Raw genomic sequence first — 121,896 nt, 5'->3', positions numbered from 1 at the left:
GGCGCACTGACTTCTTGAAGCCGGGATCACTCCACTCTAAACTCCACTGCATCCACTGGGCTTAGGATGGAGGAACTCCGCCGAGGATTGAAGGGTTCATCGAGAGCCTGTCTGCTGCTGTAGTGGTGAGAGGGCTGGAGAGGGAAGCCCAGATTCAAAGCCTCACTCTGCCAGGCCGGGGGCCAGGCACCCTTCACAGGGTGTAAAACTGAAGACAGAAGAATGCCGCTGCAAACTTCTTTGGGTTCCACTGGGGAGAAAGGCAGGAGACAAATGTAGTAATACATAAAAGGCCTCATTCCTTAGGGTTTGCTTTCGTTTTGGCTCTGTAGTAGCCACACAGAGTAAGGAAGCAGAACCAAACTCTTATTTATTTGTGTGCCGTCAAGCCACAATCGACTTGCGGCGACACCAGCAAGGGGCTTTCGAGGAAGTGAGGCGCAGAGGTGGTTCGCCGGGGCCTTCCTCTGCAGGGTCTTCCTGGGAGGTCCATACCAACCCTACCTCGCGTCTGAGATCAGGCAAGAGCGGCCATACCAGGCCACCCGCTCGCCTTATTTATTTCCTTCCTTCCTTCCTTTAATGCCGGCCTTTCTCCCAAGACTCAGAGCTGCTTCTCCTCCCCTGTTTCATCCTCAGCAGGAAGCTTAAGCTGGACCGGGGCACAAAGGAGATGCGAACCGGGCTCGCTCCAAGCCCCACTCTGGCGCTCTAACCACTAGACGACACTGGCCGTGGCCAAGACGCTCACGTGAACGGCGCCGCTGGGAACGCGCAGTCCCGGCAGGGGTCAGGCAGCGGAGCCCCCCCCCTTCCCCCCGGGGGCCGCCGGCTGGAGGGATTGCGCCCCCCGCGCGCCGCCGCAGCGAGGCACGCCCGCCTCCTCTCGGCCCGCGCCGCCGCCGCCGGCTGGCCCCGAGCCAAGCCAAGCACTGCAGCGCCGCGGCCCGGAAGGGAGGCAGGGAGGGAGGGAGGGGAGGCCCGGCCCTGCCTGCCCTGCCCAGGAACCGGCGCGCCCTGCAGCGCAGCCGCGGCGCTCCCCTGGCTCGGGGGCGGGCGGGGCGCGGCGCGGCGCCCGAGGGGTAGACTGCCCCGTGCTGGGGAGGCTCCCCTCTGGAAAGGGCGCCGGCGGCGCTTCTCCCCCGGCCCTGCCGGCCGGCCCGGCTGCTTGGCTCGACCCCCTGCGGAAGGAGGCGCGCCCGGCGGGCGAGGCGAGGCGCGGCGCAGCCAGGTACTCTCCGGTCGGCGATTGGGCCAGGCGGGCCAATGAGCGGCGAGGGAGGCCGCCGAGCCGGGGAAGGTCGGCTTGCGCCGGGCGGGGAGGGCAGCCGGCGGCTCGGCCAGCGGGAGCGCGGCGCCGGGCGGAGGTGAGGCGGTGGGCCGGGCGGGGGGACCCTGCGCTCGAGGGCCGCCCGTCGCCCCTGGGGCGGGAGGCCGGGGCTGCACCTGCGGGGCCGGGGAGGCCGCCCTGCGTCCCTCCGCCTCCCTGCCTCCCTGCCTCCCTGCCTGCCTGCCTGCCTCCGACGGCGCGCTCGAGCCTTGGCAGGAGGCCGGCGGCGCGGCTCCCCGGCAGGGCTGCTCCGGGGCCAGCGGCCGCCTGGGGTAGTGTCGGGGTCCGGCCCCCGGCCGAAGAGTTGGCGGCGCTTCTTCGGTGTAAAGCCCCGGCGCCGCTTTGCAGGGCGGGAGCTGCGAGGACGGCTTGCTCGTCGCCGGCCCCTCCGGCTGTGGGCTGCATCCGAGCCCCGCTGCGAAGGGACGAGACCCGGGAGAGCCCGCCTGCCCGCCCGCCTTCTCGGGAGTGAGCTCCGCCGCGTTCCGGGCCACTGCGAGCGAAGGCTCCCCGCTTGCCCTCGAGTCGCAGGACTCGCCCTGCGGATTTACCCCCGAGGCAGCGTCGAGCGGCAGGCGTGCCCGGAGCAGCTGCCCCGCCGGCCGGCCTGGCTTTGCCCCTTTCGCGGGCGGCGCCGAGGGAGCCCCCCAGAGAAAGGCGCCTTTAGTTGGCCACAGCAGGCAAAGGGAAACGAAGACTTCGCAGGAGGGGGGGGGGAAGCAGCAAGGGAGCTGGCACCCCGGGGTGGCGTGATCTTGGAAGGCGCCACTTTCCTCAGGGCCCAGCATGGAGCTGCCTAGAAATGTAAACCAGTTGGAAACATCTGGACCTTAGGGGTTTTTCTCTCTCTTTTTAGCTTCTAAGGATGCGGAAGAACGCAAAGTCTCGGAGGGGAGGCTAGGATCCCTGACTCTGATCTGCAACTTGCGTGTAGCCCAGCGCCACCGGAGTGATGCATTTGCTGTAGAGTGACGCTTCTCTCCGCCTGATGCGCCATTCGCCATGGGCTCCAGGCCTCTCTGAAATAAGGGATGGCTCTGTGTTGAGAGAATCCGCCTATGTGGGAGTGAGCAGCACAAACGGGGCCCGAGAAGTGATGGAGGACTTTACCACCCGGACCTATGGGACCAGAGGGGTAGATAACAGGCCTCTTTTTGGAGAGACGTCGCCACGGGTAAAGTGAGATCCTTCCTGGCTTGCACCTCTTTGTGTCCTCCTGGAATGGGGTTGGTTGGTAGGGCTGGCCTGAGACAATGTGCTGCTCCGTGCTGTGGGACTCCAAAGATGCTCCAGGAGCCCTTCCAGCATTGCAAGGAGTGCCAGCGGCTGCTCAGTTCAAGCGTGGGTGGATGTGGTTGGAAAGCTGCACCTTGTATCCTATGCAAGGAATGCTGGGATGTATCTCAAAAAAAGAGAGAGAGAGATGGTTGCCCCAAGGAACAGGAGACTTGTCAATGTGAAGAAGGCAAGATCGCTGGCAGGGTTTGCAATTGTTTCAGTGGCTTTTCAGGTCCACCACATGGGTGGTGTGTGTAAGGGTCTTCCATTTAATGGCATGGTACAATTGGGTAACATGTACAAGGCCCAGGGCTTTTTTTCAGCAGGAACGCTGGGGAACGGAGTTCCGGAACCTCTTGAAAATGGTCACATGGCCGGTGGCCCCGCCCCCTGATCTCCAGACAGAGGGGAGTTTAGATTGCCCTCCGCGCCACTCAGCGGCACGGAGGGCAATCTCAACTGCCCTCTGTCTGGAGATCAGGGGGCACGGCCACCAGCCCATGTGACCATTTTCTCCGAGGGCAACCCACTGAGTGCCACAACCTCTTTTCCCAGAACAAAAACCTTGACAAGGCCTATTCAGTGACCTGTCGCTAGCACACCGGGTTAAAACTCTTGCTCTCTTCTGGGCTTTTCTGATAAACAGGTCTTTGTCTAACAGTGGTTTGGTCAAGTATTTGCTGTAACAGGCTTACCTTGAAATTCCCTCGTGTTTAGAAGGATTATTTCAGAGGCTCGTTTCTGGGAGGTTGGACTTTGCCGCACTCTGGTCTCATGAAGAGAGCGACATTATTGGAAATTCTGAATGACTTTAGCCACTAGACAGCGCTTTCACACTTGATCTAATATTAATTGCATAATGTTTCTCGTCAGTCACACAGTTCATTGTGCACTCATTCTACAAAAAGCAAGTTAGCACAGATTCGATTTGTCTGGCACAAGGAATGGAGCTGCATAGGCCAGTGGTGGGTAGAGTTAGGCTGCTTTCTTGGTGGTTTATGGGGCTGGCTGATAACTTCTTGCAGCAACTTCAGCACATAGCTGGTGAGTGATTCTGCACATGTTGGATAATGCACTTTCAATGTACTTTATCGATCGTTTGAGGTGGATTTTTTGTTCCGCACATGAAAAAATCCATTCCAGATGATCTATAACGAGGATTGGAAGTGCATTATCCTACGTGTGCGGAATCACTCCTGGTACTGGAAGGTATGCAAAGTTTTGGGGAATTATCTGAGCCAGAGGGAGGTGGGTTGTGTCCAAAATTCACATTTGGGTCTAAAAACAGAGTTCACCGTGTTTCGTGCAAAACACAGGCATTAGGTTGTCTAATGCTTGTAGTAAGAAACAATAGCTGTTCGCTGAACCTGTTGGCAAAACTTGTATGCATTTAAAACACATCATTATCCTGCCTTTTTACATTTGAACCCAACGCAGCCGACAGTTGAAACAGGCCAACCTTTTCTTAAAGGTTTACATATTTTGGATAAAAATAATTCAGAGTGGCTTGCAGAAACTGGCCAACAAAATAAATGAGATTTAAAAACTCATGTAATAAATAACTCGCAAAATAGCATGGCAAAATGAAATCCCATTCCTTAGCAAAGGCATGCTCGACCAGAAGTTTCCCCTTTGCTTTGGAAAGCCAAGAGGGAGGCAACTGATTGCATTTCCAGAGGCAGGGAGTTCCATAACTGTGGCCTGTAGCAGAAAAGGCCCTGCTTCTAGCTTTGTCTCCAAAAGAAGGGTCTTGGTCAATCATTTCCATGGCTGAAGGGGTTTGTATGAAAGGTGGTGTTTCCTGAGGTAGCAGAGCCAAGGCTTGGTAGATTGGAACCAGCACCTTGAACTGGGTTTGAGAACCCTGGAAAACAGCGGGGATGTCCCAGAATAGGTCAGAGAGGAGTGTTCTGTTTCACGTTGTGTCCTCAGCATCTCTTGTGACATCACAGGAGATGCTGCAGTGTGAGATTTTGGGAGCACATCCCAGCTAATGCTAGGAGTGTTGTGTGATCCCAGAAGCAAATCTCTGTCAACAAGCTGCAGAGGCCACAGGGCTGCAAAGCAAGGGTTTTTCTGGGTGCCGATTCCCTCAGTACAAACATGCCATGAAAAGCCCCATTCAGACATTCACTTGACCTGTGTGCGTGCATACTCGTCAACTGATATTCATACAGAGAAACGTGAGAGTAGCTGTAGCATCCATGGGTAATTTTTAACCTATGGATGCTACATCGCATGTTTTATTGCTGCACAGTGCCTAGTGATCAGGATCCAAGCATAATTTCTCTGGGCACAAACATGCTCCCCAGTCCCATCATACCATATATACAACTTTATGAAAGGAAATAGTCGGCATTTATTCCTGAAATGTCATAAATAAATGATATCGTGTTACAGGCTTGCAGCCCAGCCCAGCCCCCTCAGGAACCCTGGGGCCCGGTAGAGCGTGCCTTTCTCCCCACACCCCACCAGCCACACTTTGGGCCTTACGAATGGTGGGAACAACGACGGTGTTTTTAGATCACCTTATGGTTTACTTTTTGAAACGGGGAAGAAGTCAGGAATCCTCATTCAACCCATAAAAGGTCCTTTAATAGGTTTCTGTTGCAGGCTATTAAATTGGTGATCTTTGTTGACTTCAATGTGCTAAATATCATCTTATATCAGACAGGAAAGGGAGCCACACTGTTTAGGGTGCGATCCTGACAAAAAAAACGCTGATTTGGAAATGCATATCTTGTTACAGTAGAAAAGAGCAAGAGCACTTATAAGTCTAACAGTAGCACCTATAAGTCTAACAAAATTTGTGGTAGGGTATGAGCTTTCATGAGCCACGGCTCACTAGTTCTTGGCGTGAAATCGCGCCAGGAAGACGCTGTCGTTCCAGGAGCTTGGCGCAATGTTCCATGTGAAAACAGCCACTGTTGCTTGAGTGGGGTTCAGAGTGCTGAGGAAAACTTTAATTTCAGTCAGTTGTCAAACTTTATTTAGGCAATTTCTGTGCCGCCTCTTCAAAGTTCTCCTTGAGGCAGCTTACAATTACAACAACGTCACTACCACTTGTTGTATGAAGGAATCTCTTTTGCAGAAATTCTTCTTCCTCTCTTTAATATGTGGGGCCCAAGTTTTCAGGAGCACATTTTTTTGTTTCCCCTCAAACGTGGCATGAAAAGCAACCATGTTTACTGGATGCCTTGCCTATTTTGAAGTTTATTTTATTTACCTCATTTATGCCCTACTTTTCTCCTCAGTGTTAACCCAATGCAGCTAACATTGATCTCTTCTCCATTTTATTGTCACAAAAACCTGTGAAGTAGGTCAGGTTGAGAGAGTCTGGCTGGGCCAAAGTCACCCAGGAAGCTTCCATGGCAGAGTGGGAATTCAAACCTGGCTCTCTCAGATTCTAGTCTGAAAGTCTAACTACTAACATCACACTGGCTCACTCTCTTTGGTAGCTTCTTTCTCCAATAATCAAAACAAGCTGTGTTTTAGGAGAGTATCATGCCAAAAGAAACCAATTAAGCACTTAAAGGCAACTGTGGGTCCACAGTATATGTCTGACGCCAATGTGGTGTAGTGGTTAGAGCAGGGCTCCCGTTCCCTGAGCTTCTGGAATTTTGAGAGTGGGTGCCATCATAAAATGGCTCCACCCCTGTAGCAGCCAGTCACTGAAACACTGGCATGTTCCACACAGTGTTGGGAAGTGAAATGCCCTGATACAAAAAGGGTGTGCCTGACCACCATGACACCCCCTGGTCTCTCATGTTGTGTAGATATGAGGTCTGCTGTATTGTAGCTCCTTCCTGTGCCACATGGCTAACGTGAGAAGCCAGTGACCTTGTGGAAGGAGCCTACCCTTTAGCTGGATTAAGATTGTGGCTTTCTGGATTTCAGATTACAGGTGGGGGGAATACTTATTTGAATTCTCCCCCATATTAATAAATCAATGTACTAAATTGGTCCATTAAAGAGAGATGTGGTTAATATAGCCCCCTATCAGATGGACTCGTTTTTATGAGGGAGCATTAAACCCACATGGACCACTCCGACTTTGCCCTCTGAAGTGATACAGTCCAGAAACCCAGGCCGTTTTCACACTGCTTCCCGGCCAAGGAACATGGCGCCGAGCAGTTCTTGTGCGAAATTACACCGGGAAGACGTTGTCATTCCGGGAGCTCGGTGCGATGTTCCGTGGCCGGTAAGCAGTGTGAAAACAGCCCTACTTAGAGGTATGCTGATCTTCTAAGCAGGAAATTCTGATGCATACAGTATTTTGTTGGGAAGAGTATTTTGTTGAGTGTTGTGAGGAAGTCAGGGAAGCATACTTGGAGCAGTGAACAACTCCTTGTACCTTGTGTTATCTAAGGAATGATGGCTTTTGTAAATATGGCTCTTTTCATCTCATCTAGATCTCTTTTGCTATTTAAAATGGATCCCCTTACTCTCACACACACTACTCATCAAATGTCTCAGCTCTCTTTAGGCCTGCCGGTGAGTATGTCCTATAACTGTGAGAGATTTGGGCTATCTCATTGCAGCAGTTAAAAGCTCCAAAGCACACATCAAGTTGGCTGTCTTAAATCATGGCACACATGACAAGTAATCGTTCTGCAGTCAAAGAGGTGACAAACTCTGAAGTTTCTTCTACTTGGCTTTTCCGTATGTGCAGCCTCCCATTGAAGAAGCAAGCCGTTGTTAGGCGAAAGATGAGCGTTGCCCTGGGGCCCTCCTCCATAACTTCATGTTATGGCAAAACAGGGTGTGTGTATGCCCCCAAACCACGAGCACTAATGGGGTGGCCTTCAGCTGCATTGGGGGATGGGGGGCGCGGAGCTTCACATGTGCAGTGACCAAGATGGATGCTCGGAAACGCTGGCTCTCATGTCAGTCTTCTCTCTCTTTCTCCCCATCCTTTTCTGCCAGCTTGTCCCCTTGTGTTTATTTTTCAAAACTCTATGTGGTGATGTTTTTAAAATTCTCTTTAACTATTTCCTAAAAAGAACTTTAAACATAATACAGCAGTTTTTTTTAAAAAAAATGAAAAGGTACAGAAAATTATTTAGAAAATCTTTAAGCCGCCTTTCCAGTGGCCTTGCTTGAAACAGCTTGCCAAGCTGAATGTAATAAAAATATAAAATGCTGTTAAAGTTTTTAACAGTTAATAAAGCTCTAAAAACCCAGCTGGAGCACAGAGTGACATAAAACATGGAGCATTGTAGGAGTTGAATAAAACATTTCTCAGGCTAAAAACTGACTAGAAACACAGTGTTAAAAGATCAAGCCCCTAATTAAAAGCCCGGGTAAAAAAGAAAGAGTTTGGCCTGGCATCTAAAAGAAAGTAGGGTGGTAGGTGGTGCATGATAATACATGTGGGGATGGCCAGTTCCCCAGGTGAGGGCGGCCACTGCTAAAGAAGCCCGGTTTCTGGGGTGGGAACCTCAGCCTCGCTGCTGTGTGACTGGTATGTGTGCCTCCCCCACCCCGCCCTATCCATAGAACACCCCACTTCAGATTCCTGTCTGCTGGACCCTTTTCTCCAATCCCGTAATGACCTTAGTGATGAGTGCAGACTCTGCCTGTCTGTCCATCGTTTTGTAGTCTTCTTTTAAAGTGCGTAGGGGTTCCTTGGTGAATCATAAACATGAGAGTCAATTGTTGCGCTGACTGTGGTATGTAGGTTTGAGTTATAAACTTATGATACCCTTCCTTGGAACCTCTTTTGGATCTTGTGCTGGCAACTGGCAAGCATTTGGGGAGTGTGAGAATGCCAATGCCCTCTTTTCTGTTGTCCAGGAATGCCAAGGCTGCACAAACTTCTGCTCTTTTGCTTGTTGTTCAGACAGCAGTGGAAAGCGTGATACTCTCTTGTGCCTCTTCCTGAATTCTGGTCATTGTTACACTGTGCGGCAAAAGGGCTGTTTACCTTTCACTGTGGCTGAGTTACTCTATGTTGATTAGAATCAGTTGGAGGCCTGCCGCTCAACGCTTTTTCCCCTGATTCCTACCTGCAAATCACCATTCTGCTGCATGGCTGTTAGAGCTGATTCCCTCATGCATGCACACCTGTGTGGGCCGCTTACCTTATGGTGGCCATTTTTTGTGTGTGCATTATCGAGCACAGACTCACATATGTGAGTGGTCCATTCCAGATATTCATGCAAGCCGGCATTTCCAGGCTGCCCTGCAGTGATGGGTCAATCACACAATTGAAAAGGATTGTATTTGAAATGAAAGTTGTTAAGTGGTGTTGGTGCTTTCGTCTTCATCAACTGATCAGTGATGTAGTGCCAGCAGGAGGGGCTAATGTGTGTGTCCAGGGCTTCTGGGGTGGAAAGAGGTGGTGGAACTCAGTGGGTTGCCCTCAGAGAAAATGGTCACATGGCTGGTGGCCCCGCCCCCTGATCTCCAGACAGAGGGGAGTTGAGCTTGCCCTACGCGCCGCTTGGCGGCGCGGAGGGCAATCTCAACTCCCCTCTGTCTGGAGATCAGGGGGCGGGGCCACCAGCCATGTGACCTTTTTCAAGAGGTTCCGGAACTCCGTTCCCCCACGTTCCCCCTGAAAAAAAGCCCTGTGTGTGTCAGTTGTTCTGCGAAGGCCACTTTCAGTAGCCGCTGAGTGACAGGAGGGTGTCTCTGTCTCTCTGAGGATCATGGCCTCCTTCTGCTCCATGGATCCTCTGAGCTTGGACTCGGAGAACCTCACAGGCTGCTTTTGATTCCCTGCCCTTTTGATAGAGAAGCCGCTAGAAGAGGCCACCCTGAGCGCCTGTCCTGGCCTGGTAGAAGTCAGTTCTTCCCCTGCCCACACTGGGCTGGCAAGCCTTTAGAAGAGACAAGTGTTGTGCTGGCCAGTTGTTCGGGTCCATAGTTCCTGCCAGTCAGGGGCAGCGTCCCCACATCCCAACACACTGTGCGATAAGCAGGATGTGATAAATATAATAGCCTGCCCTAGCGCAATCCTGGTTTGTAGCTTCCCAAATAAGGTACATTCATTTGCATGGTTGATATATTCTGTGCATCACATTTTCTGTTGTGATATAAGAAAAAGCTGAGATTCTGGCCCCAAGGAGCTTAAATTTAGAAGGGAAGCAAGGAGAGGGTGGTAACAAGGGAAGACTGCGAACCAGTTCTACTGCATGCTCACATGGTGAAGCTTCACAGTCTCTCTTTGTGGAATTGCAAAATACTGCAAGAGGAAGTCATTCTAGTCTGGGTGCACTGTGCCAAGAAAATCCCAATTCTGTGACTTTTATTAGTAAAGTATTTTTGTTTATTTTGCGTACCTGTAGAGCTATACCTCATCTTTTATGCATCTATTCAAAGAGACCAATTTTAAATTTGACTGTAATACAATATAGAACAATAAAACCAGCAATGAACGTCCCCCATAAATCCTTCAGTGATTCATCGGTCACTAAGTTACCCCCGCCCCCCATTCCTCTGCTAGATATGGAGAGAACAGAGGCTTTCTATCTCTCATCGGATTCCTTGCTCACTACTGTAAGTTAGAGGGCTGAACCTCCTCCTTCCTGGCTTTTGAGATTTCATCAGATTTTTTTAAAAAGTCCTTTGAACTAGTTTTTTAGGCAGAATGGAGAACCTTGTTGAAAGGTATCAAGCTGAGATTCCACACTCACCTACGACCCTTTGGGGAGCATTTTTTTTTTAAATGATTGCTGGGAAATGTTGCATACATACAATCTAGCATGTGGCTTGCTGGCCAGATTTATACATGCAGCAGAATGAGGGGCGGTGGTGACAGCGGCAATGACTGTACCACTTAAACTGCAGGTGGGGGAGGGGTACTTTTTTGAAGTGTTCCTCTGTGTTTAGTAAAAAATCCTCCCAGCAAGCAGAAAACTAGCGCAGTAAAGGGAGGGCTGATCACAAACCTCTTTCCCTTAAGTTCCAGTGTTCTACATATAAACGTTTTTTTAAAGAGAGCATTGAAACATTTTCTCCCTCAGGGAAAATTGCACATTAAGTGCAAGTACACTTAAGGGAGTCTCAGTGGTTGATATTAGAGATAAAATGCTGCTTTGGAAGGGCACAACTTTGAGTGCAGGAATCCGGGGAAGGCTGCCAACCCTTTCTCAATGGGACATTTTTCTGCTCCAGCTAATAACCAGCCAATTTCCCTCCCATGGAGTTCTAGTTGCATCTTATATACTAATAGCCAAGTGGCCCTGATCTGATGATACTTAAATGAAGAGATTGGAGCCATGAATGGGTAAGACAGAAAAACCCCAATGGATAAAAAGTGCTCTTGCAGCTTTTACCAGATGCCCTCAGTGGCTACGCAACCATAACAGTTTAGCCAGTACGCCAGGCTTGTTTTCTGTCAGTAAAAGGCAGGTGGAGACAGGGTTCATTAGGGCCAAGCCCAGAAGCAACCACTGGACAACTTGATTCCACAATGACTTGCATGACTCACCTAGTCCTGGCTGCTTGCTGCTGTTCAACAGTGACCTCCCCCCAAAAGCTAGTGTGGTGTAGTGGTTAGATTCATAGTAATATCTGGGAGACCCAGGTTTGAATCACCGCTCTGCTGTGGAAGCTCACTGGGTGGCTTTGATGCAATCACACTTTCTGATCCTAACCTACCTCTTAGGGTTGTTGTGAGGATAATACAGAGGCAAGGAGAGTGCTGTAAGGTGCTTTGGGTTCTGATTGTGGAGAAAGACGGTATATAAATGAAGTAAATTAAGAAATATAGAGGAAGATGGGGGGGTAGATAGAAGGTAAGTTGTTTAGTGGGTTTGAAGGAGCAAAGGACATAGGGAAAGGTGAGCCTATGGAGGCTGCCAGGAGGAGGAAACAAGAATAGTGTGGCGAAGGGGAGGCAAGGAAAAGTGAAGCGCTCCCACCATGCATCTGGGCCATAAGGGAGAGGCTGCCTGGGATGGAAGAGGGAAAAGGTGAGGTGGGGGGTGGCAGACAAAGGTAGGTGGGAGGAGAGAAGGAAGCAGGAAAAGGGGGAAAGGCTGTGGGGAGCAGGGAAGAGGAGAGGACATGGGGGGAGGGGAAAATGAGATGCCCCCTGTGTGACTGTACGGGTCCCCACTTGTACTTCCCTAATATTGTGTGTGTGATTTGGGTCAAAGGAAAGGTGAAGGTTCTCCTGAATCCACTTTTTAAAATAACCAGCGGTGTTCCTTACCACATAATGTAGAGTTTTTCCTTTTACCAGCTGACTGAAATGTTTGAGTGCATTTTACCAGTTAATGTGTCAATGTACATTTCTTGAACGCTGAATTTTTGATGACTTTCAGCAGAATGTGTGAAATTCCTGCACCGGGAGCCGTCGTCGTGCGTGAGATAACAGCCGGTGGTATGGAAGCTTGCTTTATGACCTGCACCTGACACCTTTTAAAATAACATAAAGATCTATAAATGGTGGCGATAGATGTGGGCTCCGTGCTGCCAAGATCAGAGTGATTTTCACCATGTGCATTTGTTGGAGTAAAAGAATTCTGCCAAGCGGTTCACAGTTGGGTAAAGTCTAGGAATTTAAAAAAGACATAAGATGGCAAAGAGCGTAAAGCACAGACAAATGTGGAGGTTGACCGTCACCTCTGCCTTACGTCTGAATCCCTCCAAGGATCCACTTGGAGGGATTCAGAGGATTCATGGAAGCAGAGGGGGCTTCCCTACTTTGGGGGGCTTCTCTGAGGAGGGGGTTCAGGTGTCGCTCTGCAGCATCATAGACCACTGTACTTTAGATGGCAGGGATACGCACAGCAGGGCATCTGGGGGAAGTCACAGCGGCAGCCGGTGGCTGACTGGTGTGGATCTGGCTCTCTTGAGTGGCATGGCCTGTCCCTTTTCCTCCATGCCTTTCATAAGCAGCACAAGGCCTAATTTGAAAAAAAAATGGGTTTTTTTATCCTGGTGTGGTGATGATGTGATCTTGTGTTCAGATTTCGAATATCGAGGGAAACGGGAGAGAGAAACAGGAAAACGGAAGTGAGTATGGGGGGGCCTTCAGAAGGGATGTGCACCCAGACAGTATTTGGTAAATCTGAACTGGGAATACTGATCCAGAGGGAAAAGAATCAGTATTCCCTGAATATCAAATTAATTCTCTAGTTCAGCTCAGGAATATAGCAGAAATTCGGTAAAAGTTGGCCTTTGTTTTCTATGGGAAACTCAATCCAGGGGATATCCGGTGGACTGGCGGGGGGGGGGGGCGCATTTTCCAACCAAATTTCGCCAGATTTGCTGGAAACTTACTGTCCTCTGAAGACTCTCCAGGTCCATAAAGACTGGGTCCTGGGGGCTAATTTGAGCCCTCCCCAAAGGGGTCCCCAGCCACTCCCCATTATCTCCTATGGGCAAAAGTATCGGGGGGGGCTATCCAGGGGGGTGGGGGTGGCATTTTTCAAGCAGAATTCTCCAGATTTGAAGGGGGATCTATTCCTGACTGTCCTCTAAAGACCCCCCTCCCAAGATTTAGGAAGATTGGACCCCAGGGGTCAGTTTTAAGATGCTCCAAACAATCTATTGTTTCCTGTGGGGAAAAGTCGAAGCTGACTCCCACTGCAGAAACCCACGGGGACAAGACTGCCATGGCCAGGGCACACTCCCAAATGCAAGCTGAGCTCATCCCAGAGAAAGCCCAACAGAAGCAAACTGAAAGGAATGGAATCCCCCCAGCCCCCGGACCAAAGTGAAGCAAGGGGATCAATGTCACACCCATTCCACCCAAACCAAACTGAAGCAAGGGACACGGTTGCAGCTTAGCCCGACAGCACCAGTGTTATTCACAGCAGCCAGGGACCAGATTCAGCCAGTGGGGGAACGCCACAGAACAGAACCAAGCAGTCCCCAGCCCCAAGCACAAGGCTTGTTTGCTTCTGTTGGGCTTCACGGTTCAAAATACTTCCTTATATATCCGATTTCCCCACAAGCAAGCTCAGCTTCTGCAGCCGCACTTCAGCTTCTCTGGGGAAAAGGCGGGCTGGGTCTTGCAAAGTGCCTTAGCGTTCATGCGTATGTTGTAGAGGCAATGCGCATCACTTCCATATGTGTTTACCTCTTAGGTGCTAGTTGAACCTGAAGAATGTACTAGCAAATGTTAAAAAGGCCTCCCCCCAAGTAAAAACAGGGACAATGATTTATCGGTGAAAGGGATCAGAAATTAAGAACTGTCCGTGGTAAACAAGGAGAGGCAAACGTGCTATTTTACTTCCGTGCTAAGGGAATTGCAGCTGGTCCACGGCCACATAATGTGTGTGGGATTTGAACGGGAGATTTCCTGACGGACAGCTGTGCCTTGTAGCTGCTATGCTCTTTTTACACTCATCATGACGCAGGTACAGCTACTAAATATGAATATTGGCAGAGGGGTGTGTGTGTGTGTGTGTGTGCTCTGCATTGAATGCACCAGGGAACTTTTGTACACGGTACTGGTACTGGCCAATGGAAGCTTGCTTGTGGGTAGCACTTTGTACTTTGTGTGGTGTGGTGGTGGGGAGTGCCCTCAAGTCATAGCTGACTTATGGCAACCCCTGGTGGGGCTTTCATGGCAAGAGACTATCAGAGGTGCTTTGCCATTGCCGGCCTCTGCAGCCCTGGTCTTCGCTGGAGGTCTCCCATCCAGCTACTAACCAAGGCTGACCCTGAGGCGATACAGAGTGAAAATCCAGCTTTTCAGTTCCACTGTGGTGATGAATTTGTGAACCTCAGTTTCAAAGCCAACTGAGCATGTTGTTGTTCCTGTTATAAAATCACATTGGAAATACGAGCTAGGGCATTGATTTGTGTATGATACTTTGACCAAGAGAGACGGTGTGGTACAGCAGGTGGACTAGGAGATCCACTCTGCCCCAGAAGCTTTCTGGGTGACCTTTGGGCTGGTCACACCCTCTCAGCCTAACCTACCTCACAGGGTTGTTGTGAGGATAAAATGGGGGGATGGTGTAAGCTCCTTTGATTGCCCATTGGGGAGAAAGGTGGGGCAAAAACGAAGTATACAAAGGGGCGGGGTAATTCACTTGTTTACTTCTAGAAGTTTATGAGTCAAGGGATTCAAATGTGTGGGAGATGGCAGCCTTGGAAATAACTTCCCTGTGATCACACCGTCATGAAGGCACAGAAAATTGCTTTGAATATAGAGGTCAGTTTCCTGGGCATTCTAGCTTTATATCTTGTCTTCTTCTAACAAGTACATTTGTAGCCCCGTAAGGGTGACGAATGTGAGCGCTGTCTGGCTAAATTTTAGAAGCTTCAGGGTATGTGATGCGGGCGGGGGGGGGGGCTGAGGGAGTACAGGGACTTCGGCGTGCTTTGATTAGGGAAAGCAGAGCAACTTAGGCAAATGCCATATTTTGTAATCTGCCCTGAGTCTCAGTGAGAGAGACTGGCTGGAAATGAAGATATTGGTGATTTTAAAAAATTATATAATTTGCATGATAGTGGAAGTTGGGGGATAGATCTTCTCTTGGCACGAGGCGTGGGGATCCTGCTGACACTCTTAACTACAGTAACCCAGAGTTGCTTGTGCTTCTTTACAGTTTCAACACCTCAGGGATGGGGGAGGAGGGGAAGGTGTGCTTCACTGGCAGGTAGGCCCTGGACGGGGAGGGGCATGCGACCGCCCAGCAATACCAAACAAAGACCCTTAGCGTGGCAGCAGGCAGCCCTCTTGCACACCATCCCTGCTTGATTCTCTTTCTAGTTACCTGTGATTCTTCTTCCTGAGAACTTCTTCGGCTTGGCACTTGACTTCTTAATGCATTTGGCCTCAAAGCCGATTCGTAGCCAAAGAAGCAATCTAGCCTATTCCCCCCCCCCCCCGCCCCTGCCTGATCCGCTAAGCCACCTCCTCTTGTCCAGTGTATTTTTAAACTCTCTCTGGGATAAGCTGCCAGTAAACCCTATTCACAGAATCCCAGAGTGGGAAGGGGCTGTGCAGACCTTCTAGTCCAACCCCCCTGCCCAGTGCAGGATGAGCCTAAAGCACCCCTGAGTTATGGGTGACTGAGTAAAAAAGACAGCTTTCTGTTGGGGGGAGTGGAGGAAGTATTTGAGGGGTGGTATTTTTACAGCAATGTTGTGATTTTATTGTAAATTTTTTGCTTTTATTGCTGTAACCCGCTTTGAGCCCGCTTGCGGGGAGGGCGGGATAGAAGCCCAGTAAATAAATGGATGGATGGGTGTTAGGGCTGTGTAAGGCCCTAGGGCACTTTTGGCAAGACCGGAAAGATTATTATCTAGATTCAGAGTCTTCTCTTGGATATTTTGGAGGACAGAGATCCATTGTTGGTTTTTGCTCTGTCAAGTGTCATGTGCTTGGGTGAGCCTCTATAAAAACTGTTTCTTACAGCAGTCCCAGTGTGGTAAACTAGGGATCCAGGGAAAAAAGACAGGTATTCCTGGTGAGTAGTTGTTTGTGGTCCGAACTGGGCATGGCTTAGGTGGCACTCCCATGGGTACCGGATGTTAAGAAACAGTGGCCACCAAGAGTGGCCCAAGGGCACATGAAGCAGCTGAAGCAGACCCCTGGCCCATCCTAGGCAGGGGTGTGTACTCTGATCGGTCGTGGCTCTCCAGGGTCTTCTTGAGCAGGGGTCTTTCTCATAACCTCCTACCCAGTCCTTTTAACGGGAGCTGACAGGGATTGAACTTGGGACCTTCTGCAAGCTAAGCAGATACTCTGCCTCTGAGGCACCACTCCTCCATAGTCCTTTTCCAGCATGGAGGCCTCTTGTCGTACCACCAGCCCCTGCTGTGTGGGGGCTTCCCGACTGTGAGCTCAGCAGCTGCCTTGTAGCTCTTGGCACTGCGGGTGATCCGAAAGGAGGCTGTGGTTTCCTCAGTACGACTAACCCCTTTATCGGCACTTGTTTTTAGGGGAAGGGGCCAGGGTTCAAAGGCAGCGCACGTGCTTGGTGTGGAGAAGGTCCCAGGCAATAGGTGATATATCCTGTAAACAATTCTGGAGAGCGGCTGCCAGTCGGAGTAGACAGTACTGGCCTTGATAGACCAAGTGTCTGATTCAGTCGCAGGCAGCGTCACGTGTTCACATATGAACCCTGTGCAGCTTGAAATGCTGTGAGCTTCCCCATCCGGCTTGCAGAGATTTCACATGCAGAGGGAGGCGTCTGGAGCTCCCCCTTAAAGGGTGCAGTTGGATCTCGGGCATGTTGGCTCATGAGAGAGGCTGGATGTGTCCCGCGCAGTTCCTTCCAAGGGCTGCCGTTGTGCAGAGTAGCAGAATTAACGGGATTGTTGCAGGCCCTCAGGGTTTGAAGGCCGGGGCTTTGTTGGTGGGCACCCAGGATGCTACAGCCACCTTAGTAGAGGCTCAGCAGGCCTGGGTCTGGTCAGCACCTGATAGTGGGAAATCCTGCCTGACATCCCGAGTTCCAACAAAGGGAGAATGGTGGGGATCTTAAGGTTACAGCCACCTTTTTTTAAAAAATAGTCTTTTTTATCAAGAATTTTAAACAAACTATTAAAAAGAAGAGAGACAAAAGCGCATAGATGTAAGAAACCACAGAATGTGAAGGCTGAGGCTCATGCTGTTGTTGTTTTTCCCTCCTCCTTCCAGGACAGAATCATCAATTTAGCTGTTGGCAGCGTAACATCCTTGCTGCTTATAGTAAGTATTCAAGACTGACAAATCTCCTTTCGGTCTCTTGTCTGCCAAGACTTGTGGGTTCTAGTAATGGGCCTGCTGGACGAAAAAAGGCTTCACCTGTGCTCTTGCGTGCCGAGCGGAAAGGCTTCGGCCCACCTCTAGCATCTGGCCTTCTGAGGTGTCCTGGCGGTTCCAGCTAGTTATCATGGCTAGTATCAGCTCTGTGAATTGGTCGGATCTTCCCTTTTGTAAGCCGTTAAAGCGAATGGTGGTTGTTACCCCTGGAGGTACTGAATTTGATTAGGTTAGTTGAAGAAGCAGTTCCTTCTGCCAGGCCTCTAATCTGCTGCCAGTCATATGATGAAGACAGAGCTCTGCTGAGCCCCAGCAACGGCAGCACTGGTGATTCCAGCTGGCAAAGGACTGGAGGGGCCAGGCGATACGCCCCGTTTCACTGAGTCCCACCTGAGCGAGCCACAGATTGCTAAGAAAACTGGGAGAAGTACTCCCCCCCCCCCAGCATTAATATATTTTGAAATTTGCATTGTGTCCTCTTCCATTTTCTGTCCCCCTCCTGGATCTGAAGAGGCCCAAATGCTGTGGGTTTTCATCCAAGGGGAAATGCACCAGCAACTGCACATTTAAACCACCCACCTCAGATAGTAACCTTTATTCGTAACCCCCCCCAATTGCTGGGGTGGGAGGAGAGGCAGTTTTTGAGTGCCGAGCCAATCTGCCGCTCTCTCTGCTAGCTGGCTCTTAACGGGGTGCAGCAGCAGAGGGCAAGAGCTCTTTGGCTCACGCCTCTGGGCTTGCTCAGGCCTTAAGCTCCTGTGAACAAAGAGAACAAACTCAGGTAAGATGTTCTTCAGCGGCTGCTAGCCAGCAGCTTGCAACAGAAAGGTTTCTGAACTGGAGGAATATTGAGTTGCTTGCTGAGGTTGTCGTCAACAAATGGCTGGCAGTTATCTGGCCTGGATCTCCCTGCTGGAGAACAGCCAGGAACCAAATGGACGACCTTGACAGACGCTAAATGTTTTGATTGTTTCCTGAGGTGCAGCCCAGGCAAATATCAGTTTACCTAGCTAATCCTGGTAAAACAAGGTTTACCTACTTGTAACTGTTGTTCAAGAGTTCTTCTGTGCAGGCCCACATGGGAACGGGCCTGCACATGCACCGTTCCCATGTGGGACTGCACCGAAGACACGACTAGAGATGGGCACAAACAGGAAAAAACCCGAACACTATGTTCGCTGCCATCCACAAACAGGGATTCACGATCATCGACGGACATGACATGTTCTCGAACATGTTCATAGTTGGAGGTTCGTGGGAGCCAGAACGGCCCCCTTGGGACTTAGCTGAACTTGAGCCGGGGAAAGGAGAGTCCATGCGTCTCCCCCTTTCATGTCATTTTCTCTTCACAGGGGCAAAAACTGGACTGTCTGCTGGAAGCTACTTAAGGGGTTACAAACTGACCTTCCCAATGTCCAATACCCACCAAATTTGCAGGGGCCATGGTCCTCACTGTCCTCTGAAGACCCCCAAAGTTTCAGAGAGATTGCACCCCGGGAAAGGCATGATCCATGGGTCTCCCCCTTTCATGTTATTTTGAGTTTTTGAAAGCGCTGCACACTTCTTAAATGCCAGGATCAGTCCCTGGCACCTCCAGTTAAAAAGACTGCCACCCACGACCCTGGAGAGCCACTGCCAGTCTGAGTAGACAGTACTGAGCTTGATGGACGAAGGGACTGATTCTGTATAAGGAAGCTTCATGTGTGCCCCTGTCTATATGTGAAGAGAGAATCCTTCTGGATGAAATCAAGAGCTCCTGTCCTGACCATAAGCGACGAGGTGTGTGCAAAATAGTGACACGAGGCTGAGTCGTACTGACTTGAGCCCCCATTATGAGAGTCCAGGGAGGACTGTTTCTCTTGTGAAAGCATGAAAATAATGCTTCTCGACCTTTGTGTTCTTTTCCCTAGGTCACACTGATCAGTGCTTTTTTCTTTCCACAACTACCTCCAAAACCACTGAATATTTTTTTTGCTTTCTGCATCTCCTTGTGTAGTGTTTCAGCTGGCATTCTTGTAAGTATTGCAACCCTTGTGCCGAAGGGACTACAGGGCATGCTGAAACGGAGAGGGGGTAAATAATGTTCGGTAGCATGGGACAGAATTCTGAAGGATTTGCATCTACATTTTTAGTAGCCTACGTGACTAGGGACTGTAGTTTCTAGTGCAGCATGTAAAGCCTGCTTTAAATTTAGAATTATTGTTAGAATTGGTAGTGCCTTAATGATAGAAGTTTGAGTTGTCCTGCTGGGAAAGAATATCCAGCTAGTCTCAATAAATGCTGATTAGAGGGAGGGGCGAGTTAAGAGAATATTGCAAAGAGCTGTAAGTGAACAAGGACATCAGCAGCTTACTTTTGGAAAGGGTTCTGTGCAAATCCCCCTTGAGACTGATGGGAGCAGAAGCGAATGGATGGCCAAAGACATGGCGATAGGTCGCCATTCTCTTCTTGGTAGTTGGTTCCCTTCTGAATTGAAGGAACTGCCTATGAAAACATAGTTCTCTCTGAGTCAGGCTCAGATTTAGTTGATTTGCTGGCATCCACACACGCCCATAATCAATCATCTTTCAAGTGTAGGGGGTTAGGGCTTGTTTGGAGAAGTGGTGGGCGGCGGGGGGGGAAGCACCCAGTGCTTTTCAGTGAGATAATGTACTCACGTTGAATACAAAATGAGCAGTGTGTCCGTTCACGTTCCCATGGGAGCTTTCTGTTCGAAACCCTCCTTCTGCTGTGGGGTCTGCCTTGTCTTTTATACCCGTTCATCCAGATCGTTTCTTAGGCAATTGAAAATCTTTGCAAGATAGGCTGGGAGGTGCACGGGTGCTGGGAAGAAGGGGTGCAAGTCCAGCTCACAGTTCTGGCGTCTGCCTGGTCCCTCCTCGGCCAGCAGCAGGGGAGGAGGGGCTCTGTTTGAAAGACGTGGGCTGTGCAAGCCCCCCGCCTCTTTGAACCTAATGGGAGCATTGGGGAAGGGGCTGTCAAGGGGCAGGGGCTCCTCTGTCACTTCTAGAAGCACGTGAAGGTCCTCTTCCACGGAGCCACCTTGAAGTCTAATGCCGCGTTTTCTCTTTCTTCAGATCTACTGGTATCGACAAGGAGACTTGGAGCCTAAATTTAGGAATCTAATTTACTTTGTCTTGTTTTCTATTATCATGTTATGCATATGTGCCAACCTCTACTTCCATGAAGTGGGTAAATGACTGTTACAAGGCACAGCATGGACTGCGTTGAGACTGCCTGATCGACTCCCCAAAGAGGAGGATCCAGTGGGGCAAGCCTCCACTGGCCACTTAAGTTTTCTTATAGATGTATATTTAAAGGCCCTTCCTATTGCCATATGAAATGACATTTGCTTCCTCCTTTTTTAAAAAGAGCTACTAGTGCACTTAAACTTTTCAGCTGCACACACGTTTTCACAACAGCACAAGCTTTTTCCTTTTGGGAAAAAAAATCGCATATTTTATTACACTGTACAAAAAAGGCAGCACTCAAAAGTTTGTACTACAGTATAAATAAAAATTCAGTCTACTGAAACAGAAGATGAACTGAGTCATGCTTGTGGTAAACGGATGCTTCTGTCTCCCCCCCCCCCCCCCGCCGTGCCCAACACTGTAACTACACCTTCAGTTTCACACTAACAAAGCCACTGACGGAAGACAAACTTCTGAAGAAGCTAATTACAGCAATAAATACTTTTTACATCCTCTTCGTAGTAGTATTTGGAGTTCACCTCCTTCCCACACAAGTGGGTCTCTAAGCTCAGCTTAGCGTCTCCTTTGAGAGAGCCTTCAAGTATGGACAACACCAGAAACCCAGCTGACCTGAAAGCTCGTTCACCTGAGAATCCACAGAGGCCTGACAGCATCGCTGCCTGGCGATGGAGGCGGCTCCAGGCTCTCAACAGTAATGCAATTCTGAATTAAAGAGTTGGGGCTCAGTCTTGCAAGTTTATTGCATTCTAAAGGAGGTAACAGTCCTCTCTGTCTCTGCTAAGCTTGCGTTGGGAAAAGACTTGGGTTTTTTTGGAAAACTCATGTCTGATCTTTCTGTGGCTGCATCCATTGCCAGCAACAGACTCTTAACAGGCAAGATTGCCCTCTTAAGAGCTACTAGTGTTCTCTATACTACTGAGTATGTAAGTCATAATAATAGATTGAAATTGGGAAAGAAGGCCTCCTTTAATGCTGCTCTTTTTGGCTAGGTATCGTTACTGTATTGTAACTGGGTTTTGTTCCTGAAATACAAGAAGTCCATTTTTTCACAGTGTGCCCCACAAGCACTACCAACCTAAACAAATCCACAGTCCCATCATGTCCAATTCTGGTTCCACTTGCACACGACCTAGCCGAAGACACAAGGTTCACGGATCAGCACGGACCTGGAATTTGGTCAGCGCTGGCCATCTAACCCCTTGGCAAGCGTGAGAGCAGGATGCTTCTGTGGCCAGCCAAAGCAGGCAGATGCTATTGGAACAGCTTGTTTTCTTTGGGAAGCTGGTTTGAGGGTCACAAACAGCACTGTCACAGGTGCCGCACCACAGGACACGGTTAATGACAGCTCACAAGGTCCTCCCCGTCCTTTGAGTCCTCGGAATCTGGTCCATCCAAGGAGGAGCTGATAATATGGGAGTTTTCTCCATGGTGTTGCAGTATAGGATCTGAAATAAACAAATTGCATGAAAAAAACCCATTTGATCTTTATGTCATGGCACAGGCCGGTGCAGCAGTGGTTCAAAGCAAACTGCTCTGACTTAGGAAATCTGTGGATTCAGACCATCGCCTCGCCTGGGATTATTCAAGATGGCTGACTTCTTCTCTGCATGTGTTAGACCAGACTTTTAAACAGGGCTAGGAAGCTGACGTGATGCTCTGAGCCGCCCTATACAAAGGGGGCTCTGTCACGGAGCCCAGTGATGAATGGCGCCCGGCACTAGCACCGCCTCCCCATAAAGCACCGTTCACGTTTCCGGTGGGAAGCAGGAGGGCCGACACTACAGAACTGGCGCCTTAGGAGGGCCTGAGGCAAGGAAAGGGGAGGCAGCCGATTCCTCTGCGTTGTGAGGGTCAGAAAAAGAAGAGCAGACCGAAGAGAGTAAACTGCAGGTAGCTCTGCCTCCTCCCATAGAACTTGTACGTGTGATATATGATTGGCTGCCTGCCTCACATGCCTCTTGGTGAGATGGGTCTAGAAATGAAGTAAAATCCCGAGGGGGAAGACAACCACATCCCAGTCTGGCTTACCTGTTAGTGTTGTTAGGGGCAGGACGGATTCACTGTCCATATCGTCTGACGTCTGGATAAAACCCTGGGGAGGAGAAGGGACGATCAGGACAGCCTCGTCCATGGTGGGCTGCTCAACTGGTTCTTCTGTGGTGGGAGATCCCAAGTCCTGCATGACAAACAGTTTTTCCACAAGGATGTGGAAGTAAGTCCACAGCAGTAAACCAGCAAGCCACATTCAAAACTGCTTACTGAAGATGGGGATTTCTCTACGACTGTATCCCTGTCTTCTTAGCCGTAAGCACCCCTCAAAAGCAGCACTCTGGATACTAAGTGGCTTCTTTGGAAGCGTGAGGGCTGAGAGGTGGCACGCAGGAAACAAAATCCCCTGCTATGTTCACGTTTTTCTATCCTGCCTTTAAAAGAACCCCCAGGCCTTACATGATTTCAGCTAGTTCTTAATGCACTTTTTCTGCTAAGAGGAGGCTACGTTCCCATAATGCACATTTTGGATGCCAGCCCCCCCCTCCCCCGCACCCAAATTAATTTGTACCCCAAACCGAATCTAGCACAGATGGGGTTTGTATCTTGCAACAACTCTTAAGGCAGACTGGAGTGAGACCGAGTGGCTGGCCCAGATTCCTGAAGTAAGACTGCAGACGGACTTCCCCCCCTTCCCTCCTCAGCACCCCCAAACATGTCACTGTCAGTGACTCCAGATTCAAACCCTGAAGCTGAGCCAGACTCTTTCCTCTCAACAGACCCTGAGTGACTCTGCCAGGGAGGCAGTGGGGGCCCTGGATGATCGAGGGGTAAAAGGATTACTGAAGGACGACAAGGAAATGGCCAAGGAGCTAAATGCATTTTTTGCCTCTGTCTTCACTGTTGAAGATGAGAGGTGCTTGCCCAGAACCGCTGATTTTGGGAGGAGTGTTGAAAGACCTGAGTCACACTGAGGTGATGAGAGAGGAGGTCCTATGACTGATAGATCTTGTCTCACGAACCTGTTCGAGTTCTTGGAGGGAGTGAACAAACGTGTGAACGAGGGGGAACCAACAGATGTTGTCTACCTGGACTTCCAGAAAGCTTTTGATAAAGTTCCTCATCAAAGGCTGCTAAGTAAGCTCAATAGTCATGGGGTAAAAGGACAAGTCCTCTTGTGGATCAAAAACAGGCTAATGAATAGGAAACAGAGTGCGTATAAATGGGCAATATTCACAGTGGAGGGTGGTAAGCAGTGGGGTACCCCAGGGCTCAGTATTGGGTCCGGTGCTTTTTAAATTGTTCATTCATGATTTGGAGTTGGGTGTAAGCTGTGAAGTGGCTAAGTTTGTGAATGACGCTAAATTGTTCAGGATGGTGAGAACCAGGGAGGAATTTGTGAGGCACTCCAAAGGGATCTGTCGAGGCTGGCTGAGTGGGCGTCAGCGTGGCAAATGAGGTTCACCGTGGCCAAGTGCAAAGTAATGCACACTGGAGCCCAAAATCCCAAATATAACTACACAATGACGGGGTCCAAACGGGCGGAGACTGACCAAGAGAGACATCTTGGAGTCGTGGTGCAGAACTCACTGAAAATGTCGACACAGTGTGCGGCGGCAATAGGAAAGGCCAACGCTATGCTGGGGGTTATTAGGAATGGAATTGAAAACAAACCAGCTAGTATCATAATGCCCCTGTATAAATCAATGGTACGGCCTCATTTGGAAGACTGTGTACGATTCTGGTCACCACACCTCAAAAAAGATATTATAGCACTGGAAAAAGTGCAGAAAAGGGCAACTAGAATGATTAAAGGGATGGAACACTTCCCCTATGAAGAAAGGTTCAAGCGCTTGGGGCTCTTTAGCTTGGAGAAATGACGACTGAGGGGTGACATGATAGAGGTTTACAAGATTATGCATGCGATAGAGAAGGTAGAGAAAGAAATACTTTTCTCCCTTTCTCACAATACAAGAACTTGTGGGCACTCAATGAAATTGCTGAGCAGTCGGGTTAGAACGGATAAAAGGAAGTACTTCTTCACCTGAAGAGTGAATAACACATGGAATTCACTGCCTCAGGAGGTGGTGGCAGCTTCAAGCATAGACAGCTTCAAGAGGGGAATGGATAAACATGTGGAGCAGAGGTCCATCAGTGGCTATTAGCCACAAGGTATAGCTGGAACTCTCAGTCTAGGGCAGTCATGCTCTGTATTCTTGGTGCTGGGGAGGAGGAGGGCTTCTAGTGTCCCTTCCCCACTGGCAGACCGCCTGAGGACACCTGGTTTTTTGGCCACTGCATGACACAGTGTTGGACTGGATGGGCCACTGGCCTGATCCAACATGGCTTCTCTTATGTACTTATAAGGAATTAGTAGTCACACCTGAAAGAGATTATTGTGTGCATTATAATGTATCCCTCCTATGTCTTACTGGCAACAGCACGCCAGGGTGTGTGTCAATACTTCGCCTAAGGCCCTCTGACTGCAGATCCTAGGGCTCTCATAGGCAGGGGCAGCGCAAGGGTTTGCAGCACTCGCGGCTGGCCGGCTGGGCACCCCTCGTGCGCGCGCAAGCACCAGCCTGCGTGATGACATCACATGTGATGTCATCACAGAGCGTGCTGCCGCCAGCCCGATCCCTGCGGCGGGCAGCCTCCGAGCTCTCCCGCTTGGTTTCCTGCACCGCTGCAGATGCCTGCCCGCGGTAGCTGCGCCTGGCCAGGGGCTTGTGCTGGCAGCGGCGGCGGGAGGATAGGCGGCGGCTGCTTTGTGGCACGCGCTCCCGCCCCCTGCGCCTCCTCTGGCGCTCCCTCCGACACCCCACGCCCGAGGCCACCGCCTACCTGGCCTCAATGGGCACGCCGGCCCGGCTCATAGGGGACTTGCTACATTAAAAAAAAAATTGTGTGTGTGTACCCGCTTTGCCTTCCAGGAGCTCAGAGCAGCTTACATGTGGCTTTCCATTTAGGCACTGCTCAAGCCCGAAGACGTCCTCTGCCTTTGGCTCTGTAACCATACATCCCAAACCTTGGGGCCCGTCCTCAGACACCTTCTGCAGAGCAAGTGCCCTGCTGCTCTTCCCTGGTCAGCATCTGAAGCAACGGCAGGGAAGCGAAGGACACGGGGGAGTGAATCCCCCCTCCCTCCTGCCCAGCAATCTCCCCAGTGAGAAACTGCACAAGCAGCATTTGCATGAAGAGGCCCGAAGTACAAGACCACCTTTCCACACGTCTCTGCTGTCCCCCTGCTCTACATCTTTCCTCGGAACAGGTTCACATTCTCCACAAATGCAAGCCCAGGTTTGCCACAGGCTGTTACGTTCGGAGCTGCAGTCAGTTACAGCTCCCTGTGCTGTGGAATATCCGAAGTATGTGCCAAAAGTGTCTTGCGCATAGTGGATCAGCCTCTCGGGCCAGCAGGAGTAACAGCTACGGTTCAGTCTGCCTACCATAGCATGCCAAGCCCTTTGCATACTCTCCCGTACCGCGATGTTTCCCCTACCTCTGAGACGTAAGTGTCAGCAAAGTGGGACTGACACGCGTCCTCTTCACATTTGAGATCTGCACCCAAAACCTCTTCTCTGGCTCTCGCTGTGACCCTGCCTATGAGTCCAGCACTAGTTCTGCCCACGAATTTGGAGGTGTCGCCTTCGCTATAAGCAGACTGTTCTTCATCGGCCAGCTTGGGCTGGGAGAGGCCTTCGGGGAAAGTGTCCGCTTCCAGGGAGGCTGTGGGGTCCACCAGGTCTACCGGCTGAATGTCCGAAGCAACAGCGAGCTCTGCTTGGCTTACAGAGGGAGAGATTTCCTCTGCTGCGACAGTGCGGATTATGACACTTGGCGTGTGGCACTGCACAGTGACGTCACTTGAATTCAGCAAGTTTTCTGGCTGTGATGAAGGGACACAAAGCGGGTAAGTACTGTTTTGGCTGCATACAGAAGGTACATTTTTAAGAAAAGGTGGGGGAAGGCTCACAGCACTGAGAGAGCTTTGAGCTATCTTTTTCAGTTACTGACATTGCTGTAGCATCAACACTGCATACACTCTGACTCGGGGAGACAGTCGCTCCTACATGCCTCTCTCTCCAGCCACAGGTGGAGATGAGGAAGGTGCCATACAGAGGAGAAAAGCTGACCGGAGGCCTCTCCCCTGCAACAGTAAACCTCATTCAGAATAGAGCAGAAGTAGAAGAGAAGCAGGGAGGGGGGAGGCAAGCCTACTTGCGATCATTTGTCCCCCGGTGGGAGTGGTGGCCACTCACACTTTTCGGCACGCTTCAGCGCTGCACTACAGGCACATGAATGCTCAAAGCACTCCCGTCAGTCTTCTTACAGTGGCTTCCTGTATACTCAGTTCTGGCTTAACAGGAAGGTAAAGCAAGGAGGTGTACCTTCTCCAGGGAGCCAACTAGCTCCACACAGTGGCAGACTTGCTGTACCACATTTTCTATTCCAAAGGGGAAAGGGGGAGAAGCTACGCATTTTTCACAGCAGTGATGAAGAGAAAGAAAAGCTATCAGCCCATGCTTGCACCTGAGTTTCATCCCACTGGGTCTTTCTCATTGGAAGTTATGAATATGGATTTGGAAGGTCTGAGTTCCAGCCCTTTCTCTGTAACAAACTTCTGTTCTCACCATTTTATTTTTGCTTCCATTTCATCTATGGGACTGTATTCAGGGGGCTGTGGTTCGTAAAGTGGCAGGGATTTGGAAATGATTCCTTAACAGTTGCAGAATTAGTCAGTGACATACTATCAGCAGAGTTCACCTGAGGCTGCATAATACCAAGCAGCTATCCGGGAAGAAGAGCAGAAATTTAATTTTCACGTGCACATTTCTAGGCAGATGGTGTTTGACCCCAAGGATCTAGTATCTGCAGGCCTGGGGGCACTGCCTGCAGGCACCGTGTGTTCTGGGGGACAGGAGAAGAAATTGTTTAGGACATGCAGCCTTGCCGCCTTATCGCAGTACGTGGAGGATGAGGACATGCTGGTATGTACGTGGTGTGGGGGAGGAGGACATTTTTCTTCATGGTGTTGGCAACCTTAGAGACGAAAGGCACAAACTTTGGAGCAGATGGCTTCCTCAGTGGAGAAACCACAAGAGTAGAAAAAGATGGGAAGAGCTGGGAGAAACTGTGCCCCTACTGAGTTTGTGAGAAGCATGTGGGGCGTAGTAACTTGGGTGGGAAGGCTTTGGAGAAGGGGGGTGCTGGATGTGGGGACAGGAACAGCCGAAGCCCCCTAGGAAGCACACAGTGATGGCTTATGGCCCGTTCCGGCTACAGTGTTGCTGGTTAGTGTCTGTCAGTGCGTTTTAAACCCAGTTAGCTTGCTTGGTTTCAGGGAACTTCTTGCAGGTTTTCCAGGTTTGGCTTGTGGTGGCATTCACCCATATTGCAACGAGCCACCGTCGATACCACCAGAGAAACCGTACAGGGATAACTTTAAACTCAAACTGTTTTGAAATGGAAGTGTGGCTGCTCCAGATGACCTATAACAGGCCTGAAGCACCCCCCCCCCTCCCTTTACATCTCTCTCTCTTGTCAGAATACGTACGGATAAGGCGTGGACTATGATCTGGTCGGGGGAGGCTGGGGCAGTCCCAGCGGTTAAGGTCACGGTTGGGCTGGTAGTCAGCGTCAAAGGCAGTCCCTGGCTAGAACTCGTCTGCAGTAAGTAAGTGCCTGGAGTCCCGGTGGGCTGGAGGTGGAAAGACTGAGAAAAAGGGCAGAATGAGGTCAGGAGAAGCAGCTCAGCAACCGCTGGACTTGGGCAGAAGGGAGTCTGGTGCAAACAGACTCCTAAGAATGAAACAGACTTAAATAACATCACAACCCTAAATATTTATGAAGAGTCCAGTAGCGCCTTTAAGACTAACCAACTTTATTGTAGCATAAGCTTTCAAGAATGATACATCCGACGAAGAACGCTGTGGTTCTCGAAAGCTTATGCTACAATAAAGTTGGTTAGTCTTAAAGGTGCTACTGGACTCTTTATTATTCTGCAACTACAGACTAACACAGCTAACTTCTCTGGAGCTAAATATTTATGACAACTGTTGTCTCCCACCTCCCCAATGTGCCATATTGCCACACAGCCTGCCCAGGGCTGTACCCTTTTTTTGCTATTCATTTATTTAGAATATTTTTAATTCTATCTTCCCAGGAAGCTGCCCAAAGCAGCTTGCTAGACAAAAATAATAAATACAAAACATTAAAATATATTAAATTCCAGCATTAAAAAATCCAGCCCCATATAAAAATACAGATCATAAAAACGTGTTTTAAAAATCAACTCCTTAATGGATGAAACATTTTGGCCTGGCGCTGAAAAGAAAGCAAAGCAGGTGCCACGCATGCCTCAAGGGGAATGGCACTCCATAACCAAGGTGCCACTACTGAAAAAGCAGGGTTGCCACCTGCCTCGCCTCTGAAGGCGGGAGCACCGAGGGCGGGGCTTGCGAGGCAGGTCTGAGCTGGCGAGAGGCGGTCTCCCCGTTACCTGGTTTCCTCTAACCCCCACGGAGTGGGTGACAAGCCTCAGTTCACAGTCATGAGGATGTCAGTCTGGGTCTCCCTGCCCCAGTCCACGCTGGATTGCAAATGGCACGCTGGCCACCCACAGTCCCAGAGTGTCACTCAAGTTCTTCCTCTGCAATGTACCTCCTAAGCCGTGGGCATGAGAGGACCCTTATTGGGGCTCTTGCAGTGTTTGGCCCGCTGCCCGCCTGGCACTCCTATCATTACTTCACCCAAAGGGGTACCCACTCTAATACTGTCCTTTCTGTTTCCAGTTTGGCACAGCTGCCTGCGTGGCAACTAATGCCAGACAAACAATGACAGAGGAGTAGACTTACTCGTGGAACTTGGTCTACCTTCTGTCCACCTCTAGATTATACCATCACCACTGCTGCTGAGCACTTTCAATGCCCACTGCTCTCTCATTACAAAGAAACTGGCTTCCTAGTACAGCTCACCCTTTTGGTTATGATTTTCCTACCTGGGACCCCACAGATATTTAATTTAGCTTCTCAATGAAATAATAACCAGATGCACACATACCTATGGCTGCGTCTATAAAAAGCAGGGCTTTTTTTCAGCTGGAACGCAGTGGAATGGCGTTCCGGCACCTCTTGAAAATGGTCACATGGCTGGTGGCCCCGCCCCCTGATCTCCAGACAGAGGGGAGTTGAGATTGCCTCGGCAGCGCGGAGGGCAATCTCAACTCCCCTCTGTCTGGAGATCAGGGGGCGGGGCCACCAGCCATGTGACCATTTTCTCCAAGGGCAACCCACTGAGTTCCACTACCTCTTTTCCCAGAAAAAAAGCCCTGATAAAAAGTATGTGGAAATGTTATTTACACAGCAGAGAGGTGAACTGGGATAAATCTTTAAGGCTGAAACCTAGACCTAAGTTAATCTAGGGAACATCCTCTTTTCAGAAGAGGTGCTGCCTCTCTGGAATCTTCTTCTCCAAAAAGGCTACCAAGGCAACTTGGGCCTCACTTTCTGGAAATTAGTCAAGACACTTCTCTTCCTGCCATAACCAAGGTATGATAGCCAATGCTATTTTAGCTAGAAAAGAGCAAGAGTCCAGTAGCACCTATAAAACTAAGAAAATTTGTGGTAGGGTAGGAGCTTTCATGAGTCACAGCTCACTTCTTCAGATACGTCTTCAGATATTTTAGCAGTTGTTCCTGTGCTATTTTATGAGAGGGGGGTGTTTTATAGCTTAGATTTTTAATTCTGATGTTAATTATAAGTTTTGGAATTTTGTGTGAGACTGGGTCTGTCAGTTCCAAACGCTAAGCCTGGTGGGCCACCTGGTGGGCTATAAAGGCATAAATAAAACAAATAAGCTCTAGGAACGCAGCTGGGTTAACCACCACCAATATTCTCAGGCACCTTAAAGATAAACATATGTATCACTCCAGGAGCTTCTGCAGGTGCCCTGCATCTAACAAAGCTTGCCGACGTCAACTCAGGCTACAATACATTTTTTCCCATTTATCGAAAGCCACGGGACTGTGTTGCTTCAGATTAACCAGGTGCCTCAACAGTGCAATCCTGTGTGGATTACTACAGTCTCAACACATTGCTCTGAATGGGCTTTGGCTGGAATAATTCTGCATATCAGATGCCCCGGAGTACAGATAATATGAAGCCGTAACAGTTTCTTTGCCTTTTTAAATAGCTTTCAATATTCTTCCTGGTAACTGACCTTCCTATTTTTTACAACCTTTCACATCATACTATTATACCCTGCAGATGCACATTTCTCCTCAGGCAGCAATAAAACAATCCTTTAAAAGACCACGAGCTGCCAATCAGTTGTGCACGGTGCCAGCAGACAGGCTGTGCAGTACTTACGGGCAGAATCTCGAAGGTCTGTAGTGTCCCACTATTTAGTGTTATGGTGTCCGAGTCCACAGAAGCAGCTGAGGAATCAGCTGAGGCTGGGGGATAAACAGGGAAAGCACACAAATAAATAGGAGCAGGTATTTAATGGCCAAGAGAACAACGTGGCCCTGCGAAATGCGTGCAGCAGGCTGGTGTTACTCCCCAGGTGCTACAGTAGGTAGGAGGGAGAGTTAATAGCTTGTACATAAAGAGGCAATGACTACACAGGACGGCACAGTTATGGGCAGAAAAATAATTTGTTTTTTTAAGGACACGTCTTATGTTGCAGAAGTGGTGTGGTGTCGTGTCTCTGAATTCTTGTGATAATAAAAAGGGCGAAGGAGAGCCACATACACTACTCTAAAATTCTTGGAGTAAGGATGGGAGAAAAGCATGAAGAGAGACAGACACAGAACTCTATGATCTACTCTAAATGTATGGGCAGCAAACTGCCTGCATTACCAGAGGGGTGTGGGAACAGCCCACAGACCACAGCGGCTTCACCATTATCAATCATGCATACATGAAGACAGTGAACCAATTCCTTTTTATCCCAGGCCTGTTCTAACTGTCACTTTATCACATATATATTTATGGTCACTGCTACTGTGTAAAAATCTCGCCTGCTTGTCTGCCACTGGCTGTGTGTATATGCCATGTGATGCTTCTAGCTAAGTATTTGGGAAAGGAGAAGTGTGGATGTGGATAAGGCCAGGGCTTTTTTTTAGCTGGAATGCAGTGGGACGGAGTTCCGGCACCTCTTGAAAATGGTCCCATGGTCAGTGGCCCTGCCCCCTGATCCCCAGACAGAGGGGAGCTTAAATTGCCACAGTGCAGAGGGCAATCTAAACCCCCCTCTGTCTGGAGATCAGGAGGCGGGGCACCGGCCATGTGACCATTTTTGCCAAGGGTGATTTAAAATTTAAAAAACTCCCCCCTTGTTCCAGCTGACCCAAAGTGATGTCACTGAGTTCCACCACTACTTTTCCCAGAAAAAAAGCCCTGCATAAGACTGTGAGGTTTCTCCCCTTGGAGTACCCAACTTCCTGGAAGGTAAAGCAGTGAGTTTCAGCTACTTACAGACATGAGTAATCTGTACTGGGATCTGCAACGCTGCCATGGGGCTTGGCGAGCTGCCCGAATTCTCGTCCAAGCGAGCCACTCGAATCTGGACGTGCTGAACCCCAGAACCAGAATGAGAGTTAGGCAGCCCGGGTAAAGACTTATTCTCAGAAAGCTGGTGCCCCAGTGTGGTTTTCTGGCTCTCATGAAGCTGTTTCAGACCTTTGATAAGAACTGAAAGGGGCGGGAACATTTACTCAAACATGTAGCTGAAAGCAAGCAAGCAAATCCAGTGGGCAAAAAGTAGCCACTTCCCTTCCTCCTCGCCCACTGAAATATGGGGACCATGGTCAAAAACAGGATTATTGTTCAGATGTTTGTTGATGTGAAGCACTCTGAACATTCGGAAGGAACATTTTTTATTCTCTCTCTCCTGACCTCAAACCATACCACAGGTTACAGGCCTCAGCGACAGTATGCTCGGAACAAACTGCTTTGTTTTCAGAGGAGAATTTGGAATGTTTCTGCCACATCTCCAAACACATGCAGGGCACAAGTTCCTTCAGCAGTTTCAGAAAATATTCTGCTGAAACAACATAAAATTATTGCTTTAAACTTCTACATGTTCCTTGATGCAGTTTTCCGTAAGGGGGATGCAAGAGACAAAGAACTCTCACATTGTTCATTATCCATCACAGTTTCCAGCTAGACGGGGAAACTTCAATTCAGGACGTTAGAAAAACGGCACTCTCTTCCAGAACATGGCTCATGAAAAGCGGCCTGGTTCAGGTCTCTTGGCAAGTAGGCTGCCAATGAGCAATCAACACTCAGATTTTAAACCACCAGGAATATTCAGGGGTCGCCGGAAATAATGCCACTGCATATATAATTTCATAAATCCAGATCTTTGTTTTCCCCTTCTTGGGTTTTCAACCACTTCAGTTATTCAGGATTTGAATACTCAGGCGGAATTCCCTGAACAGGTAAAGAAGCAGAATATGTAACAGTCAACACTTTACCAGGAAATGAAACTTCTTTGTGGTTTGCAATCTGTCTCTTGATCGTCCACCATTTACTGCGAAGCCACTGGGGTGAGCGTACGCTGCTCCAGCCTTCAGCCAGCAGATCCCAGTTGATATCGTTTTCATCAGATACTTCTAGCTCTGCTATTCTGACAAGATTACATGGGGAGGAAAGCTGATGCTGGAAGAATCTTGCTTTTATCACATTTAGTAAGATGGCACAGTAACAGAAAGGCGGCAAGTTCTCAAAAAAGGAACAAGTGGTCTCAAGGGCTATTACTAGTGGTCAGCTGTCTACATCACAAAGTCAGCACTCAACTCTTTGACGGTCTTGGTGGGAGGCCAAGGCTAGAGATGGGCACAAACAGCAATACGAACAAAAAAAAGCCACAAAAAGCCCAATCTGCTGTTCGCAAACAAGCTGTTTGTGAGGCTCCATTCAAAATGAACGGGGGGTCGTTGCAAGCCTCGTTCGTTGCTGTTCGTCAAGCCAGACAGTCTGGCACCTGCAATCAATTCCCTTGGCAACTTGGGCAGGGACTCTGTTTGAACTCCTGCTGTTGCCCTGGAAACCCCAACCTAAGCCCAATTTAGCTTGATAGGCAGGTCTTCCTTTCAAGTGTGGCGCTCCAAATTTGTTACAACAAGGGAGCAAAGACCAGGGGGAAGGGGGGCTCCCAGCTCTGGCTTTGCAGACAGTGTGGAGAGGAAGAGAAACAGTTGCTGTTGGCATTTTGATAGAGAGAGTGCATTGGAGCTTGAATTTTGTGTGTGGTGGGATAGGGATCTACCCCTTCAAGTTCCAGGGCTGCTGCCAGGCTCTGGGGCCAGGCTATTATTTATTATTGGTACCTGTCCTGGTGCCTGCTCAGGTCAGATTTCTGAGTGGTGCAGTAGGGATCTTGACTTGGATGATGGCTGAAGGAGAGCCTGCTGGCCCCCACGAACAGCCAACTACGAACATGTTCGTGAACAGGGCCGTGTTCGTGGTTGTTCATGAGTCCCTGTTCGTGGATGGCAACGAACAATGGACATCATGTTCAGGGTTTTTTTCTGTTCGTGCCCATCTCTAGCCAAGGCCTGAACAAAGACTGAGCAATCCTGACATGAAAGGTTGTGGCATTCTGGCTGGGCAGTCAGGAGTGTCTTAGTCTGGTGCTGGTAGGTGGCAACAGGCCGAAACTCAGTCCTGGGAAAAGTAAAGTGCTGTTGGTTGATTAAAAAGCAAGTCAAGCAGAAACAAATATGTCTGCTATGGATGAAGTTGCAATCCATCTCAAAAAGGTAACTTGGAGGCTCAGGTGCACTTTTCTAGGTCTAAAGATGGAGGCACAGATATTCCGGGTCACACATAATGCCTTGAATGTGTTTCAGCTGGTTCACCAGCTGTGGTTCTCTCTTGAGAGCTATTATTTAGCCACCAGTATCCTTGGCCTGAGTACATCCTGCTTAGACTACTGCAAAGCACTTTACATGGGGCCTGCCTATGAAGACTGTTTGGAGGCTTCAACTAGTCCAAAATGCAGTGGGGCTAGTCTGCTTACTAGCACAAATTACAGGGACTGTATCTGGCTCATTTTTTTAAAAAAATCATCACTGGCTGCTGCTGCTCTGCTTCCAGACACAATTGAAAGATCTGGTTTTTACCAATAACTCTCAACAATAACTGAGACATAAGAAGAGCATTCATATGAAGTAACTGAGAACAGCAAAGCACAGCAGCCACTGTTTGTTGTGTTTTGGAAGATACCTCCAAAATACAAATAAGGAACTGCAGGGAAATTCTGCCTTTGCACCCCCCAAACAATCCTTTCCAAGACAAGCCGGTCAAACAAACCTCATGATGAGGTTGATTTCATCTTCCTTGGTCCACTCTGTGCCTCCACTCTGCTTCCAGTTCAGGTAGTTCAGCCATTTGGAGCGGCACTGTTTTTCAGACCGGGTTCCGACCCGTTCTGCTACAGCAGCCCAAGAGACACCTTGCGTGACAATGTCCCCGGGTTCTGTGCTGGTTAGTTCATGGACCACTTCAGCCAGCCTTTTTTCTTCTTCTTCAGTCCACTTTCCTGAAATCAGAGAAAGGCAGGTAACAACACAACCCCCAAAAGAGGAAAGCAAGATCCCCCAACATTTAGGCCCCAAAATTCTGAGTATTTTTAAAAGCCTGATACAAGAACAGGTTTTTCTTTGTGTTATGGCCACAACCTAAGATTCTTTGTTATGGCCAGGGCTTTTTTTCTGGGAAAAGAGGTAGTGGAACTCAGTGGGTTGCCAGCACAGGAGGCAACTCCTGGTGGGAGGTGGTGCCCCTGGTACCACATGAGTGCACGCAAAGTGCGCGCACACTCCCAGGACCGCACAATGATATCACTTTGGGTCAGCTGGAACAAGGGGGGAGTTTTTTAAAGTTTAAATTGCCCTTGGTGAAAATGGTCACATGGCCGGTGGCCCCGCCCCCTGATCTCCAGACAGAGGGGAGTTTAGATCGCCCTCCATGCTGAGTTGTGCAGAGGGCAATCTAAACTCCCCTCTGTCTGGAGATCAGAGGGCGGGGCCACCGGCCATGTGACCATTTTCAAGAGGTGCCAGAACTCCATTCCACTGCGTTCCAGCTGAAAAAAACCCTGGTTATGGCCACAACTGAAACTACAGACAGCCTTCCAGAGCAGGAGATGTGCTATAAATTCACTAGCATACATGATATTCTTTTAACAATGTGAGAGGGAGAGGTGAAATGGGAGACTGATAATATCAAGTGTGTATGTTGAAAAATATAATCTCTTTATACTCTGTTAGTCCCAGTTCACCTTTACAGTAAGGCTGCAACTACCCCTCTGTTGTTGGCTCCTGTGCCACGCTGGATGTTCCTCATTCTGAAAGCAGTTTGCATCCCGTGGGCACTTCCCACAGAGGCCTGAGAACAGCCTGTGGGTCCTGTGAGAAGCAGGCATGGCACCAGCACTTCCTACGTGATGCAGAACACCCACAAGTTGTAAGTCCAGTCCGCACCCCAGTAATCTGCGGCATGATGCTCATGAGGCACCATGGCTGCCACCAGCGTATTTCCTGGCACTCGCCTGTTTCTTTCCCAAACAGCCAATCCGAACTTCCCTTCATCTTGCTGGAGTGGGAGAGCCCAGGATGCACCATCTTTGGGTCTGTAGGGAGCACAGATCAGCCGTTCGGGAACAGCTGCCTTCCTCAAAAGGGGATGCCTGGCTTTGAACTTCCTGTCATTCTGTGGAACCTCCCCATGTTTTGCGATTGGAGCCAGCCCCGAGCAGCCTTTTTGCAACTGGCCCCACCATTCCTCCCCCCCCCCCCGCATGGAAACATTTTGTTGTGGTTCACACTTCCTGCTCTCAAAATTCCCCGAGTACCCCCAGGCTCAACAAGACTGCCCGGCCTTTTGCTAACACACACACACCCCTATCTTGCAGCAAGGGAGTGGTTTCATGGCACTACAAAGGCAACACAACAGCCTTCAGCTCAAGATGGAGACATCAGAGACATCTCCCCCCCCCCCCCCAAACGCCAGAGGAATACATAGAAGATGAAGTAAGGCAAATGTATTACCAAAGGCATGGAAAGCACGGAAAGGCTACGGATAACAGCAGGGGTGAGGGATCCATCCGAGAGAAATGCCTGCCACGCCCAGGGCTTCCCTCTGCCTTCCTAGCCCATCCAGATTAGTATCCACTGGCTTCACACAGAACACTTTCTACTCTAACTCCAGGATTAATTTTTTTAATAAAGGTAACAGGCTTCAAAAACAACCCCAAACTACTTCCTTGAAAGTGTTTATAACGTTTACAGGCTTAACTAGATTTTACCTGTTGATTTCAGCATGTGTACCTGTGTTGCAGGTATCCTTCATCAGCCTGCATCGGTCTTTCACGGAAGAGGCACTTCTGCCAAGGGCAGCTCCGATGGTTGCCCAGTCATTGCCATGCTTTATCCTTAGCCTAAATGGGAAAAAGGTGTGAGTACTGGGGGCACTCATTTCTTGTTGGTCAGTCACAGCAGAAGTTTCCTTGTGGATGAAAGCAATTAAAGACCCCGTTCCAAAATTCGGCTCTTAGAGAAGATTTCCTGCCAACTGGACAGGAAATCCACTGGCCTGAGATCTCTCAGGGAATCATAAGCCCTGTTCACAAGCTACAGTGAAGGCACATACAATCTGTGTATAGTGTGCATGTGATTGTTCTTCCCACGAGCATTAAATAATCCTGTTACATTCAACACATGTATAGCTGAATGTGTGATTAAAACCCCACATATATCCAGATACTAGCCTGTGGTTTCATTTGTAAAGTGAACATGTGTTCCGTGTGAACATTCCCTGTAAAGTGCCACTGATTTTATAAGCAGGTCACTCTGTACACAGTAGAGAGAGAGGAGTGTATGAAAGTCTGCTATAATGAAAGCCAAGGAAGTCCACCTCTGGCAATCCTAATTGACAGAATCATCCACCCCTGTCCCACCTCTGCTTTTCAAAGTGGCTTCAATCACTACCTCTTTATCTACAACTATATAAAAGGTGAGCCTTATGGGCGACAACTCACCTTTTACATTGACGCAGGCACAGTCGTCCTAAGCGTCTGCAGCCTCAGAAGGGCCCGCAGCAGGCTGGCTTCACCCTCCTCAGCCCTGAGGGGGCCGGGGTGGGTGAGCCACCCAGGCTGGGGAGGGGGCAGGGTGGGCAACCTGCCTGCGGAGCCCTCCCCAGCTGTAATTGGGCCAGGGCTGGTGGCAACTGCACTGCCCTCCTCAAGCCTTGATGGGGCGGGGAGGGGTGGCAACAGGCATGCCCGGCTCACCTGCGCTGCCCTCCCCAAGCCTCGATGGGGTGGGGGTGGTGCGACGGGCCCTGGAGTGCTCCTGCACTCTGCACCAGCCCATTTTCTGCCCGTTTGAGGGCAAACTGAGCCGGCGGGGCGCAGGAATGCTGCTGGGATGGCACAAGAAGCCCCGGAGTGTTCCTGTGCTCCGCATTGGCCTAATTTCTTCCCACCTGAAGCTGAATTGGGCTGGTGCGGGGCGCAGGATCGCTGCTGGGGTGACGTGACAGGCCCTGGAGTGCTCCTGCACGCCACACTGGCCTGATTCACGCCCACCTGAGGCTGAACCGGGGCACTGCAGGGCGCAGGATCACTGCTGGGGCAGCACAACGGGCCCTGGAGTGCTTCTGTGCTCTGCACTGGCCCGATTTATACCCATTTGGGGCCCTGCTAGAGCCCGCTGTATTGTTAAACACAACGGGCTTTGTTGCTAGCTAAACATAATGGTGTAGGGGCTAGTATGTCAAATTAGGAAAAAGATCTGGGTTCAAATCCTTCCCCCCCTCCCCCTTGGTCACCTTGGACTAGTCACTCGTATCCTAGCCTACCCCAGAGAGTCGCTGTGAGGATAAAAAGGGAAAAAGAATGATGTTCAGTGAGCTCCTTAGAGGAAGGGCAAGATACAATCCTAGTAGACGGGAGTTTTAATTCCCTTTCTGGAACTCTGTGCCCCCCTCACAACACCTACAAACCCCTGGAGCTCCCCAGCAGAGGCAGGGCTCTTGCTTTGCTCTCAGCCCCGCCACCTTTTCCCTCCCCCTCCTGCTGCCCCTCCTACTAGGGGGGGATTAGGCAACAGGGCTTGCCCACAGGAACCACTTGGGTTGCACCGGTGAGAAGGGGCCGGGAGGGAGGGGGCACCCAGCTCAACGCAAGGGCCTCCAGTTGCCAGCCCAAAACCAAAACAGCCTTCTGAAGGCTCTTCCAAACTGCTTATGGAATGTAATGGAAAACTCACTCCTTCAGTTTTTCAATTTCTTCAGGTGTATACCTGCAAAACATACAATATGCACATTAATTAACATAATACATAAAATTAATTTCATTTCTTTCGCTCTTCCATTCCTAGTGCTCAGTTAGCACGGTAGGTCATATGCTCATATGGTATGCTAATACTCTAATATTCATAGTATTCATAATATAATTCATAATATTCACAATATTGGGATAACAATGACTTTCAGAACCAGGGAAACCTCCCAGTGCAATATATCATACCAGCAAACTAGCAACCTCACATGCTAACAGTCCACCCTCGTTTTTAAGTAGTGGGCACCCACGGGCAGAGGAAGGAGAAGTGGGGCCCCTCCCGGAAGAATTCTGCCATCATCTGGATTGGCACTGCTCCCGATCTGATGTGAACACCTAAAAACAACACTAGACCTCGTAAGGTGCTGTACGTTGTCCTTGGCAAATCTATTCCTGTCTGGTATTTACTTAGCCACCATGTTTGGTGTAGTGCTTAAGAGCGCAGTTTGGTGTAGTGGTTAAGAGCGGCAGGACTTTAATCTGGAGAACCGGGTTTGATTCCCCTCTCCTCTGCTTGAAGGCAGCTGGGTGACCTTGGTTCAGTCACAGCTTCTAGCTCTCTCAGCCCCACCCACCTCACAGGGTGTTTTGTTGTGGGGATAATAATGACATGCTTTGTAAACCACTCTGAGTGGGTGTTAAGTCATCCTGAAGGGCGGTATATAAATAGAATATTATTATTATTATGTTGAGCACCAATCATTAATCTTGTCAACATTGTATCTGCAAACACTATAAATGAAGAGCATCATCAGTGAAGAGGAAGCTTTTATACGGCTGTTAGGGTGGGATTTAGGAAGAGGACAGACAAATAATGTAATTGACAGGTGGAAGTAAGAAACCGCCAGGAATTAATTTCCTGAAACGCAGGGGCTGGCAGTTATCAAACAGGCCCCCAGCATGTAAAATCCTACACACCACGAGACATGAAAGACAGATGTGGGCTTGTGCACCCACCTATAGAGCCCACACGGGCAAGTTAGAATCTAGCTGTCACCTGTCTGTCACCCAAAATAGGTAGTTGGGACATGTGGATGGCCCTGCATGTAGTGGCGATGCTGAGGTTATTCTTATAAGCCCCACAACCACATCCGACCATAAGCAGAGCTCACACTAGAATCCTACTCCTAGAAAGTGTTCTTAGACAGGCACTATTTATTTCTCGATGGTAACAGTGCTACAGGCTATACTGGGACGTACCCAACTGGAAGCTGCTTTTATATCCAAGTATTAACTGAGATTCTCTCCTGGGTGTCTCCCAAACCAGCTACTGCAGGGGATTTCTAAGCGCAACATTACTAGCTACCGTAAGTTATCAACTTGTAGGGATTTGCATCACATAATCTGATGCTTCTTTCCCCTCTCCTCTAGCTATTGCCTTCTGCTTTGACTCTTCAGGTCACACAACAATACGATTAGCTCAAAGGAACAGAAGGCCCTTTACAACCACAACCATACCGTTTGGGTCAAATGTTAGAAGGTTTTCATACTTGCCAACGTGGTTCCGATCATCATACATACGAAGGACTCGTCTATAAACAGCAAAGAGAGGCCGATTCAGACCCCACGCAATGGTCCTGTAGAAATCTTTCCTTTCATCTTTTGACATCTCAAAGATGATTTCTGTGGCATCTTTTATTCCACGTGCCTAGTCACATTAAGATTTGGATGACAATTTAAGTTTGCCAACATTTTTTTCAATCCATGAATCAATCAGTCAGTCCACTGTTACAAAGTTCTGCAAAATGTAGCTCACAAAAATGTATATCTCACCTTTTTAAAGAAAAAAATGTTCACAATCATGGGGTTTTTTTGGGGGGGGGAGGGCAAGGATTACTTTGAGAGCACCAGAATTTAGCTAATAAAAGAAGGAACACTTCGCCCATTGTGCTGGGATACTTTGGTTCATCTTAATTAATTCAAAGTTTTAATTTACATGGCTTTTGTTTGTGGATTCTGGGTTGGACCAACATGACTCCCGAATTTTTGTCTCATTACAATATCATGCATTCAAGAAATCAAGTATGTATTGAAATGTGTGGTTTCTGTTCAGGACTGAGAGTGCATCTTGTTTATTTGGTAGCAATAATTAAAAAACACAATAAACTAAGAAAAGCAAAATACATGTAAAGAGGTACTAAATTTGGGAAGACATTCATCTTTTAAAGAGTTGTCTTTAAAGTTTAAAATGTTAATTTACAAAACACTGCAATTATTGGTCTTTACTGCAGTTCTTAAGAATTGCAAAATCAAATGGAGAGTGAAAACAAAAAAAGAAATCTAAGTAATCATTAAAAAATATGCAAGTCCTTTAGAGTACATAAAAGGCAAACCGTGTTGCCAATGACTCACTTTTTATTACCATGTAGGTGCAGTATACAGAGATAAGAACAGAGCTGGGGGCAATATGGTTTGCCTCCCTGCTGCCTTGAGGCTTCTGGGGGCCTGGGAAGCCCCGGCCAGCAACGGGAAGACCCAGTGCTGTAGCACTGAGCCTTCTTGCTGTCAGCTCGCCACTGTGGAGGAGCCTGCCACTGCCATGGAGACTGAGGAGCTCTGCTGTGGAGGAGGAGCCTGCCACTGCTGCGGGAAGGCTCAGTGCGGCAGCGAGGCCCTCCCAAGGTCCCACAGTGGCAGGAGCCTCACTGCTAGAGCACAAGCCGATTGGCGGCCAAGGGGCTGGAGGAGGAGGGAGCCCCCCGATCTCTTCCCTGATCCCCCCCCCTTGACTGATGCTGTGGGCGGGGGGGAGCGCTGCTAGGGCCCACTGTATTTTTCCAAACAGGCCTTATGGCTAGTTTGGGATAAATTACGTTGGGATGGTTGAGGAATGACCTTCCTTGGAGGCTTCCAAAGACTGGCTCATGATAATCCAAACTTTTTGGATACAGGATGTCATGAAACGATATTATCCTGAATGAGACCATTGGTCCACAAAGGCCGATATTGTCTTCTCTGACTGACGGTAGCTCTTCAGGGCTTTAGACTGAAGTCTTTCACATCAGCTACTAGTACCTGATCCTTTCAAATGGAGATTCTGGGAACCAAACCTGGGACTTTCTGCGTACCAAGCAGATGCTCTGTCAGTGAGCCATGGTCCCTCGAGGGCCTTAGACTCCAGCTGGTATGTCTACAATGCAATTATTCTATGAACCAACACAAACAGAAGCACGTACACTTCTGTATTATGCCATTAACCATCTATGCAACAACGTAAGAGTCCCTCTCAAACTGGGGCTTCTGCTTAGCACGCTCCTTTGGGCCAAGCCTGCTCTACCAAGCCTCCTCTGTTCAGTTTCTTCACAACTCAATAGCTATTTTATTGCCCCATCACACAGGCTAAGCCTCATATTGGTGACACTGAAAATGTAAATGGTTAAGATACAACGACTGCTTTTTTCCAAGTTGAAATGGATTTGGGATGGAGGAGGATTAGCAGGGACAAAATGAGAATGCTAGTTTTTAAGTGTCTCTATGACAACCATGGTTTCCTTTTTTGTGTGTGGGAAAATACAGAAACCAGGTCTCATGCGCGGAGGACAACCCAAAGGAAGCAAGACGGCTTCCCACATTTCCTCAACCATGACTTTTATTTCTAGAAGTTCATCAACTTATCTGCATTTAAAATTTCCCTTAGTGTTTTTGGCCGTTCACTGCCTTGAGGATACTAATCAGAGTGGAAAGGCAGCATTTAAACGTTTTAAATAAATACTTAGAAGAGAAAAAAACGATTAGAGGTATTTAGAACAAAGGCAGCTTGAAACAGCTCCACAGGTATTGTTTCCAGGTAGCTGTGCTCATCACTTGAATATAAAGCATGAGTACAAGTTTTTTAAAGGATAACGTGAGAATAAGAAAGCTAGAGTTACAATGGGAAATGGATCCTATTACAAAAAACTCATGGACCAAAACTGACATTGTATGAACAGAAGAGAACGGTCACTTGTGCAAGATGAACAGGATTTCGGCCAGTTCTGCCCTACCCCCATCATATCTTAACTGTTCCCAAGTCCCTGACTTGGAAGCAGCTTTTGGGGAACCCAGGAGACTGCAGCAAGAAGGTAGAACAGGGAAATCCAAACAAGCAGAGTAAATACTTTTGCTATACTATGCAAAACTCAGTTATTCAGGAGGGCTTTTAATATAGGTAATAGGGCTGTGCTGTAAGGAAATGGTTCAGAGAGATGTTTTGATAAAAGGATGGGGACTGTAGACTATACTACTATGTACTGTCTGCTGCTGTAAGTATGTTCCCATTTGGTAGTTTCCGTATCGTTTAATATGTAATGTTCAATTGTTTATGTCTGTTTCACCAACATTTCAGCTCTGTATAGGATTTCTGCTTGGTTTTTTTTTCAAATTTCTGCAATCCATACCCTATTGTATTGTTTATAAAATGTTCCAGCCATTGATCGTATTGACTTACACTTGAGTCTCAGTGAGAAAGTCTCACTATAAATAACATCCATAAATAAATAAGTAGATGTAATTTTTATACTCTGTTTTCAAAGGTACCGTTAACTGGCCAAAGGCCAGTTAAATCTGTAAAATCTGTTTTACAGGTTTTGCTAAGAAAATTAAACTATGAAATGCAGACGAGATCAACCACTAAAACCAGCAGACCAATTGACTGCATCACACAGACCTTTAAGTAACGCTCAATGTTACTCATCAAAATGTCGATTTCTTCCTTCGACCACATTCCCTGCTTCCATTTATGGCCTTAAAAAGCAGAAAAGAAACTGTCATACAAACTATTCAGTCCTGAGCAGTCAAGACATCCAACTTCAAATATTAAGGGCTTAACTGGGTCAATGCAATGAACTGTACAGCACACATTTCCCTACTGTTTTACAATTAAATGTCACGGATAATGAGTTTACATTTAAGGACCTGAATCACTGAATACCTACTAGCAGCCTTATTAGATACACAACACTTTCAAACTATTACACTGTGGCTGCAATCCTAAGGACGCTTTTCTAGAAATAAGCACAGCTGAGTAACATGGGACTTACTTCTGAGCAGACCTGATTAGGATTGCTCCCTATATAATTTATGAATAGTGCTCTTAAATGACAAAGGTCCTCTTCATTCCCGAATAATAAATGTATACCTAGAAACATAATATGCCAAACATAAATGCCAACCTACCTTTGTTTGTCAGAGAATCCTTATCCTCTTTGGTTGTAAACCAGGCCTGACTCACTGCTGACACGTCTTCATTGCTCAGAGAAGAGATTTCATCCAGCTGTTCGTTCTGGAGAATCTGGGAAAGGGAAATTGAAGAGGATTCTTCAACTTGACATTCACTAACAAGAAGTTAAGAAGTATCAACTAAGAACGCAGTGACTATCTCAATGACTATCTGGGATTTGATTATATTAAATCAGAACGGTGCCTGACATTGCAGGAAGTGGGCAAACAAAAGCCCTTAGTCTGTCCTACCTGACAAGGCTATGTTTTTCTGTAGACCAATACTATGCCATGGCCCTTGTGTGAGCCCTGCATGGTTTGGTACTCAGAACAAAATGTAAAGAGGATGGCAAGATAGTGGGAAGTGCTTCTTGTTTTTAAAAGTTAGACATGCTTATCTTGACGAGACTGCAATTTAGGTATACTCTGCGTTCTCTGAGCGCCTCCCTCCACTAAAGCAAACATCTACAATAGAGCGCAACACACGAGGTGCCGCTGGTATCGCTACAAAAAACCACAAAACCCCTTTCCCACCTCAAGTGTAGCCACATGGAAAAACAATCATAGAGGTAACAGGAAAATCATGCACACAAGAAGAAGATGCAAAACCACCTGCTTTGTTTCAGAATATTTTAAGTTATTACTAATTGTTGATTGGGGGGGGGAAGTCCCAAGTGTATTTCTACTCAAGAGTTCCAGGCTAATTAACTCATTCATGGTGTTAATCTTCAAAAGGCAGTGGAGAACATACAGAGAACACGCTCAGACTGCTGCCCGATAACTTGGAAGTGATATTGGACCTGGATCTGAGTAACAGTTCCTTCGTTAAGATCGTTATCAGCCACTTCCGTCGTAGCAGTCATGGTCACCTCAAAGCTCTGATCACTTTCTGAAACTTCAAAAACATGCAGAAGTTTAAGATTAGTACAACATTTTTATCTTTATCATGAGCATTTCACTTTTTAAAAAACTGACATGAAAAGATCCTAAATTAATTCAAGTTAGAAAAACCTTCCATTAGCTGCAGCAAAATGAACATCAACAAACATTTTCAAATTAAGTTAAGCCCATTAATATTAGGGAGACACATAACTAATTACTCCTGCAGTTTCACTTTCATGTAGAACATTTTTTTCACAAATCCCTCTCTTAATTCCTTTGCCTGCGCTCCTGGTTAAGGTGTTCCTATTCAGTATATCCTATCCAAAAATATATCTGAAAAATACTTGATTAGTATTTTGGGGTCTATTCAGGAATCCTGATCATATCTAGGATTCTTGGACATACTGATATTTCTATCCTGATTAATCCCAGAAATATTCGGGAATAACTGGGGCTGCCATTGCAAAGGCCGCAGAAGCTTGTTTTTCTTACTCTCACATGTTTCCTGGGCAACAAAAGGGAGAGGGAAGGGAGGTAACGCTCGCAGGCAGATGTCATCACTCCTGCAGTTTCACTTTCTTATAGAATATTTTTGTCATAAAGTGAAGCAAAGGGCTTAAATACGGAGGATACAAAGGAAACTGGCTGAGGAGCTCAACTGTCTGTCCAACCACCAGGATTCTTTCATAGATCACATGAGAGAACTGTCGTGACTGGACAGACAGTCGACCTCTCTCTAATATGCAATGCCATTTGCCTGGGAAAGTCACCTCCCCTCCCCCCCTGGAAAACCAGCAAAGGGGGGAAAAACAAGCTGCAGCAACTAGCTGCAGCCTCAAGAGGAGGGGTTTTTTTAGTACATACCTTCTGGTGCCCACTACTAGGTTGGTTCTGTTGGGATTCTCTGGTTTGGCATTGGTTCTGTTGGGCTTTTTTGGTTCTTTTTGATTAGTGATTGCTCTTGTGTGTTTGCCTAAGGCTTTTTTGCTCTAGAGAGACCATAGGATTATCCCCCCCCCCATAGGAAACAATGGAGAGTAGTTGGGGGGACCTTGTTCAGGGGCCTGCAGAATTGGACCACTTGACCCAACCTTCTTGAAACTTGGCGGTCTTTAGTAGACAGACAGCCCTCACTCTGCCCCTTGGAAATGTTCCCATAGGATATAATGAACCCCGTTAATTGTGGAATCCTGAAAAAAGCCCAAAACTGGTATGGAAGGACCTGAATACTGGGAATACTGATATCTATGGCCTTCCTGATACCTGGATCTGAAAAAGACTAGGAATTTTTTTTTAGTGCATATTCCTACTCCTGGTGTTTGACAGGCCCTTCCATGAGCAGCGACAAGCTTACGTGGAACGGCAACAACCGAAATGCACGGGGTCGTGTCGTCCATACTCTGGTCATCTTCAGACGACAAGCACAGCCTCTTGTGTGGAGGTTCGATGTTGTCTTCAGAGTCTACTTCATCTGTCTCTATACACAAAAAGAGAGAAACGTTGCAGACGACACTTGGAAAAATCATCTGCTCAGCCTTTTCTCAACTGGTTATGTGCTTATTGCATATTAAATACATTCATTTAAGTGCCTGCTGTAACAATGTGACCCAAAGCCCAATGGAAAATGTATTACAATCTTGCTAACTTATTGCTGTCAGAAGCAAAAGGTCAAGGTAACACAGTCTCTCTAACAGCTCATTGTTACAAACCCATTTAATTGTGAATAAAAAAGCTGATCTGTAATTACTAATCCCAGAAAGCCTATTACTTATTTACATTAAGCAAGTAAGAAACAAATTATTTAAAAAAAATATTATTGATTTCTATCACTCCAGTGAATGACATACAACACTAGAAACAGACAGATAATGTTAATAATAAACAAAGAGTAGAAAGGGCTACTGGATACAGCGAAAATCTATTTTATCTGACTCAAAAATGTTTGCAGAGCTTTAGAAACAAACACTGAGAGATCTCTGTCTTTTGGTGCTACACCTCTGAAGATGCCAGCCACAGCTGCTGGCGAAACGTCAGGAACTACAATGCCAAGACCACGGCAATACAGCCCGGAAAACCCACAACAGCCATCTTTAGAAACAACTTCTACAGGGTACCTCTTTCAGCAGTTCTTGGTTAGTGCAAGAACCCGGGTCATATTCTTCAGTCTCATGCTGGGCTTGCTTGCCAAACTTTTCAAGACCATGACTGTGCTTCATAAGAAGAGATCCCCAACAGTTTTCTACTTTTGCACACTGCAGGGGAAGCCCAGCAGTGACAGGCAAGCCGATTCATCCTGCCCACCATCTTGCTGAAGAACCCCCTAAGTTTCTACAGAACCCAACATTCTCTGGGACAGTTTCCAATCTCTGGGTCTAGAGCAAGCATCCTGTAACAAAGCCCACGTTGCCCCAAACACCCAACTCTCCTCTCATCTGACCCCGATTGTTAGTTCGCCATATGAAATAAGATGGAGAACAACAGCTGTCAGTACCATCCTGAGGGCAGTGAAGTATAAGATTCCCTTCAGTGTCTTGGGTCAAAGTCACGGAATTCACGGTTTCTACTGTCACTGTGTCAGACTCTTCTTCAGCTGTGCTCATACTCAGACCTAAGTGGGAACAAAACACAGATCAGGACGCTGACAATGTTTTTGAGTCCATGGCAGCTTCTGCTGTGGGATCAAGGGCCGCTCCTTTTGCGGGTCAAATGCTGTGCGTAGAGAAAAAAGACTGGTAAGCACCATGAGAAGATACAGCCCTAGAAGAGAAAGAATCCCTTTCTTGTGCTGGGACACAAGAAAGGGATGAGATTGTCTACACACCTGTTTCAAGAGAATTCTATTTCACTTTCACAGAAGTTGCCAGGGCATCTCAATTTCACTGTTGTTCTCCACAGCATCACGTGCATTACTTATTAGTGCCATATTTTATTAAATTTATTAAAACATTTATATCTTGCCGTTCCATATGGTTCATGACCGCTTCATGGGTAACTATTTATTTATTTATTTCAAATTTCTATTCCGCCCTCCCTGCGAGCGGGATCGGGGCGGATAACAACGTATTAAAATACAGTGAAATGACATCCCGCCCACCAGCTGACAGGAGATGCCCAAGTTTTAGCTTTGGTCTTGATCTGACCTGCCCAGCTGAATCTGCGACTTGGCTTTTTACTATACATGCATGTGGTTTTATCTCCTTTTCTTTCCTAATTCACATACCAATATGTGCATAGACTCTCTCACATAATTCCTAGGGACAGTCCACTGAAAAAACACTCATTACAACTTTAAAATGGCCAAGCCTGTCTAATATTGTACCGTCAAGGACCTCTAGTCATTATTAGTTTTATGGAACACTGACTCTTTAGAAATGGAAAGTTCTCCACAGAAAGTGAAAGCAGCAGAAAATCTTCTGCCCCTCAGCATGGGTTATCAGCTTCAGTTGTGCGTACAAAGTGCCCTTTTGCCAGAGTTCCTAAGTGCGCGTGCCATGATGGCAGAGAGATACAGCTCCATTTCTGCCTGCTATCCTCGAAGACTGGATGTCCTGGCAGGGATTTATACACTGCTGTAGGTGATTGCCTGCAGAGCGAGTTGGAGCTGAGGCAGTGCTGAAACAGAGCATAACCAAAATTCTAAGCCTGACGTATTAAACAACACAGAAACTACACAGTAGGGTTATATTTACTGCAACAATACATGGTATCATAGAATCACAGGGTTGGAAAGGACCTCCAAAGTCATCTAGTCCGACCCTTGCAAATGCAGGAAATTCACAACTACCTCCTTCCTACACCCCCAGTGACTCCTGCTCCATGCCCTTAATGGCAAGTCACTGCCTGGATCCCTAGCAAAGCTGGCCTAGGGAAAATTGCTTTCTCATCCCAAAGTGGCAATTGGCCTTACCCTGGGCATGTAAGAAGGGGCCACGAGTGTCATGTTCAGAATACTTTCAGGTATGCTAGTGCCAAAGAGACTCCATTTTAATCCTTTCAGTAGTATGAGTGCTTTCTTCACAGGTGCCAGGATGTTCCCAGGCAGCTATCTCCCAGAGGAGGAATGTTTTGGCTACCGCTGTTCCAGCCTTGAAGGACTTTCGCTTTCCGAGCTTCAAAGGGATTGTTATGAGAACTATGGGGGGAGGTTGGGCCTGCTGGGATCTGTTACTTTGTGCCTCATGCTTTGCCTGTCATTGGTAACAATTCACATGTACCATCCTGAATATTGTATTCAGGCTCGTGGACTATAATGCATTCTTTCTTCAGTAAACTTTTGAAAACAACGGGCTTTTGTCTGATTGCAGAAGGTAGTCTGGATTAAGGACATTATCTAGCCACAGTTCTGACATTTTGTTACCAATCACTTTTCCAATGCCTAGGCCGGATCAGACGGACTCCAAAGCAGTCCCAGTTAGGGACCCTTTGTTCGATCCGTATGCCTCCCCCGGCTCTCAAGGATTGGAACCTCAAGGACCCGTACCAAGAGGCAACGGCTCCTCTGTTACTATGCTCTACACTCTCGCTCCCAGCAGTGCGGATACCTGGCCTAGAGCTACAGCCGAACCACTGTTTTCCGTACCCACTCCGACGCAGTGGGGCGCGAGACCAAGGGAGGTGAGGGAACGAAGGGCTAGTACGGTGTTCACGCAACCACCGATGGACGGCCGACGAAGTTTAGAGTCGATACCCGAGCATGCCAGCAGCCAACCGTGGCTCTACTGGAACAGGACAACCAAGCAAACGGAGTGGGAGACGTCCCGCCGCGGTGTCCTAAGCTGGGACTATTCAGAAGTTACCCCGTGGTCGGGGCAACCGGATGTAAGTGAGCACCATTGGATGCAGCTTCAAAGCAGAACTGTTGCAATTGACACTGGTATTTCAGCGGTCACCGGTTTGGCGAAAGGGATCTTAGCTGCAAGATCACAAGAAGAACAAGGCAGGGAAGAAATCTTGCCTTGGCAACAGACGAAAGCCACGAGACCACATACAGAATATGTGCCGACCTCGCAGGCTACTGAGTACACGGAACAGGAGGGAGACAATCCAGATAGAGTACAAGTTTTGGAGACCAGACTGGCAAGCATGGAAGAAAGTCTAGCTCACGCCGTCCACCTGCTGTCTGTACTCGTGGTGGGGGACGGCGGAAGAGAACCGCCAGCTGGTCTACCAGACATCAGTCAGGACATCAGTCAAAGTCTGTCTACGTTACAAAGCCTTGTGCCCCGTCCTGAGGGCCCAATCCAGCCGTGGCCGCAACAGCCAGACGAACCTGAAGATCCTGAGCCTGATACAGGGGAAGGAGCCTGTCCAGAAGACCCCTGTCCAGAAGACCCCTGTCCGGAAGACCCCTGTCCAGAAGACCTCTGTCCAGAAGATCCAGTCGTACCAGATGACAGCGGAACTGGCAGAGGAGGTGGGGAACCGGAACGTCCTACGGAGCCCGCGCCACCACCCACGACCCAAGAGAGTGAACCACCAGTTTTACCGAGAGGGGATACGCCGCGGCTCATCCCGGGGACGAGCGGGATTGGAAGAGGCACCATTCCCCGGCCACTCCAAACGCCGGGGCCGAGAGGAACTCCAACACCAAGTCAACCAATCCCTGGAGGAACTCCTTTACCTCTTCAGCCTATTTCTCCTCACCCATCCCCGTTACAGCCAGCACCCCAAGGACCGATTCCCGCTCCTCTGTTACCAGCGCCCAGATTGCCGGCGCCTCGAGGCACACCGCCAGCCCAGCCAGCACCTTTCCGGCCAGCACCGCTACAACCCATACCTAGAGGGCCTCCCCAGCCGATCCCGGGGGGACCTCCTCCACGACAACCACAACCTCGGCCTCAGCAACCTCCGTTGCTACCACCACCAGCACCGCGACAACCTCCGCCGCAACTCGCCCTGCTCGACGCTTACCCGTTGCCAGCCCCAGCTCCCAGGCCAGAACTTCCTATGGGCTGGGTGAAGTTGGAAGCTACCTTTGATGGAGACCCCTCCAAACTGGGATTCTTCCTCGTACAAGCGGTGCAGTTCTTTAATCAATGGGGACATCTCTTCGAAAGTGAGGCCAGTCAAATCGAACACCTTGGATCAAGACTCCAAGGCAAAGCTGCAGATTGGTATGTAGGACTTTATGATATCGGTGCCCCCGAATTGAATACTCTTCAAGGGCTAGTGGATGCACTGCGAGCTCAATATGAAGACCCTTTAGAGGAGACGAGAGCTCGAACAGAATTGCAGTCCATTAGGCAAGGCAGCATGTCGGCTGAGACTATGTTACAAAATTCCGACAGCTCGCCGCTAAATGCCCAAGGTGCGAGGAATCAACCAAAATAATCCTGTTCAAACAGGGCTTGAACCCGAAGTTGTTGGATTGAGCCCTTATGCAAGATAATCCTCCTACGTTATTAGGGTGGATCCAATTAACTTGTGAAGTAGAAAACCGCATGCTAGAAGTCCGTTTAGTGGAACAACAACAGCAACATGCGGGACAAAGGCGCTCCTCCGTTCTCGTTAGAGGAGGCAGAGGCGCTGGATATGCTACTCGTGGAGCGAGAGACGCTAGATGGCAACAAGGTTTGTGCCTGCAGTGTGGCCAAAGTGGTCATTTTGCGGCGCAATGTCCGTACCGGCCTGTGCAAAGACCTCCGCTCCAACTGAGACGTCCAGCCCCTGCAGCCTACCCGGCGCCACCGCGCCCAACACCAGCTCCAAGAACAGCGAGAGGCAGAGGAGCCCCTCGGAGAAATCCTCCCGAAAGAGGGTTAGAGCTAGAAGAAGTTATGGAATATGATTCAAGCGCTCTAACTGGGGAGGAGAATCCAGAGAGTCCCACCTCGGGAAACGAAATGGATCTGTCGTAAAAGGACCCAAACGGCAGGTCAAGCTTCAGTCAGTTCCTATTCCGAACCGACCACAAGGGTCCATTCTCTTCATACCTGTAACCTTGGTGAACCCAGACAGGAAAATGCACATCCGTGTGCAAGCTCTGATCGACTCGGGCTGCTCTAGAGACATTATTGCATCAGCCCTAGTGAATGGATTAATACTTCCTGTCAAAGAATTGGAAACACCTGTTATTTTTGAACAAATGGACGGCACTAACATGAACCCAGTCACTACTGAAACCACTCCGGTCGTAACCGGCATGGGACAACATTGGGAAATAAGGTCGTTCGTTATTAGTGCCACTGCCAAATACCCCTTGATTTTAGGAAGCCGATGGTTATGCGATCACAATCCCTACATAAACTGGGCAGAGGGAAGCATCACGTTCACCCACGAAGCTTGCAAAAGTCATCGCTGGAATCAAAACTGGGGTACCAATCCTATCCTCACTGAACCCGCTCTCCTCACCCAGGAAGAAATCAACCAAATACCCAAGCAATATAGAGCTTACACCCAAGCCTTCACAGAAGAAGAAGCCAATACCTTACCTCCCCATAGGAGGACGGACTGTGCTGTGGAAATTTTACTGGGCGCCTCACTGCCCAAGGGCTGTCTCTATCCCATGAGCCCTAACGAAAGGGAAGAACTCCGCAAGTTCATTGACACCAATCTTCAAAGAGGATTCATTCGACCTGCTAACAGCCCACATGCTGCGCCAGTGCTCTTCGTTAAGAAGAAGGATGGGGGCTTAAGACTGTGCACGGATTTTAGGGGACTTAACGCTGTCTCTTCCAGCAACGCCTATCCCATCCCGCTCATCAGAGATCTACTCAACGTCGTGGCTCAAGGTAAGATCTTTACGAAATTGGATTTGAAAGATGCTTACTTCCACATTCGTATTAGAGCAGGGGATGAATGGAAAACTGCTTTTAACACGCCCCTCGGCCAGTATGAATATTTAGTTATGCCGTTTGGCCTAGCTGGGGCCCCTTCGGTTTTCATGTCCATGATTAATGAAGTACTACATGAATTTTTGTACAAAGGAGTTGTGGTGTACCTAGATGACGTTTTAATCTATTCGGAGACTGAAGAGGAACACGTAGAACTTGTAAAAAAGGTCTTGACCACTCTAATGTGTAACAAACTGCCCATCAAGCTATCTAAATGTGAGTTCCACAAAACAGAACTCACTTATTTAGGCTACTGCATCTCCAAAGATGGCTTGAAAATGGACCCGGGCAAAGTACAAGCAGTGCAAAATTGGCAAACCCCCGTTACCTGCAAAGAACTACAATCCTTTTTGGGCTTTGCCAACTTCTATAGAGAATTCATTGCGAACTTTGCTCAAATTACACTCCCTCTAACCGAACTATTAAAAACCAAAGACAAGGGGGACCAAGCCAAAAAACCGAGTGCCAAATTGCCTTGGACACCAGAATGCCAAGCAGCATTCAACCACCTCAAAACACAGTTTGTTTCGGAACCCGTTCTGCAACACCCCGATGAAAATCGCCCCTTTGTGGTGCAGGTCGACACCAGCGACACCGCAATTGGAGGCGTACTTTTGCAAAGGGGGGAGGACGGAAAACTCAAGCCCTGTGCCTTCCTTTCCCGAAAGTTTTCTGAAGCAGAAAGAAATGGGAATGTTTGGGAAAAGGAGGCTTTCGCTGTAAAAGCAGCTCTCACTACCTGGAGACATTGGTTAGAAGGAGCCCGTCATCCTTTCGAGGTTTGGACGGACCATAAGAATTTAGAGGCCCTACGCAGTCCCCGAAGACTAAACGCTAAGCAGCTGCGGTGGGAGGAGTACTTTTCTAAATTCAATTTCACGTTAAACTTTTTGCCGGGCAAGACTAACTTTCTGGCCGATGCTCTATCACGCATGCCCCAGCACAAAAGCAAAAGGGAGGAGACAGTAGACACCATCTTTTCGCCTACGCAATTAGAGGGTGTGGTGACCACACGCAGTCGCACAACCCAATCCCCTCAACCCGATCAGGGGTGGAGACTAAAACTGAAAGCTGAAGTGGAAAAGGAGGGGGGGAGCGTGCCCAAAGACAAACTGCAACAATCTGAACAAGGGGAATGGCTTTGGGGAGACCGCTTCTATGTACCCAAAAGTTTAAGAAAGGAAGTTTTACAACGCTGTCACGATGCCCCTACGGCAGGACACTATGGGTACTTAAAAACACTTCATTTAGTACAACGTCAATTTTGGTGGCCAGGCAAGTGCAAAGACATTTCCCAATATGTAGCGTCCTGCCCCGTTTGCCTCAGTGCCAAATCCCGCAAAGGCAAACCACCAGGACTATTGCAACCTTTAGAAACACCAAGCAGACCGTGGGAAGTAATATCTATGGACTTTATTACTCTTACCCCCCTCCAAGGGGCACAACTGTATTTTAGTCGTAGTGGATTTATTCTCCAAGCAAGCTCATTTTATACCTTGCACCACTATACCTTCCGCTCGAAAACTAGCTGATATCTTTCTAAAGCACATTGTAAAAATACATTCTTTTCCGTCAAAGGTGATTTCGGATCGCGGCAGACAATTCGTTGCCAACTTCTGGCGGGAGCTTTTACAAATGCTGGGTATTGAACAAGGTTTAAGTTCAAGCCATCATCCGTAAACCGACGGACAATCGGAAAAAACTAATCAAATATTAGAACAATTCCTCCGCTGTTATATTAATTTCCAGCAAGACAACTGGGTCGATTTGCTCCCAATGGCAGAATTCTCATACAATAACAGCGTGCACGCCTCCACAGGAGAGACTCCTTTCAAAGTAGTTTATGGCTTCCACTTCAAACCCTTTCCGTTTGATGCGCTCCCTCCTCCTACTTCAGCATCCCGAGACGTCACCGAATGGTGGGGGGAAGCGGCTCAACAATGGGACTCAAATTAGAAAACACCTCAACAAAGCCAAACAGGATTACAAAAAGTATGCCGACCGCCACCGTGCGGCTGAGTGGGATTTACAACCCGGTGATCTTGTCTATCTTTCCACAAAGAATCTGAAAGTAACCCAGACCAGCCGCAAATTGGCTCTGAAATTCCTAGGACCTTTTCCTGTTCGTAAGGTAATCAACAAAGTGACTGTTGCTCTAGATTTACCAAAGAATTTACGCTACGTACATGATACTTTCCATGTCAGCTTGTTGAAACGAGCTCCTCCAGCAAACCAATGGCACACCCGTGCCCCTCCTATTCCAACTCTAATTGACGATCAGACCCATTACGAAGTACAGCAAATTTTGGACTCTAAGTTAAAACGAAATCAGCTCTTTTACCTCATCAGGTGGACGGACTTTGACTCTGGGTTTGATGAATGGGTGAACTCTGTGCATGTTCATGCTCCTAGACTAGTCAGGGCATTCCATAAGCTCTATCCACATAAACCTGGGGGGGGAGCATCTTAGAGGGGGCAGAATGTCATGTTCAGAATACTTTCAGGTATGCTAGTGCCAAAGAGACTCCATTTTAATCCTTTCAGTAGTATGAGTGCTTTCTTCACAGGTGCCAGGATGTTCCCAGGCAGCTATCTCCCAGAGGAGGAATGTTTTGGCTATCGCTGTTCCAGCCTCGAAGGACTTTCGCTTTCCGAGCTTCAAAGAGATTGTTATGAGAACTATGGGGGGAGGTTGGGCCTGCTGGGATCTGTTACTTTGTGCCTCATGCTTTGCCTGTCATTGGTAACAATTCACATGTACCATCCTGAATATTGTATTCAGGCTCGTGGACTATAATGCATTCTTTCTTCAGTAAACTTTTGAAAACAACGGGCTTTTGTCTGATTGCAGAAGGTAGTCTGGATTAAGGACATTATCTAGCCACAGTTCTGACTAAGCACTGACATAACCATTCCTGCCCTCCCACTCATGATCTGCTCAGGTTCACAGAATCAGCATTGCTGTCAGATGGCCATCTAGCCTCTGCTTAAAAACCTCCAAAGGAGAGCCCACCACCTACCGAGGAAGCCTGTTCCACTAAGGAACCGGTCTGTCAGGAGGTTCTTCCTAAGCCCTCTTGAATAATTCAGTTTTGCACAGTTTGCAGAAGGCTGGGAAAGTGGGAGCTTTCCTGACCTCCTCAGGCATGCTGTTCCATAAGGTGAGAGTCACTACGGAGAATGCATGTGTATGGGCAGCTGCTGATTCTGCCCATATGCAAGGTGGCACCTGCAGTGATGACTGCAAGGGATAGCTGTGCTAGACTGCTGTAGCAAAACAAAAGCCTAGTGGCGCCTTAAAATAAATTTTCTACATGAGGTTTTGTGAGTCATATTGAAAAAAATTAGCGTGAATCACAATAACTCATATAAACTTTGTTCATCTTTAAGGTGCCACTGGACATCTTTTATCTTCAGGACATGCTGGCATGGGGACGTAGCTGCCATCCTAAACTTCTCCAGCAAAACTTAAGATTGCCTTGAAAAGGTCTCTCATTGAAATCAATTAAACTCACACAAAGCGGTGTTATATTCTGGTATTAAGTTTCCAATATTCCTGGATGTATGTATCATCAGATGATAAAATCTGAAGTCAATGGCCATCAATTACAGATTGATGATATACACATCCAGAAATACTGGAAACTTAATACCAGAACATAACACCAATGAAGAGCTTTGTGTGAGTGCCGTTACCATGTGAAGGGCTCCATGGTCTGCTGTAATAATTTACATCACACAATATATGATAACAACATCAGGGCAGAATTGATACATATCAGTTTCTGGATGTGTGCATTTGTTTATTGCAAAAGTGTGAATTGTTGACGACTGAGGAAGGCCCTTGGGCTGAAACACATATAGTCTTGTGCTGAATGTTTGACGTGTTTATCAACTGTATTTGGAGAATGTTACATTTTATCTAAAGCTTTCCTATGTAGCCTGATAGCCAGGCCCTTTGTTTTTAATTTTATTACTGTGTACATTGTATAATAAATATTTATTTTGAATTTATTTTAATGGTTATAGTTTGACCCTTATAGCATCTGCAGTATATTTTGGGTTGAGTTGTGGGTTCCCCCCTTTCTTTGTTTACTAGGCATGTACAACCTGTATCCCGCTAAGCTGAATGCAGCCCACCGCTAGTCTCCTACAATTCAAGATCTGAGAAACTGGGAAGGTATGCCAGTGTGGCTCACAGTCTCTGATGCAGAGGAGTTAGCCGTGTTAGTCTGTGGTAGCAAAATCAAAAAGAGTCCAGTAGCACCTTTAAGACTAACCAATTTTATTGTAGTGACGAAGAGAACTTGATTCTCGAAAGCTTATGCTACAATAAAATTGGTTAGTCTTAAAGGTGCTACTGGACTCTTTTTGATTTCACAGTCTCTCGAGTTATCATTAAAAGCTGACCTCAGCCCCCAGAGTACTTAATTGCTGCATTATCTACCCCCTCAACAGTCATAAACCCTGACCTGGATAGCCCAGGTGAGCCTGAGTCTCTTGCCATGAAAGCCCCACTAGGGGTCGCTATAAGTCAGCTATGACTTGAGGCACTGTCCACCACCACCACCACCAGTCATGTATGTATTCTATGTCGTCGTTCAGAATTCTCTGCTATATTTGCAAGGGGTTCTGGAGAATACGCAGTTTGCATGGCAAGGCTCTTTTCACCTAGACCAGTAATATCCCCTGAGCAGATCCTGCTGCTATCACAGCTGTGTTGATTGCTATCCACACCAATGATGAAACGTATCTAACTATATATTAAGATAAAAATGAACATTAGCAAGCAGCTCCTCCTAATTTTTTTAAACCTTCAAATATTTTAAAACCTTCAAACATTCATTGTCTGATTATTTTTAATTTCTTCCTGGAACTAAAGCTGGCACACATAGCACTCCCATCTAAGAGTTCTACCATCTAGGTACACCAGTTCACTTATCAAAGGTGTTTTTAAATAACGTTTTGTACCTGTGCGCACAAAGTGGTACGATTTCTAATTTTGCTCATGAATTTTAATCCCCCATGTTGCATATTAATAAAAACAAAGAAATATAAGAATGGGAGTCAAGAGTTCTAATCAATGTACGTGTTTCTAAGATGCTATATCTTCTCATAGATAATAGATGTTAAATAGTACGATGGATGTCTGGCAACAAAGACATTTGATGGTGAAATACTGTTTCTGTTATAAATTGAGGAGCATGTTCAAACTAGTTATTTTGAAACTACCATGCCTGAACACACAATACACTGGAGATCATAGAAGAACTTTAAAGTTTGTTATATTGCGAAAAGGTACTCAGGTGGTTTTATCCTGCCCTTTCCCCAAGGTATTCAGGGTAGCATGTGTGGACCTCCTGTTCCCGCTTCCAGACAGGTAGACAAGTTGGTTTACTGCAGGAAAGAATAATGTGCCACAAAGACTTAACAGATTGGTCTCGCAAGTCAGAACTGACTTCTAATGTATAAAGTGGTCTGTAAGTGAGGTAGGTAGGAACATTTGTTCTTTTCTGAGTGCTGGAAACTAATGACTACTCTCTCTTGCACAGCCTTATCTTTTGGCCTCACTTTGGGGGGGGGACACCTCCTCTATGCTCCTCTATGATCAGGTGATCATGTTATACATTTGATTGGCTCTGATCAATGTCACAACAAAGTGTTAAGTCCCACAAGCTCCTCTGTGGGTAATACTGAGGCCAAATTCAACATGAAGCAGCTGGCTGTTGAGCCAGCAATATAATCTGAGAAAGCAGCAAGGAAGGCACATATTACAGAAAGACAGCAAGAAGATGATTTTTTTTTTAGCCATAGAGCAGCAACTGCAGGTAAAATACAATACAGGTAAAAACAGATTCTTTCACAAAATGTCCAGTTTATTTGCACAAGGATAAAGCAGGTAATATAATCTGCATCGCCAGTACACAAAGCCAGTGATACAGTGGCACTTCTTGCTATAGTAGGAAGTTTATTCCAGATAACAAGATGCATTTGCAGAACTGGAAGATGAACTTAATGAAATACCTGTTTGCCCTTGAATGATCATGCTGCAATAAATGTAATGTTGAAATACTTGATAGCTATGTCATGCTTAAGACACAGAGCTATATAGTGTCTGGAGACAGAAAGCAGTCCTAGACTATGGTGGGGCAAAACATTAGTGCTTCAGAAATGCAAAGAAACTGCCACTCAGTTGGAAACCCAGTTCAACACAATTTATTTTTGGAAATACAATTCTGAGGCAGGCAATTTGGTGGTGGTGGGGAGGTGAATGCAGCTTGTGAGACCAGCTGTTTAATGGCGGCTGAGATGCCACAAAGAAAGGCAATTGGGCTTTGGGGGGGATGCAGAACACAGAGATGGCATCGGCAAGTTTTAATCTGCATGTGAGTCTTTCATGGTTGCAAGAGGTGGTGAAGGAGAATAGCAAGCAGCATTACATCCTGGCAACTATTTGGGAGGAATTTCAAATGAGAAGAATAATGGGACAGGCATGTGTGTGTGTGAGAAGAATAAAGTGATACAGCCTCACATTTCCAATGTTTAAAGGCAGTGCAACTATTAAAAGGCAGCACATTATAGCAGTTAGTATTGGACTAGGACCAGTTGACCCAAGTTCGAATCCCCACTCTGCCAAGACTAAGTGATCTGGGGACACTCTCTCTTTCAACCCTAGTCTAACCCACAAGGTTGCTGCGAATATAAAATGGAAAACTCTTGCCAACCCTTGGAGAAAGTGCAGAATAAAAATACCACTGCATAAACACAAACACGGGCAGCTGCTCATCGTTCTCCCTCTGCTCCTGCGACACACACTCTTACAGACACACCACTTTATTTTGGAAACATGATTCCACCCACACCAGTTCTACACGCACACACCCTGGTTCGACAGACACACAACCCCAGTCCAAAACACACACACACACACACACACACACACACACATATCCTGGTTCTCCTCTCTCCCCCTCACACACATTCTACAGGCAGGCAGATGCACTAGGGTTGCCAACCTCCAGGTGGGGCCTGGAGATCTCCCGGAATTATGACTGATTTCCCGGGCAGTAGAGGTCTATTCCCCTGGAGAAAATGGCTGCTTTGGAGGCAGCCCTCCTGAAGCCCCTCCTTCACAGCGTCCTTGCACAAATCTCCAGGAATTTCCCAACCTGGAGCTGGCAACCCTAACACAGACCCCCCCCCCCGCTTCTCCACAACCACCCAGCTGAGAGGGTTAAAACAAAGGCGGGGGCGGGGATCAAAAGCTCTCCCCACCCCCCTCAGCGAAGCCCAGCCTCAGGTCCGGCCCGGCTTCCCAGAGGACCGCGGCGAGGGAGGAGAGAGAAAGCTGAGGGGAGCCGAGCCGAGCCCCTCAGCCGCCCCTCAGCCGCGCAGGCCCGGCGGCAGCGAGGGGCCTCCGTCCGCCTCGTCTTCCTCCGCCGCCGCCTCCTCCGCCGCCGCCGCCCAGCAGGCCGAGCCAGGCCAGGCCGCCGCCTCCGCCGCGCGCAGCACTTACTTCCTGTTTTGGGTCCGGGCACTTGAAGAAACCAGGATGGAGGCTGCGAAGTACCAGGATGGAGGCGCCGCCCGAGCGGCCGCAGCGACGACGCGGCGAAGGAGGCCGGCGGGCCGCGGAGGGGAGGGGCCTCCGGGACGCCCCGCCCACCCCCGCCCGGGAAAGGACGCGGGCGGCCCTCGAGTCTCGCGAGGCTTCGGCGCGGTGATGGGCCTGGGAGGCGCGCTGGCGGCGGCGGGGACGGGGGGACGGGGCCCTCTCTCGCGCCGCCGCCGCCTCCTCCTCCTCCCGGCCTCGGGGGACGCTCCTTGAGGCGCCTGCCGGAGCGAAGACGGCCTTTGGCTGGGGAAGGGGCGGGCGGGCGCCCTCCCCCCGCACAAGGCCTTGGAGCAGCCCGGGCCGCCCGCTCGCCTCGCCTCGGGGGCCCTTTGGAGTCGACCCGACTCGGTTTGGTATATGAAGAAGAAGCGAGGCGTGACTCACGGAAGCTCGCCCGCCGCCACCAAGGTGGCCAGTCGTGGAGGTGCTGCCGGGCTGTGGCTCTTTTGCGTTGACTCCGTTGAACGGTTTTGATCGTTCTTGGTGGGAGGAAAAATAGATAATCGCCTCCCTTAGTCATAAACAATACAGGTCGTGTCAGTATCGCATTTATTTTAGAAAAGAACAAGAGTCCAGTAGCACCTATAAGACTGACAAAATTTGTGATGACTGATTTTCTAACGCAGTGAGTCTTTCCTTGTGTTGATGGACAAAATTCTTGTGCCAGAGGGAAAGGGCTGCTGTTTGCCATGAAATGCATGATGAGTCCAGCTGTATTTGTTTTTCAATATTAAGTAATTTACATTTGGTTGTTGTGGGTTTTCCGGGCTGTATTGCCGTGGTCTTGGCATTGTAGTTCCTGACGTTTGGCCAGCAGCTGTGGCTGGCATCTTCAGAGGTGTAGCACCAAAAGACAGAGATCTCAGTGTCACCGAGTAACTTCAATCCTCCCTTGTGTATGCTTATAAAATGGTGTGTGTGTGTGTCCTCTACTTCCTCAATACTAAGAGCACATGCAGTGCCAGCAGGCATTCATACATTTATACACACCGAGTGACACTGAAAGATCTCTGTCTTTTGGTGCTACACCTCTGAAGATGCCAGCCACAGCTGCTGGCGAAACGTCAGGAACTACAATGCCAAGACCACGGCAATACAGCCCGGAAAACCCACAACAACCATCGTTCTCCGGCCGTGAAAGCCTTCGACAATACATAATTTACATTTATTTAAAAAGTGCCCAGCTTTTTCTCCTTGTTTTCAAAAGTAGATTTCAAAACTATGAAATTAGTTGCAGATTTTCAGTGCATTAAAGAGCAGATGAAAAACTATATATATTGTGTGTGTATGGTGCCTACAAGTCATAGCTGACTTACGGCGACCCCTAGTGGGGTTTTCATGGCAAGACATTAACAGAGGTGGTTTGCCATTGCCTGCCTCTGCAACCCTGGTCTTCATTGGAGGTCTCCCATCCAATTACTAACCAAGGCTGACCCTGCTTAGCTTCTGAGATCTTACAAACACACTGCACTATTCAGGTCAGAACATACATAGCATATAGACAACTAATGTAGTAATAAGCAAGTGGCCTTGATCTGAGGATATTAAATGTGGAGCCTATAGCCATGAACGAAAGACAAATCTTTCTACATATCTGAAAAATGCCTGAGGGTTCCAGAAAAATCTGAATTTTTTTTTTTTTAAATAAAGCTTTGCAGATGTGGAAGAAGGATGAACAGTTAATAAAGGGAACTGCCCCCTCCCCCCAAAAAACTTGGAATGAGACCTAATTTTACTTGGGTAAAAATTCTCCATCGGTTCCCTGGTGAAAACGGGGACCTTCTGCTATTGCTGCCTGAGCCCTCTCCACACAAGGCTGAATGGAGGCTCACCAATCTGATTGCCCTGCAATTGCTTGTCCCCTGACTGTGTAGATAATGACATGTCATGTTGTTGTTACTATGTCATTCATAGTCTGCCTTTCTCACTGAGACTCAAGGCGGATTACACAGTGTGAGATTAGTACAGTCAATTTCAAGGACATTTCCATAATGCCATAAGGTATAATAAACACAAGTTTACAAAGACATAACATTAGTAAGAACCCAATACAGAGTTGAAGAAATGCTGAAACAGAACATAAGCAATTCTAGGGCTGACATTAGACCACATGAAGCTCAGATAGCTCATAGGATCATGTATTTAAAACAACAGATAGTATGTAAGGTAACATAGTGGTTGATATACCCAAAGGATTTAAACTGGTAGCTCAGGAAGCAGTAATTTTCCAGCAATCTACTCCTGTTGTTTGTATGAATGGGGGCAATCCCCACACAATGCTCCCCATCTGACACTGGTTCATCCCAACTTCCTGTTTTCATTCTTTCCCCTGCACAAAAGCTTTCACCTTTATATCTCACCTTTCTTCCATCATGGAACTCTAGGTGGTGTACATAAGATTCCAAAGAGATCTCCCACCTATGCACTGAACAGACTCCTATCTCTTTAGTGGCAAGCTACAGTATCGTGTGCTCTATACCCCAGGCTGCTCTAGGAGGTTATCCTGACCAAGTACAAAGGGGTGGACAACAGAAAATACCCATTGTACATGCCTTTGGATTCTGGCCTAAGAACTTCAAGCACTTCACAACAGCACCATGCCAACATACCAAAAAGTACCATTTATCCAGATGCATCCTATTTTCCTCTCAATGAGATACCTGCTTCACATTAGGCACTGTTAATTTCAATCTGATAGAGAGGAAAAAAAGAAACCGGCATAGATTATTCCTGAAATGCAAATCACAACAGAACATGTTTCTCATATACTCATCGCTGCATTTCTTGGAGGTGGTTTTAAAGTGCACCTGGTCATTAATTCTTAAGTGTTTAAAATTGTGCTAAATGATCACTGTATGCTTGCAATGTTGCTTATTTTATCAGTTTTTCTCCCTCCCAAGCCAATCACTTTAAGAAATGGCACCATATATATGCTGTTAAATTTTTAAACTTGCTTCTTGGCTTTATAAAGAGTTGCACTCTTCAGTACTATAACAAGCTGTTCCTATTTAGAGGTCTTTAGAGAATGACAATTTCTGTCAGTTCTTTCAACTAAGTTCTGGTTTGTGCCAGAATAATTCAGTACCAGTCATCTGGATAGAAGAATTTGTACCATTTTTTAAATTCAGTAATAACTGAATCTCTTGTTGATGCCATATGAAGTTCAACTGGAATAGGCAAGTCTCTTGCCATAACTATGAAAGACTGTAGTGATCTGCTAGTAATGCAAGTTTCAGGAAGCATAAAAAGTCATGCCTTTAGGAACTTTCAGGCACATGGCCAATTTGTGGAAATGGGCATGTTACTCCTGTCAGAACTGTGGCTAGATAATGTCCTTACTCCAGACTACCTTCTGCAATCAGACAACAGTCCATTGTTTCCAAAAGGCTTTTACTGGAAAAATAGTTCATTATAGTCCACTAGCCTGAATGCAATATTCAGGATGGTACATATGCATTGTTACCAATGACTAGCAAAGCATGAGGTACAAAGTAACAGATCACAGAAGGTCCAACCTCCCCCCATAGTTCTCAAAACAACCCCTTTGAAGTCAGGATAGTGAAAGTTCCCAAGGCCGGTTCTTGGTGGAACGTCGGTAGCCAAAACAATCCTCTTCTGTGAGATAGCTGCCTGGGAACCTTGGCACCTGTGGAGAAAGCACTTAAACACTGAAAGGATTAAAGATGGAGTCGGTTAAGCAAAGCAGTACAATACAGCATTCTGAACCTGACATTCTGCCCCCTCTAAGATGCCCCCACCCCAGGTTTATGTGGATAATGAGAGTGAAATGTTTTAACCAGTCTAGGAGCGTGTACATGTACAGAATTCACCCACTCATCGAACCCAGAGTCAAAGTCCTTCCATCTGATGAGATAAAACAACTGATTGCATTTTATTTTAGAGTCCAATATTTGTTGAACTTCATAGTGGGTTTGATCATCAATTAGCGTAGGGATGGGAGGAGCACGGGTGTGCCATTGGTCTGCAGCAGGGGCTTTTTTCAATAAGCTGACATGGAAGGTATCATGTACGTGGCGTAGATTCTTTGGTAAATCCAAGGCAACAGTCACTTTGTTGATCACTTTGCGAACAGGAAAAGGTCCCAGGTACTTTAATGCAAGCTTGCGGCTGGTTTGGGTCACTTTCAAATTCTTTGTCGAAAGGTAAACGAGATCACCAGGTTGCAATTCCCATTCCGCCGCACGGTGGCGGTCAGCGTATTTTTTGTAATCCTGTTTAGCTTTGATGAGGTGTTTTCTAATTTGAGTCCATTGTTGGGCTGCCTCCCCCCACCACTCGGAGACGTCTTTGGAAACTGCAATAGGAGGGGGAAGCGCTTCAAACGGGAATGGCTTGAAGTGAAAGCCATAGACGACTTTGAAGGGAGTTTCCCCCGTGGAAGCGTGAACGCTGTTGTTATATGAAAACTCTGCTAAGGGGAGCAAGTCAAACCAATTATCTTGCTGGAAGTTAATGTAACATCGTAGAAATTGCTCTAATATCTGATTAGTTTTTTCCGACTGTCCGTCTGTTTCCGGGTGATGGCTTGAACTCAAACCCTGTTCAATGCCCAGCAGTTGCAAAAGCTCCCGCCAGAAGTTGGCAATGAATTGTCCGCCGCGATCCGAGATCACCTTGGATGGAAAAGAATGTATTTTTACAATGTTTTTTAGGAAGATGTCAGCTAGTTTTCTAGCAGAGGGAATTGTGGTGCAAGGTATAAAATGAGCTTGCTTGGAGAACAAGTCAACCACGACCAAAATACAGTTATGCCCTTTTGAGGGGGGTAAGTCAGTGATAAAGTCCATAGAGATTATTTCCCACGGTCTACTTGGCGTTTCTAACGGTTGTAAGAGTCCTGGAGGTTTGCCTTTTCGGGATTTGGCACTGAGACAAATGGGGCAAGACGCTACATATTGGGAGATATCTTTGCGCATGCCCGGCTACCAAAATTGGCGTTGGACTAGGTGAAGCGTCTTTAAGTACCCATAGTGCCCCGCAGTGGGAGCATCATGACAGCGTTGCAAAACTTCTTTTCTTAAACTCTTGGGTACATAGAAGCGATCTCCCCAAAGCCATTCCCCTTGGTCGGAACGTTGCAATTTGTCTTTGGGCACATCCCCCCCTTCCTTCTCCACTTCAGCTTTTAACTTTTGTCTCCACCCTTGATCGGGGGGGTGGGATAGGGTTGTGCGGCTGCGTGTGGTCACCACGCCCCCTAATTGCGTAGGCGAAAAGACTGTGTCGATTGTCTCCTCCCTTTTGCTCTTGTGTTGGGGCATGCGTGATAGAGCGTCGGCCAAGAAGTTGGTTTTGCCTGGGAGAAAATTCAAAGTGAAATCGAACTTGGAGAAATATTCTGCCCATCGCAATTGCTTGGCGTTTAACCTGCGAGGGCTGCGTAGGGCCTCTAGATTTTTATGGTCCATCCAGACCTCGAACGGATGACGGGCACCTTCTAGCCAATGTCTCCAGGTAGTGAGAGCCGCTTTTACAGCAAAGGCCTCTTTTCCCCAAACATTCCAATTTCTTTCCGCTTCTGAAAATTTCCTGGAGAGGAAAGCGCAGGGTCTGAGTTTATCGTCCGCCCCCCGCTGTAGCAACACCCCCCCCAATTGCAGTGTCGCTGGCGTCGACCTGCACTATGAAGGGGCGATTTTCATCAGGGTGCTGCAGGACGGGTTCTGAAACAAACTGCGTTTTGAGGTGATGGAACGCTGTTTGGCATTCAGGCGACCAGGACAATTTCGCACTTGGTTTTTTGGCTTGGTCCCCCTTGTCTTTGGTTTTTAACATTTCGGTTAGGGGGAGTGTGATTTGAGCGAAGTTCGCTATGAACTCTCTATAGAAGTTGGCAAAGCCCAAGAAGGATTGTAATTCTTTGCGGGTCGCGGGGGTTTGCCAATTTAATACTGCCTGTATTTTCCCTGGGTCCATTTTCAAGCCCTCCTGGGAAATACAGTAGCCTAAATAAGTGAGTTCTGTTTTGTGGAACTCACACTTGGAGAGCTTTATAGGCAGTTTGTTATTCATGAGAGTGATTAAGACCTTTTTTACAAGGTCCACGTGTTCCTCTTCAGTCTCCGAATAGATTAACACATCATCTAGGTACACTACAACGCCTTTGTATAGAAATTCATGCAGCACTTCATTGATCATGGACATGAAAACCGAGGGTACCCCGGCCAGGCCAAATGGCATAACCAAATATTCATATTGGCCGAGGGGCGTGTTAAAAGCGGTTTTCCATTCATCCCCCTCTCGGATATGGACATGGAAGTAAGCATCTTTTAAATCTAATTTCGTAAAGACCTTACCTTTCGCCACGACGTTGAGTAGATCCCTGATGAGCGGGATGGGGTAGGCGTTGCTGGAGGAGACCGCGTTGAGTCCTCGAAAGTCCGTACACAGTCTTAGGCCCCCATCCTTCTTTTTAACAAAAAGCACTGGCGCTGCGTGGGGGCTATTAGCCGGGCGAATGAATCCTCTTTGATGATTCAGGTCTATGAACTTGCGGAGCTCTTCTCTTTCGTTAGGACTCATGGGATATAGACGGCCCTTGGGCAGCGAGGCGCCCGGTAAAATTTCCACAGCACAGTCCGTCCTCCTGTGAGGAGGTAAAGTATTAGCTTCTTCCTCTGTGAAGGCTTGGGTGTACGCTCTGTATTGCTTGGGTATTTGGTTAATTTCTTCTTGGGTGAGGAGAGCAGGCTCAGTTACAGTAGGGTTATTACCCCAATTTTGATTCCAACGATGATCTTTGCATGATTCATGGGTGAACGTGATACTTCCCTCTGCCCAGTTGATATAAGGGTTATGATCGCATAATCACCGGCTTCCCAGGATCAAGGGGTATTTCGCTGTGGCACTAATGACGAATGATCTTACTTCCCAATGTTGCCCCATGCCTGTTATGATCGGAGTGGTTTCGGTAGTGACTGGATTCATGTTAGTGCCATCCATTTGCTCGAATATTACCGGTATTTCCAAATCTTTTACAGGAAGCACTAGTCCATTTACTAAAGCTGGTGCGATAATGTCTCTGGAGCAGCCTGAGTCAATTAGAGCTTGTATGCGAATATGCATTTTCTTGTCGGGATTCACCAACGTTACTGGTATGAAGAGTATGGACCCACGGGGTCGGTTCGGAACCGGAACCGCCGAAGGTTTGATCTGCCGTTTGGGTCCTATTACGACAGATCCATTTCGTTTCCCGAGGCGGGGCTCTCTGGATTCTCTCCCCCCGTTAGGGCTGTTGGATCATATTCCATAACTTCTTCTAATTCTAGTCCTCTTTCGGGGAGGTTCCTCCTCGACGCCCCCCTACCTCTTGGAGCGCTTCTTGGAGCTGGAGTGGGGCGCGGTGGCGCCGGAGAGGCTGCGGGGGCTGGGCGTCTGAGTTGGAGCAGAGGTCTTTGCACAGGCCGATATGGGCATTGCACCGCAAAATGACCACTTTGGCCACATTGCAAACATAGCCCTTGTTGCCATCTAGCATCTCTTGCTCCACGAGTAGCATATCCAGCCCCCCGGCTCCCCCTGAGGGGAGTGGAGGAACGTCTTTGGCCCGGAGGTTGTTGGTGTTGTTCCACTAAACGAACTTCTAGTAGGCGGTTTTCAACTTTGCAGGTCAATTGTATCCACCCTAACAGCGTAGGAGGGTTATCCTGCATGAGAGCTCGGTCCAACAATTTAGGATTTAAACCTTGTTTGTACAAAATAATCTTGGTGGACTCTTCGCACCTTGGGCATTTGGCAGCGAGTTGTCGGAATTTTGTGGCATAGTCTCTAGCCGACATGCTGCCTTGCCTAATAGCCTGCAATTCCGTTCGGGCCCTAGTTTCTTCTAGGGGGTCTTCATATTGGGCTCGGATCGCATCCACTAGCCCTTGAAGCGTATCTAACTCAGGGGCCCCCACGTTATAAAGTCCCACGTACCAGTCGGCAGCTTTACCTTGGAGACGTGATCCCAGATGCTCTATTTGACTGGCCTCACTCCCGAAAAGATGTCCCCATCGATTAAAAAATTGCACTACTTGTACCAGGGAAGAATCTCAATTTGGAAGGGTCTCCATCAAACGTAGCGTCCAGTTTGACCCATCCCATGGGAAGATCTTGTCTAGGAGCTGGTGCTGGCATTGGGTAGGCATCAAGCAGAGCGAGTTGTAAAGGAGGCTGTCGCGACGTTGGCGGTAGCTGTGGCGGAGGATGCTGAGGGTAGGGTTGAGGTTGGTGTGGCAAAGGCGCTCCCGGAATCGGCTGGGGAATCCCCGGCGCCCCCGGAATCGGCTGGGGGATTGGCTGGGGTCCTCTTGGTGCCGGATGCACTGGTGCTGGCCGAGAAGGTGTCGGCCGCCCCCTCGGTAGGCCCCCGGGTGCTGGTTGAAGGGGAGTGGGAGTTGGCCGCAACGGAGGTGGGAGAGGAGAGATGGGTTGGAGAGGAACCGTATCCCCTCGCGGCCCCGGTGTCGGAAGAGGCCTGCCCGCTCCTGGAATGACCGGGGGTGTGGTACCTCCCGGAAGGCTTGGGGGCTGGCTCGCTTGAGTCGTGGGTGGTGGGATTATCGGGGAAGCTGGCTCTAGCGGTCGTCCTGGTTCTCCCCCTCCTCCTCCAGTCCCACTACCAGCCGGAGTTATAGGTCGATCGGGACGAGGGTCTTCCGGACATGGTTCTCCACCTCCCCCGTCGACACCGACGTCTCCTGGTGTGATCGGTTGCTCGGGACGGGGTTCATCTGGACAAGGATCTTCTGGGCAGGGTCTTTCCCCAGTGATAGAGTCCTCGTCTCCCGTCTCTGGTGGCTGTTGCGGCCACAGTTGATTTTGCAGGTTAGCCAAACTTTGGCTGATGTCAGGTAGACCAGCTGGCAGAACACGGCCTCTGTCCCCCGCCACTAGCACTGAAAGCAGGTGGACGGCATTTGCCAAACTTTCTTCCATATTTAGGAGTCTGTTCTCCAACAGCTGTACTCGATCTGTAGTTTCCTCCTCCCGTAGTTCCGTGGACCCCACATCTCCCATCGTCTGTGAGGTTGGTATAGTTTCGGGCGGCGGTCCTGTGGTTAACGTCTGCTGCCACGGCAAGGGTGTTTCTATCCCTTGTTCCTCTTGAGATCTCGCGGCTAAAACTCCTTTTGTCAGGCCAGTGATTGCTGATATCCCTGAATCAATGGCAATCGTCCGGCTCTGGAGCTGCACCCATTGGTTCTCACTTACATCTGGCTGCCCCGACCACGGGGTGACTTCCGCATAATCCCAACTCAGGGCGCCATGGTGGGACGTTTCCCATTCCATTTGTTCGGTTGTCCTGTTCCAGAACAGCCACGGTCGGCCACCGGTTTGTTCAGGTATGGATTCCAAACTGCGCCGACTATCCAGCTGTAGCTGCGTAAACATCGCGCTGGCCCTCCGCTCCCTCGTTTCCCTTGGCCTTGCACCCCACTGCGTCGGGGTGGGCAAGTTGAAGAGTGGTGCGGCTGTGGCTCTAGGCCGAGTATCAGCGTTGCTGGGATCGAGGGTATAAATCGTTGTAACCGAGGAGCCGTCTCCTCGCGGTACAGGTTCTTGGGCTTCCAAGCCTTGAGAGCCGGGAGAGGCATACGGGTCAAACAAAGGATCCCTGACTGGGACAGCTTTGGAGTCCGTTTGATCCGGCTTAGGCATTGGAAAGGTTGATTGGTAACAAAATGTCAGAACTGTGGCTAGATAATGTCCTTACTCCAGACTACCTTCTGCAATCAGACAACAGTCCATTGTTTCCAAAAGGCTTTTACTGGAAAAATAGTTCATTATAGTCCACTAGCCTGAATGCAATATTCAGGATGGTACATATGCATTGTTACCAATGACTAGCAAAGCATGAGGTACAAAGTAACAGATCACAGAAGGCCCAACCTCCCCCCATAGTTCTCAAAACAACCCCTTTGAAGTCAGGATAGCGAAAGTTCCCAAGGCCGGTTCTTGGTGGAACGTCGGTAGCCAAAACAATCCTCTTCTGTGAGATAGCTGCCTGGGAACCTTGGCACCTGTGGAGAAAGCACTTAAACACTGAAAGGATTAAAGATGGAGTCGGTTAAGCAAAGCAGTACAACACAGCATTCTGAACCTGACAACTCCAACATTCAGTCAATAAAATAGGCACTGCGTGGGAATTAAATATCTTACCCAGTTCGGCCCGCCTCTACCTCAGTATGCTGGTAGTCCCAAAACTGAGGCGGTCATACATGGTTGCACATTGCAACACATTGCTGACAGCCCAGAAGAAGCGACGCTTCCTCAGGATGCCATCGGATCAACGTCTCTGTGACTGCCTTTTGGCTGAAGTTGACTCACTGGCTTATACTTTTTTCCACTGTCTGAAGCACGAACTAGCCAGAAATAGATTATTAAAAAATGGCTACTGGGGCATTTGAACATTCCCGACTCCTCAGAATTAAGACTATTACTGAAAAAGCTGCATTGCAGATATGGCAGCCTTTTCTTTAACTGGTCATAGATCCAGAGGAGTTAGCCGTTTTAGTCTGCAGTAGCAAAATAGCAAAGAGTCCTGTTGCATCTGACAAAGAGAGCTGTGGCTCTCTAAGGCTTATGCTACAATATAGTTGCAATATATGCTACAATAAGTCTTAGAAACTGAAACTAAAATAGGCATTATAAAAGACGGCAATGCTGTCCAAAGGTTTTACTACAAATATAAAATGAAACCATGTTATTAATTTTACAAATGAAATCCTGCCCTCAAATCATAGCTGACTTATGGCAACCCCTGGTAGGGTTTTCATGGCAAGAGACTAACGGGTGGTTTGCTATTGCCTGCCTCTGCAACCTGGTATTCATTAGAGGTCTCCCATCTAATTACTAACAAAGGCCGACCCTGCTTCTGAGACCTGACAAAATCAGTCTATCCTGGGCTATCCAGAGTTTATTAATTTAATACTCTACTTTAAATTCCCTTTTGTTAAACACACACAAAATATTCAGAAAAATATCTACTGAACCTATGAAAGGTAATATTTAAAAATCAAAATGGAACATTCATGCATTTAAAAAAACTTCAGAAAGTGCAAACAATTTAAGCAGAGCTTTTTTTCCTGGGAAAAGAGGTGGTGGAACTCAGTGGGTTGCTCTCAGAGAAAATGGTCACATGGCTGGTGGCCCCGCCCCCTGATCTCCAGACAGAGGGGAGTTGAGATTGCCCTCCGCGCCGCTGAGTGGAGCGTAGGGCAATCTCAACTCCCCTCTGTCTGGAGATCAGGGGGCGGGGCCACCAGCCATGTGACCATTTTCAAGAGGTTCCGGAACTCCGTTCCCCTGCATTCCAGCTCTGTGCACCTGGCTGGAGTCTGTGGAAGAAGAGCAGTAGGAGTTAGGGGGATCTAAGAAGGGTTGTCAGAGTGACCTCCACTTTCAAGAGCAACCTGTAGATAGCTGCCTGTGTCCTAAATTCAGTCACCTGATATAAAAATTAAAGACCGCAGGAGTACAGCCCCCAGAGTCTTGCATATTCTATTTTGTGAGAATTTGATGGCTCTGTTATGTTCTCTGTATTGACATAATTATGCATGCCATCTAAATGAGTGTGGTAGACATTCAGAGAAGGAGTCTTTAATCCTAAACTGTCATCATCCTCTTTCATTAGCCTCTGGGCGAATCTTAGAAATGTACCATCTCTCTCTTTTCCTTAGAATCTCACTTCAAACACCACCTGGCTTTTATCCAAGGGCAGACTGGCCCTTCCACTTACTGGGAAGGTTCTGGGGTGGCTGTTGCCCTGGAGGGCCGTCAGTGGCCAGTGGCAAGCTGAGCTCCAGGGCTGTTTTAACATGCCAGTTCTGCCTCCACTTTCATTGTTAAGTGTGTGCAGTTGAATTTGTACATATTTATCTTTTGATCTACCCCCCTCAGTTGCATTAGAGCAGTGGTCCATCTAGTCTAGCATCCTGTCTCGCATTACGGCCAACCATCATAAACCATCATACTTTCAGATACCTGAAAAGGGGAGTTTTGACCCGTGAAAGCTTATACCCTGAAAATCTCTAAGATGCTACTAGACAAGACTAGATGCTAAACAAACTATTATTTGTTTACATTCCAATATTTCAGTTATTTTAAAACCTGATATATAAAGGTATCAACAATAATATTTGATTTATATTATTAGTAGCACTTACATTCTCGGTGAGTTTGGATAGGGTCCCAAATGACAAATGCACATACAAGCAGGGTCTTACAACAAAATGTTGCAGTTTGGAGACAGTTGTCTCCACTTGGGATCCCATTCCCCCGGTGGGGGTGGGGAATCCCCTACTTTCACCCTCCACCCCTCACCCCACCCCTCCACTTACCTGGCCAGCAGGGGAGGAAGGCACAAGAACGGGCCTCCCAGGTGCTCTCCTGGGGTGGTGCAACGATGTCATTGATGCCACCATGTCACCCCAAGAGCACTCTTGCGCGTTGCTGCAGGACGATTTGGGCCTCAAGTGGATCCAATTTGGCCCGTTTGGGGCCCAAATCGGCCTGCCGAGAAGTGCAGGAACACTCCTGTGCCTGTGTGGTGATGTCACAGGAAATGATGTCATCACACAGCCATGGGACCACACACACACAACATGTGCAAGAAATACCTTAAGAGGGGAAGAAGAAGGTAACAGCCAGGTCTCCCCCCTCCCTCCAGGAAGGTAAGAAGACCTGGCAACCCTAGTCTCCACAGCTGTTCCAGCCGCACTTCACTGTTTCCGTCCCTGTTGCTTGGCCTCTCAGCACACTTCACAGTTACTCTTGTTACTTCCCAAAGACCCTTAACCCTTTGACCCCTCAAACACGCTTACCCTTTACCAGGGCTGATTCCAGGTTTTGAAATGCATTGGGCAGAGAGTGCTCAGGTGTGCTTTATGCCCACTACTCTCTTTCTTGCCCACCTACCAACATGCCCCCATATGCCCGTGCATCCTTCCTTTGCCCACTTGCAAGCTCTCCCATCACCTGCCGTCACAGCTGTCCACACTGCCGGTACACCCATTCCCCAGTGGTGGTGAGTGCAGCTAGGAGTGCCACTGCCCTGGCTTCCAGGAATGCTGATGCTTTGTGAACCATCCACATATTTTTCTCCAGCAACACTAGGCAGTGACAAAGCACTCATAAGCAGCAGTAATCAGAGGAGATGCATGAGAAGGGAGACAGCAGCAGTGGTTCACCAGAAGCCATGGGCCCCACCTCAATGTATGCTGACTACGGCCATGCCCTTTACCCCCTCCCTCACAAAGACCATTACCCTGTACCTCCTCTGTCTCAAATGCCCTCACCCTTTCCTACACTTTGTCCCCTCCCTCTGAAGAAATAATAACAATAATAATGATCCCCACTAAGAGTGCCGCCTTGTAGTGGTGGTGGGGCTTGCATGCTCCGATGAGGCTGAGAGCTATGCTGGTGGTAGCACAGCTACCAGCAAGGTCACTCAAACCAGACAGGTCCTGACTGAGGAGCCAGACTAAGTGTACCCAACAACCATCAATTATGATGAGACGAAATAAATAGATGACCATATTGGATCGGTCATCGCCTGGTTCAAAAAGGACCACGGCAGGTGCTATGGCTCCTGGACACCTGTCGATAAGTGGGCTACGGGGCTCAGCAGACCCCGTTGAGGAACCAGGAGAGACTGCTGCGGTGCTACTGGAACAAAATAAGCGCGAAACTTGGACAAACACCAAAAACCGAGAACCACCACTTTGAGTAGCTGTGTCATAGGGAATATTGCTTTGAAATGACTGGTAGAGGCCACCAAGATAAATTTGCTTTCAGTTTCAGTAAGAAAAGTGAGAAACAAATAAATAAAAGTAAATAGATCATATAAAACAGTGATAATTGAGCGTACGGATTTGAGAAGCAGATGAGTTTATGGGCTTCTTCTATGATATTTTGATGTCCAAAGGAATATCAGGAGGAATTTGTAATCTTATAGCTGCTGTAGCACAGTGGTTAAGTGGTTTGACTGCAAATCAACACTCTACTGGTTCAAATCCCACTACTGCCATGAGCTCAGTAGGTGGCCTTGGGTAAGCCACTCCTCAGTAGGTGGTCTTGGGTAAGCTCTCCTCAATGCAGCTCCCCAGCTGCATTGTGGGGATAATAATAACACTAACTTGTTCACTGATCTGGGCAAGGCACTAATCTGTCTAGAAGGGCAGTATAAAAACACAGTTGTTATTATTATTATTATTATTATTATTATTATTATTATTATTATTATTATTATTATTATTAAATATAATGGTGAATATAGGTGGAGAGTTCCACAATAGGAAATAAATAATTGTAGAATTGTTTCTTCTTCCAGAATTTTTGTCCTGCATTTTGAACCAGCTTCAAATTCCTTGGACAAGACTAGAACTGAGCCCAGGATTTGTGACCAATCATATTTCTAATTTTGAACAATGGCCCCCAAGTGCTGATCAAAAAATTCACATAATGGGGCAAATGTATAGCTAGGGAAGACTTTTCTGTATACCCAGGGAATCCCGAGCCTTGCCAAAACAAACAAACAACCCCCCCCCAACCTTAAGGAGAATTGGTACCCCCCCCCAATCCAACTTACAGGAAACAAAATAGAATTCTTGTGATGCCCAGATATGATCCAGAACTGGAAAAAGAAGTATTGGCTCTACATGGATTATGATGAGTTGTCAGTATTTTTACAAGTCATACCAAATCCACAGTTCAGCAGCCCATATCAATTCTGATGTAGAATCCCATAAAATCATGTATCTTTGTGCCATCATCCACAAAAATGTATATATGAGGCACACATCTGTACCTCAGCTGCAAAATATCCCATTATCTATTTGGAAAAGAAATGGGACGTTAAGGGGAAAATATGGTTATTGGATAATTATTAAGGGGGGGAGATAGGTCTTTACCGATGGTAATAACATAGTTGGAAGATAATAATAATAGTATAAGAAAAGATAATTTTTATGTTAGATAATGTATTAGTTAGAGTAATGGACACAGTTAAATAATGGGTTGGAAAGCTGTTGGAAGTCTACCAGAAAAGGGGGGAGGGAGTTGGTGGGGGAAACAAGAATATAGGGGTTGATAGAATGTATCTTAATTAGCATGTATGTTAACTCACCCAATAAATTTTTTTATAAAAAACAACAACAAAATATCCCATTATCTAATAATGGTGTCACTTAGGTGTCATTAGAAATTTATTAATCAAGATCCCAGCCCAAACACCCAATTTATAAATATAATACATTTTCTCAGTCTGAGCAGAATTTTCTCTGATAGTTACATACAGTCTGGAATCTTCTGATCTGGTGGTTAATATGGAACCTTGCTGTCCTAAGAGCCGTGGGAGGTCAGCTGCAGCCAAATAATTTTTCATACAGTAGCAACAATGTGTTAACACACAGATATCTCACGTTGTAATTAACAAATTAACTTTATCAATGTGAAAAGGAATATGATGTGCAAAGAATACAATCACGTCACAATGCAACATTCATTGTACAACAGTACTAATACATATCATGTTACAACAAAGTTCATTCAAATGTCTCTTATTAAAGTGTCTCCAGTGTCTCCAAAGCACATTGTTAACCGCAGGGGACCACCAACCCCGTTCCTGTTTCTTCTTAGAACAAGGTAAGAACTCCTTGGGTGATGAATAAAAATTCCTGTGCTGGTCTATGTAATGTGGTTTCTTTTTCCAGGTGCCTCACATTGATCTTAACAAGGTGTTACAAGAGAAATACAGCCACTGACAGTCTTTGGAGACACCTTAATAAGAGACATTTGAATGAACTTTGTTGTAACATGATATGCATTAGTACTGTTGTACAAAGAATGTTGCATTGTGACGTGATTGTATTGTTTGCACATCATATTCTTTTTCACATTGATAAAGTTCATTTGTTAATTACAACGTGAGATTTCCGTGTATTAACACATTGTTGCTACTGTCTGTAAACGGGTATCAGGCTTGTTTTGCTTATAAATAACTTTTCATGGCACCTTAAAGTCTCATAAATTCACTGCAGCAGATCAGAAACTTTTGTGAAGTTGGGCCAGGTCAACACATCATTGGCAATTGCATTATAGTTGCAGTATAGTAATAATTGGCAATTGCAAATAATTGCCTTGTGGCTACAATACTGCAAAATACAACGTGTGGCTGCACTGAATTAGAATTTAAAACCGTTGCTATAACAGGAATAACCACTAGATGGAAATGTCTACTCAACAATGCAAAAATCCATATTTAAGTCCTGTTAAATCTTAAACTTAGCTTAAATGTTGTCACTGTGTTACCTGCTGTCAAGTCGCTTCCACTTATGGTGACCCTATGAATGAAAGACTTCCCAAACATCCTATTGTTAACAGACTTGCTCAGATCTTGCAAACTGGAGGCCGTGGCTTCCTTTATTGAGTCCAGCCATCTTGTTTTAGATCTTCCCCATTTCTCACTGTCTTCCATCTTTCCTAGCATTATTGTCTTTTCCAGAGAGTCTTCTGTCTTCTCATAATATGACCAAAGTCCAATAGCCCCAGTTTTGTCATTTCGCTTCTAAGGAGAATTCAGGCTTGATTTGATCTAGATCCCACTTATTTGTCTTTTTGGTCATCCATGGTATCCGTAGAACTCTTGTTATGTGAAGACCCCACAATAAACAAAGGTATCCGTTTGCTGCACAGAACAAACACACATATTGTGGGGTGTTTAAAACAATACATTGAGATATTTAACCTGTGTATACTGAGGTTAGCATATTACCGAAAATAATAAGGGGGAATAAGCTTTCTTAAAATGAAAAAGGATTTTATTGAATCAATACAAGCCAAACAAACAACGGCTACTAAAAATGGAGAAAGAGAGGAGAGGGAGACCATAAAACAACATGCCAGAAACCTTTCCCTAACAGTTATCTGCCCACTAGGGGGAATAAAAAAGGGGGAGAATCAAAACATGCCAGCCCAATTCTCTATGAGAAGGTGCCAGGGGTTCTGTGGCAAAGCAGCAAAACCACTGGAACTTGACCAGGCAGGGAAGCGAGCACAGCAAAGCAGATCCAAGAACATTAGAGAGGCTAACCTTGGGGTTGGGGTAACAGGTAGAGGTCCAAACCAGCTGCAAAAATTGGGGGAGGTGACTTTCTATCCATTTCTGCCAAAAATGAAGAGGGGAAGAAACGGTGGCTTCTGAATGAAAAAGATTTAATTTCCTGGAGATGCCTATTTGGGTGATGAAAATCTAGCTCCCAAAGATGGATATGCTGGAGTGATGAAGTTACGTTAAGATTGTAAAGGGGAGTTTTTGAGTACAAAAGACCAAAAATGGAAGTATGCTCTCTTGGGGATGCTGGGGAAGATACAATAATGATGATGGGATTAGGGAAGGGCAGGAGTGAGCTAGCTAGAATCCGTCCGTTGCTTATTGTGTCAGAAACCCGGGTCATTCGTTAGGACCAAATTGGTTAGGGAGGAGACTCCGAGGCCCTTGGAGAGATGGCCCCCCATTTCAATCTCTCTTAGGGTGGGCTTTTGCGTGATCGATTGATGGATGAGCTGCTTGGCCTTCCATTATGGTCCTTTGCTGCCCAAGTGTGGCTTGTTGCCACTTGCCGATTGGTGTATGTTTGATACAGATTCCATCTTTTGGTTCTAGGCTCATAATGAGACAAAATGGGAGATCAAAAAAGAGGTCCACATGAAGTGAGGGTCCCAGGGGCTACGCTCTCCTCAAGCACCACATTTCAAATGAATCAATTTTCTTCCTGTCAGCTTTCTTCACTGTCCAGCTCTCACTTCCCCACATCGTGTGGATCATCTTGATCTTGGTCCCCAGCAACACATCCTTATTCTTAAGAATGATCTTTTCTGGTTTCTTCATGGCTGCCCTTCCAAGTCTCAAACCTCTTCTGATTTCTTCGTTGCAGTCTCCCTTTTGGTTGATGATTGAGCCATGAAACAGAAAATCTTTAATGATATCAATTTCTTCATTGTCAACTTTAAAATTGTACAATTCCTCAGTAGTCACGACTTCTGTCTTCTTGATATTCAGCTGTAATCCTGCTATGGTACTTCCTCCTTTAACCTTCATTAATAGTCATTTCAAGTCTTCACTATTTTCTGCCAGTTGAGAGGGCATCATCTGCGTATCTTGAACTGATAATGGTCCTTCCACTAATGTTCACTCCGGCTGTTTCTAAATCTAACCCAGCTTTTCTTATAATATGTTCTGCATATAGATTGAACAGATAGGGAGATAACATACATCCTTGTCTGACACCTTTGCCAACTGGAAACCATTCTGTTTCCCCATATTCTGTCCTAACAATAGCCTCTTGAGCAGAGTACAGGTTGCGCATCAAAACAATCAGATGTTGTGTCACACCCATTTTTTTTAACACCATCTATAGCTTTTCATGATTCACACAGTCAAAAGCTTTGCTGTAATCTATAAAACACAGGCTGATTTTCTTCTGAAATTCACTAGTATGCTCCATTAGCCATCATAAATTTGCAATATGATCTCTAGTGCCTCTTCCTTTTCTGAACCCAGCTTCAACATCTGGCATTTCACATATGGTAAGAGTCTTTGCTGAAGAATTTTGAGCATCACTTTGATACCAATTAGTTTATGAATGTAAAGTTATGGTCACTCACAAGAGGGTGATGATAAATTTGCCATTACTCTGTGATTTACTATTAACCCAAAGAGTAAACTAATTTTTAAAGCCCTCTAAACCCTCTATTTAGTGTATTTTAAATCTTAAATATTTACATATGAAACTTAAAGCAAAACAAACTACCAAATGTATCCTACCATTTTAATCTAAACACAGCTGGTAATCCTGGAGCTTGATGAAGTCAATAATCAGGATGTTAAAATGCACAAAAAGGAAAACTTCTCTTACCAAAAATGAACCAGCAAACCAGAAAGTATAAAAATGGTAGATCCGCTGTTCTAGTTTGAAAAATAATTGGGGAACCATGGTTTCATCTTGGTTTCTTCGCACAGGCCAGCCGCGGTGAGAAGATTTCAAGCTTTAGAGCCCTGCAAGAGGCATCGCCTCTCCTGTGAGCACATGCGTTGGTTTCCCGCTCAATTGCGCACGCCTAGAGGGGAGATGCCCCACCTATTCCCTCCGTTCTCTTTTTGCTGTCGTCAGGATAGGTTCTTCTGCCAGCGCCCTTTTTGTTCTTCTTTCCTGTGACAATAAAGAAATGTCTCAAAAAATTTTGTTCAAAAAGTGCTCACAGTGCAACACAAAAATGCCACATACTGATAAACACGAACTGTGTTTACTCTGTTTGGGCAACTCCCTGTCAGGCCTGGCTAGGGGTTTTTCTCAGACTCTCCACTCCATCAGACACAGCTGTATGGGTTAAAGGTCTTTATTAGAGATTTGCTCCCTAGAAGTACACTGTACATAGTAATTGCCTGGAATGCCAAAGCAAAGTCCTCCCAGAAAAGTTATACCCTCAGTCTCCTCCCCACAGTTCAAACGACAGTCAGTTGAAGTTGACACAGAGCTGCGAAGTGTGAAAGTCCTGGAAAAGATGCAGAGCTGAGTTTTTCAAGGTTGGTCGGTTCCCAGACACTCAGTCTCAGCTGTACTGATAACACTGCTCAACCCAAACAAAGCATAGAAAAGACACAGTGAAGCAAGAAAGCAGATACACTACTACCCATCCTCCCCCAGTAGATATACATTCACAGGTGAACTGGTGAACTGTAGTGCCCATAACTGAACACAATACTCTAGGTGAGGTCTAACCAGGGCAGAGTAGAGCTAGACCATCGCTTCTCGTGATCTGGACACTGCTTCTGTCGATACAGCCCAAAACCACATTTATCTTTTTAGCTACTGTATCACACTGCTGACTCATGTTCAGTGTATGGTCTACTAAGACCCCTACATCCTTTCCACACATACTATTGCCAAGACAAGTCTCCCCCATCCTATAATTATGCATTTGATTTTTCCTTCCTAAATGCAGAACTTTACATTTATCTCTGTTAAAATTCATTTTATTTGTTTTAGCCCAGTTTTCTAGTCTGTCAGGTTCATCCTGTGTCCTTACTCTGTCGTTGACCGTATTTGCCACCCCTCCAAACTTAGTATCATCTGTAAATTTAATAAGCATTCCCTCTATTCCTTCATTCACATCATTTATAAAAATGTTGAACAGAACAGGTCCCATAACTGATCCCTGAGGAACTCCACTTGTCACTCTTCTCCAAGAGGGTGAGGAACCATTAACTAGCACTCTTTGGATGCGATCTGTCAATCAGTTACAGATCCACCTAATAGTAATAGGATCCAAACCACATTTTACCAACTTGTCAACAAGGATATTATGTGGAACCTTATCAAAAGCCTTACTGAAACTGAGATAAACTACCATGTCTACAGCACTCCCCTGATCCAGCAAGGTAGTAACTTTCTCAAAAAAAGAGAGACGGTTAATCTGACATGACTTGTTCTTGAGAAACACATTCTGAGTCTTAGTAATCACAGCCATCCCTTCTAAATGCTCAAGGACTGACTGTTTGATTATTTGTTCTAGGTCTTTTCCAGGTGTAGATGTCAAGCTGACAGGTCAGTAGTTACCTGGATCCTCCTTTTTCCCCTTCTTGAAGATGGAGACAACATTTGCTCGCCTCCAATCTTCTGGCACCTCACCTGATCTCCAAGAACTCTAAAAAATAATGGACAGAGACTCAGAAATTACATCTGTGAGTTCTTTTAGTACTCTTAGGTGCAATTCATCTGGCCCTGAGGACTTAGTCCCATTTAAAGAAACGAGGTGTTTGTGTACTACTTCTGTGCTGATCCTAGCCTGTAACTTCCTTCCCCCATCATGTGTTCTGTTATTGCCATGTTGAGCACCATTTCCCTCGCAGGAGAAGACTGAGGAAATGTAGGAATTGAGCAGTTCTGCCCTCTCTTCATCGCCTGTTACACTTTCACTTCCCGGTCCCTGCAGTGGGCCCACCATGTCCCTGCTCTTTTTCTGACTTTGAACATAAACAAAGAACCCTTTTTCGTTGTTTTTAACATCTCTTGCTAGCTTAAGCTCATACTAAGCTTTAGCTTTTCTAACACTCTCCCTACAACATTGGTTATCTGTTTATATTCATCCTTGGTTATAAGGCCCTCCTTCCATTCCTAAATGAGTCTTTTTTTATTTCTCAGTTTATTAGAAAGCCACTGTGGCTTCTTTAAGCTCCTCCTTCCTTCTCATAGGAATCTTTTGTGATTGAGCTTTCAATATTTCGCTAAAGCATCCCTGACAAATATTCATCCAGCCTCTTCTTGAAAACTGCCAGTGAAGGGGAGCTTACCGCCTCCCTAGGCAGCTGATTCCACCTTTGAACTACTCTGACTGTGAAAAAGTTTTTCCTGATATTCAGCTGGTATCTTTCTGCATGTAATTTAAGCCCATTGCTTCAGGTCCTACCCTCTGCTGCCAACTGGAACAGCTCCTTGCCCTCCTCCAAATGACAGCTTTTCAAATATTTAAAGAGAACAATCATATCCCCCCTCAATCTCCTCCAAATTAAACATTCCCAAGACCCTCAGCCTTTCCTCGTAGGGCTCAGTCTCCAGACCCCTGATCATCCTCGTCGCTCTCTTTTGCACTCTCCCAATTTTGTCCACATCCTTTTTGAAGTGAGGCCTCCAGAACTGCTCACAGCACTCCATGTGTGGCCTGACCAAGGCAGTACAGAAAGGGACTATGACCTTCTGCGATTTCGATGCAATGGCCCTTTTGATACAACCCAAGACTGAGTTTGCCTTTCTTGCCACCACATCACACTGACTGCTCATATTTAGTTTACAGTCCACTCTTACCTCAAGATCTCTTTCGCATATACTACTGCCCAGAAGTGTATCCCCCATCTTGTATTTGTGCTTCACATTTTTGTGGCCCAGATGTAATACTGTACACTTATCTATGTTGAATTGCATCCTGTTCACAACTGCCCATTCTCCAGAGTATTCAGGTCTTGTTGAATTTTAACTCTGTCTTCTTGGGGTTTTGTCACTCCTCCCAATTTGGTATCATCAGCAAATTTAATGAGTAGCCCGTTTACCTCTTCATCCAGATCATTGATAAAAATATTGAAAAGTACCGGGCCCAAAACCGAGCCCTGAGGCACCCCACTGGACACCTCCCTCCAATCTGATGAAACGCCATTGACCACCGCTCTTTGGGTGTGGTCCTCTAACCAGTTCCCTATCCACCAAACTGTCCTATAGTCCAGTCTGCAGTCTTCCAGTTTGCCCATCAGAATGTCAAGGGGGACCTTATCAAAAGCTTTACTGAAATCCAGATAAATCACGTCAACAGAGTTCCCATGATCCAGTAAGCTCGTCACTCGATCAAAGAAGGAAACCAGGTTGGTCTGACAAGATCTATTGGGGACAAAACCATGTTGACTTCCCCGGATCACTAAGCGGTCCTTCAGATGCTTACAGATCGATCCATTTAAAATCTGCTCTAATATTTTCCCAGCAACAGAACTCAGACTGACCGGCTTGTAGATTCCCGGGTCATCCTTCTTCCCTTTCTTAAAGATTGGGATAACATTTGCTCTTCTCCAATCTTGTGGCACATCCCCAGTCCTCCAGGAGGCCTTGAAGATGATGGACAGGGGCTCTGCAAGTTCTCTGGAAAGTTCTTTAAGCACTCTTGGGTGCACACCATCCAGCCCAGGGGATTTGTATTCGCCCAGTGCAGCCAGGTGCCTCTCCACAACCTCTCTGTTAATGTCAACTAGCCCCCACCCAGGTGTCCTGTCATGTCTACTACCATCTCTAGATGGGCTCGAGTTCTTCAGGGAGAAAACAGATGCAAAAAAGTCATTAAGCCTGACTGCTTTTTCTCTGTCCTCCATCATACATTCTTCTTCTACTCCCAACAGCAGTCCAATCGCCTCTTTTACCTTGCGTTTGCTTCTCACATATCCGTAGAAGTTTTTCTTATTGTGGCAAGCCCCCCTGACCAGACCCAGCTCATACTGAGCGTTAGCTTCTCTGATGGCTGATCTGCAGTACCTAGTAACTCTCATATATTCCTTTTTAGAGGTCTGTCCTTCTCTCCATTTCCTGAACATTTCCTTTTTCTCCCTTAGCATATTCTGGAGCTCTCTGTGCATCCACATCGGTTTCTTGGAGCCCTTACCATGTTTCCGTCTTGCTGGAATAGTGAGGGCTTGAGCTTGCAAAAGCTCATATTTGAGAAGAGCCCACCCTTCACTCGCTCCTTTCTCTTCCAGCACACTCCCTCACAGAATGACTCTCATCAAGCCTCTGAGTTCATTGAAGTTGGCCCTACGAAAATCTAACCTACGAGTCTGGCTATGAACTTCCTTGGCCCCCCATAGCAACTGGAATTCAAGGAGGACATGGTCACTTCCCCCTAAGGTCCCCACCACCTTCACCCCATCTGCCAATTCTTCCTTGTTGGTTAATATTAAGTCTAGTATGGCCAAGCCCCTTGTAGCTTCCTCCACCCCTTGAAAAAGGAAGTTATCAGCCAGGCACGTCAGGAAGTTGCGTGAGTCTTGTCACATTGCTGAGCTTGTCTCCCAGCATACATCAGGGAGAAGCTGAAGTCACCTATAATTATAAAGTTCTGATGTCTGGATACTCTGCCCATCTGTTCAAGGAGGGTAGCATCCATTTCCTCTCCCTGGTCAAGTGGTCTGTAGCAAACTCCAAGAACAATACCCTTTGTCCTTCCTCCCCTTATTTCCACCCATATACTTTCCGCAGGGCTGTCAACCACATTCTCCAGAACTTCCTGACAATCAAGCCCTCTCCTCACATACTCCTCACATACTCCACCTCCTCTTCTACCCTTCCTGTTTTTATTGAACATCTCGTACCCATCCACTACTACATTCCAGTCATGGGAATCATCCAACTAAGTCTCAGTAATTCCTATTATATTGTAGCCCTCTGCAAGAGAAGCTCAAGCTCTTCCTTCTTATTACCCATACTTCAGGCATTGGTATATAGGCACTTGTAGCTTTGTACCTTTGTTTGATCTGTCCTACCCACGTGGGTCCTGCTGTTATCCCTTCTTCATTGAAATCCCCATGTTGATCGTCCCCTTCCTCTCGTGGCATCAGTTTAAAGTTCTCCTGATGAAGCTCTCCAGGTTTTTTCCAAACATTTTCTTCCCTGACCTTGAGAGGTGAAGCCCATCATGTGCTAGAAGGCCTTCTCTAAGGAAACTGATCCCGTGGCCCCAGAACCCAAAGCGCTCCTGCCGGCACCACCACCTCAGCCAATGATTCACCTTGAGTATGGTCTGCTCCCTTCGCATTCCTCTTCCTTTGACAGGAAGGATAGAAGAGAATACCACCTGTGCCTCCACTGACTTTCATAGCCTTCCAAGAGCTTCGTAGTCCTCTTTAATTCTTGTGATGGTATTCGCAGCCATATCATTTGTTCCCACGTGAACTAGCACAAACGGGTACTGATCAGTTTGGGCAGTTGGTCTGCAACATCCTGAATTCTAGCTCCTGGCAAGCAACACATCTCTCGGAGTAGGGGATCTGGACTGGAACATGATGTTCCATACCCCTGAGCAAGGATGACCACCACCTTCCGTTTTCTTCCACTTCCGTGTGGCCCCATGGACTCTTCACTCCCTTCTCCAGGTTTTTGTGGTTCTCCTTCTGGTGTCGTGGGCCAGTCTGGGCTCACTGAGGACTCCTTAGAAGGAGAGGACTCCTCAGAAGGAGAAGAGTCTCCTTCTGAAGACTCCTCAGAAAGTGAGGACTCCTCAGAAGTAGAGGAGTTTCGTGTAGCCAGCAGAAGCTGGCAATCAGGAAGAACAGCTGCTGGCTTATCAGAGTCCACAGTCAGCAGCTGAGCCAGCTCCAACACCACCGACACCCTCCAGCTCCAACACCACTGGTGAAGCCCAGCCACCAGTTGCCCAAAGTCCTCAGTCAGCAGCTGAGTCAGAGGCACCAATGCCCTCCAGCTCCAACACCACTGATGCACCACAGACAAAGATGCCCAAACCTCCAGCCTCACCCAGAGAGCACCGCAGACAAAAGCAGCGTGTGGAGCTGCAGGAGAGGCGGCAAAGTGCAGGCCTCCTGGCCAGATGCCAGCTGCTTGTGGAGAACGATGAGGAGTGAGCACAGGATAGCTCCCAAGCAGCTGGCTTCAAGCCCAGCCAGTTTATAAAACCCAGCGACAGAAGACCAGGAGGTGTGGAAGCAACACGTCAGAATCCTGCTCTGACTGTGATCACGCTACTGAAACGTGCCTTGCCATGTGACCCCTGGACTGTGCCTTGACCTTGTTTCTGGATCGCCCTTATTCTGACTTGTAACTGACCTACAGACCTCCTGACTTGGCTTTTGGATTCTGGGCTTCAGACTTTGTACTCACTCCTGGCTTTGGACTTGTGATCTGACCTCAGACCGGACTTGGACAACTCTGCTTGGGCTGTCCTAGACCACAACATCCATTCTCATCTCCGTCACCACCTCAAGCACCTAAAAATGGTTCTTGAGCTCCAGTGAACCAGAGCGTTGCCTTAGTCAACGTCTTCCGGTTTGTACTGCAGAACTGAGAGGAGTCTCAGAAGGGAGATCAACTCTTCCTTCTTCTCTTGGACATTTCTTCATGCTTGTGCAGAGCCCCCAGGCTCTTCTCAATAAAATCCTCCCCTTCCTTGATTTCCTGAAGGGTGGTGATCCTCTCCTCCAGGCTCTGAATCTTCTCCTCCAAAAGCCTGACCAGCTTACACTTCTGACAAGTGAAGTCCGTCTTCTCTTCTGGAAGGAAAACAAACATGGCACACTCCATGCAGGTGACTGGAAAGGGGCCTTCTGTCGACATCATTGCCTTCCAAGTATATTCCAAGAGCCCTCTTCTAGCTGCAGGTCCTGTTCCTTCTTCTTCTCCGAGCCCAGATGGTTGTGATGTGCCTCTGGTGAGGAGGAGCCTAATTCAATTCAAGGCACCGTCAGTAGAGGACGGGGCCAGCAGTTAGCCCCAGGCAAAACAGACACTCTCCAGTGAGTAACAACCTCCCTCTGCAATCAGCCCCAACTCAGGCAAAAAAGACAAACAGAAACACGTACTCCAACTGGCACCACTTTACAGCAGGCTCTACCCACTCACACAGCCCCAAACACTGTCCTCCCACACAGTAACCTCAGCAAATTCCCCCAACAGTTAAAGAAGGCAAAAGAAAAAGACTCGCCACTCTAGCAGCTCCCTTTCCTGCTCCTTCTCCTTTGATAGTCAAGGATGTCAAAATGAAATCTTTCAATATGCTTTTCCTCAGGGCTTTTTTTCTGGGGAAAGAGGTGGTGGAACTCAGTGGGTTGCCCTTGGAGAAAATGGTCACATGGCTGGTGGCCCTCTCCAGACAGAGGGGAGTTGAGATTGCCCTACGCTCCACTCAGCGGCGCGGAGGGCAATCTCAACTCCCCTCTGTCTGGAGATCAGGGGGCGGGGCCACCAGCCATGTGACTATTTTCAAGAGGTTCCGGAACTCCGTTCCCCTGCGTTCCCCCTGAAAAAAAGCCCTGCTTTTCCTCCTGTAGAGAGGAAATGTGTATAGCTAGAATAATAAAGAAGTTGGAAAGAAATCACATACCCGCCTTAGATGAAAAAAAGGAAGAGTATGAAACTAGACTGTATCTGAGAGAGCAGCCTAGAGTGACCTAGACTTTTCTTGCTGGATTAAGTGCTTTATAGGAAGGTACAGCAAAAGGGATAGTCATATATCCCTAGAGGAAACCTGGTTGAGAGGTTCAATCATGCCATTTTGGATATGTTGGGTACCTTGGAATCAAATAAGAAAACTAACTGGAGAAAGTATATAAAACCATTTTTTGTTCATGCTTATAATTGTACTAAGAATGATATAACAGGAGAATTTCTTTCTTCCTAATGGTTGGAAGGCAACCATTACTACCTATTGATTTATGTTTTGGAATAAAACCAAAGGGTCGAACTGAAATAGCACATCAGGAATATGTCAAAGACTTAAGATGCAGACTATGTTATGCATATGATTTGGCTACCCATGAGACGGAAAAACATCAGCAAGCCAACAGAAGAAGATGGGATGGGAGATCTACCATTGAACTGGGAGACAGAGTGTTAGAGTGTAACTTAAATTCCAGTGGAACACAAAAATCGGCTGAAGGATGGGAATTTGTTACACATGTAGTTGTGGCTCAAATGGATGAAAATCTTCCCTTTTATCAGGTCCAACCTGAAGATGGTAAGGATCTCATTCAAACTCTACACCAAGGTATGTTGAGGCCTTGTAAATTTATTGCCCCTTCTGAAGAAGTTTCTGATGTGAGAATTCAAGAGGATCCTATCAGTAGTAGGAGTAGACAGAAAACTGCTTATGTGGGGTGATCCAAATAGAGAATGAGGAAGAACGCTCAGCAGAACCTATACCTCTTTCAGATCTAAAACTTTTAGCAGAGGAGTTCACTCCAGATTCATTACTGAAGGAAGCTACTGTATCTTAAAAGGTTAGTGAGAAAGTGGTTCAAGAAGTAACAGAAATTGTACTGCAGGAGTCACATAGAGTGAGTGCAAACAGTGCTGAAGAATCATTAGAGAAATTCGGCGCAGTACCTCCTAGGCCTCAAAAGGTTAGATCCAAACCCGCTAAGTTAAAGGGCTATGTCCTGAGTTTTTCACCAGTCTCATATTCTGCTGCAGGGCAAGAACAGTTAAGCTACATAACCATTTTGTCTATTTTGAGTGTGAACTTGCAAAAAAAAATATTTTTGTGGGTATAGTTCATGATTTTGTAATCAAAAAGGCAAGAAAAAGAAAACTTAGATGTCGTAGTCTTTGCAGCCCCATTGGTTCATTAGAATTTGATGGGAGACCCCTTTCATAGTGACCAAAGAGTTACAAAATAGTTAACGAACTTGTAGGACCCTCAGGCTGTGTATTATTAAACAAAAGTTGCAAAAGGAGGCATCTTTCAGAAATGTGGAATATGTAATTTCATAGTTTTTTTCATTGTTTATGAGATGTATTACCAAACGGAGTGAATCTGGTAAGTATGCAGGGGCGGGCTTCTTCAGCTGTGTTAGCAGAGGAGATTAGTCGATGCACCCAGTGTGTGAATACATGCCAATGAGATAATAAATTTACATGGGACCAGTTTTCTTTAGTAAAGAAAATAAGAGTCCTTTTATTTAGGAGGAACTCTACTCAGAATAGGAAAGAGAAGAGATAAGAGTTTAGTCTAATCTATCCAAGATAGGACGCTGGTGGGTGCAGAAAGGAAGTCCCGCATCCTCCATGATGGCAAGATGGAAAGAAATTGTAAGGGCTAAGAGGGAGAGCCCGGTGGCGCAGAGTGGTAAGCTGCAGCACTGCAGTCCAAGCTCTGCTCACGACCTGAGTTCAATCCCGGCGGAAGCTGGGTTCAGGTAGCTGGCTCAAGGTTGACTCAGCCTTCCATCCTTCCGAGGTCGGTAAAATGAGTACCCAGTTTCCTGGGGGTAAAGTGTAGATGACTGGGGAAGGCAATGGCAAACCACCCTGTAAAAAGTCTGCCAAGAAAACGTCGTGATGTGACGTAATGACTCGTTGCTTGCACAGGGGACTATCTTTACCTTTACCTAAAGAGGGAGAAGGCAGATATAAGTAAGTCCCAGAGTAGCAATCTAGAGAACAAAGGGATAGCCGGAGTAAAAAGGTGGGATGCACACACCCTGACCTCTCTGTCTCTATCGCATGCCCCCTCTGTAATCTAAGACAAGGGGCAGTGTAAGAGTTCTTCGCTTCTTACAAGCTGTAGCTCCTTTCTTCAGAGCCAAACTACAAGTGATGTGTCTTACACAGGTTGGACACTAGTCGGCTTCCCTCAAGTTTTGATGGGAAATGTAGGCATCCTGGTCTTGCAGCTGTAATGGAGAGCCAAGCTGTAAAACCAGGAATTTCTCGACCAGAAGACGAGTTGGCAGTCCTAAAGCTGTCTGGGTCCCTGTGGGGGAGAACAGTGGGGTATAAATGAAGGAAACAGAATAAAACAAATTGCAAAGATACAGACAAGAGTAGCAAATGTCTCGAAATAATTCTTAAGTTTAGCTTTCAGAGATGGAAACAGCCAATAGCGTTTCTAACATTAAATAGAATAGTTCACGCTTAAACTGAAGTGGAAAAATGAAAAACAAACAATCCACCCTCTTTAATTACAATATATATATATATAATCTCATAAAGTCTGCACCAATCAAAGATGTGCGTGGGGGGGACACTGCAGTGATATGATTATTGTACTGAATCATTTTTATGAAGATGTGATAAAGCCATAAAAAAGGACAAGCAAGGCAGCAGTTAACAAAACAAAACAGCTTGTTATGTGCTTTGTGTGACAGGTTTATGACCGCAATAGACCAAAATTGCCCGTTGCAATGGAATCTAATAACTGTATGTTATAGTCAGGCAAAAAGCTCTGAAGTCCAAAGTTTTCTTGGTCATGCTATAGCAGGTACATTTTATGACCCGCCATACCCCTGAGTCAGGTGTGTCAAAATGCTTCAGTCTGGAAGCATTTCACTTCAGATGAAAGAAGTTTTGGTGGAAATCATTCTCAAGACTATTTATTTAGAGTATTTATATATTCCACCTTTCTCCTGATACAGGCAAAACCCAAGGCAGGTAACAACAACCAGTACAATAAAAATAATCATCTTTCACAATAATTAAAACAAATAATTAGAACAGATGCCGAAGCTATGGTTATAGCTCCAGAGGAGTTTGCCGTGTTAGTCTGTAGTTGCAAAATAGTAAAGAGTCTAGTAGCACCGTTAAGACTAACCAACTTTATAGTAGCATAAGCTTTTGAGAACCACAACTCTCTTCGTCAGATGCATCTGATGAAGAGAGCTGTGGTTCTCGAAAGCTTATGCTACAATAAAGTTGGTTAGTCTTAAAGCGAGGGATGCAACTCAGGGTTGGGGAAATCCTGGATATTTAGGGGGTGGAGCCTGAAGAAGGCAGAGTTTGGGGAGGGGAGAAAGCTCAGCTGTGATGTGATGCCATAGAGTCCACCCTCTGAATTTATTTTATTCATTTACCTTATTTATAGTCCTCCTTTCTCACTGAGACTCAAGGCAGATTCCACAGTGTAAGTCAATACAATCACTGGCTGGGAATTTTACCAAACAATACAATAAAGTATGGCTGGCAGAAATCTGATACAGCTGAAACAATGCTGAAACAAAATAAAACAATTTAACATGACATATTAAATGACACAGAAACTACCCAGTAGAAGCATACTTGCAGCAACCAACAGTATGCAGTAGTAAAGTCTACAGTCCCTATGTATCCCACTACCAGAGCATTTTTCTGTACCATTTTCTTACAGCACAACCCTATTACCTGTGTGAAAAAGCCCTTCTGAATATTTAAGCCCATCACATTTTATTTTACTCGATTTCTGTACCGCTTCTCTTCCATTAAGATCTTGACGCAATTTACTCTTTCTTAGATCCAGAGGAGTTAGCCGTGTTAGTCTGTAATAGCAAAATAGTAAAGAGTCCAGTAGCACCCTTAAGACTAACCGACTTTATTGTAGCATATGCTTTCGAGAACCACAACTCTCTTCGTCAGATGCATCTGATGAAGAGAGCTGTGATTCTCGAAAGCTTATGCTACAATAAAGTTGCATCTGACAAAGTGAGCTGTGGTTCTCAAAAGCTTATGCTACAATAAAGTTGCATCTGACGAAGAGAGCTGTGGTTCTCGAAAGCTTATGCTACAATAAAGTTGCATCTGACAAAGAGAGCTGTGGTTCTTGAAAGCTTATGCCACAATAAAGTTGGTTAGTCTTAAAGGTTCTACTGGACTCTTTACTATTTTACTCTTTCTTAAGAAGACTTCCAGAAGCTAGGCCCCTTCGTTTATCTGAACAGGGCCTTCTGTAGGTGGCCCCCTGCAAATGACCAAATCAACAGCTGCCTGCACATGTGCATTCTCTGTCCCTGCCCCCACTTTATGAAATGGCCTGCTTGAAGAAAGTGTGCCAGCACCTGGGGGGGGGGGATTCCCTGTCCCAGCCTCGAAGGGGGCACATGAGTGATGGGCTTAAATGATCCTTCAGGACCCATCTCTTGGTTATGTCAGCTGTAAGTATATGGATTAGGTAATGATATTTTATTGCAGGATTTCATGGTTACTGTTTAAGGGGTGATTGTTTCAATATCTTTCTTGCTGCCATTTTCTCCAGGGGAACAGATGCCTGCAAGAATTCCAAGCCCCTAGACAGAGCCCGCATTAGGGTTTCCAATCCCCCCCCCGGGGGCGGGGGATCCCCCACTTACCTTGTGGGTGGGTGAAAAGGCAGGGGAATGCGACTCCCAGGGTGCACTCCTGGGCAGCGTGGTGCGTTCCTGCGGGCTGCAGTGTGCTGATTTCAGCCCAAATCAGGCCCAATTCAGCCCGATTTGGGCCTGATTCAGCCCGAAAGAGGCCAAAATCAGCTCTCTGCGGAGTGCAGGAGCACTTCAGGGCCCATCGGACCACCCCAGCAGCACTCCCGCACTCCGCAGCAGGCCAATTTCAGCTCCAAATGGGCCCAATTTGGCCCCAAATGAGCTGAAATTGGCCTGCTGTGGAGTGCAGGCCCACTCCAGGGCCCGTCATGCCACCCTAAGAGTGCTCCCGCGCTCCACAGCAGGCCAATTAAGGTCCCAAATGGGCCAAAATTGGCCCACTGCAGAGCACAGGAGCTCCCAGTGACGGCAAGTGGCCTGCGCATTGATGTCACTTCCCAGAAGTGATGTCATTGCGTAGCCCCGGGACCACGTGTGCAAGGACATCTGTGAGATAAGTGCCAGGTCTCTCATCTCCCACCCGGCGGGTAAGGGGCCTGGCAACCGTAGCCTTTGAGCCAAATTTTACAGACTCAGTGGAAGGCCCTGAGGGTAAGAGCAGGGGACAGCTCAGGGTTAGTCCCCGCTACCTGAGAAGTAGGGTGGGGGTGGCAGTCCTTCTCTCCCAGTGAGCAGAGGCAGGCCAGAGTACGCTGCATGCAGGCTCTGCAGGCCATTGAGGTCACTTCCAGTTCAACCCGGAAGCTATGGCGTCTCAGCAGGTCCAAAACAGTGTTTTTGCTGTGTTTTGGGGGCTGATTCTTAGAGAACTGGTCCTGCTGAAATCAGTTGTTACTTCAAGAGATCTCCAGGCCTCACGTGAAGGTTGGCAGCCCTATCTGGTGATAAGGCTGAATCACAAAGAATGTAACGGTACAGCCAGAAATAAAAGAATCAAAGTCTCTTTTTTACTTTATTTTTGCTGACTCTCCGGAGCTGATTCTGTATCGAAATAAATTGATGATGATAATGATGACACCAGTCACTCCTGAAGGAGACTGCAAAATTTCATAAACTGGGGTTTTTTTCCCCTTCTGCACGGAGATTTTCGTCAGTTCTGGCCCCAGACTGCTTTGGTTTATCCCTTTATTTCCAAAATAGGGGGTTTTTGCCTTTAGTTTCTCCTTCTCTTTTTCTTTTTCCTCCTCTTCTTCGTCCCCCCCCCCCGTTTTTCTGTTTTTTTGTGACCACTTTTACCCTGATCTTTTTCTAGAAGCTGATTTTGAGTTGATTATTCCCCGATGTGCATGTTTGTTTGGGGGGGGGGGTTGTCTTGCCCACTCCAACCCACCTTCCACCCACTTTTCAATGATTAAACATTCCTCATCATCAAACCACTTCTCCCCCCAACTTCTTTCCCTCCTGGGTTCAGTCTTTTTTTCAGTCATAATTTTCATATCAATAACCTGCCATCGTAACAATAGGTGCAGCAGGTTCTCTGAATCCCCAGTGTTCATTTTAAAAAGTAAGGCTCAGCCCCCTTCCATTGTGGAGATATGCCTTTTTCCTTATACTGCACAGGCGCGTTTGGAGGGCACCACTTCCTGCAAAAAGCTGTCCTTTGCCTCCTCTCTCTTCCGTCTGCCTGGCCAATGTGGCCCAACCACTTAACCCCACCAGGTGGCCCTCCTGTGTCCAAAGCACCCTAATGGTTTGTGGCCTCCCCTCAACGAAACCATAACTCTGGCTCCTCCTCTTCCTGTAAATGGACTGGGATGTCACATGACTTTCTGGCATATGCCAAGTTATTAGGTCCCATTCTGCCTTCCGAGGTCAAAAGGAGAGTCCCAAGTCTGGAAAGATTAGAGACCACTGACCTGATATATATGGCTGAGACAAGGTATGAATAGATTTGCCTAACAGTGGCTGGCACCTAGATGGAGACCGGGGGCGGGGAGACTGGGTGTGCTGTCGCGTCAATGGCATAATGTTGTATTTGGGTTGAACTCAGAAGTGACACCATACTGCTTTTGTATTCAGTGGAAACTCTATAGTTTTAACATTGAGTTTCCACTGACTCCTAGAGCAGTGTGACATCACTTCCAGGTACATCCTGGAAATGAAGCCACACTTATTGATGTGGTGTTGATTTTTGCCTTATTCCCCCCTTCAGCCTACCAAGTGGTGGGGGGGGGGCAGGGGGCTTCTCTGTTGGGGGACCTGACAACCCTGGGTGTTAATTATTGACTTTCCACAACCAAGATTATTCCCTTAACCTCTATGCTACACCAGCTCCTTTAACCAAGCTTATAAAGCTTTACCTCCTTGGACCAAATGGTCAAAACGGTATGGTTATTTGGGTATAACACATAATAGTATTTTTCTTTAAGTCTGAAATACAATGTCAAGCTTCAGAGATGTGAGAAAATAGTTACTATGAAATGTATTCTTGAGTGTGGAGTTTTTACTAAAACATAGCTTTTTCTAAGTCATACCTCAAGAGGGCCAAATCCATCTTTGTTGATTCCATATTTGCACAGCCAATAAATTTGGCAGAATGTGATTAAAGTCTGAACAAAATGAGAAGGAATCAAGGGAAATCAAGAATATTCAATGAGTTTCTGATGCGTATGTATCACTTTATTTCCTCAACGGCTTATTACTGAAACATGGCTTTTTAGTTGTTGTTGTTGTAGTTCAAATCTGAAAAGATGTTCAGGATTTTTTCCCCAGCATTATAAAACAAAGGAGATACCTTACCATGAAGGCTTGTAACAAATTATCATATATATTACTCTTATGCAGTTATAGACTTCTGCCAAGTTCCTAAGCAGGTTAGGGAACATGTTTTTCTTTTCACAGCAAATGAGAAATATTTTCAGCTTCACTGACTGTGAGCACCTCAGCTGCGAGATGTTCTGTCACATTCACATACATCTCACGCTTCTTCTTTCAGTATGGTATTCTTGAGGGGTGGAGACCACCAAGCCCCTCAACCAAAGGGTTGTTAGTGGCAGCCAAAAATCCATTTCTGGCGATTGCTGTGACCAGCTAACTGATCTCCAGTTGAAATTAAGCATACGTTTTCTCCAATTATCCCTGGAAAGAAAGGGGGGAAACCCCATTCAGCTGAGAGACAACAAAACAATCCCAAATCAACCACAACAAAGACACATCCTCTATTGTTTCAAATGAAAAACGTTACAAATTATACTAGTGCATCAATTCTATACAGGGAGGGAAAAAAATCCAGCGTCTTCAGTGCAACCTTAGTAATGCATATATTCAAGGAAAACATACAATCCAGTCCTCTGTAGATTTTGCCCACGGAGAAAGACAGTCCATACTCCTGCCACATAAAAATGCCCTGCAAGTAGATAGTATGTCAGGATTACACCAGGTTCCCACTTGCAAGACGGGTTGACCTAGAAAGCAATGCCCCTCCCTATATTGCTAAATGGTACAGTTTGTGGAGTGTTGTACTGTGTGCTTTTTAGGAATGTTTATGAATTCCTTATTTCAGAGTAAATGAGTTTAGGATCAGCAGCACATTTACAGTTGTCATGAAAATATTTTAATGAAAGGAGGCATTACAAGCAAGTTCAGTAGCAGATGATCAAATTGTTAGCAGCACTTTTATACATCTCAGAGTCCTACAGCTTTAGTACTTTCTGTACAGAAAGTCATGTTGAACTCTGGGATTGTATTAAGGGTTCATTGCTCAAGAAGGAAACAATGACCAGCAAAGAGCAAAAACTTGACAGCAGTTCTAGGTTTAAGGGGGCAACAAGGGTTCCTGCAGTAAAATAATTATCCTAACAAGCAGGGAGGACTTTCCAGTAAAAGACCAAATTTAAAAGTGACCATTCCATATTTCCAGTAGGTACAAAATACTTCATTTATTTCACAAGACTGAATACGTAATTTTGCCATCCATTATTGAACGGTGAAATGAAGGCACTCCAATCCCAGTTCAGTTGATTAAAGATATTCTTCTTATTGGAGTGCATTTGATCATGAATAAGATGCTTTCACTGTCACTAGCTGTGGTGGATGTGAACACTATCATCCGGATTTATTTGTGCCACTCTTAACCCACTTTTCATGGCACAATACATAAAAAGAATGCCACAAGCGAGCAGGGACAGCACTTCTTCGGTGATGGTGCCTGTTAAAATATATATACTAGGCTGGTCCTAGACTGGTCCTAGGAAGGTAGCAGAGTTGTATATATTCCACTTGCAGGGAAGAATGTGATGGATGCAGGAGCTTTGCTGGCTAGTATGCCTGTGAGAGAGAAAATAACAAATCTACACTCAGAGGCGTAGCTTAGGTTTAGAAAAGAAATGAGAGTTCTTTATTATAGGAACTCCATACTCTGATAGGGAAAAGGAGAGATAGATTTCCACCTATCTAGTCTAAGGATGGGAATGGATTGCAGCACAGGTTCTGCATCCATGGTGCAAGGTGGAGAGGAGAGTGTCTGTGACGGAGGAAGAAGAAGGATGTCATGAGGAGGAAGTCCTGAGATGAGTAATCTGCACATCAAAGGACAGTTCAAAGAGTAGAGAGTAAACAGATCCCTCACTTCTCCATCTTTCTAACTTTCTGGCTTGTCCCTTTCTGAAACCTGAAAAAGGGACAGCTTGACGCTCACCTGTTTCCTACCCTTTGGGATGCCAGGTCAAAACATTTCCTTTCCTTTCCTTGCTCAGGCTTTTAATTAAGGAATTGGTCTTTAAAAATAGTGTTTGTAGTCTGCTTCTAAGATGAAAATGGTGTGAGATTCATTTTCAGCCGCTCCATGTTTTATGTTTTAGGCTCTGGCTGAGTTTTTAATGCAGAGTTATATTTAATAACTTTTCTGATGTTTTAACTATGGTTTATTTTACAAGATGCCTTGAGCAAGTTCCCTGGAGAGGCAGCATAGAAATTTTCCAAATGAATGAGGAATATTAAAAACATAGGCATATATCTTTGTTTAGAACACAGAGCCCATTTAGGTGATGCAAGCAGCCATTGTTTCTATGAAACAACCGATTGTGATAATAATAGACAATAACATATTATGATAAATGGAGAGGAAATGGAACTCATTTGCATTTATCCAAGCCACATAACAAAAATTCTACATTCTCTAGGCAGTGGCCCCAAAGTGTGCCACAACTCCTAACCCCCTCAGATGGTGGTTCAATCATAAGTGTGCACTAACCAACAATAAGAATGTCATTGTCATGGGACACAAATGAATGGAACAGTACGTACACAACCAAACACAAATTTTATATTGAAGGGTGGAACTTACTGTGGGAATGGGGGGTAGGGTAAAGGAAAAGGTAGTTCCCCTGTGCAAGCACCGAGTCATTACTGACCCGTGAGGGGGATGTCACATCACGACGTTTTCTTGGCAGACTTTTTACGGGGTGGTTTGCCATTGCCTTCCCCAGTCATCTACACTTGACCCCCAGGAAACTGGGTACTCATTTTACCAACCTCGGAAGGATGGAAGGCTGAGCCAACCTTGATCTGGCTACCTGAACCCAGCTTCTGCCGGGATCGAACTCAGGTCGTGTGAGCAGAGCTTGGACTGCAGTGCTGCAGCTTACCACTCTGTGCCGGAGGGGGGGGGGTACAAGGGAAGAAAATTCCAGGACACTCTTCTCCCTGGGGGACCAACATATTGGACAAGTTTGGGTTTGTTTTTGTATGGTGTTTGAATTGGGATTGGGTAGTAAGTAGGGTTGTCAGCCTCCAAGTGGGTCACTGTCTTCACCAGAGACTAAACAGACCGGTAAGTTGCAAGGTAAGTTCCATAAAGGTTACATAGTCCAATTATGTAATCAATTTTTCTCTTTTTCTTTCAGATATGAAAGGAAATTCTGAGAGAGGAAAAGCAATAGAATATTGTACCCTGTAAAAAGGACTATGATTAAGCATGTAACAGTTAATACTGATTGTGTTAAATTTTGTGAATATATGTTTAAGGAAAGGATATAATGAACAAACACCAGGCTAACAAAACACTCTATACTCGACAATAGCCCTGCAGAGAAGATTAGCACATCAAGCACCAATCCATATGCAAAAGAACCTCCTCAGGATACAGTGAAGCCTCCCGCCATTAGCATTCCACACCCTGGGAAACTCTTACAGGATGACTCAGCTCAACCCCACCCCTCCTGAGTAGATACAAATGACCTACATCTTTTCCACACTGTGACACTGAGAGATCTCTGTCTTTTGGTGTTACACCTCTGAAGATGCCAGCCACAGCTGCTGGCGAAACGTCAGGAACTACAATGCCAAGACCACGGCAATACAGCCCGGAAAACCCACAACAACCATCGATATAATGAACACTTTGAAACTTGCACCAAGTTAGAACATATGCACTTATAGCACTTGCACCTTAAAATTTTTTGAAACAAACTATTGAGTTGTACTGTTTAGTCTCTGGTGGAGTTCTCTCCCTTTAGTGTCACGGTTTTGCTCGGAGACAGCCCTTCTGTGGCTTGTAAACCTCCAGATGGAGTCTGGAGATCTCCCAGAATTACAACCAGGGCTTTTTTTTCAGCAGGAACGCAGTTCCGGAACCTCTTGAACCATTTTCTCCGAGGGCAACCCACTGAGTTCCACCACCTCTTTCCCCCCCCCCCCCAAAAGCCCTGATTACAACTGATCTTCAGACAACAGGGATCAGTTCCCCTGGAGAAAATGGCTGCTTTTGGAAGTTAGACTCTGTAGCATTATACCCTGCTGAGGTTATTCCCCTCCTCAAATCCCACCCCCCAGCTCTACCTGTGGCAACCGTAAGTTTGAGGGAGGCCCAGAGGGAATGTTTTATCTCGGGTCCATAATGGTTTTCAGAGATCTTAGCATTTCTCTCTCAACATACACACAGCCTATGAAATCATCTTTCTTATCCTTAGGATAGAAACTTTGGGCAAAGTATTTAATCTAGCCTAATTCATGCCAAATCTCTCAGAAGATATAAAGCAGCTGCTCCTCATTTTGTTGGACTCTAAATATTCACTGATGGTCTATCAACATGTTTCCCCTTCCTCTTTACATTCATACGGCTGCATTATTTGTGTATCTCCCCTAGACCCCCGTGGCATATTGAAAGAGGAGGTTGTAAATGTCACTGTCTTATATCATGCCGTTAATGCTCCAAGTCAGAGGAACAGAGAATTCTCTAATTTGCCTCCAGCAGGGTTTAAATTAGATTGCAGATGGAGAGCTCAGATTTCCGCTTGAAAAACCCACGAGCAGTAATCTAGGTCAGATCGGAGAAATCCAACAAATCAATATTTAAAACATATTGTGCTTAATTTTGTAGGTGGTATTTATGGAAAGATTAACACAAAGGTTTGGTCTGTAGAGCCGTGGCTTGCGTTGAATGGTTTTGAACATTCCAAATAATTTCAAACACTGAAATGGAGCTGTGTTTTGTCAGTGTAGTTGTTGCTCTCACACCCCACCCCATATGAATCTCAAGGTATTTGCCCCTGTTGTCAGCCCTCCTATAAGAATGAGCCAGATTTCATATGGTTGGACTATAGTTGAGGTTCGACTAGGTAAAGGTAAAGGTAGTCCCCTGTGCAAGCACCAAGTTATTACTGACCCATGGGGGGACGTCGCACCATGACGTTTTCTTGGCAGACTTTTTGTTACGGGGTGGTTTGCCATTGCCTTCCCCAGTCATCTACACTTTACCCCCAGGAACCTGGGTACTCATTTTACCGACCTCGGAAGGATGGAAGGCTGAGTCAACCTTGAGCCGGCTACCTGAACCCGGCTTCCGCTGGGATTGAACTCAGGTCATGAGCAGAGCTTGGGCTGCAGTACTGCAGCTTACCACTCTTTACCACGGGGCTCCTAAGGTTGGACTAGATGACCCTATATAGTTAAGTGTTGGACTAGATGACCCTGTAGGTCCCTTCCAACCCTGTGATTCTACGATTCTAGTTGCTGCATTGCTGGGTACTTCATTGTTGTTTTTAAATGGGCCAATTTGCACACTCCTTATCCATATAAATGTTAGCAGTATGTGTGTGTGTGTGGAGTGAATTTTAGACGTTTTCACCACAAGATGGCACAACGTTCCGGAGCCAGGTAAGCCGTCTGGAAACAGCCCCTGCTAAGAACCTTCCCCTCCCCAGACCCTGTCCTCCCCAGCCTCCACCCCCAAATCTCCAGGGATTTTCCAGCAGAGTTGCCAACCCTATTTGTGAACTATGATTTGGTCACCCTAATCTGCACTATAAATACTGAGTGCTGGCCCTCATCCCCTAATTTTACATTCGGGGTGGGGGTGGGGATGCTCTTTTCCAGTCAGGCAGGAATCGTCGGAAAAATAACACTTTGCAAGTAAGAGTCTTTGAGAGGCAGAAACCGAACTCCTGAATGGCATAAATAAGTCTTTTGTAGTGGATGTTTCCACTGGTTGCTCTAAGAATTAAAATGAAGCATTCTCACAACTGGTGTTTATTGTGAATGGAGCGTGATAATTTCCTGAGGAACTTGTTTGAAGAGATGTATGGTGAATTCTACCAGAAACTTCTAATAGCAACAGTTGGACAAATGCACGTTCCCTGAAAATTTACCTCAAAGAGCTAGAAACTCACTTTGCTGCTTGCTTTGTTTTCCAGGTTCCCTGAGAAGCAACAAATTTGCACTAGAAAGTGACACTTCTCTGATCTTTTTAATTAAAGTCTGCAATACATCAGTGGCTGACTAAAAACTAACATCACACTCATCAGCTGTACTACACAACCTCATGTAGCACGCAGAATGAAACGCCACAGAATGAAATCAATGGGCTTAGACTGGAGTAACTCTGCTTAGGATTTCACTGCAAATCTCCTGCAACACAGTCCTAATGAGAGTTACACTTTTTGAAGCCCATCAAAGTCAACGGGCCTCTGCTAAGGATGAGATGGTGGCAGTCACTTTTCATGGCTTGTTAGACACGTCTCTCCAGCTGAAGTGCAACGGTCACATTGACTGTGCCACACTGGCCCATGTAATGGCAGTTCAGTATTGTTCTTTTACTTCAGGAGTAGGTGGAGTAGTAGTAGGCGCTTCTTAAAGATTTGAGTGCTTCTCCACATTCAGGTAAGGCAACGCAAGTGACTTCAACTTCTTTGCTGGAAAGCTTAATTCCCCTCTCCTTGCCACTAGTGAGTTAAGAGTTGTTTTAGGTGTCCTCTCATCTGGGAAAATGTCTCTTGGGTGCTTTTTTTTTTAAAGCTCTGAAGGTTTTTGTGCTCTGTTCAGCAGTTAAAGCAAAGTCCATGCTCATTCTGCTTTTGGAAAGGTTATAATTCCCATATTCAGTCTCAGCAGTGTCTCTATAGACTTCTTCCTTTCTCCCTGTAATCAGAGCATGCATATGTACCTCATGCGCCCTTCCTTAGAGATATTAAAATCCTGACAGGCATGTTCAAAGGAAGTAAAGAAGGCCTTCATGTCGCTGTCCTTTGAATACCTGAGGAAATGCCCGGGGCTCTATCGATAGGCTTCCTCCCATGTTTGATGAGGCTGCATTTGCGTTTGCAATTTTCAGTTGGAGTCACAGGGTCTCCTGTGCTTTTCCTCTCTCAGCATTTCCTCTCTCAGCGTTTCTTCATGTTCTCTCGCCTCCTTGAGTTTCTTTTCCTTCCTCTCTTCCAAACTAGACGTGAGGTGCACATTCTTCATTTGGGCCCCTGCTGAATCATTTAGCAACGCAGCAGCCACCAGGTTTGGATCTCTCCCTTGGAATGGTGAGCAGTTGAAGACCTGTTCTGAAAACACTTCCTATTCCTTAACTAAAACCAGCAAAAGAAAAAAAAACTTTCAAAATTGGCTTCATGTTTCTCACTTGGGATTTCTCAGCAAAAAGCCAACAGAGAAAAATGGGATTTCTCCACAAAAAGCGACAGGGAAAGGGTCTTCAAATTCAAACCACACCACTGTCAGCCAAATTGTCATGGACGGGGACAGGGGAAGGAGCCTTTCCTTGCAGGGAGCTGGACCACAGTTTTCCTGAAAAGCCTCCTGGTAACTAGCTGCCACCACTCCAGTATCTCCTGAAAACATCTGGACTGACACACTGAGAAGGTGTCCTTCCAGCTCAGTCCTTGCACAATAGCAAAGTAAAGGGGAAATACAGCAAATTATGTAGTGCCCAGACAATCTGGCATTATAGGGAAGCGGTTCCGAAAATTATCCCAGAGAAATGTATTGTACTAAAGAAGTTTTTAAAAGGCTTTATAAAAAGAAGACATAGTATAGAAAAAAGGGGGGAAATAGTGGGTCGATTCAAGAGGGGCAGAAAGGGGGACAAAATACAAAAGACAGGGAAGAGCATTATATCACACAGCACACAGTGTCTCGAATAAAAACAATGAAGTTGCTCTAACTCACTTAAGTAAACTTTAACTAGTTTGTAGCAGGTTCTTCAGAGCAGGTACAGAGTTCCTTCTGATTCTAAGATCATGAGGGAGACCTTAACCCCTTCCCGCAGTTCCTCAGATTTCCGTATGTTGCACTGTTCCAAAATGGAGATAAAAAGCAAGTCCAGAGTTCCAGAATCTGACCTAAGCCAGCCACCTCTGTGAGACTGGATCAGGCCAATCCCAGGTAAAGCTCCATCTTTGATGTCAGAGGCTAGGGCTACCAATCAGAAAATTATTACAAGATGGCCCCGCCCTGTTAATGGCTCTGCACTTCCATGACAAAGTGTAAGTTTGACCCAAACCCATTGGTCCTTTGTCCAAAAGGGATGAAGTCTGGCCAGGTAAAGAGCATTACAGAAATCAGGTTACCTTGCAAACAGACAATACCTGGGATGTTTTGTTAGCCTAAGAAACAGGGTGGGATTTAAAAAAAAACACACAAGCTGGAGGCCCATAAGGCATTGCAGATGGGAAAGGGATATTTTAGAAATCTCTCCCACCTCCAAAATCCTATGAACTTCTATGAGCCCCACTTCTTCTCCTTTAATTGAAGCATAATGGCTCTAGAAATTCTAGGCGTTCAAGTCCTTTTAATGCTGGTTTGGTGTGGTTTCTCTCTCAGTTAATTTAAAATGCTCTGTTTTTCAGTATGCTTGGGAAGTGGTGGTGGAGGAGAGTGCTGTCAAGTTATAGCTGACTTATGGCGATCCCTGCTGGCAAGAGACTAACAGAGGTGGTTTGCTATTGCCTGCCTCTGCAACCCTGGCCTCCATTGGAGGTCTCCCATCCAATTACTAATCAAAACTGACCCTGCTTAGCTTCTGAGATCTGGCAGGATCGGACTTGCCTGGGCAATCCAGGTCAGGACATGCTTGGAGAATGGCCCTTGTTTATAGGTGACCTAATTTTGTTGCTTTCATGATTGGCATGAGCCCAGGGCCGGCTCACCCATGGAGGCCAGGTAGGCGGTGGCCTCGGGCGCGAGGGAACTGGAGGGGCGCTGGAGGGGGTGTCGGGGGCGGAGGCGCGCACAGTGAAGCTGGCATGACTGGGCTGCAGCTACTGCTGCAGCCAGCCAGCCCTGTGCTGCCGCTGCCACCGCCGCCACACGCCCCAGCTGGGTGCAGCCTCCGTGCGCTGCCCCAGCAGCAGCTCGCGGCTTCTACACCCAGTTGGGGCATGTGGCAGCGGCGGCACGGAGCTGGCTGGCTGGCTGCAGCAGCAGCTGCAGCCAGCCACAGCAGCTCCGCTGCGCGCTCCTCCGCCCCCACACGCCCCGGCCGGCCGGCCGCAGAAGCTGCGAGCCGCTGCTGGGGTGGTGCACGGAGCAGCCTCCACGCGCCACCCCAGCAGCGGCTCGAGGCTTCTGTGCCCAGCTGGGGCGTGTGGCAGTGTCGTCGTCATGGGGCTGGCTTGCGCGCTCCTCCGCTGCCACATGCCCCGACTGGGCGCAGAAGCTGCGAGCTGCTGCTGGAGCGGCGCGCGGAGCAGCCTCCGTGCGCCACCCCAGCAGCAGCTCGGGGCTTCTGCGCCCAGCTGGGGTGCGTGGCAGCGGCAGCGGCATGGGGCTGGCTGGCTGCAGCCACGCCAGCTTTGTTGCGCACTCCTCCGCCCCCACATGCTCCAGCCAGGCGCAGAAGCTGCAAGCAGCTGCTGGGGCGGCGTGCGGAGCACGGAGAAGCTTCCGTGCGCTGCCCCATCCATCTTGCGCTGCGTGATGATGTGACGTCATCATGCAGTCAGAGGTGTGCCTGCGCGCAGCACGCACGCTTGTGGCCACGGGCGCCAGAAACTCTGGCACCGGCCCTGCATGAACCATTCCATTTACTGTTAGAGACAGGGTGCTATAGTTCTGCACTGTATCTTCCCTTAGCACTGATTAACTACAGCCCACCTTTGGCAGATATTATTTATTTACTCTGACTTTCTCCCAAACGGGGACCCGAAGCAGTTTGCGTTACTCTCCTGTCCTCTCTTTTATCCTCACAAAAATCCTGTGAGCTAGTTTAGGTTGAAAGAGGTAACTGGCTCAAAGTCACCCACTGAGCCTCCATGGCAGAGCAGGGATTCGAACCTGGGCCTTCCAGATCCTAGTCCAACACTCTAATCACTACACCACGCTGGCTCCCTACATAGATGGGCTTTAGTCTTAGTGCCCCCTTTAGGAAAAAGAGCCACTGTGTTTAATTTACACTGGTGAGGGGATGAATCTCTCATCTTCTTCTCTTTCTACTTGGACTCCCAGGTAGTAGGTGATAACTCCTAACTCTTTCACTTCAACTGCTTGACTCAGATGTTGGGACTATTTCATCATAGTCCTTCTCCTCTTCATAACACAAAATCAGATCTTCGATGTAAACCAGAATGTAAGGCCATCTGTTGTCTTGGTACCTTGAGTAAAGGCATGGTTCAGCTTTGCCTTGTTTAAAACCTGCTTTGGTCAACATTTAATGTAGTTTTTCATTCCAACACCTTGCAGCTTGTTTGAGCCCATATAAACTCTTTTGCAGTTTACACATGAAACACCTGTCCTGCGATTTTTCGAATCCTGGTAGCTCTTCCATGTAAATTTCACCGTCTTCCTTTTTAATCTCACCATGCAGAAAAGCTGTTTTAATGTATAGATGCTTCATGTGCATCTTTTGCGCTGCAGCTATACTCATTGAGGTGTGCCTCATCACTGGTGTGAAGGTCTCATCATAGTCCTCACCGTATTTCTGAATGTAGCCTTTGGCCAATCTTGCCTGGTATCTTTGTACTTTGCCTTCTGTATCGCATTTGGTCTTGAAAATCCACTTGCATCCAACTGTTCTCTTCCCTGGAGGGAGTCCCTCAGGGGTCCATGTCTGATTTTTGATGAGAGGTTCAATCTCTTCCTGTTGCTGTGCCATGTATGCAGTCCATGATGGGTAGTTGTACTGCTCTTCATTTTCTCCTGTTGGTGCACTTTCACCAATGTCTGCTATCTTCCTTTCATTAACATAGATAATGTGGCAGATTTTTATTGTTTCAGTCTTTGGGTTAAGGATTTGTTATCCTCTACATCCTTGTGCATACCCCACAACAATTCCTTCTTCTGCTTGGAGATCCATCTTAGAACTTTTTTCTTTAAGAACATAACTGTAGGCTTTTGATCCAAAGACCCTCAGGTGATTCACACTGGGTTTGTGCCCATGCCATAGTTCAAATGGGGTACTGATTGCACCTTTGCGGGGCAGTCTGTTTTACAGGTAAGTAGCCGTGTTAATTGCCTCTCAGAATTTCTCAGGTAGCCTCGTTTCGAGGAGCATGCACCTACTCATTTCAGTGAGAGAGCGATTCTTTCTCTCTGCTACTCTGTTCTGTTCTGGCATGTATGGCACTGTGACTTGATGCTGAATCCCCTGCTCGGTCATGTAATTTTTCATTTCATGTCCTACATAGTCACCTCCTTTGTCAATGCAGAGTGCCAGTGGCCCTCTCTGGAATCTGTTACTGATCATTGCTACACGAGCTTTAAATTTTTCCAGTACTTGAATTTTCTCCTTGATGTTACAGTATACGTGGAGAATGCATCAATGAAGGTGAGAATATATTTGTTGCCACTTGGTGTCGCTATTCTCATTGGACTGCATAGGTCACTGTGTATTAAATCTAATGGCTGCCTTGCCTCATTTTCCTCAGCTCCTTTCCCTCTAAAGCTAGGATTGACTGCTTTGCTTTTAATGTAGCATATACATTTTTCTTCAGATGCACACTTTGTAAATTGCATGCCCTGTGTCAAATTATTGCTTTGAAGTTGACTGATTGCATTTCCATCTCAATGTCCAAAATGCCTGTGCCAGATTAATGAGCAATTCTTATGTTTACAGGTCTCCTTTGCATTTGCAAAGTCAGCTACTTGCTGGCACGTTTCCAGGGCATACAGACTATTCTGCTTCTTAGCTACAACTTTTATTTATCTGTCCTCCTTAATGAGACATTGTTTCCCAAAAGATACTTTCATGTTTTTCTCTGCAAGCATGCTTACAGAAAGCAGACTAGTTTCCAAAGTTGGCACATAGAAGCATTTTGTTAGCAAGATATCCCTGGTCTGTTTGTTTGGAAGTTTGCATGTTAATGTTCTAGACTAGAGATGGGCATGATCCGCATTACGAACATCAAAAACCCACGAAAATGGTGATCGCGCAATTGTGACCCGCTGGATCGTGATCGTCCACAGCCAACGATCCAGCGGTCGGGAGATGCCTGGATTGTGGCGTTTGGGCTCAATTCGGGAATCCAGACACTCAGGCGCCAGCAATCTATTCCCCTGGCAATGGAGCCTGAGCTCTGTTTGCCCTCCTTCTGTCGCCCTGGAAACCCGAATGGAAGCCCAGCTTTCCTTGATCAGCAAGGCTTCCTTCCAACCACGGAGCAGCAAAGCAGTCACAAGTTGGGAGAAGACACCCAGGGGAGGGAGGGGGAAGGGGGTGTTCTGTAGCCATGGGCACTCCAATCTCATCCCTGCAAACCCTGATAGGCAGCTCTGACGGCCAAACACAGACGGCCAAACACAAACACAGATGCCGCCAGCATCACCCACCATTCCTGTATAGCTGGGAACAGCGGGGCGCCCCTCCGTTTTTGCCTCCACAATCCACAATCTGGGTTTGGGAATGGGAGATGGTTGTTGCTGTTTGGGAATTCGGGATCGTGGTCTGCACCGAACCACGATCCTCTGGTTCTGTAATTTTTTTGGTTCATGCCCATGTCTATTCTAGACCCCGTGCTTGCTATTTCTACAGATCTGCCTTCTGCTACATGCAGCACCTCCTTTTTTTCTTCTTTTAGCATTTCAAACAAAGCTTTATTCCCTGTCATGTGAGCTGTACATGCAGAGTCAATATACTAAAATTGCTCTCTAGGTTCTCTTTCTGCTAGCATAAAGCATTTCCTTGCAGATTTTGGTTTGTCACACTGGAAATTGCTTCATGCGCCTTCCTCTCCAGGAGGAATCCCTTTGTTTGGAAAGAGCGCAGTTCCTTTTGAAATGTCTGCTTTCCCCACATTCATGGCAAAATGCATCAGCTTTCTTGCTTAAATTTACAGCAGCCATAGCACTTTGACAGTCCCTCTGTCCAGACTCTCTGTCTGAATCCTGGAATTCCTTATTGCACTCCTCCAGCAAGCTTATGGCTTGATTTTGAGTCAAATCTTTCTTAGCTTCTACTTGATTTATGAAACTTTCATACTCTGGTTGCAGGTTGATCAGCAGCAGTACTATCAGATCTTCATCAAGGAGATCTTTTCCAGCTGAGCGAAGCTGCTGGACTAAAGCCAGAAAATCATCCAGGGGTTCATGCAAGCTCTGATGCTCTCCCATTTTAATACTGAACACCTTCCTTTGTAAAAACATTCTACTCTTAAGTGAAGTATCTGTCAGACATTCCAGAGACACGAGAGTCTGTCTTCCTCCCTTCTGCAAGAAGACAAGGTCTTTTGATTTCAAAAGGTTTTATTTTGAAAGACAGCATTCAGGCCCAGACGTCCATATTCCAGGATTTGAGATCCTAGCTGAACAAGGCATTGTTAGGAATGAGATACAGAACAGAAGTTGTTACATTTCACACTCTCAGCCCATCCTCCCCCCAGAGTTCACATAGCAGGAGAGTTCTCTGTGGGAACACTAGCCAAGGTCGACTCGGCTCGAAGAAAAGATAAGACAGTGTCTTCTCCCATGGAAACGGCTCCTTGCAGGTGGGGCCTAGAAGGAAAAGAAGACTAAACAACTAAAGAATTAAACATGGTGTTACTCAGGTTGCTTCCTTTCAGGCAACATACAAACAGACCCTGACAGTATATACATAAAGATTTTGAACTTCTTCCTAGATATTTTTAGCTTTATCAGTATGAATCACCCGCAAAATATCCCGTTCTTCCAAACCTTTAAACAGGTTCCCTTTGGCTTTGTTGCTGTGTTCATCCCATTTTCTTTGCTTTTCAGGTTCATTTACTAGTCTTGGATCCTTAATTGTGTCCCAGACTCCTTGTTTCATGAGATGAGTCTGTATGCGGGCTTTCCAGATTACATAGTTTATTTTGTTCAGCCTTTCTATCACTGCCACTTGCTGAATGCTACAGGTGGCCATTTTGTCCCGTTGTTCTCTCTCACACACAGCTCCTGAGGGGAGCCTCTGGTGAGTCTTATTCCTTTAATCAGAGATCAATCCACAAACCATCCTCTGCTACCATGTAGGCTCTGGTATAGCTTAGGAATGATCTTGAGTCTGATTAAGGAGTGAAGGAAGAGACTTTATTCAGGAACTACAACTTTGATAGAAAGCTGAGAGAAACAGAATAGATACTAACTGCCTTAACTAAACAGGGAGAGAGGAGGAGAGACTTCTGGGAAGAAGCAGCCTAAGAATACCAATCTTGAGACATACAAGAAGGACAGGGGAGAGGCAAAAAGAAGGATCTTATTTTGCTGTCTATCTAACTGCCAGTTTTGCTACCCCCTTCAAGTATTCTGTCTTCTGCCTTCTGTGTACACAAGACATTGTATTTCCAACAGTCGGCTCCTTTCTTGCCAATACACACCTCTCCTGTCCCTTGACTGTGAGATAGATTTGTTCCTAAAACTAGCCTTGATCCTAGATTTTTACTGGCTTGGGCCTAGTAACATGAAAGTGGATGCATTTTCCCTCCTGCTCCTCAGTTCCTCAGGGATGGGAAATTGGGGCTGGAGAGCATTCAGGCTGGAAGGTTGAGGGCAGGGACATGGGGTGGGGGAATTGTCGTAAGCATGAAGATGTCACTTCCAGGGAAAACCAGAAGTGATAGGGGTACCTCTAGGAATCTGGAAAATCTATGGTAAAACGATAGTCTCTCCAGTGATTCTTAAAGCTACTGCATCGCCCGGGGTTTCCTTTTCTCTGGAAGCTGACCCAAAAAGGGGATTAGTGGACAGCTTTGCTTATGGTTCCTATGCTCCAAAGTGCCTGCTTCCAAGCATTTAGTGCCCCTTGGTGAACTGGAGCATAAATCTAGATAATAAAAAGCTGTTCTGTGTGGAGAGAATTGAGGAAAGGATCTAGCCATAGTAAGAGGTTTATTGGGTATAATCATGGCATACCAGGTGCTTGACATCTGTTCTGTTTTGGCAGTTTTCAGGCACACAGCAAAACATAAGGTTTATCAAGATCCCAATAAGCAATCTTATTTGGCTGATTAGTGGAGGTTAGCTTTTGATGGATTAAAGTTAAGGAGGCCTGACTCAAAGCTTCCTTTCTGAACTTCCAAAATTGCAGGATTAAAATCAAACCCAAGTTCTATTTTTTCTAAAAGTTCTATTGACAAATGCTGAGAAAACATTAAATAAAACCTATCAATCCCTTTGGAAAATACAAAGATAATTAAGCCGACTGTTGTAAATCTTCCAGGAAATTAAGTTACTGATCTCAAGAGATGACTTGGCAGTTGTTTTTCATCATCCTAGGAAATTACATGGGAAATAAACTGAATATGTATTTCTGAGCATATTCATGTTCAGGCATTAATGATCATCATTATGGAAAGGCAGAGTTTCTAATTACAATACATAAGCACCGAAAGCATTTTCTACTATTGTGCTAAGATGAGTTCTTAACTTTGCTACTCAGGTTTTACTTTGCATTAAATGACATCCCTCAAGCACATTAAATCTAAACAACCTTGAACCTTCTGGCAGTTTTCAGCTCATTGTAAATATTGTTAAGTGCTGCTTCATAATTTTCTGGAGCAGCTTCCTATCAGCCTCTTACAAGCAGTTGGGAGGGGGTCACATTTTAAAATATTTTTCAATTTAAATATTTTTCAATTTAAAATATTTTCCAATATTTTTACTGTTCTGCTGGATTATAACAAAAATGATAATAGCAACTTGATTTACTAACACAGGTGTGGTTTAATACAGGTTTGGAGGAAGGAAATAAACCTAGGCTTGTGAATCATAGCGTTGGATCTGTGGAAGCTAATGGGGGACATTTTTTGCCAGTTTCTTCATCTTACTCCAGACTTTTGACCCCCGCCCCGCCCCGCCACTATCCCTGGAGGTCCCATGTCCCCCAGAAGCAGTATTTGGGAGGAAGGCATATATTTTTTCTCTGTGGCAGCCCCCCCTCCTTATGGAATGGCCTACCTGAGGTGCTTAGGAGGTGCAAATTATGCAAAACTGAATTATTTGGGAGGGCTTTCTACCCAGATTACAGGACTATGGCATAAAAAATAGCTCAGAAAGATACCTTGGTAGGGACGAGGGCTGAGTGCTTCACTATTGGGTACTGTGTGCTGATGTAGATATGCACCTACTAGCAAGTTTCCACACTGCTTAAGATGCCATGGAAATTAGGGCATGGTTTGTCTCTGTGCTCAGCTTTGTACCTGATTAAATTTTTTCAGTTGGTCTGTTTCCCTGAATGTCCTAACTGCTCTTCACTATTATATTTTGCTCAGTGAATGCCCTAGCTGTTGATTATATTGTATTTTCACTTGCACTGTTGTAATGTGCCTTGGATCTCAGCGAGAAAGGCAGACTGTAAATAAATAATGATAATTTTGGGCTGCAGCAGAAAGGAGGAAGCAGGATAGATACGTCCTTTAGATACAAGTTCTCTCTGACCACAGAAATCTTCTGTGGGTTCCAAGCCATGGTTTGTTGCCAAAATGGAAATTATTTTCATCTGTGAGGGGAGGAGAAAGTGCCCAAGGGATCCCAAGCCTTGGGACCGGATCCCATAACGATGCCTTCCTTTGACCTCACTATGCAGGGTCCAATCTTTTGTTCTGTAATAATAACAAATCTTCACTGCTTGTTTGTGCCATGTGACAGCATTCTCATGTTGCATATGCAGTGCTTCCCTCAATGCAGGTATTAATATTATTGTCAGTAAAAGGAATATTGGAACTGCAATGCCAAAGAGATGTGGCTGTGTTGGTCTATTGTCCTTGGTGCTTGGAGAATGATATTTTTGTTTAAATATTTCCAGGATGACTTTTTAAAATTTTCCTGTAAAAAGTGGCCTAAGACAGCTTACAAGAATAGCAAAAGCTAGTAAACCAATACATTGGAACCATCCATATTCTATCTTCCATAACCATGAACAACAACAACAACATCATCATCCCCACCAAGGGTGCCACCGTGCAGTGGTGGTGGGGCTTGTGTGTTCCAATGAGGCTGAGAGCTCTGCTGCTGGTAGCTTTGCTACCATTAGGGTCACCCAAACCAGACAGGTCTCGACTGAGGAGCCGGACTAAGCACACCCAACAACCATCAATCATGATGAGATGAAATAAACAGGTACTGAAAATTCAAGAAGAAAAATGAATTTGAATACGGCATGGATTGACTACAAGAAAGCATTTGATTCATTGCCACACGGTTGGATTAATACCTGCCTGGTGTCAGGTCCAGTGTATATCTAAACTGTACTGACTCCATTTTCTAATGCTTCTAGTGTCTAAGTGCTTTCTTCCCAGGTGCTCCAGTTCCCAGGCAGCATTCCCACCGGAGGCGACTGTTTTGTCTAACACCGTTCCACCAAGCATTGGCCTTGAAGGAGAGCAGCTTCCCAGGACTGAGAGATGTTGTTTTGAGAACTGTGGGGGGAGGCAAATCCAGATGGGTATTGTTACTTTGTACCTCATGCTTTGCCCTTCATTGGTAACAATGACTGTGTACCATCCTGAGTCTCCTATTCAGGACAGTGGACTATAATGGACCTTTTCTGCAGTAAAGTTTCCTTGTTCAATCAATGGACTCCTGTTTGCTTTTGAAAGGGAACCTGTAGGAAGAGCCTTATCTAGCCACAAGCTGACATTTTGTTACCAATCATGCCTGAGTCGGGCCCAGCGGAATCCAAGGTAGTCCCGGACAGGGATCCTTTGTTCGATCCGTATGCGTCCCCCGACAGTCAAACAGTGCAACCCCAAGAATCTCATGTGCCAGCCGGGGCTGGAGCTTCGACGTCTACATCGCCTCTCATCGACCTCAGCAGTGAAGGGACAAGGCCGACGGCTACCGCTCTCCCCTTGATCTCGCTACCCACCCCGTCGGAGTGGGGAGCCAGACCCCGAGAAACGCGAGAGCGCAGGGCCGGAGGGCTTCATCCAAGAGTTTCGATGGACGGACGCCGAAGCCTAGAGACTGTCCCTGAGCTAGATAGCAACCAACCGTGGCTGTTTTGGAACAGGACGGCCGAACAGACGGACGGGAACACATCTCGCCGCGGCGCCCTGAGTTGGGATTATTCGGAACTTGCCCCATGGAAAGAGCCAACGGAAGTTCCTGAACATAGTTGGGTGCAAATGCAAAGTCGCACCCAGGCTGTAGATTCCGGCATCTCGGCAGTGACGGGTCTAGCCAAAGGAATCCTAGCAGCGAGATCACGAGTCGACCAAGGAGATCCTCCGCCTTGGGGGCCGTTTTCCCCAGTGAGTACAACCGAAGGAGGTTCCGTGATGGGGCAACCGGGACCTAGCCGAATGCAACAGTTGGAAGCTAGGCTGATTGATATGGAGGAAAGTTTGGCTCATGCCATTCACCTAATCTCAGCGATGGGGGCAGGGGAGAGAATCTCACCTGAAGAAATGGCGGTACAAATCGCCACCCTCCAAAGTGTCATGTCCTATCCAGTGGAGGACGCCCCGCAGCAGCCGCTGCCTTCGGGGGAAGAGGAATACTATCCTGGAGAACCGGGAGAGTCACCCGCAGAACTCCCTAGAAAGGACGAAACCCCGCCGCACGGGGATACTCCAGCTGTACCTGGAGAGACTCCGACGGAAACCCCTAAATCGGACGGGGATCCATCTCCCAAGGAGACTCCAGCGGAGGAGCCTAGAGAGGAGGAAGAAGGGCCAACCCGTCCAACCGAAACGACGGTGATACCCCCTCCCGCTTCTACAACGACAGTTCGGCCGGATCAGACGGAAGAGCCTCCGGCCCCTTCTGAGGAGGAATTACCGCAACGACCGCTAGAAGTGGTTCCCATTCAACAAACCCCGAGCGCCCCGACGCCACAAGACCAGCCTTTGCGTCCCAGAGACACGACGCCGAGAGGGGCAAGCCCGCACGGCCCACCACCCATCAGGCCTTCGCCGCTGCGGCCCCTTCCGCTTCGACCGCAACTAACTCCTTCGCAGCAACCGATACGTTTGCCACTTGAGCAGCCCGTAATACCACCTCCGAACCAACCGGTGGGGCCTACTCCACTACGACCCCACCAACCCGTCCCCCAGCGGCCGGTCATTACTCAGCCGCACCGGCCACCTCCACCTCAACCGCTACTGCCAGCACCTCCTGTATTGCCACCACCAGCCCGACCGAGATTGCAGCCGCCTGTCCGACCACGACTGCAGCCACCGGCCCAGCCGAGAGCACCACCGCCAGCCCAGCCGAGAGCACCACCGCCAGCCCAGCCGAGGCCGCCACCCCCGGCTCAACCGGTGATGCCGCCGCCAGCGCAACCAGCACCGCTACCACAACCGGGTCCCCCCATACCTCAAGTGCCATTGATGCTTCCGACGGACTTCTACCCAGCACCGGCTCCGAGGCAAGACCTCCCGATGGGTTGGGTGAAACTGGAAGCTACTTTTGATGGGGATCCCGCCAAACTGGGATTCTTCCTAGTGCAAGTCGTGCAATTCTTCAACCGGTGGGGACACCTCTTCGGCAGCGAGGCCAGTCAAATTGAACATCTCGGCTCCCGCTTACAAGGCAAAGCAGCAGACTGGTATGTAGGACTATACAATATCGGGGCCCCGGAACTTAATACTCTCCAGGGGTTGGTGGATGCTATTCGAGCGCAATATGAAGACCCCTTAGAAGAAACCAGGGCCCGAACAGAATTGCAAGCCATTAAACAGGGCAGTATGTCGGCGAGAGACTATATCACGAAATTCCGACAATTGGCCGCCAAATGCCCTAGGTGTGAGGAGTCCACCAAAATCATTCTGTTCAAGCAAGGACTAAACCCGAGACTTTTGGACAGAGCCCTCATGCAGGACAATCCCCCTACGTTGTTAGGTTGGATCCAACTTGCATGCGAAGTTGAGAATCGCATTTTGGAAGTCCGTTTGGTTGAACAACAACAACAAACGGGACAAAGAAGACCCTTGACTTTACAGAAGGGAGGACGGGGATCTGGGTACGCCACCCGTGGAGCGAGAGATGCTAGATGGCAACAAGGGCTGTGTTTGCAATGCGGACAAGCCGGTCACTTTGCAGCACAATGCCCCTACCGGCCTGTGCAAAGACCTCCGCTTCAACTACGGCGCCCAACCCTTGCTCCATTTCCTACTCTCCAACGCCCGATTCCCGCGCCACGCGCGAACAGAGGCCGCGGCGCTTCCCAAAGGCCCGCCTCAGAGAGAGGACTGGAAGCGGAAGAAGTTATGGAATACGACCCCGCTTCCCCAAACGCAGAAGTCAATCCAGAAAGCCCCCAGTCGGGAAACGAGATGGATCTGTCGTAAAAGGGCCCAAACGACAGATCCGTCCCAAGCCCGTCCCTGCACGGAACCGGCCGCCTGGGTCCATCTTATTCATGCCAGTAACTCTAATCAACCCAGAGAGAAAAATGCACATTCGAGTGCAAGCCCTTATCGACTCGGGCTGTTCGAGAGACATCATCGCCCCAGCTCTAGTCAATGGACTAGTCCTACCAACTCGGGAATTACAAAATCCAGTAATCTTTGAACAAATGGATGGCACCAATATGAACCCTGTCACCACTGAGACCATCCCAGTGATCACAGGCATGGGACAACATTGGGAAAAGAGGTCTTTTGTCATCAGCTCCACTGCCAAATACCCGTTAATTCTAGGCAGCAAGTGGCTATGTGATCACAATCCCTACATAGACTGGGCACAAGGATGTATCACCTTCAGTCATGCCTTTTGGATTGACGGGAGCCCCGTCTGTATTCATGTCCATGATTAACGAAGTTCTGCACGAATTTCTGTACAAAGGGGTGGTGGTGTACCTTGATGATGTCTTAATTTATTCAGACACCAAGGAAGAACATGTTCAAATGGTACAAAAGGTCCTGGCCACCTTGATGAATAATAAACTGCCCATCAAGCTGTCCAAATGTGAATTCCATAAAACCGAACTCACTTACCTTGGGTATTGCATCTCCCAAGAGGGTTTAAAAATGGATCCAAACAAAATACAAGCGATTCAAGAATGGCAAACACCCACCACCCGTAAAGAACTACAATCCTTCCTGGGTTTTGCCAACTTCTATAGAGACTTTATAGCAAATTTCGCCCAAATCACGCTCCCTTTAACAGAATTATTGAAAACAAAAGATAAAGGGGACCAAGCTAAAAAACCCTCCTCCAAACTACAATGGACCTCCGATTGCCAAACTGCTTTCGAATGCCTGAAAAGGCAATTTATAACGGAACCCATCCTCTCCCACCCCAACGAACAGTCCCCTTTCATAGTGCAAGTCGACGCCAGCGATACGGCAATAGGGGGAGTTTTACTGCAGAAGGGGGAGGATGGAAAGTTGCGGCCTTGTGCGTTCTTGTCTAGAAAATTTTCGGAGGCGGAAAGGAATTGGAATGTGTGGGAGAAGGAGGCTTTTGCAGTAAAAGCAGCCCTTACTAATTGGAGACATTGGCTGGAGGGGGCGCGATACCCCTTCGAGGTTTGGACAGATCATAAAAATCTGGAGGCCCTCCGAAGCCCACGCAGACTGAATGCCAAGCAATTGCGATGGGCGGAATTCTTTTCCAAATTCAACTTCACTTTAAATTATCTCCCGGGCAAAACTAACTTTTTGGCGGACGCCCTATCGCGCATGCCCCAACACAGGAGCAAACGGGAGGAGACTGTCGACACGGTCTTCTCGCCTACGCAACTTGGGGGCGTGGTGACTACTCGCAGTCGAGCCAAACAGTCCCTCCCGGCCAACCAGGAGTGGAAATCGAAACTTAAAACTGAGGTGGAAAAGGAGGGGGATAAAGCTCCGCGAAACAAACTAATCCAATCCCCACAGGGGGATTGGCTCGCTGGGAGCAAGTTTTATGTCCCAGACAGCCTCCGGCTGGAGGTTTTGCAGCGCTGTCATGATGCTCCCACTGCTGGTCATTATGGGTATCTGAAAACATTGCATCTAATCCAAAGGCAGTTCTGGTGGCCGGGCATGCGCAAAGACATTTCCCAATATGTTAGTTCCTGCCCCGTTTGCCTCAGCGCCAAAACCAGAAAAGGAAAACCTCCGGGTCTCCTGCAACCATTGGAAACACCCAACAGACCTTGGGAAATAATATCTATGGACTTTATCACTGATCTACCTATTTCGAAAGGACATAATTGCATTTTAGTCGTGGTAGATCTGTTCTCCAAACAAGCTCATTTTATTCCCTGTACTGCTATACCCACCGCTCGAAAACTAGCAGATTTATTTTTAAAACACATCGTAAAATTACATTCTTTTCCGTCCAAGGTGATTTCGGATCGCGGCGGACAGTTCGTTGCCAACTTCTGGCGGGAGCTTTTGAGAATGTTGAATATTGAGCAAGGCATCAGCTCAAGCCACCACCCACAAACCGACGGACAATCCGAAAAAACAAACCAAATACTAGAACAGTTTCTTCGTTGCTACATTAATTTCCAACAAGATAATTGGGTAGACCTTCTCCCTCTGGCCGAATTCTCTTATAACAACAGTGTACACGCTTCAACCGGAGAGGCCCCTTTCAAAATTGTCTATGGAGCTCACTTCAATCCCTTCCCGTTGGACGCTCCCCCTCTCCATTCCTCTAATTTGCCAGATGTATCTTCGTGGTGGGGGGAGGCGGCGCAACAATGGACTCTTATTAAGAAACATCTTGAAAAAGCCAAACTGGATTACAAAAAATACGCAGATCGCCATCGTGTGGCCGAATGGGATTTACAACCTGGAGATCATGTATATATTTCCACAAAAAACCTGAAGCTAGCTCAGACAAGCCGCAAACTCGCTCTGAAATTCCTGGGACCTTTCCCTGTGCGCAGGATAATAAATAAAGTGACTGTTGCTGTAACTTTGCCCAAGAACTTACGCCACGTACACGATACGTTCCATGTCAGTCTTTTAAAAAGGGCTCCTACCGATGACAAGTGGCACATCAAAGCTCCACCCATTCCAACTTTGATTGACGACCAAATACACTATGAAGTGCAACAAATTTTGGACTCTAAACTTAAACGAAATCAGCTTTTTTACCTCATTAGATGGAAGGACTTTGATTCTGGGTATGATGAGTGGGTGAACTCTGTACATGTTCATGCTCCTCGATTAACCAAAGCTTTTCATACTCGCTACCCATATAAACCAGGGGGGGATCTGTTTTAAGGGGGGCAGACTGTCAGGTCCAGTGTATATCTAAACTGTACTGACTCCATTTTCTAATGCTTCTAGTGTCTAAGTGCTTTCTTCCCAGGTGCTCCAGTTCCCAGGCAGCATTCCCACCGGAGGCGACTGTTTTGTCTAACACCGTTCCACCAAGCATTGGCCTTGAAGGAGAGCAGCTTCCCAGGACTGAGAGATGTTGTTTTGAGAACTGTGGGGGGAGGCAAATCCAGATGGGTATTGTTACTTTGTACCTCATGCTTTGCCCTTCATTGGTAACAATGACTGTGTACCATCCTGAGTCTCCTATTCAGGACAGTGGACTATAATGGACCTTTTCTGCAGTAAAGTTTCCTTGTTCAATCAATGGACTCCTGTTTGCTTTTGAAAGGGAACCTGTAGGAAGAGCCTTATCTAGCCACAAGCTGACACCTGGAAATTTTTGGAATTAGCGAAAACATCAGGCTGTTACTTAAGGAAAATACGTGAAAATGGAAAACCATGCTAATGGCCTATAGTGAAGAAATTGGGGACGTTTGTATCAAAAGAGTTATATTTCAAGGGGACTCCTTGTCACTTTTATTATTCAACATCTCATTAATCCCTTTGACAGTGGTCCTAGAGTGATGATATTCAAATGAAATTTGGCTTACACAAATGTGCAGTACTCTCCTTGCAGTGGGGAAAAGTAAAAAAAAATGATGGAATAGAACTTGAAAATGGTGACATTGTGAAATCATGATCAAATAATGAAAATAATAAATATCTTGGAATATTAGAATTAGATAACATCCTGCATGTGGAAGTAAAAGAAATGACTCAGAAAGAATATATCAAGAGAGTACGAAAAATTCTGAATTCAGAATTAAATGGTGGAAATACAATCAAGGCCATAAATACACAGGTGATTCCAGTGATCAGATATCCCGCTGGAATAATAGACAGGACACAAAGTGATTTAGAAAAATTGGATCAAAAACACGAAAACTAATGAACGTGCATCACTCTTTACACCCGAAAAGTGATGTTGACAAGCTATATTTACCATGAAAAATTGGTGGAAGAGGACTGTTACAAGTAAATCAGGTAGTGGAAGAAGAAAAGAGAGGCCTGAATGATTACATCAGTAGATGTACAGAAAAATTACTTCAGGCCGTGAAAACAGAGAATATATTAAAAACAACCGAAACAAAGGCGGAATACAAGAAGAAACTGTCTGAGAATAGATTAAATGACTGGAAGAACAAACTCTTACATGGGCAACATCTAAAAAATATTGAAGGAAGAAGTGACAACAGCCTAACTTGGGCATGGCTGAAGATGGGTACAATCAAGAAAGAAACTGAAGGTCTGATCTTCACAGCACAAGAACAAGAATTGCAAATGAATGTTATGAAAGCCAAAATTCAGAAAATCAGTGAAAATCCAAACTGTTTGACTTTGCCAGGAAAAAGATGAAACTGTGTCCCACCTTATTTGTGAATGCAGCAAAATTTCACAGACGGACCTCAAAGCTAGACATGACAGGGTTGCAGAACTGATTCATTGGTCATTGAGTAAAAAGTATAATCTGCCAGTATCAAAGAATTCATGGGAACATCAGGTGGAAACGGTGTTAGAAAATGATCAAGTCAAGATCTTGTGGGATTTTAGAATACAAACTGATCGACACCTTGAACACAATACACCAGACATAACAGTTGTGGAAAATCAAAAAGTTTGGCTAATTGACATTGCAATTCCGGGGGATACCAGAGTCAGAGAAAAAGAACAAGAAAAAATGATTAAATATAGAGATCTGGCGATAGAAACCACCCGACTGTGGAAGAAGAATGCAACAGTAGTCCCCATTGTCATCAGGGCACTGGGAACTATTTCAAAAAAATTTGCAATTTATATGGAAAAACTGCAGCTTTCTGACATAACACCTACAGAATTGCAAAAGACGGCGTTACTTGGAACGCTGAGAGGAGTGGATTACCCTACTGAGCTCATGGCAGTAGTGGGATTCAAACCAGTAGAGTGCTGATTCACAGTTGAACCACTTTATCACTGTGCTACAGTAGCTCTCTAAGCAGATCTTAGTTCCCATAAAAGGAATGTTCGAATAAAACAGCTTTGCACTGTCTGTAAAATTTTAACAAAGTAGGAACTAAGGGATCCTCAGTTCTTTTGCTTATCCTTTTGCTTATACCCTGGAAACCTTGTTGGTCTTTAAGGTACTACTGGACTTGAATCAGATCAGCTTTAAAGAGGATAACAGGAAAGCTTCAGAAGATCTAAAGTAGTGATGGCACTATGTTTAATTTGCTGCCACCTTCATATGGTGTCTGCAACCCAATTCCTTGGAGCCACTCTATAGCTGAAACATCAGGCTGGTGTTTTTATCAAAACATTAACATAGCCTCCAGAGGAAGAGCTTTTGAGGGTTGTAGGTGTGAGGTTCTGCCAAGTAACTCTCAAATACTTCACTGAATGAGTCAAGGAACTGCATAAGTTAAAGCATTTTATTTGATAAGCTTCTAGTTCATCCCCTGTTACACTCCTTGCCAGGAATGGCGGTTCTCTACAAGCACATAATGTATATAGGATTCTAAGTCCCACCCCAAATTCCCACCTGCTTTTAGGAAACAGCTAAGTTTAATAAATGAGCAGCAGGACACAGCAGAGATGATGTGTGAGAAACTCCAAGGCCATGAGGCCCGGCTTCGCAGGCAAAGGAGAAACCGCAGGCTGAGAAAGAGATCACTGCAGGCTGTCACATTCCAGGTAGAGAACAGCTTCTGACATCACAGCCACACAGAATCAAATAGGCTTTGCAGAGTATGACAGGAAACATTCTGACAGTAGGCTATGAGAAATTTTATGTATGTATGTATGTATGTATGTATGTATGTATGTATGTATGTATGTATGTATGTATGTATGTATGTATGTATGTATGTATGGCACTTACAGTCTGCCTTTCTCACCGAGACTCAAGGCAGATTACGTAGTGTGAGATTATCAATATCAAGGACATTTCTGTACTGTATCAAGGACATTTCCATAAACAATGCCATAGGGTAAATAAATACACGTTTACAAAAACATAGCATTAGCAAGAATCCAATACAGACTTGAAGAAATGCTGAAACACAGGCAATGCTACGACTGACATTAGACAACATGAAGCACAGGTAGTATATAGGAGTACATTTTTAAAGCAACAGATAATATATAAGGCAACATAGTGGGGAAGTCTATGGTCCCTCACTCATTAGGGAAGCATTTGAGACCCCCTCCCTACAATACAGCCCTCCTATCTGAGTAAAAAGCCTTTTTGAATAATTCGGAAATGGTAGCAGCTGTGTTGTTCTTTGAGATGTACCCAAATGTTAATCCCATGAAGCACTAAAGTTGAGAAAACAGACGACTGTCTAGCCAAACCACCCATCCCAATCTAGGCAGAGATTTTACCCTGTGAGGGAATTAAAGGCTTTCACTGGAATGAACAACAGAAGAGATGAAATGAAATCTCCCCCCCCCCACCCCCAGCAGAAGCCAAAAACATTAAAACAGCCCCAAAGGCCAATTTATTTCCTCTCAATATTTGAAGGATTTCTATGGTTTCTTCTTGTTGTGAAGGAGGTACAAATTTCTGGTCCTTATTCCAAGAGCTGGCTTTGTAATAATTTTTAACAATATTTCCCAGATCTTTTCAAAACCCACATGAGCCAAAGTGGCATCTAGAGGTTCTTGAGGCCTTGGCTTCTGCTTCTGAAGGCTGATGAGCTGAGTTTTCATAGAATTATAGAATCATAGGGTTGGAAAGGACCTCTGGGGCCATCTAGTCCAACCCCCTGCACAGTGCAGGAAATTCACAACTACCCCCCCCACACACACACACACCCTCACATCTCCCCTGATAGACAAGTTCAGTCCTACCTTTCCTACATTTCACAGACAAAGACAGAGACGCTCTTGTGTACTTGTAAAAACCTCATTCCTTCACCAGGGATCATAATACGCTCTAGCAAAGTTCCAGGAGATTTAGGGGTGAAGTCTGACCAGACACACGAGAGCTGCATCAGTTCAGGGAAAAGATGACAGGATAAAAATATCTACAAGTGCAGTTGGGAGAGAATTTATTGTCTGAAGTTGTCCCCATGTGTTCTGAGCGTTGCGCTTTTTATCATGGATCTTTTCACCCCAAGGGTCTATCTTTGTATTTCTGTCCTTCCTAACAGAAAAACTGCTCATACTTAAAGAAAAGTTCAAAGATATCCAGAACTTTTTGCTATCTGGATTTGTACATGTGGGATGTACAATATACATAAATGGCATTTGCGTCCATGAATTTGAATACGTGTGCTAGAGTCATAATGAGTCCATGCATGCAGCCCTCAGAGTTTTAATAAGCACAA

General features: G+C 46.7%; 2 protein-coding genes across 3 annotated transcripts; one reads left to right on the top strand and one right to left on the bottom strand.

Annotated features, from left to right (window-relative positions):
• Positions 1-1,163: 1,163 nt before the first annotated feature.
• On the top strand, positions 1,164-20,809 carry TMEM243 (transmembrane protein 243). Of its 2 annotated transcripts, none has more exons than XM_054988062.1 (5): positions 1,164-1,231; positions 2,187-2,504; positions 17,166-17,216; positions 19,181-19,285; positions 20,348-20,809. In XM_054988062.1, the coding sequence occupies exons 2-5, from the start codon at positions 2,319-2,321 to the stop codon at positions 20,468-20,470; spliced, it is 465 nt and encodes a 154-aa protein (XP_054844037.1). In that variant the 5' UTR covers positions 1,164-1,231; positions 2,187-2,318; the 3' UTR covers positions 20,471-20,809. The 2 variants fall into 2 exon arrangements, with proteins under 2 accessions (XP_054844037.1, XP_054844036.1); XM_054988061.1 differs by lacking the exon at positions 1,164-1,231 and adding an exon at positions 1,328-1,367.
• Positions 20,810-20,820: 11 nt separating this feature from the next.
• Positions 20,821-61,096, bottom strand: DMTF1 (cyclin D binding myb like transcription factor 1). The gene is made up of 17 exons (XM_054988060.1): positions 60,251-61,096; positions 47,394-47,510; positions 46,257-46,379; positions 44,821-44,915; positions 43,979-44,093; positions 43,470-43,546; positions 40,315-40,472; positions 38,754-38,786; positions 36,810-36,919; positions 34,792-35,020; positions 32,952-33,103; positions 31,951-32,166; positions 30,841-30,926; positions 28,029-28,187; positions 25,974-26,360; positions 22,511-22,658; positions 20,821-21,927 (listed from the first exon to the last, which is right to left on the bottom strand). Exons 1-17 carry the CDS (start codon positions 61,047-61,049, stop codon positions 21,818-21,820), a joined length of 3,114 nt encoding a protein of 1,037 aa, XP_054844035.1. The 5' UTR covers positions 61,050-61,096; the 3' UTR covers positions 20,821-21,817.
• Positions 61,097-121,896: the final 60,800 nt, after the last annotated feature.

The sequence above is a fragment of the Eublepharis macularius genome, chromosome 9 (assembly GCF_028583425.1).
Source record: "Eublepharis macularius isolate TG4126 chromosome 9, MPM_Emac_v1.0, whole genome shotgun sequence".
NCBI lineage: Eukaryota > Metazoa > Chordata > Lepidosauria > Squamata > Eublepharidae > Eublepharis > Eublepharis macularius.
Note: the sequence above shows the minus strand (reverse complement) of the source record. Positions and strands in the feature narration are given on the sequence as shown.

Excerpts from the sequence above, each read along its gene's own strand:
- DMTF1 (XM_054988060.1), bottom strand. The coding sequence starts at position 61,049 with ATGCATTTCATGGCAAACAGCAGCCCTTTCCCTCTGGCACAAGAATTT. Across the intron at positions 43,547-43,978 it reads GGATTCTCTGACAAACAAAG|GCCATAAATGGAAGCAGGGA; the intron begins GTAGGTTGGCAT and ends CTGCTTTTTAAG. Across the intron at positions 38,787-40,314 it reads GATCGGAACCACGTTGGCAA|GTATACACCTGAAGAAATTG; the intron begins GTATGAAAACCT and ends TATGTTTTGCAG.
- TMEM243 (XM_054988062.1), top strand. The coding sequence starts at position 2,319 with ATGCGCCATTCGCCATGGGCTCCAGGCCTCTCTGAAATAAGGGATGGC. Across the intron at positions 2,505-17,165 it reads TTGGAGAGACGTCGCCACGG|GACAGAATCATCAATTTAGC; the intron begins GTAAAGTGAGAT and ends TCCTCCTTCCAG. Across the intron at positions 17,217-19,180 it reads TAACATCCTTGCTGCTTATA|GTCACACTGATCAGTGCTTT; the intron begins GTAAGTATTCAA and ends TCTTTTCCCTAG.